At 46.9% G+C, this 141,636-nt stretch overlaps 8 protein-coding genes across 9 annotated transcripts in view; 2 read left to right on the forward strand and 6 right to left on the reverse strand.

Moving 5' to 3' along the window:
• Positions 1–6,302: 6,302 nt before the first annotated feature.
• On the forward strand, positions 6,303–10,859 carry LOC309875174 (ly6/PLAUR domain-containing protein 2-like; the record flags this gene model as incomplete). The annotated part of the gene is made up of 3 exons (XM_082754317.1): positions 6,303–6,354; positions 9,772–9,891; positions 10,651–10,859. 3 exons carry the CDS (start codon positions 6,303–6,305, stop codon positions 10,857–10,859), a joined length of 381 nt encoding a protein of 126 aa, XP_082610443.1.
• Positions 10,860–27,781: 16,922 nt separating this feature from the next.
• Positions 27,782–34,343, reverse strand: LOC309875567 (ly6/PLAUR domain-containing protein 2-like; the record flags this gene model as incomplete). Its single annotated transcript, XM_082755129.1, has 3 exons — positions 27,782–27,993; positions 28,908–29,027; positions 34,292–34,343. The coding sequence occupies 3 exons, from the start codon at positions 34,341–34,343 to the stop codon at positions 27,782–27,784; spliced, it is 384 nt and encodes a 127-aa protein (XP_082611255.1).
• A 9,381-nt stretch (positions 34,344–43,724) lies between these two features.
• Positions 43,725–54,387, reverse strand: LOC309875353 (lymphocyte antigen 6E). The gene is made up of 3 exons (XM_082754697.1): positions 54,230–54,387; positions 49,993–50,112; positions 43,725–48,881 (listed from the first exon to the last, which is right to left on the reverse strand). The coding sequence occupies exons 1-3, from the start codon at positions 54,279–54,281 to the stop codon at positions 48,673–48,675; spliced, it is 381 nt and encodes a 126-aa protein (XP_082610823.1). The 5' UTR covers positions 54,282–54,387; the 3' UTR covers positions 43,725–48,672.
• Positions 54,388–64,050: 9,663 nt separating this feature from the next.
• On the reverse strand, positions 64,051–74,420 carry LOC309875352 (lymphocyte antigen 6E-like). Its single transcript, XM_082754696.1, has 3 exons — positions 68,980–74,420; positions 65,088–65,207; positions 64,051–64,299 (listed from the first exon to the last, which is right to left on the reverse strand). The coding sequence occupies exons 1-3, from the start codon at positions 69,029–69,031 to the stop codon at positions 64,088–64,090; spliced, it is 384 nt and encodes a 127-aa protein (XP_082610822.1). The 5' UTR covers positions 69,032–74,420; the 3' UTR covers positions 64,051–64,087.
• Positions 74,420–86,127, reverse strand: LOC309875732 (uncharacterized protein; the record flags this gene model as incomplete). The annotated part of the gene is made up of 7 exons (XM_082755405.1): positions 86,016–86,127; positions 83,310–83,429; positions 82,502–82,702; positions 81,267–81,346; positions 78,638–78,782; positions 75,269–75,388; positions 74,420–74,628 (listed from the first exon to the last, which is right to left on the reverse strand). The coding sequence occupies exons 1-7, from the start codon at positions 86,065–86,067 to the stop codon at positions 74,420–74,422; spliced, it is 927 nt and encodes a 308-aa protein (XP_082611531.1). The 5' UTR covers positions 86,068–86,127.
• Positions 86,128–98,556: 12,429 nt separating this feature from the next.
• Positions 98,557–100,913, reverse strand: LOC309875455 (lymphocyte antigen 6E-like; the record flags this gene model as incomplete). The annotated part of the gene is made up of 3 exons (XM_082754872.1): positions 98,557–98,714; positions 99,340–99,459; positions 100,862–100,913. The coding sequence occupies 3 exons, from the start codon at positions 100,911–100,913 to the stop codon at positions 98,557–98,559; spliced, it is 330 nt and encodes a 109-aa protein (XP_082610998.1).
• Positions 100,914–113,447: 12,534 nt separating this feature from the next.
• TOP1MT (DNA topoisomerase I mitochondrial) lies at positions 113,448–125,517 on the reverse strand. Its single transcript, XM_082752717.1, has 14 exons — positions 125,399–125,517; positions 124,157–124,272; positions 122,083–122,204; positions 121,239–121,361; positions 120,513–120,700; positions 119,629–119,773; positions 118,608–118,751; positions 118,281–118,466; positions 117,618–117,686; positions 116,608–116,722; positions 116,024–116,151; positions 115,187–115,281; positions 114,164–114,313; positions 113,448–113,801 (listed from the first exon to the last, which is right to left on the reverse strand). The coding sequence occupies exons 1-14, from the start codon at positions 125,494–125,496 to the stop codon at positions 113,699–113,701; spliced, it is 1,782 nt and encodes a 593-aa protein (XP_082608843.1). The 5' UTR covers positions 125,497–125,517; the 3' UTR covers positions 113,448–113,698.
• A 10,532-nt stretch (positions 125,518–136,049) lies between these two features.
• Positions 136,050–141,636, forward strand: part of RHPN1 (rhophilin Rho GTPase binding protein 1) — a 24,501-nt gene continuing 18,914 nt past the window's right edge. For both annotated transcript variants that reach the window (XM_082752139.1, XM_082752140.1), the window contains exon 1: positions 136,050–136,188. In XM_082752139.1, the coding sequence (XP_082608265.1) occupies positions 136,087–136,188 (102 nt within the window). In that variant the 5' untranslated portion in view covers positions 136,050–136,086. The remainder of the gene's footprint in view (positions 136,189–141,636) is intronic.

Below are 141,636 nucleotides of genomic sequence, written 5' to 3' on the forward strand. Positions count from 1 at the left end.
AATGAGTCCCACTCAGGATGTGTGACCTGCTTTGATATGTTTGTGACCATGTACATTTCCAAAGGTTATTGTCTTCTTTTTTTTTTTATTTTATTTTATTTTTATTTATTTTTTTCTGTTAATTGGTGCTCCTACAGCCTTGGGCCCTGTGGAGATGGCCCTGACCACGTAGATCCCAGTGATGGTGACTGGATTCTTTGCAATGCTATTCCTACTATTGCACTGGGTACCTGTGGTGACACACATAGTAAGTTCTTCTCATTATTTGCCTAGGCTTATTGTTCACACAAGTAAGCCTAGTAAACCTCATGACAAGGCAGCTAGACCTGTATCTGGTGATAGACTTTTCTGCTAACAAGGGAAATGAGGCAGTAGCCTGAGAAACAGGCTTCCCAATAATAGAACTGTCAATCCCACCAGTGAAAAGCACTGCTGCTGACAGTGAAGTGGTGACAAAGTGATGTAGACTCAATGCTCAGTTGCAGACTAAGTGACAGTCTCTGGTTTTGATAAGTTGAGAGGGAGAAATCAGTTTTCTTTCTCCTGTCCTCTGTATAACCAGAGCCCAGAGAGAAAATCCCCCTCCTAAAGGGAAGGAGACACGAGGTCTTACATTCTGGGCAGTCTTTGTATGTTGTCCTCTCCTGAATCACTGCAGCAGTTGCTCAAAGACTGACAGTGTCATCAGCTGATCAAAAGGTGGACCTAGACATCAGAGACTCCCAGTCATCAGCACCCTTCAGGCTTGGCTTTAAATCACCCAGCTTTCAGATGGAAAATCACATGTTCACAGGATCCTGTCAGAACAAGTACTTTTGGGTCACATCACAAAGGCTTTCATATTTTGTTTGCACCAGCTGTCATCAGGACAGACAGGGGAATCACAGTGCAAGAAGGAATAGAAGAGGTTTTCATTTGAAGTGACACATGTGCTATGTCTACTCTGGTCTTTAAAAGGGGCCAGGATTCATTCTCTGATCCTGAGGACAGCTGTCACAGCTCATGCCCACATAGCTAAACCCTTTTATCCCCCCAACCAGAATGGCCTCATCTATACTGGGAAATATATTTGGCCCATGCCATGTTTCAGGGGGTGCCTGGGCCCTCCTGGGACAGATCCAGTGGGTTCAGGCCATAACAGGGCCAGGGAACATGCCAAGAGCTACAAATCCTACTCAGAGCTCAAGTCCATGGTAGAAATGATAGAGGTTAAAGGAACCCCACAATGCCTTACTTTCCAGAGGGATGGATATCTACAGTCTGCAATCCAGAACCACACGTTGGGCACTTTGCATGCCCTCTGCAAGTGCCTGGGAAACTTCTGTTCCCAGGGCTGATGAAATACTAGTGGCAAGGCAATGCCTCAAGGAATTGTCCTCATCCTTGCAACTAGGAGTAGAGGCACTTGTAGGCATAGAGTTCACAGCCCTGGACTCCTCTTTTCTCTCAGATCACTAAACAGAGCTCATTTCCTTTTCCAAAAACACAGTAAGGTGGAGGATTTCCTCCCATCTGCACCTAATTTTAAGCCTACAGATAAGTGTGCTTAAGACAGAATTTGGGAAATATGAGTATTTCCTTCTTTGTCTTTTGGAAAGGTTCAATTTCCTGTCTGACATCTCCAGACAAATTGTTCGAATCACTAAAACAAAGCACACACAGGGGAAAAGAGGGGTAAAAGCCCTTCAGAGATTAACTGAGTCAGCAATGGGACTCGGGATTTTTCTTTGATACTCCCCTATGTGGAGACACCTGTGTTTTTTATCAAAAAACTCCTGTAAGCAAGACCTAAAGAGCTCTGAGGAGAAGGGTGCTAACTGTGTCATGCTCACACTTTCACCCTTCTCCAAACCAAGGAAACCTGCATTCCTTTCTGCCCAGTAGCACAGTTTCATCAAGAGGGTGGAGAGCAACCCCACCCGAACAAGCCTATAGTCTTGTTATTAGTGCACACCCTTGGCAGGTGGGAGCTTTGATTAGCTGAACACATCATCAGGCATCACTGCAGCCATGATCAGGGACAGCATGTCTTCCTACTGTTTAGTCACAGTCAGTGGTGCTAGAGCCCACAGATAAAAGAGGTCCCCAACAAAAATTTGTGCTCCCTGAATACCAGGAGCCAAACTCAAGCTGGCTCAATATACTGCTCAGTAACCTATTTTCCTATACTCCAACCATAACCATGATATCTGGAAACCTGGTGGCAGATTCCATCCTGACAAGCAGCCCCCAAGTGAAACTTTAACGTCAGGTAGACCAATGCCATGGCTATAACACCATGACCACATGTTCAAACGTAATTATTTGAAGTTCACCTCACAGAATAAGGATCTTATATGCTTCTTATATGTGGGACTGAAGTGGCTGTTCTAGTAAAATATCTAGTTAGTTGTGCTGGGCAAGGCAGGTGAGAAGGTGATAAACCAGATGTGGTTCAGACAAGGACCCCTGGAAATATTAAAACCATGGAGAAGAAACCTTCCTGGGAAGAAGTCAAAGAGCCCACCAAAGGCCATCCAAGGGACATCCTCAGCAAAATGCACCTCCCTGAGGGAGAGGGAAATTGCAACGGTGAGTTATTAAATCTAGCAGAAGTGCAACAAGAACTACTAGCTGTGGAAACTGTAAATCAGAGTAGAAATGCAGGGTTTATTTTACATATGGATAATAACTGATGACTAGATCAGCTAATCAAAGTTTGGCACAGACTTTCTGTCCCAGGACATCTCTACAAAATCTATCTATTTATTTATTTATTTGATTATTTGTTCAAACAAGAATTAACTGGAAATATCAGTACAGATAGCTATAAAGCACATCATCTTCTTGTTTGTGAACATTGACCTTATGTCATCTGACTTTCTTTGCATATGTGATAAGGAGAGAAAGATCACATCCACCCAGATAACCTTATGAGTGATCTCAGACTGTCAGGTACAGGCTTGCAGTGGTTTCGGATTGATAACACTGAAAAATCAGAGAGACTTTTGGGAATGCAGACATTTCTCACTACACACTATGCCCCATTTATATCCTCAGATATTCAGACCCGAAATGACATTTCAGTTGAAGTCCCTTATGGCTCCTGTCAGCCGGAGTTCAAAACCTTGCCCAGGGTTTATTCCCACTGAAAAAGATAGATGGGAATTGAGGTCCTCCTGAGTCCCAAGAGCTGTCTAAGGCTCTCCTAACTGCTATATCAAACCATTTCTTTCACTTATTTATCAAGTTCTAACTTAAAGCCAGTGGAATTTTTACCCTGTCTATGTTTTTAGAAGGGACCCACTCTTTCATAGGATTTGAGACCTATTTAAACCTATTTCTGATCACCAGCCCCCTTTCACAGAACCACAGAATCACAGAGCGAGGTTGGAAGGGACCTCTAGAGGTCAACTGGTCCAACCCCCTGCTCAGAAAGCAGCATGCCCAAGTCCATGTCCAAGTGGCTTATGAAGATCTCAAAGAACAAGACTCCACAACCTTTATGGGCAAACTGTGCCAGTGCCCAGTCACCCACATGGCATGGAAGTGCTTCCTGATATTTAGACTGAACCTCCCATTTTTTGCCCAGTGTCTCTGCACTGACAAGAGCCTGGCTCAGTCCTCTTGCCCTTTTCTGCAGAGCTGCTTTCCAGCTGGGGGACTCCCAGCATATATCTCTAGACCAGTTTGATCTTTTAGCATAAAGATTTTTTTTTTTTTCTTTCTGAAATTCTGCTTTCTTTTCTTGCGATCTATTTCTGGGTAACAGTCGTGTTTCTTTCCAAACTCTGCTCTGCCAGGCTGAAGAGGACAGGTATTTTCCAACATCATCTCTTGGGATGGATCCTTTTGTTCCAGCTTCGTTATTATTTCCTTTTTTTTTTTTTTTTTTTTTTTTTTTTTTTTTTCATCAGGAAACAGGACAATAATATTCCATGTGAGAAGCAACCAGGACTTCATATGCAGATGTTAGCGTTCCTGAATCAGCTTCCCTCACAGCCTAATGCATGACTTGTGATCACCTATGATTTGGATTTTTGTTTGGTTTTGGTGTTTATTTTTTTTTCCCGGGGGAAAAGTTTCACAGGAGGCTCCTAGTTATCTTTAGATCAACTAATATTTGCAGGTCTTCCATTTCCTCAATATTTTTACTGGCATTCTCCCAGCTTTTCTATCCCTGAAGTTTGGCTCTCCTGCACAGTCTGCAGGAGCTTTAACAGCCCCGACTGTGATATTTTTCTGATGCTCTGCCTTATGGCCGGATCTCAAACCCTTTCAAGCCATCAGACAAAGTTAATTGGTTTTACACTAGCCAGAGGCAGACAATCCCACCGTGTTGATGCATCCCATGTCCAGACACCGCAGTGATGGACAACCTCCACCAAGCTGGCAAGACTCATTTAGTCTCCAATTTATGCACCATTCCTTCAACCAGGCCGATTTATTCCAAAGCTTTCTCAATATCTTTCAAGCACAAGCAGACCATTACCGTGTCCTGATGGGTACCTTTCCATCCCACCAAGGCACACACAGTCAGTCAAGAAGCCTTTCAGTGGTATTAACACCAGACAGTCCACCCCACTGTGCTTACCTATTGAGGAATAACCACCCTGAATACCTAAAGTACTGGATCTTTTCCAGTTTGCTGGGTGTTTTAAAATGCTGCTCAAATGTGCTTTGAACTGCCCAGTTACAGGAAAGGATCTGGATGTAACCAGGTCTGAGGGCTTTCACAGCGCAGTCTTTTCTCATACTCGTGGAGGTATGTTTGCACTGTTTTCCTTTATGTACCTGTTCTCTGATGGCACAGCAAGATAAAAACAAAGATAGACAGTGGTTTTCACTCTCACAGCAGCTAAGAGAGCATTAAGGTGCACGTCTTCCTCTCCCTTTCCACACAGCACAGTACCAATCCTGTTGTCCCTGCTCGATCCGCTTTGTGCTATCCGTGACTGTGGAAATTTTCGTTAGCAATGCTTCTTGAATTACTCTGAACTCTTGGAGGAGCTGTATTTTCCCCAAAATACTCCACTGTCAAACTGGGAAAAGAGATATGGAAAGGTGGCAATACCCATGTGCATCACTACAGTGGTCCTGTGACCAACAACCCCATGGTCATAAAATCATCCTGTGCACTCACCTTGTCCCCAGTCCCTGAAGTCTCGGAGATCTTCACAGTGCTTCACAAACTTTTATGTTGTGGGTTATTCAGCTGTTTTATGGGAAATTGTGTCCTGCATCACATCAAAACCCCCAAAAGTCAGGTTTTCCAACAAAATACAAATATGTCATTGGATCAGTCAAAAAAGAACAGCAAAACATTTCTCCCTAACTACAAAATTGTAAGCTTTTTCCACAGATATTGCATAAGACTTGGGAAAAAAAAAAAAAAAAAAAAAAAAAAAAAAAAGGAGCAATTTTGAAGGGGGTGCCTTGATGCACATTAAAGGAAAACTTTCCATCAGGAAGGCACTTCAGCAGGAAAAGAGATCCATTTCTCCATGCTGGGTTTATTTCTCATTTTCAGAATAAAATCCAGTAAATAACTGACACTTTTGCAAAAGAAGGCTCAGCTCCCTGTTCTGCCAGCATAACCCAGGACCTGAAATAAAATGACATATCCGAATGCCATTCTTGGAGGCTTCATCACCTGTGTTCACCTCCACTGGTCTTTCAGTGCCTCCCATGCCCAACATCTCAGCACAGTGGCTCTGTTCATAAATAAGCCCCTGGGAGCAAGAAACTGGGCTTGTTTTTGCACTGAATTTGGGAAAACAGACATTCTTTGGGAAAATCCAGCCACACCAGATTCCTGCCTGCCATGCCAGGCAGTAGTTGGCATGAAAACATGGCACAGGTTTTGGAGATGTTGAGCTAACACGTGTGGAAGCCCAGCCTGCTGCCACTTGCACCTTGCCTGATGTTGCCCAACTCAACATTCATGACACAACCCGGCTCTTGGCTCGCAGAGCCAGATTTGAAGTAACAAACATACCTTGTCACATTCCCCATCCGAACACCGGCGTGGGGCCACCCCCTGAAGCACAAGCTGTATTTTTCCTTTTCCATGGGACCAGCCCCGGGTCATAAACCCAAAGAGGAGATGCAGTACGGCAGGAGTCTGCTTATTGTGGTGATGTCACCTCTCTGGGAACTCGTTCCTCTACAAATCCCAATCCAGGCTGGAGATGAGCTCTCCCCTGCTTACCCCAGGGGAATCCGCCCACCGGATCAAGAGGAGGTGGAGGGTGGAAAGACATATAAAGCTCCCCGTGAGCCGCTCGCCTTTACTGTCCAGATTGCACAGATCTGCTCTCAGCATGAAGTCGCTTCTGGTGGGGCTGCTGCTTGGCCTGGCGTGCGTGGAGCTGGGTAAGGATCCTGCATTCCTAACATCATGGGACCCCCTGGGAAATGTCTGAGAAGGGAGGGGGAAGGCAACAATGCAGAAAGACCTGGTAATCCCTAGATAGGGGAAATAATGTCCTTATGTATTTAAGAAAGTCAACAGAGGGGATAAGAGGGGAAAGGAGATGCACTTTCCTGGTGAGGAGAACAGTGATGGCTGTTGGAGAGCACTGCAGACCATTTGGACCCATGGGTGGTCACGGGTCACCCAGCTCTGCTCACACCGCACCCTAGGGTGGAGGGGACTGACACGAGGCTTCATAAGGCCACGGAGTGAATGACAGCCACATGGCACAGGGAGAGCAAGTGTGGGCAAGGACCTGAGCTGGCAGCCTCCAGACAAGCTGCCAACCTGTCCCCTCAGGGATGGGATGGGGTATCTTCATCCTGATCTCCTGACATCCCTACTACCTCACAGCTGGCTACTAGAAGGGCTCAAAAACTAAGAGCAAGATATGGGTGAGAATATGAGAAATAACTCTAGGGATTTGGGGAAGCTGAATGAAACCACCAGCTCTAGGGTTTGCGCTGATTTCTAGAGATTAGTAGATGGGTGGAGATAATAAATTCCCTCGGGTCTGTCTGGTCTTGGGTTCTGAATCAGAGTCTTGGGAAAGCTAGCAGTGAGGTCTGGTCATTGCTGTGCACGTTTTTGTGACTTTTTTGGCCTGGAATAGTCATTCTTGGGGTGACACAAACCCTGTGTGTGTCCCCTTCCCTCCCACACACACACAATGGCAGGGGGTTGAACTTAGATTATAAGGTCCCTTCCAACCCAAACCATCCTGTGATTCTGTGATTCAGCCTCTATCCCATGGGTGCCAGAAATCCTCAGGCTAATTTAATTGGACTCTGTAAACTTCGAAAGGAAAGGCAGCCTAGGCAGGGCTTGAACACCCTCATCTGGAGGCATTTTGGTATTCAGAGAGTCACAAATGAAAGAAGGCTGTAAGGCATACACCTTGCAAGTCACTATGCCCAGATTTGTCTTGGGTCTCTTCATCAAGCTGCATTGTTTTTTTTATTCCTCTACCCTCATTCCTCTTTCCATATGTCTTTGAAACAAACCCAGCTCGAGCTGAATATTTCATTTCCTTACTTGCAATGGGTTGAACACACCATAGGGCTCAACCAGGTCAGGTGCAGTTACTTCCATAATACTATAGCAATTTATTAAAGTTCAGTACCTTTTTTTTTTAATTATTATTTTGTTTTGTTTTTCTTTCAAGGCACTTCAGAGGTGACATATTATGTATTTCTTTGCCCCCCTCTAGTGTCGCACTGGGTTTAATGGGGTTGCTGAGGAGCTGACAGAGCAGGTTTCCACCCATGGGTCCTGAAGCACTTTATGGGAGCAGAGAGACATCATCATCCTTTGCTTTATCATTGAGACTGAGGCAGATATGTATTTTGGGAGAATAATGTTATGGGAGGCAGCTGGCCTAGGCAGCACTTGCAGCTCAGGAATATGTCCATGGCTCAAGGCACATTGCTCACCCTCCAGAAGGAATCAAGGTGCTGTCAGAGAGTGATGGACAGTAATTATTGGCCTCAGCTCTGGACACAGCACTGCCTTTTCTGGTCATTTCTTCTTCTCTGGTCCTTAAAGTTTGGGGCTTTCCTCTTCCACTACAATTTTCCCCCAAAAAAACAGTGGCCTCTGAGTGCCACATCCAGACTCAGTTGAATAATAAGGGGCGAGGGGGTGATGGTTTTCTCTCCTAAATTTGCTCTTGACTGGAAGCAATTTCTCCAGACCCCATGGTACTGTCCTGCTCACCCACAGAATTGGACAGGTTTGGAAATCAGCTCAGCCCAAGTCTTGCAGACCAGTTCCTCACTTAATTTAAATTATCACTGCTCCACCCATACACAAGCAGGTCCTACACACCCACAAGCATCCCCATGCTTGCCAGCTTGATAATTGTGATTTCTCCCAGTGTGCACTATAAGTGCACAAACAACTAACCAACCAACCAAACAAAAAAAAGATAAACAAACTCTTCTGGGTCATTTTGAAGTTATCTACCAAAATCCTCGATTTGGGTAAACAGGGATGGCTCCACCACACCTGCTGACAGAGGAGATGGCCACCAGCACACCACGACTTCTCAAACCAAAAATCCCTTCCTACCTTTGCAAAGAGGACGGAGAAAACTTTTGCAGCATGTGACCTCTGCTGCACAGCTGAATTTTTCGCAAGCGATGCTAAAAGAAATAGATGCCCTGAAAATCCATTCTGAAGTCAAGTGTTCAAATAAATACCTTCGGAAGTATTTATCCTTATGGCAGTCCCAGCAGTTTCTCTCCAACAGCAGGTGCTGCAGAATTAGCGGCGAGAAAACACCGTATTTCCGCAATTTTACCAATAGATGGCAGTGGATACATTTGGGTGGCTCTCCAGCTGCTGCTGCCTTGCTGGAAAATGCACAGGATAGAAACCGTCAGACTGGGCTGGTTTCTGTCACCGAGCCAAACCAGCACGACTCCGAAAAAAACAACATGCATGCTCTGTATCTGCTGGTTGTGGATGGGCAGGTCTCGTACGGAGACTTTTGAGCAACTGCTGAGATCAAGGCTTGCATATGTAAAGGTGTCCCTGTGTCAGCAGCAGCCAGCGAGAGCTTTGTAGCATCATCGCTTTTAAAAAACAGCAACAGCTCCTGATGAAAGTGTTTTTAGGACACATTCATCCCTTAGGATCTCCGGTACAGCTCTGAAATTTAAATTCTGCTCTCTGTTACTAAGTTCTGCGGAAAACCTTCTAAATAAGCATGAAGGAGGGCTGGAAATTTAACTTCAGTGACTGTCTCTGTGGGTGGATGGGCTGCAGGTGAATGCTGCTCTAAACAGAAGGAGCGATTTCGCCCTGTGCTGCAGCAGGTCTTACACAGGATGCACAAAACAGCAATATGTCCTAATTCTGGTCAGATTGATTCCCTCTATTTAAAACTGGATTCATTTTAAGAAGCTGATACAGTTTTGTTCTTTGAGTCTGCAGAACAACAGCAAACAGTCATACTGAATAGACTGATCACCAAACTGCTGATGGGCCAGGACCCTCCAGCGATGCTATTCAAGCTGCTCAAGCAAGATTTCCCTCTAGATCTGCTCTTTTTAAGCTGATGATCCCCTGAAGTAGTGATGATGCCGAGCTCCCTGCAACACCCACCTCATCCTTTGATGCTGGGGTTTGGTCTTTGCCCTTGACAAAGCTTTGTTACTGTCTCCAGCTGTGCTTAGTTTCCAAGGTCTCTGCATCTTGGTTCTGGGGGTGAAGCACTGTCACATAATCCCTACCACTGAGCAGAGAAGTTGCAGCCTTGCTGTCTGCCTTTGCTGCTGTGACCGACTCAAATCCCTTCTTTTCCCCCTCTGCAGCCCAATCTCTGCGGTGTTACACATGCAAGGAGCCAACAGACATTAATGACTGCAGAACACCCACCGTGTGTCCCCCGAATGCCAAGGTGTGCACGACGACGCTGCACTCTCTAGACACGGGTAAGTCTCATTGCTTTCTTTGGGTGGTCATCGAGCAAGATGATTTTCAGCTTTGTGGGCCAAAATATCTCACGAACTTCTCCCCTGCTTCCCTCTCCTTTTCCCAGATCCTGCCTTGGTTAACCTCTAACAGTAAGAATCCAGGTGGACTTATCCAAGGTGGGAAGCAGGGAAGTCCATCAGACTCAGGGCTTCATCGTGAAGCACACAGCATTCGCCCCACTCACTCAGTCTGTTTTGCCTTTCCCACCCCTCTGCATTACAGATCCTGACATTGCAGATGTGTGCAAACACACTGCAGAAACCCAGGGACGCTCTCATTTGTAGACACCCTCACCTAACACCAACTCTCACCCCAGAGAGAAAAACAACCTGAACATGTTAGTGTTGCACCAGTGTTTCTTGGCATTGTCATCTCCTATGCAAAGCTATCACAAGAGCAACCCACCTGAACAAAACATGAAGGGACTTTTGTCTCTTGTCTGCAGTAGAAGAAATTTGGAGGGAGCAGGAGGGACAGAGGGAGATGGCAGGGAGAACCAGAGGACCTGTTAGACAAAGAGCAGTCTGAGTTACAGGCACCTGTGGATTAAAGACAGTCAACCCCTCATTTGACTTTATTTACGTAAAAACACCGTGCTTTTCACTCCCCTCCATTGCACAAAGCCAGTGGTGCTCAATTCCAGTGTTCTGTGCTTTTCTTCACCATTTCTTTCTCTCTCTTCTCCTTCCCCCCATCCTCCCATGCATGCATTTCAGGTTACCCCTTTTTCGGCAACATCACCGTGACCAGAAAGTGTGATGAGACCTGTGTCGACTACAATGGAATAGGCTCGAGCAGGCCCACGAAGTGCTGCTACACCGACCTCTGCTCTGATGACACCAAGAGCAAAGGGGAGAGAAGCAGCTCCTCAGCACTGGGTCTAATGGCCTTGGTTGTTGGCACACTCCTCCAGCGCGCTCTGTGAAGCCATGGGCACCCCTGCTCCGACCAAAGCATCTCCTCCCCTATCTCTGCCAAGATGCCTTGTGAACTTTAAGATGCCTTGGGAGAAAACCTTCTTTGCTCAAGTGTGTCTTCACCCACCTTTAGTGTTGTGGATTCGAGGCAAAAATTTGGGCGCCTGGACCTAAACCCCTCAAATTTCCATTTTCCAGCTGTTAAGATGTTCTTCACCTTTGGTTGCTTCTGGTCCCCAGGACCCACATCTCGCCTTGCAGCTTTCCTCACCATGAAGAACGGTGGCTCTGCACAGCAGGAGGGACTGGGTAGAACCACCAAGGATGGTGCTTGGGGATGATCTTCATCCACAGCAGGGGCTGCAGGCACGCTGGACATAATGGTGCTGTTTTCCCAGATCTTCCTCAGCTCCCACAAAACATGCACCCATGTGACTCTATCTTATTTCAATGCGCAACCTCCCCAAAAGCTGGAACCCTCCATCAGCATCTTGGCTTCTTTTCTTTCCACATTGGGTGCCATTTCCAGAGGCAGTTGGATGTTGGACCCCTTACAATACCTGCTCAGCAGAGTGTGATTTGCAGATGCAGAGAGCTGGAACTTAATTGTCTCTAGAATAAGCCATGGAATGAGTTCAGAAGGGCTCAGCCATCGTGCATGGAGATGGAAAGCATTTCTGGAAAGCTCGTAAGATGCCCAGGATGAACAAGCCAAGGCAGTTTAGACTCGTAAAAGCAAATCCAGAAGTTTGGCCAGCCCAAACCCCCAGCAGCCCTTTGCCTGAGCTCAGGTTGCAATCAGAGCCCCCAGCTTTCCAGATGTTTCACAGGCTGTTTCAAGCAACTTCTTCTGTTAGCCTGCCCTCCCCCATCCCTTCACAGCAGGGGCTCCAGGAAAGGAAAATAAATGATTATCCCAGACCCTCAGCTCTGGGAAAAGTAAGCCTTTCCACTCGAAGCTCGTTAATGGTGCTACCAGGCCCTGCTGGGGACTTGCTCCGTTCTCCCTTGGAGTAGCTGTAGGATTTGTTTGATGCCCTGTCTGCTGTAAAAACAGAAGGAGTGGAAGCTGATCCAAATGAGCTAGATGTGGCCCACTCGTGGCCTCTTTTGGGAGGGGAAAGCAGGGGTACTTGCATTTATCTTTATTCTTATTTCTTGGCTCATCCAGGGGAGCAAAAGGGAACCTGCAAGAACAGGGGTAGAGGGGAGCAAGGGTACATCCCAGGCACCATCCTCATGCATTCATGAAGCCCCTATGACCTCCTCTAAGCCAAACTCCAGTTTCACTCTGTCTCTGTACAAAACATCAGCCAAGAAAATCAAGAAGAAAGAAAGGGGGGTTCTGGATGAGAATCTAGTGAATAAAGTTGGATCTTCCCATTTTCACCCTGCAGTCTTTCCTGTGTGTTCAGCACGTCTTTGGATTGTTTTCTGGCAGAGGAGGGAAGTGTCAGTGAGGGAAAAAGCTACAGAAAGAGACAAGAAAGGGAGTGCAAAGCCGGTGGGAGAAGATGGGAAGGAGTGTGGCAGAAGGGTGAAGGGCCATGCAGTAGCTACAGGATGTTTACCTGGGGCATGGGATTTCTTTTCCAGTGCAGCTTCTCTTGCAGCAGGAAAAGGGAAAGCAGCTGAGCTCAGTACTGCAAGGGAGAAGGCAGCCTTGAGCAGAGATGCTGCAGATGGGGACTGCTGCTTTCCTTGTGTCACCTGGTGCTGGCTGTGAGCATCCTGCGTCTCACTGAGCTGACACTCTCCTGCTATCCAGGACTTCTCTGTTAGTGTGGCTACGCTGCAAAAGCAGTGAGCATCTAGTGTAGAAAACAGAGCAAAAGGCTCAAAGCACTTTTAATATATTCCTGCACTAGGCAAGATGAAAAGCCCTTAGCACAACGTGTCAGGGGTGCAAAAATTTGCAGTAATATTAATCTGTTCATGCTGGGTTAGGCCTAAGCTACGGGACAAACCCTGGGAGTCCTGGCAAAGTTTGATTTGCACTGAATTGCTGCTTCTGCTACCGCTTTTATTTATTCTGGCTCTTTGGTCCCTAGGAGTTAAGCCCAGCAAGCACTGCTGCCCCAGTAAATGCAGGGCACCGCCAGCAGATTCAAAGGCATTTGCAGAATTTTGCATCACTGGGTCAAGTGGACATACAAAGGGAGAAGTTTAAATATAGGCTGAATAAAATAGAACAGAGAGAGAAGTGTCTCCGATGAGCTGTAAAAGGATGTGAAGCCTCTTGACCCTGCAAGACGAGGCTGTGCAGCTGGTGGCCTCCAGCACTGCTGTAGCTGTCGTGGAGGATTTTACCTGCCCATCCTGGGGCTTGTTCATCCCAGAAATCACTCTGTGCAAGGCCAGGGACACTATTTCTAGACTTGAGGGCATTTCTTGATGCCTAATATTTTATCCAAACAAGCAGTTGTTTTTTTCACCACCTCCCAGCCTTTCTGTAAATGTGGGGCAGCCCTACAGGTGTATGATCCTCATCGCTCACTTTCACTTGCAAATCTGGAGGCAGTGTTTTCGTCTGCCTAGAAATTAAAGATCAAAGCAAAGCAGAGACTAAAATTTCAGGGAGGTGTTTGCATATCCAGTTCGTGAGGGTATCCATACTGCTATACCCAGATGAGTCCTGCCTCCAGGTGACTGTCAGGGTGGTGTGTCTGCCTTGGTGGCTTTTCACTGTGGGTTCCATGACTCTTAAAGGTGGAGTGAGCATCTCAAAGGATTGTTCATGTAAAGACTATGTAAAGACAATGTGCACCCAGACTTGACTTGGGCTGGTCCAGGAAAGCAGGTCCATAGCATCCTTTAGGTCTTAGACCCAGAATCATGACGGGAGGAGAATGGTTCAGACCCAGACTGTGTGATATTGGCTGGAAAAAGATGTTACCTCCTTGCATTGCTGGAAAAACTACAGGAGAGAACCATTCTGGTGTCTTCTGCCAGCTGAAATTTGGACCTGGGTTCAATCCTGTTGCTTTGACTCCCACAAATGCATCAATGGTGCAGTGGGAGAGCAAAGCTACACAACCAGAGTGTTCAATACTTCGAGGAATGGGGTTTCCAGCAGGGATCATTTACAGTTACTTTCCACAAGTCGCAGCAAGACATTGCTCGCATCACACATAGATGTGAGCAGTGGTGGTTATCCTGGTGTGCCCTGATTGCAGGCTGGCTCAAGCTGCAAGGTGGGAAACACCAGGAGATGTTTGGCTGCTTGATTTCTTTTAATTTTAGATATTTTGTCTGTGCAGGGAGGGAGTGGAAAATAAACCCATAAAGCCCTCATGGAAGGTGCATTAATACAGTTGGGCATGAAAGCAAAAGAGAGGAGATGAGGGCAGAAATTATTGTGAAACTCCAAGAGAAGAAGAAAAAAGAAAAAAAAAAAAAAAAAAGGAAGAGGATATTTGCACAGTCCAGACGCTTAATGTAAAATAGAGCTCTGATGTAATCAAATAGAGAAAGAACTTGTAGTTCTTGCTAAAAATACCTATCTAGAACATAAATATACATTAGCACGTAGCTGCAAGGCTTATGGAGATATCTGCCATAGTCTTATATTTACAGATAGGGATTTAAATGTTTAATACTGCACATTCAGAAGAAAGTCACTTCATCTGAAGTAGCTATTAATTATAGAACGTGCTTGGCAGGACTGAAGAGCAGCAGGAGCAATATCATTTTCAATATCACTCCCAAATTATTTCTCATCTAAAATCTATCATGTGAAGTTTTTTTCTTCTTAAAATAGATCTGTTTTTCCACATTAGGCCGTGGCTGACTAGGAATGGCTGCCTCTGACACACTGGCACGTCCTCTCTCGGATGTCTTCATGTCTCTCCTGCACAGTTCCCACATCTCTGACTGCAGGGGGAAAAAAAAATAAATCCTAAACCTCTTTATTCAGTACCGCCCCGGGTCTGAGAACAGGGCAAACCCCTAAAAATGAGGTGAAAGAAAACCTCTGAGTGACTGAGGCAGAGATATTCATGAAGCAGGGGAGAAAGCATCGTGGTTGGTATCTCAATTCAGCAAAGTCATTTCGGGTCACCTGAAGCACAAGAACTCAAGAGGGATGCTCAGAATATTGCAAAGGATGTGGCAGAGAGACCTTCCCTGCAGACCTTCATCCCTGTTCCCTGGGGTTCTAGCCTCAAGTTTGCCATGAGGTTTTAAAAAATACAAGGTTTTTAATCATTCTGTGTCTTATCCAAGGTTGGTCTGGACCTGTGAAAATCTGGTCCCAATCCCCTTCCCAGTCTGCCCCTATTACACATACAGGAATGATACGGGATGTGACCCATGTCATACATGGGTAACTCCGGACATTGTCCTGTAACACATCTCCAGTGAAGACTTAGCTTTAAGCTACTTCCTCCTGGGCATATTGTGGAAATCCATGCAGATCCATGATATGAAAGGGAATTAAAAGCCCTGGTATATGAAATCCATGGGCCACAGTTCCAAAATCAAACCCAGCTATCCTAACAAGAACCCTCCAGGCTGCCTTTGTCCAGCAGGTCTCTAAATTCAAAGGTTGACTATGTTCTTCATGTTGAATTCCTCCCCAGTGTGAAAGCAGCTTGATGTGCCCCCAGTCACATCAATGATAGCACAGAAGCATTGCCCAACTCTTGTTTTAACACACAGCCTTGCCCTGGAGTGAACATCCCTTCACCTCCTTGCACAATAAATTGGTTTTACACAAAAATCTGGAAATGGGAGAAAAAAAAAAAAGATGGCTTGGAACAGGAGGGGGAGTCACGTCAAGGTACTCTGCTTGGTGCATTTGTTTCTGCAGTACATTTGGGCTTGCAAGGAGCTGAGTAAATAGCAACCTTGAATGTCTGGGAGAAGTTTTGCACCTTTATTTGAACCCTGCCACTCTGTACCTCAGCTGGTGTCCTCATAAAGCTGGGACAGAAACAAGCCAGAATTTGGTTTTTGTCTTTTCTGGCTGCTTCCCATCTCCTGGCCCTGGGGAGAGAGGACACAGGGGAAGGGGTGTTTTCAGTGTAAAGGCAGCTGTCGCTGTGTTTGGGATGCCATCCAAATCTGAAAGTGAAACAAACACCCAGGGGATGGTGACAGACTCTGACGCACTTACAGCAGAGGAGGAAAGCCGTCCTGGTGAAGAGGGAGAGTTAATAGTACGAGATTTGTCTTTATGCAGAGAAAACAAGAGATTTTAAATAAATTGCTGTACCCAGCTGCCATATCCAGCTGGAGAGAGGTGCCTGGTTTATCTTTGCTTTTGGGGCACATGACCAGGAGATTTTTTTACCTGCTGATGTCTTCAAATCACAACAGGGTTTTCTGCAAGTTCCCTTTTGCCTTGCCAGCCCTGTGCAAAGATTTGCAGACTAGTTTGGGTTCTTCATGCATAGGAAGCCGGTCTAGGTGCTTTTGGAGGCTTTTACTGCTAACCTCAAGTAGCACTTGCAAAGGGCTTCATAAGCTAAAAAGACTCAGCCCCTATCCTTATATCTTATTATCACTTCTTCCATAGGAAAAAATTAATCTGAAATATATTCATGTTTGTGGCTCTGCTGGCAGAAGCTATTCCAGACCCTCACTGCTGTAAAGGTTGGAAGACATGTAATAAAATATTTCTTTTGTTTCTCCCCATCTTTATATGGTATTTCTATGGGTTGTCATTCCTGTCCAAGATGCTCTGTTAGGTGAAACAAACCAGCCTGTGCTGATCTGACCTTGCAAGACTGACTCTCCAAACACAGTAATTTTCATTAATTGTGACTATGTCATCTTCAAGCCGTGGTTGTCTTGGATGCTCCAAGCTATGTGCAGGATCTCACGAGCTACAAAGGCTTCACAAAAAGGATCCTTTGGGGATTTTATTTTATTTATTTATTTTAATCAGTATCTCAGAGCAGAGTTGGTTTGGATAAAGGAAATGAGAGGTGCTTGATTTAGGCAGTCTCTGAGCTAGAATTTTACCCCTTTCTGGAGGCAGTTCAGAATCATTAGCTGATGGAAAACTCAAACAACTGTCTCACTGGAGTCCTCTTGAATTATTGGTTCTCCTAAATGGGACAGGGAAGGAAAGTTGTGTGCATCAAAAGAGCAATGAGGATGCATACACAAGGCTGAAATTCAGTTTTAGGGTACCTCACAAAAATCCTCCCAGACTCGGGAAAAAAAGTTGGCAGACATGGGATATTTTCCACATGTAATAACACGCAATTCCTGCCAGGCTACTGCTGTGCCACGAGGTCTGTGGGAAAGAAGTGTGTGTAGTCAAGCACTAACTTTCTGATAAAGGGATTATCATTTGGTCACACAAGTGCATCTACCCCCTATAGAAAATGCAGCGGCACAAGACAAAGAGTTACAATGTGTAAATGGATCTTCCTTTCCTTTCCTTTCCTTTCCTTTCCTTTCCTTTCCTTTCCTTTCCTTTCCTTTCCTTTCCTTTCCTTTCCTTTCCTTTCCTTTCCTTTCCTTTCCTTTCCTTTCCTTTCCTTTCCTTTCCTTTCCTTTCCTTTCCTTTCCTTTCCTTTCCTTTCCTTTCCTTTCCTTTCCTTTATTTTTTATCCTTCCCATAAATTGCACAGCCACCCCTCAACCCCTAAACCATGGCGCCAGCCCTGTTTGGGCTGGGAGATGTTTGGGGGTGGCTGTGGGTTTTGGGGAGGCCAGGGCAGAGGGACCATGCTGGTTTCTGTGCCTGGGTGGGTGGCTGTGCCTCTGTGATTGTAGCTCCGTAGCTGCTCAATTATCTCCTTTGTTTACTTTGGCATGATCTGAACAGCCCTGGAGGCCAAGGGAGACTTAATGGGTTTTATGGTATTCTGTAATCATGCAAAGCTTGAACTAATGTGTGGCAACATGATTGTTTTACTAAGGAGGAGTAAGAGCATCTGAAATTACTCCAGGAAATGCTCTGTTTGTACTCGGGTGCCTGCTAGCTGTCAAGCTTTACTTCTACACCCCCAGAAGCTTGAAGTCACTTGTCTCCAGGATCCCCAAGCTTAATCTGGGGGGAGATGGAGTGGCATTGTCGCCTCCTCTTGTCCCTGGTACTCAGAGACCTGAGAAAAGTCTCTGCTGTGACCTGGGTGCCCCCATCACGAGGGACAGACTGTCCCACGGGGACTGGTGGAGGAAGGTTGCTGCATGGGCAAATCCAGCAGCAAATGCGACCATCTATTTCCTGTTCCCATCCCTCATTTCTAACCTTCGTTTCTCTCATTGAAGTCCAATATCTTCCCAAAGGCCTGAGCCAACCTCTGTCCTGACCGTAGAAAGGTCCAATGGGGTGAGCCAGCACCAGAGGAAACTACTTTTAAAGAAAACCAGGTCCACGGGATACCTGCAGCTCTTGAAATGCAGCACTGTTATTTCTAACGTGTTTCTTTTTATTATTATTATTCCTCAGGAGGTTTCATTCCTCTCTATTTTTGGTACTGAGATGTAGGTTTCCATTATAAATAGCCACATATTATAATTCAGTCTGATAACTAGGACAAGGATGCGCTGGGCTTCTAGACTTTGGTTCCAGGAGGTGAAGAATGCAACATTTGCAGCCAGCCTTCAGACTTCCTCCGAGATCTTTATCTCAGGAAAAAAGTGTTCCTTTGAATCTGGAAAGTTTCCCGAGCTCCCCGGATGCAAATCGCAATGGGATAATTGGCAAGGGCTCATTGCCAAGCTAACAAATCATAGAAACAACGCTTTGAAGCTCTATAGCAACTTTCCCTCAGAGGCTGAATTTAGACACGAGGGTTCCCACATCAAAGCTGGGTGATAAATATTCTTCCCATTTTACAGCCAGAGAAGCCGTGACATAAGCCTGTGCATCCTTGCATGCGATAATGAACCAAAGCCCTCTGCAAACATAAAAAACAAAGTCTGTGTGGTTTCTGAACACTGTTAAATGATTAATTACTCCGAAGACAATCAAAAGCAGGTTGCAAACATGTCCCAAAGAACAGAAACACTTCTGTTAAATAAAATAAATACAATAAATACATAAATAACATTGTTCATCCATAAATAAAGGAAGGTTGACAGTTCAGGGCAACTATATGAGAAATGGCTCATTTACCACACCACCATCAACCAACTGTAGCCTGGCGAAAGTCTCTCAACTTATGTAATTTGCTGTGGGCTTTGGATCAGGACTTCCATATACATGATCCCAGCTGTTTGTTTCTGCAAAACAATACTTGTGGTCATGCTGCTGCACTGGGGCTGTGGAAGGGGAGGACAGATCTGTTCTCACATAGAGTCTGCTCATATATTAAATAACAGCAGCCAGTGGGGAGAATAGTTGGAACAGCTCAGGTCAGGACAAGAGTCCATGGGCACAGCTTGGAGCACAGGAAGGTCCCTCTGAACTTCAGGCAGCACTTCTGTGCTCTGTGGGTGTTGGAGCCCTGGCCCAGGATGCCCAGAGAGGTTGTGGAGTCTCCTCTTTAGAGGTCTTCAAACCCACCTGGACATGGTCCTGGGCAAGCACCTCCGGACGCTTGAGCAGTGTGGTAGAACTTGGTGGACCCAGAGATCCCTTCAAACATCAACCCATCTGGGATCTGGATCCACACTGGGGATGATTCTTTACCCTTGAAATACCTTTCCCTACATGTCAGTATAAGCCTTTGCTTATAGATGGATATCTTTTCAAATGTCAGCAACAGTCTGCACTATTTCTCACCCACAGGTGAGAAACACAGTAAAGGAGAACTGGTGCAAATAGGAAAGCAGCAGTAGATGTGATGAGGTCCTTGCTGTGTCACTCTGTGGATGGCAGGGAATTAGAGTGATTCTCTTCCAGAGATGACAGCACCAGCGTGGTTTGAACTTCATACTGCAGATAACACGATCAGAAGCAGCCATACTTATGCAGGGATATAAAGGGAAAAAAAAAAAACATCATGCCCTCCACTCCATCACAGATATTACTGAATACCTCTGAAATCTCAGGAGGAAGATACAAATACCTTGGCCTCTCAGCATGTCCCCTCTTGGAATAAATTAGCAAACCTAACAGATTTGAACTACCCTTTGAGTACTGGGATCACAAGAAAGGTCCATGCTTCTCATGGCTTTCATGAGCAGCCATAACAGGTCTCAAATTTGGACTGGTTGGGTCAGGGTGTCCACTGCCTCCCAGACTCCTTGTCTGTGCTATACCTGCAGTCACAGAATCACAGAATCACAAACTGGTTGAGGCTGAAGGTCATCTGGTCCAACCTACTGCATGTTGTCCACAAAGCTGGATCTTACTTGGAAGGCTTCCAAACAGAGTATTCCCCTACCCAATCAACACATCATCTTTACTGTGCCACTGGGGAGAGGGAGAACCCACAATATATTCTGAGAAAGAAGTTGTTAGTTGGTAGATAGCTTAGCTCTGCATACAGTCGTGTTTATTAAGAGTCCTGGTTCCTCCCCGGGAAGCCTGTCTCAGATGTCTCCAACACCCCAGAGAAGGACTCGTGGGTTGGTAGCTGAAACACCAAGTTACAGCCAGATTGGTCTCTCAAAATTCATAACAGCACTGAGCTAGGAAGAGAATGCAAATCACTCTGGGTTATATTCACATCTCCAAAAACTTTGACAGCAACCCATCGCAGCCTAGCGTATCATTAAAGGATAGGATGGGTTCTCTTTCCACTGACCAAGGAAAATCCAACCTGATTTCCTCAGGCAGATTTCAGACACTGCCTCACCCTGAAGTTCTCCATGCCTTGCATCTGTGATATGAACCATTGCCCCTCCTGCCATTTCAAAACATTCGCTGGGATAATTTACATAACTTTTTTTCATTTTTAAATTAACAGCACCTCTTTCCACTTCTGCCAATATTGAAAAGGGTTGGCAAAAAAGCTCCCTGAAGTGTTTAAATATTGTTCAAACATGAAAGATAGTAAGATGTTTTTTGCTGTTTTCAGAATCAAAAGGTTCCATTTTTTATTGTCAAAACAACAAAAAAAAAAATCTTTTCTAAACAAAAAAAAATCATTTTCATTTTTCTCTAGGTTGAGAAAGGTTGGAAAACTTCCATTCTTCTATTTAATGATATCAATCAAGAGCAAGTAATTACCAGTGAAAATGTTACTGAAAATATTGGCAAGTTCAGAATATCTTTGGTGAAATGGGAAAAAAAAAAAATAGACTAATAGAAATTCCATGAAACAAAACTCTTCTTCCTGCTCATCTCACTCTATAAGCCTTTGTGTAGGAAGATCTGTGTAGGACTGTGACACAGACCAGCTGCTGTTGCTGCCATCTAATTTTGGGTGACTCTACCTCGTCATTGCAAAGTGCGTGTTATTACATTCATGCTCTGACAATGTTTCCCTCCCAGATCAAGCACTCATTGCTCTGGGAGATCAAAAGACACGTTGTCTGCAGTACCAGCCCACACGGGCCATGTTGTTGCCACCAGGTTTCATGTAGAAATGCTGCTAATCCCATGGTCACATGTAATGCAAAGTGGGCGTTACGGGATGGCAGCAATGGGTGCTGTGACAGGGAGAAGAGAATGTGGTAGTGTCCATGTGCATTCCTAAATTAAAGAAGAGAAAAAGAATATGAAAAGAAGGATAAATGGCATCTAGCTTTCTGTCTGAGGAGCTGAGATATTAAGAAACTCAGAAGAAATACTTCTACTTTGGGACACCAGTGCTGGAAAGACATTGAGAAACTGGAGCAAGTCTGTTGTAGGTGTTCAGGAGGCTGGGGCCCAGGAGGTACAAAGAAAGGCAGAGAGTCTGGGTTTCTTTACTCATGAGAAGGGAATGTAAAAGGAAAACTTTACAGCTATCTGCAACAATCCATCAGTAGTGTATAGAGAAGAATGAGCCAGACTCTTCTAGAAGATACACAGTAATAGGAAAAAAGGCAACAGGTACAAGATACTGGGAGAGCCTGGGAAGAGAGGCCATAATTGAACAAAAGACTCATTCTTCAACAAAGGCAGACAAGCCTTCAGGGAAAGCATATGACTTGAACAGCCCTCAGGAGAAGGACCAAAATTAAAAAAAAAAAAAAAAAAAAAAAAAAAAAACAGATGGATCTGGAGGAGATGTGGGTGAGGAAGGAACTATGCTTTAGCAAATGCCAGCAAAACTGAAGACAAAAACTTTGCTGTGACTTTTTTTTGTGTGTGTATGTGAAAAGTATACAGTGAGGCAACAAGCCCAGAAGTATCCTAGGAGCAGACAACTTTTACACCAGGTTAGTGGGAGCAGAGCTGTATGCTAGGTTTGCATGCTATGTTACCTGCCCCTTGCAAGAGAGGCTCCAGAAACCATTACCATGTGTTTTCAGAACCCTGTTTCAATTCTGGGTGCAACTGCAAGACACAGAGCCTCACCCACACAGATTTTATGGTTTTCAGAGCAGATCTCAACCAGGAGCTGTGATCCATGCCATAATAGCTGAAATGCAGGATGCATGCTGACAAACTGGCCAGAGATCAAAGAGGTGAAGCGTCCATGGCCAACGAAGGGAGGGGAAGATTAGCCTCCTCCACAAGCGGCTTGTCAAAGCGATGACAACTACGTGGACATGGAATTTAAAGCCATGGAGCAAGAGCACCGAGAAGGGGCTGCAATCATCTGTGTCTAATGCTTTTTAACTGATGAGGATCTCAAAAAAAAATCTCCTTGGTTCAAGCACGTCATGAAAGGGAGGGCCGAAGCACACAGCTGTGTGATAAATTCACGCCACTTGCTTCTAATTAAATCTCAGGACTGTTGAGGTGTTGGGACCTTTTGATTTTCTCTGAAGTGCTGCTTTTTGTGCTCCATCCGATTTGCTACTCTCCTGCCTCTGTGGCTCCGAGGTAGCCAGAGAAATCCCCATCAAGGGCTGCCACACAGTCACAATTTAGTTTTTTTCCCAGTGTTCTTTACCAGTTTCTTTTCCAGTATTCTAGCATATTTATTCTATGTTATTCATTTATTTATGTATTTATATATTTATTCTATCTATGTTCTTTATTCTTGCACATTGTGGTGCCAGGCTTAGAACTAACATTAAGATACATTAAATGGAGGGCCCACCCCACCAAATCTCAGATGTTCCTAACATGGGAGTCTCCACTAGAATTAGTCAAGCTCCCTTGAGCAATCACCACTAAGTAATGGCTGTTTCCAGCCTACTCTGTCCTAAATGAGATGTTAACAAGGGGTTAGATTAATTGTAACCTGGCCAAATTAATTGTGCTTCTATCCTTCCACTGATTCTCAAGGGAGTCATGAGGAATGGCTCAGGTGTAGATGTCTACACTGTAATTCTGTCCTGTTCTCAGTTACGCCACTCCCTACAAAAAATATTTCCACTTAGAGATAATCCATCTAAAGTCTTGGTAAACTGTTACCTTGAAGGACTTCTGTGGTTAAAAACATGCACCTTATTTCTGGTCTGAATTTGTCCACCTTCAGCGTGTAGCACCTTGCTATGCCACTGGTTGCTGATGTGAAGAGTCCTCTTACATAATAATATAATCAGATTTCTTTTCCTCATAGAAGTTTTTGCACTGCTCATCCTTGAATTTCCACTCCAAGCATTTGCAAGCAATGACATGGTACTAAAGAGAGGAGAAAGATGCCACTCATTCCTCTTTTTCTGACTGTTCCAGATCAGAGGGGACATAACCTCATCCTTTCAGTGTTACATCCCACTGAAAACACATACAGCAATAATCCAAGGGGTTTTGGTGTCTCTCTAGGAGCCCTTCTTCAAATGTTTACCCACAACACTACGGTCACTTCCTAAATCTCTGCTCCCCAGAATCATGTGTCCACTGACTGTGAGTTCTTCAGATACCACAAAGATGCCTTCAGTGTCAAAAGGTGGGCTGACCATCTCCCATGAGGATATTGATGTGCACCCCAGCAAAATAAACTGCATTGGAAATAAGGCCTACTTATTTCCATGTTACTTAACATCTGTACACCTAGCCATCTCTCCATGTCCTGCTGGAGGTCTCTTTATTTTTGTTATGCCCAAAATCTTGTTAGAGGTAAAAAGGAAATGCACCTTACATTACCTCAAGAATTTATTGTAAGAATAAAGGAAATCTGAACAGTCTAATCAAAGCATTTTGATTAGTGAAGGTTAAATTCGTAAAGACAAAAAAAAAAAAAAAAAAGAGAGAGAGAGAGAGAGAGAGAGAGATGATAACCATCCTGTTATTTAAAAAAATAAAATAAAATAAAATAAAATAAAATAAAATAAAATAAAATAAAATAAAATAAAATAAAATAAAATAAAATAAAATAAAAAATTTCAATACCAATACAGTTAAAATTGATATACGAGTACTTCCTAGTTTCTACCGCTTTACCAGCTTTTAAGTTGACTTTTCCACTAATGTTGCTTCCACATTATAGGGTGGTAGTGTGAGCCATTTGCATCCCAAACCCTTTGCAGGGAGGATTATGATTGTGGAAACGGATTCTTTGTCATCAGCCAAGGATCCACTGGGGGTCATTTTGATGATGTTTGCTCAAACACATTTATACCTTGCTTTTCCTTCCTTAGTTCACCTTACATCCAGTGTATGGTGCACTTTAGATAGGTTTGATTCTTTGTTCTTGTTGTTATCCCTAAATTTTGTCCACCTACAGGTCTTCATTTCTTTAACTAACATTCAATGAGTTCTTCACAGCTGAAGGGTCTCCAGAGCCAGCCTGGCCCCATCTCTCATCACCCCATGCCTGCCCACGTCCAGCACTTCCACCTCTCAAGGCATCTGCTGCTGTACCAGGTCTGTGTTTCTTTACACCTCATCATTATGCTGGAGTCATAAATTCAACATGCAATAACTCCTTGTCACAGCTATCTGTGTGACCCTACAGCTGCACCATATGAAAACAAACAAAAGTAAAGCAAATTAACTATAACCGCTAGGTCAATTAGGAAAACTGCAATTACAGCTGAGCAAAGTCAAAATAAAGCTCTGGTCAGGTCAAGAGAAGTTCAGCCAGACCAAGCCTAACAAGCCTCAGCCTGGAGGACTTGCAAACTCAATGAAAAGCCTGTGGCCTATTACTAGCAATGCCAGTACTGTGCTTACTGAGCTGCAGGGCTATTTTGTCAGTTCTTGAAATTGGAAGACCATGGTTTTTCCTCTGTGCAACTTCTTGGCGAGATGAGTCTAGCTCCCCCAGACAGATGGGCTCAGCTCACTTCTTCAAGCCCAGCAGTGGATTGGTTTCAAGTATTTTCGGTATCTTTGCCCATGATTTATACTCTCAGTGTCCATGGCTGCAGTGGTATTTTTAGTGGTGTTCACTACAATAACAATATAACACAATAATCTGGCTCCTGATGTATTTGTTTTTAAATGCTCTTTGACATGATAATTTTATGATGTTCTGGGCCATGACTTCATGGCATATCAACCAACACAGGGTAAGAACAGGGTAGTCTGAACCTTCATCTGAAATTCATGTCTGAGAAACAGCAGTGCTATGCAGGGAAAATCTAGTGATGCTTTATTTCTTTCTGAGTTCTGCTGGTATATACATAACACAGGTTTCATGTGCAGAAGTGCTGACATACATTTCTGGCTTACAGTGCTTTTCTGACAAGTGAGTGAGTAGCTAGATATTCTGGCTACATCCTAATAAACCTTCCGTTCATACACACGCACACACACACACACACACAAAACAAAACAAAACAAAACAAAACATATAGCAAAAAACAAATAGCAAGACCACCAAGGGCCCCGTTTAATTCCTGGCAATGGGGCTGGTGGGAATATTTGTCACCCATCTTTTCCCATGGGATACATTCAGGATTTTTAGCACTCATCTCTCTATTGCAGCAGAGTACCTAGAGTAGTGAGTCACTACAGCGAGTAAAGGGTCAGAAAGGGTTCGTGAATGATACCTGGATTTAGGCAAGGTATCTTTGGTTAGGGAAAGAGCTGCTACGGTGGACATGGGGCTGTATAATGTAAATGGTGTAGGAAAGATAGACATGAAGCAGTCTCACTGCTGCTCATCTGTGAGAACAAAAGCTCTGAATGAAACTGTGAGGTAGAGCATTTAAAACAGAAACAAATTACCTTTAATGAAGTGATGGCATGGAGCCCAAAAGGTGTTGTGAAGGCTAAGAATGTGAATAAACTCAATGTGAAATAAGGTGTATTGACAGTGTTTCCTTAGCAATTACTAAAAGGAGTGGTACTCATGCAGCCCCTGGGCCAGCAAAACTGGAGGCTGCTAATTGCCAGAGCTGGCAGATAAAAAGGGAGAACCCTCATCTACCATATTTGTTCAGCAGAAAGCCACAAACTTCTCACGCACCTCTGAGGACCGAGCTTTGGACATGGCTCACAAGCAGAAGACATTACAAAGCATAGGTTGGCAGCTAAGGCAAGCCTGCAACTGGTTTCCAAAGTCTTTCCATAACTGGTGTTGTTGTTTCTCTGACCATCTCCAGTGCAGCACCCTGGCCACTAAGACAAAGTTTTTCCAGTGAAGGAACCACTTTTGAGCCACTTGGAAGCTGTGTATGAATCCAGAACTGCAGTTCATCCAAGCTTCATCTCACTTTGGCAATGGGAAGTAATGTGGGAGAGGAGAAAATCACTGCAGAAATGTCTGCCAGACTTTGTGCTTGAAAATAAGGGTGTTTGTGCTCTGGTGATCTCAATGGGTGGATCATAGGGAAATCAGGTCAGAAGGGGGACCTCAGGTGGTCTCTAACCAAGCTCCTGATCAAGGCTCTCAACTCTGATATCAGCCCAAGTTCCTCAGGGCTTCATCCAGCTGAATCATGAAAACTTCCAAGGATGGAATCTGTACCACCTCTCTTGGAAACCTCTTCTAATACACATGCTACACGGAAGACTTTAAATAGCACCTTTATTGATGATTTCAAATATCATGCTACATCGGAGATTTTAAATAACATCTTTACTGGTGATTTCAAATATCATAAGCAGAGTGATAATTCAAATATCATAAGCAGAGTGATAATTGCAGGAGGACATTTTTCCTGGTAGATCTTGAAAAGGGTTTTATAGGAAAATGAAGAATCAGAACATCAAATTCAGAATTTAGTAAATCCATACACAAGTCACCCAATCTTCCCAGTAGAGGTAGTTTCTCACCAGTGGAGTTTGTGAAAGAAATATTGATGAAAGACCTCTGCCAGTAGGGAATAATAGAAACTGTCTTACACATCTGCTCTAAGACTGACCACAAAACCAACTATATATATCCCACTATATAAATAATAATGAAAGGTGGAGCTGGTTGGAAATTAAGTAAAATAAAATAAAAATTATCAGAGGACAGGTGCACTATAAATAACCTTATCAAGCACTACAATTTTAACACAACATTTTTATTCTGCTCAGAAGGATACAGAAAACAAGAGATTTCAGCCTCCTTGGATCAGATCACTGGCATAGGAAGTTTAGTCTCCTGTCTCATAGTTTGGAAGTCCAACTTCTTACACACTAAGGAAATCTAGACAGAACAAAGAACCAACAAAAAACTGTGGGGTGGAGAGGCCCTGCCACATAAAAGTGAATTTAATCTGAGAAGGCTGTTTGATTCAGCTACTCTGCTGGTGAATACCTGGGGAAAAAAAAGCTCTAAGGAGGTGTGGAAAGCCCTTAGTTCCATGTCTTTTGCTTTAAATATATCACGTACACCAGATTTTTTTTTTAGTTTAAAATCAACCAGATCAGCAAAGCAAAGAAATTCCAGAGTTATATTTGTGGGAGCTGTTGAAGAATCAACCCAAAAATTACTGTTGGGACTTCCTGAGCTTTGTTTCTCTCATGGCAGGTGGGTGGGTACTAAAAACACAATTTGTGGGAGCTGTTGAAGGTAGTCCATGAGGCATCCAAATGCAAAGCTGGGCTGGGGTTCATTCTCTTCTTCTTTGGGTTCTTTGGCAGAAAGGCACCTTCCTCAGCTCCTCATAATATAGTCCATAAGAGAGCGCAAAGGGAACTTGCTAACATGCCAGCTGGGACAACCCTGACCCCCAAACTAGCTGTACCATCAGAGTTGCACAAGTCAGTGTAACAGCAGGTGACGGGGCGCGTCATGCCAATCCCATCCACATCAGATGGGATGCAGATGGAGGAGCACATCTTGGTGACGGTTGAGACTCCCACAAAGGGATAAACTGCAACAAAGCAAGGAAGAAGGAACAGTTAGGAATGGGAGGAATGAAGGAGAAATCTCTTTGTTCCTGGATGAAACGTTAACTACCTTCACCTCCAAAGTCTTAGTTACAGATTCAAACACAATGGGACCATTTCATGCCAGGAACATGAGAAACAGTTTCTGTTCAGCGGTTCTAAGCTGAACAGTGCATTACCTCTTCTGTGCCTTGTCTGGATCAGCTGTTTCCCACAAAAGTCCTATTAAACAGTTTGTCTCTTCTTTAACTCTATCCCATATCTCCTTTCTCCATTACAAACAACCAGAGCCTTCCCAGATGAACCAAGCAAAAGAGAAAGCCTCCATCCTAGCAGTGCATTTCTGTATTTGGACAGGTTATGACCTGTAGGATCACCATTCAGACTGCTGATACCTTCCTGAAACCTCCAGAGAACTCAAGGTCATTTATGGTTGCCTCTAGTTGACCAGAAGTTTTCTTTCCCACCTTACTGAGCCTGACTCACCTCTACCAGCCTCCCTACCCCACCCAGCAATCATAAATAGTTCTGTGGTCAGGACAGTACTGTTTAACCCACACCCATTGTGCAAATCATACAGACACTCTGGAGAGTCAGAACTCTCTAGCTCTGTACCTCAGATTCAAGTCCACACATTTCCTCTAACCATTCTCAACGTTGAGCATTAGCTATGACCTAAGTGCTCACTCCTCTGAAACTAGCAGGAGACTGTTCTTTGCCCCATGAAATATCACTTATAAGTTTGGCATTATATAAATACCTTATAATAAAGGTATCATATACCTTTGGTATTATATAAATACCTTATCATAAAGGTATTGCTCCCCACACCAGAGGTCTGTGCTGGAGAAACACAGATTCATGTTAAAATACATGGATAAAGAAGCCTTGCCCTTACCCTCCTCCAGGGAATACATGGTTGTCTTGCACATGGTTTCATTCTCATTGCAGTTCTGGACCTTCGTGCACTTCTCAGCGGATGTAGGTTCATAGCAGGAGTAGCACTGCAAGGTTTCAGCTATAAGGAGGACAAACATGAGACTGGACTTAGTGTAGACCATCAGGTCCTGCCCATGCTCATCCAGAAACCTCTGAAGAAGATCACTCTCCAAAATATTCACACACTACACAGGAATGGGTTGGTAAAATATGAAGATCACTCTCTAAAATATTCATACATTACACATATTCATATTCATACATTACATACATACATACATACATACATACATATTCATACATTACATACATACATTAATGGGTTGGTAAAACATATTTGTTCCAAGGGGAATGAAAAATACATTAGTCTGGGCATCCAAACACAGCCTCAGCTTCAGACCCCTCTATAACAAGTCAGGAAAGACAGAGCTACATGCAGTAGGACCAACAATACAGGAAAATCCTGTCTATAGTAGGCTGCTGAATGTTTGGGTCCTTCTACTCTTGTTTTGTTATCAAGGAGGGTTGGCAAATGGTTTTTTTGTTTGTTTTTGTTTGTTTGTTTGTTTTCCCCTTTTGCAGGTAGATCTGAAATAGTCCACAAAAGAGTTTAAGGGTAATTTTACTTATTTTTTGGTTCTGCACCCCAGAGCATGCAGTGTATATGTGTTGGGACATCCCAACGTTAAATGAAAATAAATGAAGATGATTAAACAAACAGATCAATATTATATTCACAAATATAAGGAGGAAGAGCAGTTTGACCCACCTGCTTCTCCCTTATTGTTGTGGGGTAATTGCATTGCCTAAGACGAGGCTGCCTGTTCTGCACAGTGGCTGGATGCCAGCAAGACAGGCTTAGTGAAACACAACATCTCAGTGTTTGAATTCTTTGAAGATCTTGCCCCAGGTGCCAGCAGCCAGCTAAGACATGCAAAGAGCCAGGAGAAGCCCAACCCTTCAATTGTGCAATTTGCAAGATGTTTTTCTTTTAACCATTATCACAATTAGCTAATAGGCCCTGCTTCACATGTTTATGACAAGCCACTAACCATTCTGCTTGTTAGCCAACCACATCCCCAAGTTGTTTTTATCTTTTATTCCCACAGGACAGCAAACACACTTGTAGCTGATTTACCCCAAATGTTCTTTCTCTTCATCTACTTTTCTCCTTGTCATTACATTAGCAGAGCATCAGAAAGAGATCTGGACACACCGAGAAGTCAGACTTGAGTACGAATTGCAGCAGGGAGAATTTAATCTAGTGTTGACCACTGTTACCTCTCTCCAAAGACGTGGAGCTCTTGGGTAGGAGATTGTCCCTGAGAGAAGAAACTGTTTCCATTAAATTAATTGAGCCATGGCAGCAAGTTAAAAATGACCCTCCCCCCTCTCCTGAGTTTCTGGTTCCGTGAGAAGAATGTCTTAAAAGTTGTTTTAAAAAGATGACTCTGGGCACAATAATGGACTGCATGGGGGGATGTTCTGGACTGCTGTGCTCTAGAAATAGACCATTAAAAGGCAGTTTGGTACCCAAGACCCTAAATCCAGTCCAAGATAGCTCACCCTGCCTCATCTCTCACAGTCTCCTAGCTTCCCTTTATCACTTTCCCGTTGGGCTGCAATTAGTTCCTAGACATGCAGAATAACCACATCTTGAGCCCCTCAGTGCTTAAAGTCTTCGGAGCTGGAGAGGTTTCACAGTGAGATACCAAGGAGCCCAGTGCACAATGACATAGTGTTCCCAGAGCATTCCTGACCCTCCCAGAGCACTCCAAGCTGAAGACATTAAGCAAAAATAGTTGACTGGTGTTTTCTGTGACCCAGCCCTAGGGTTCCCAGGCAACACAAGCCGTTTTTGGACAAGCTGTCCAGAGCACTTTGCTCTCTGCAGGTCTTGATGAGGAACCCAACACTTGATCTTGGTCCTCTCTTCCACTTGCCAGCCAGACACCTGAAGGCATAGCAATGCCTTGAAGGCACAGCAATGCATTTTGGTACCATCACAGGCCAGTAGCCCTACTTACCTTACCTTGATATCATGCAATCCTTTCTGGAAAATCCTTCTCACCCCATTTGTGTGACAGTCCTGGTGAAAATACTTTAAACCCCATTAAAAAAGAAAACTAGTTGGCTCATCTCAGCACACCTGAAATAAGCTGTTATAAGAGCAGGCTGAGGCAAGCAAGTCACTTTATGAAAATATACGCTACCTGCAGCTTCACCCTAATTAACAACCCAGAAAGATCCCTTTTATAAGTAGCCCCAGCAATTGGCTTGCTTTTATTCAAAGCTCACTTTGTTATCCTACTTTGTTCACTGTGGACTGATGCTTTGTTTGTGTTAATTCTCTGTCTGACAGCTGTCAAATGCGTCTTTAGGGAGGAAGCTTTGTCATTATTCTCAGATTTCATGATACTCATCCCCTGACAAGTCAAAGCCACAGAATTTGTGTTTATCTTTGAAATAAATAAATAAATAAAATAAATAAAATACAGAGGATTAAATCAAAGGGATGGCAAATAAAAAGATCATTGTCCCCAACATGTGCAAACCTAGTATTTTCATTAACCTTATTCAGACTAGCAGGTTCAAACACAGATGAATATTTTAAATAGTAGCTATACTTATGAGTATCTTTTTTTTTTTTTTTGAGGTTAAAAAAAAATAAAAAAGAAAACACAAAAGTAGTACTTCAGTAGTCATAGTGAACTGGCATCTCACAAAGCAGGGAGGAAACACAATGACTTAAAGACTTTAAGACTTGGGATATAAAAACCCTGTTTTAAACAAGCTCTGGGATATCTGTCTGGCCTATTTGTGAAGAATATATATTAGGGAAGGTAGCAGAACTGCAGTGATCCCTTTTTTTGATTTAAGAGCTTACAAACTTACACACAGACAAGAAGACATGCAATAGCTTAAAAATGAAACCACAGGAATAGAATGAATGGGAACAAATTGCAAATTGCAAGCCTTCTTTAAAAGAGGAAAATATAAAACCTTAAACTATTTCAGTGTAGATATAACATCCTTTTTGGTGAGCTGAAAGAAAAAGAGGACATAAATAAGCAAAAGATGTTGGAATTTCTTAGAGATTTTGCCATCTTCACTTAGATATTGGTAGATCTTCCACCATTCACCTCTAACTGCCTTTCTAGGAAATGCCAAAATTACACAGGTCCCATTCATGTCCAGAAGAAAGCTCAGAGATTCTGCAGATGCATCCAGGCTTTCCTCCAGTTTTGCAGAGGATGAAAGAGGAATCTACTATGCCAAATCCACTATGAAGTTTCCAAGATTTGCCCATGTTTGCCTACTAAATCAAAGCATTAATCCTGATGATGTCTACCTAAATGGGATGGGGAAGTGGGCCATGAGCAATTTGGTGGCCCTGGACCACACAGAAGCCTCTGTTCCCAAACTCTTGACAAAGTCTCATTGAGCAGGATGACAAAAAAAGTTTGGTGAGTTAATCCTAGACCAAATTTGTATCCAACCCCGTTGCTTTCCTGTTTCTTGAAGTGTTTTCAGATGACCACTTCCCCTAAGGAGATCTGACAACAAAGTTCCTTTCTTTCCAATCTATCCTCTGTTAATTAAAGGCTTTCCTCTCTGAACTGCTGCCTATTGACAAGCAGACAAGAAACCCCAGAATGAATAAGATATAATGATGAAACATATAGATAGATATATATATACCCTTTCCTAGAGACCAATGATGACTGATCTCTGCAGCAGCAGCTGTGTTGAGCACATAAGGCACCCATTGATCTTGGTACAGCACAAGCTGCCTGAAGCTTTGGACTACCAGTGACCATGTCCTAATGATAATAGGACAGTCAGTGCATTATACAAAAAAGACACAAAAAGTCATGTTAGAGATAACAGGACAGTCAGTGTATTACACGAAAAAGACACAGAGCTTCTGTGCCAGCCCTTACTCCCCAGACAGCATCCATCTTCTACCCCCCAAAAAAACTCCAAAACCACCTTCTTTCTCCATCCACTTGCCTTCCCTGGCAGAACCCACTCTGCAGACCCAAAGATGGCAGGCAGAAAACATCCTTACATAAAAAGGAAATAAATATGTAAGAAAAAAATCCTGGGTCATTGTCCCAGCCAGGCATTCATAAAACCAGACCCTGCACTGGCTGGATCTGGAGATGTCCAGGGCATGTGAATATCCCAAGAGCAACCACAGCTCTTTACCCTGCATAGGACTTGCCTTGGACATCCAGAAAAAAAGCAGGTCTGAGCTTGGCATCAGCAATATAAAATCAATTTTTGAGCAAGAAGCTACTCTGGTGGCAGTATGAAAGGATGGGGAGTCTATGCCAGGATGTTCTGACCACCATGCAGTCACCTTCCACCAGTAGAGGCTACACATCACTGCTCATATGGGGCTGATGAGATAAGGGGATTTCCTACTGCCTTGGGAATGCAAACAGCTAATTGTCATACATCCCTCCATGCCTGGCTCCATGGAGCTGGTGATGGAGGGGAAGCAATCGAATTTCCCCACTGGAAATGTAAGGGTAAAGTTTGCATAGCATCCCCAAAGAGAGGGGGTTCATGGGGCTTGTTCTCTACCTCCATGTCCCAGGCTGATCCCAATATCAGGTTGCTGTTGTCCGCCCAGCAAGGTGGCAGGTTACCAGTGGGGACAGAAAGGAGGCAGGGAGGGTGGTAGGGGTCACGCTCACTATGGTGACAAACCCCCAGATCTTCCCTCAAAGGAGCAAATTTCCCAAAATACATTCATTTTTTCCAAGGTGGTCTGGCAAAATTTTTCCTGGCTTCATGCAGACTGCATTGTGTTACTAAATGGAGCTGGAAAAATCATCCCTGCAGTACGTGGGTCACCAGCTTTGTGTCCCAGCCTGTCTTTCCCACTTCTGATGGCTGAAGTCTAATGAATTATGTGCGCAACATATAATTAGAGAGACCCGCTACACACACTGCATTAAACAGGCTGGCTGGCTTCAGGGTTAAATATCAAAAGAGGAGAATAAATTAAGAAGAAAAGGGAAAAAAAAAAAAAAAGGATAAGAGTCGGATTGAGCAAGAACACATAAAAAGGGTGGACTGAAATTTGCATTAAAGAAATGATGCAGTATAATCACCTTTCATATTTAACACTTCCTACAGAGCCTGAAATAACTGTCCCAATGAGACCATGATGATCCTGAATGCCTGACAGGATGAAAATATTCCCAAGACAGGTTTTTGCTGAAAATTCCTCAAAGTCGGAGGCACGGGCCCCAGTGGGAACAGAGCACACTGCATCCTTTCAGCCTTCACCTCCCGCAGCAGTTTGGATAAATTGGAGTGGGAACTTACCAAACTCCATGCAAGTGATGGCAACAAGGAGAAGAAGCAGAAGCAGCTTCATCTTGCGTGGGCTCTCGTTGCCTGGTCACCAGGCTGCCACCAGTCTTCGCCACTGGCTTTAATGGCACACCTCCTGGTACCTTGCCATGTACCGATTCCGACCCGAGATCCAATTCTACTGGAAAAACAAGTCTGATTGAGCTATAAATGTATTGAATGATCCACAGAGCAAGCCCCACCTCCCGCTATACCGTCATTTTTTTTCATGTTCCTTGGAGAAGAAAATGAGGGTTTACATGGTGGACAATAGCTGAGGTGCTTAAGCTGGATCCTTTGTGCCTAGGCATGATGTGCAAGCCTGGGGGTATTAAATCGTTCCAACACCTCCGCCTTGCCCTGCAGCTTGTTGATATTTCTTATTTTCCTGTAATATTTAGAGGAACCTGGGTGGTTTCCATACACCTTGAGAAAAAGCATCTGTAGCTGTGAACAGCAAGGTGTTAAATCCCGTGTGCTTTTTTTGCTCCATGCTTTTGCTCTCAGCAGAAGCCAGACTGGGATAAGAAGGGGAAAGCTGACTTCCAATCCCTTACTCACTGGAAATAGCACAGTTGAGTTTGGGGTAGCGCAATACCTCTCCCAAGGCTGTGAGCAGGGATTAAGAGGGCTGTGGATAGGAGCAAGCTGCCTTCCTTCCTCCTCTCCCTGCCCTTCAGGGGTGTAAGTGGTGAGAGCATACCTGGGAAAGCAGCAGGACCAGGACATGAAAGTCTGGGCTGAGGAATTCCCTCAGGCTTGCTATCCCAAGCCATTCAGGGACCATAGTGCCTGGAGAAGCCACTCTGCTCTAAGCCAACCCTCTCCAAGCATGGTGACAAGCCCATGACTTCTTTCTTTGCCAGATATCATGTCTTTCTCATCCCCAAATCCTACTGCTCCAGGTATCAACCTGCCTTTCCTATGCCAGACCCATGTTAGTGAGTTCTATCTACTACTGCATGTGGTGGGCAAGTTGGACTGTGGGATTGCAAAATACCAGTAAAGAAGAGACTTTCTGTAGTTATCCCAGATGTTCCCCACACACCCAACACACACTTTTAATAAGGAAAGAAAGAAGAGAAAGCTGAAACAAAGATATTCTTAGAGATGCTCCCATCATCTTTGTTATCGGTCACACCACCAGAGGAACTTCACTCAGGGCTAATATCACTAGAGTTCTGGAAATGTTAAAAAATAAATAGTCTTGAGGGTCTTCTCTTCCCAAATAAACAACTCAGCCCTCATCTGTCCAAACCTAAAGCTCCAATGACAGTCTCATAATTTTAGCAAGTCCAGCCTCGGTTACAAGCAACATTTCTGGATGATCTATGCTTTTATGAGTTCAGACATATTGTTTTCACAGCAGCTCCATAATAAAGTCATTATGCTGATTATAAAAGTCTGGTAGTTATTTCCTGCTCTAAATTATCCAGGGAAAGGTATTTCAGTATATTCTTGGTCTAACATTCATCATGTTCAGAGGAGAATTTTATAATCCTATTAAGGAAGGGGAAATACTCTGATCATATTTGCTTTGTTCTTAAGAAAAAAACTAAACATGGAAAGGGGTGTGGTATCTAGTTTCTGGTATTAAGTGGCCTCAGAAAATGTGCACTAGATGATTGGTTTCACATGTGCATCTGAAATCTGATCTTCATTACATTCTACATTTTTGGATGGAAGAATCTTTATAATGCTGAAACCTTGCTTAAATCCTGTGCATTCCTCCTGTTTGGAGGGTTGTTTTGGGGGGTGACAACATACGTCACTTGTTTACGGTTTCAGTTGATCCTATCTGCATCTTTAGGCAGCACCTGAAATGTTTCTTCTTTTACACGCACCTTATGCAATTGCTTTGCAGTGTTGGCAAGCAACCAAAGGAATAACGAGAAGTAATAGGAACATCCAAACAACATTTTGTTGAACTCCTTTTCTTCTTTTCTGGGTATTCACAGCGTGTTGTGTTGGGGGTTTTCCATTAATTACAGAGAAGGAAAAGAACAAAAAGGACACAAGCTATATAAATCTGCCTCAACAACTTACAAGATGAATTTGAGAAAAAAAAAAGAAGAAAGAGAAAAAAAAAAAAAGACATTTTCTACTGTGTGTGCTCAAATGCAGACAAGTACAAGAATTCACTGCATTTTTGAAGCATGTTTTATCATAAATAAAAGAAAAAGGTCAATTGAATTTTTGCTTCCAACCTGATAAACCTGTGCCAAGCCACTTTCCTGTCCTACCTGGTCAGCTGAAACAGTCTCCTGGAGAAGGCATCTTCATCTGGTGGAAGCAGTCCTGCGACACTTGCATCCATACAGGTAATATCCCATAACCTCACCGCTTACTCCAAAAGAGATATCCTCCAAATCCCCTCATCTCCCAGAAGACTTGCTCACATTCCCCAATTACCAGGCTGAGACTTGACAAGATATCCTAAGTTATGCCCTCTTTTCTGTGGCAGAGCTTCAGGGAGCATGGGCTGGATGTGTGTTTGGAGTGCAGGTACTGGTTTCAATTTAGAGCCTTCTTGACTTGATCATGTTAAACCCTCCATTTTCCTGACTCTGTTCATCTCTATCCATATCTGCTAGGAATCCCACAGCTTTCCATAGAGGAAAGACATATGAGCAAAAGCTATGATTGGATTCAAAGGTAGAGGTGGAGGGGTGCTGATATAACAGTGTTGCATGCTAGCACTAAGCTTGTGCTGCACACCTGCAAGTACCTTAAACCTGATAATACTCCTGCAAGATGAGTAAATATTATATCAAGATCAGATATAAGGAAGCTGAGATGCAGAGAGGTTAATTAGGCTTATGGATCAAGGTAGTAGCAACTCCAGAAATAGAGCCATCATTGTATTCTGCATGCTTTCACCACTAGTTAATGCTTCTTTTTCATGAGTACTCTTCTGCTATTTTTGTGCAGCCCTGATAAGAGGTGCACGAGTTACTGGAAGCAACAGGAGCGAGTGTTGTCCTTAAAACCAGGTTCTTAGAAGTTTGTTCTTAGATCCGACAATGATTTACCAGATGACCTTAGAAAAATAATCTTAGTTTCTTCATCTTTTACATTAAGTTAGGGCACGTTGTACGGTGAATCATAACCATGACGTAAGCTATGTATTAGAAATCTAAAAGGGAGATTTGTCAAACAATTCATGGTTTTCTCCTAGTAACTTCAAAATAACCTCAGTGATGAAGGTTGGATGGGGACTTGGCCAACCTGATCTAGTGGGTGGCATCCCTAACTATGGCGGGGGCTGGAAATAGATCATCTTTAAGATCCCTCCCAACTCAATCCATTCTTTGATTCTATGAAAGCCATTTAAAGAAGCCAGCAGTGAGGATTTGACTAATCTGTGAACCTGCTGGTGTGCAGAGGGATTAAGTTATATGAACTTCACCTCTGATGCATCATCTCCCTCATCCATCTCTTGTGGACACAACTCTGCAGAGATGAGAGCCACATCACACCTAGAAAGAGAGGAATTAAACATCTATCTTTGCCCTCCTCCATTTCCTCCTGTGATAAGGAACATCTTTAAAATTTAAAGGGAAACCTGGAAAAGCAAATAAAGATAAATAAATAAATAAACAGTGCCAAGACAGAATCTGGTCTATCCCTATGAATAATGTATCAGGCTCTGCAGTTCTCTTGGAGCCATTTCCACTCAGGCATCACTCATTAGCTCATTAGTCACAGCAGCCTTATTCCTACTAATTGATTTTACTACAAATCCCTACAATGTATGGCAAAAATCCAACACGTTTTGGGCTGGCTTTAAAACCATTATATTGGCACAGCTTTGTGAGACATTTCAGCACTCCCTCAAGCCCATAAAGGTCAGGTAATTCCTGGAACTGAGCTGCTGGAAGGTGCCCTTGGGGAAAGGGCACTGGCCTCCCTGATCTGACCAGCCTTAAGCTCAAAGCACTGTAGTGGACAGAGAGCTGTGGTTTTAATTCCTAGTAACAATCATTCCTCCATAGCCTGGAGCTGCAGTTGAATCCAGAAGTCTAGGCAACTCTCTCCACACTGGTTTTCACCTTGATATTGGACTAGGGCATGGGGGCTGTTGGCTAGTGCAGGACCTGGGGCTGGCAGATCAGATGAGACCCTGGGTCTAAGGGGTTTGCGGCTCTTCCCAAATTCCTACCAGACCTCACTAAATCAATCTCCTCTGTCTCAGCATCAGTGATGTTTTACATAATCACCAGGATATGGGGAGGTAGGGAACAAGATGATTTATTTTTATAAGGAGTCACGTTCCTTGTAATGATTCACCTGCTTTTTTTTTTTTTTAAGCCTTTTTTTTTTTTTCCTTTGAACTCTATGCAGGGACTTTTTACCCTTAGGTAATTATTTAGATTAATCTATGCGTAGCACTTAATTCTTTCTGGGTGGGACCTTTATGTTTGTCATTTGCCTGGCCAGTGACCTTCATATGGAGATAGGGGTCCTATAGAGGATTTTCCAGTAGTTAATAACTACCGAGGTGTGTTCTCCATCTCTATTCATAATGTGCATTGAAAAGATTAGTCATATCTTTATAGCTAGTGTGAATTTATATTCCTTCCATAACAATTTTTTTTAGTTCCTGCCTTTGTGATTTGTTTGGTTTTTTGTTTGTTTCATTTTTTTTGTTTTGTTTATTTTGCTTTTAAGCCAGTATCTTTTCCCTTCTCAACAACCTTACTCCCCTGACTTAGGGAGTAATCAAGATTATTTGCTCCAACCAGCTTTCAAGGCACTGTTAATGATGCAGGAATGTAAATCACTTGCTCAGATTTTCTGTCACCCAGTTTAATTATCCCCTGTGTTTCTTCAAGCCTTAATTCAACGAACAAGAGATATTTTCCTAACTGAGTCACTTCTCATTGACCCAGAAGGGAATAAAAAGGACAATACATGTAAAACAGAAAACAGCCTGACTGAAAGAAAGCAGTTTTGTCTCCAGGCTGTCTTTTTGGCTTCCTATAACTCTACAGTGCTTGACTTTGAAGCTGGAACTTCTGCTCGTCGTTGGCTGAAACCGGGTAGTAGTGTCTCCTTGAGTTCAGTCTGCTCAAACCAGCAGAAAGCCCAAGAGTCTTGGAGCTACCTACACGGCCCAGGTGATAGAATTGGACCTTCTCCCACCAGATGCTATCTTCAGCTGCCTGAATGTTTCAGGAAAGTGCTTCTGAATCAGAAGCTGCTGGCTCCTCGAGCTTTTATCCCAGTGATATGAGGGAAGGAGCTCTGCAGATATGGAGTTGTGGTTTCCCAGCCAGGTGAGCAGTTCAGCCTCTCTGATGCTCCTTGCAAATGAGTAAAGAAAAGTCTGAGAGCAGCTCACGGGCACCTGTCATCCACTGCTCTCCCATCTTCCACCAAGCTAGTCACCTCATAGAAAGATATTGAGTAGGTGAGGCATGGTTTCTCCCTTGTGAATTCACATGGATTACTCCTAACCACCTTATTGCTCTTCTTGTGCCCAAAAACTATTTCTAGGATTGGTTCCTCCATCACCTTCCCAGAGACAGAGGTGAGGATGACTAGCCTGCAGTTCCCCAGGTGCTCCTTGATCTTCTTGATGAGAGGACTGACATTTGCTTCCTTCCAGCCGTCTAGAAGCTCTCCCATTTGTCATGATTTTTTTAAAGATAATCACGAGTGGCCTTGCAATGTCACCAGCTCATTGCCACTGCCTCCAGTCCTTACATCTCCACATTTTTTTACCCAGAGAGATTGTGGAATCTCCTCCTTGGAGATCTTCAAAACCAATCTGGACATGGGCCTGGGCACCCAGGTGTAGGTACCCCTGCTTGAGTGGGGGTTGGACCAGATGGACCCAGAGTTGCCTTCCAACCTCAACCATTCTGTGAGTCTGTAATTCTTCAATTCCTTGTTTTCAAGTATAATGTCCACTAGAGTACTTCTACTTGTTGATTCCTCTGTCACTCCCAACCATTGCTGTGTTGTAAAGACCCCATATAAGGACAAGGACTGGCAAAATTGGGCCTTGTTCCTGTTGTCTGAAGAAGGCCAAATCTATTTCTTCTTCCTTTTCTGTATCAGACATCCACTACAATATCACTGCTGTTGATCTACCTGCTAATCCTATAAGCTCCCAGTTGACTCATCACCCATCCCTAGGCAGAGCTCCACGTACTTCAGCTTTTCTCACATGCAGGGCTATTCCTCTTCCTCTTCTTCACCTTCGCAGTCTGTCCTTCTTGAACCGCCTGTGTCCATCCTTGGTAGCACGCCGTTATGTGAGCTGTCCTGCCACATTGCTGTGATCCCATGTTTTCATGTATTTTGGGCAGGGGTTTGACCACAGGAGATGTAAGAATTTATGAGAACTGAAATTGTTCAGCCTGGAGAAGAGAGGGCTCAGGGAGTCTAACAACACCCAAAAGAGAGGATCAAAGAGAAGGCTGTGCTGAGCTGTCCTTGAGGATCCTCAGGGACAAGACAAGCAGCACTAGCCTCAAATTTCAGGAAGGGAAATATTTCTCTATGTTGAGTGTTCAAAACTTGGAACTAGTGCCCAGAAAAAGCCTGTGGTGTCTCCATACTTGGGATGCAGCCAAGAGCATGCTGAGCTAATTCATTTCTTCCTCCTCTCCAGGCTTCAGATAAGCTTCTTGCTGCATGATGTTCCTTAGCAGAAGGGGTTTGTGGTCCTGATGCATCAACAGACCCACCCCAGGACAACCTACCAAGTTCTTAAGGACAGATCTAGGGCCTGCTACTGCCACCTTCTGACAAGAGAATGAAATACCAATGCATGATCCTAGCTCATTTTCCCCTCACTACGAAGGTATTATTAGGATAATTTTTGTAGTTTTTTTATTTTCACAGTTTTCAAAATAGTGTTTCATATTCCATTGGCTCCAACCAGCTTTAGGATGAGTTGCATACACATGGAAATTAAAAAAGAAGAAAAAAATCAATCTACCTAAGCTGTCTTGAACAAACCATGAGTTGAACTCCAATCTGCAATTGATGAGCAGCAATGCCTTGCCCTCAAAAATGTCCTGAGCATTGCAAAGTGGTCACTTACAAAGTACCACTGCCCCACACTTATTGACTGCTTGTACTTGGTATTTGTGATCTTTCTTTTAACAGTTTTATCCATGATACTACATGGGTGCCTCTCCTAGAAGCAGGAGGTTTGCATGGTCTGCGTTCAGCAAGCGGCCCTCGTGTAAAACTCAGACTCTCCTGCAGGAATGGGTGACCGCATCCCCATAATTTTGGCAATGAGAAGACAACCAAGGAGTCAGAAGCACCTGGTGCTCAGGGACAACAATGTGACATTGCTCTTAGTGATGTGGGCACAACAAGGACCTGTGTGAATCACACACAGCTCACACAGTTATTATTTGTGTTAATTGGCATGGAGAAGGAGAGCAAGGCACGCTACTCACACTTCTCCCCCCTTGGGTTTGATGATGTATGTGTTATATTTTAGATGTGCTAGATTGATTCTTGCTATATAAAGGACAAGTGTTATTAACTTAATGGCAGCTCGGATGTCCACATGTCCCTGTGTCACAGGAGGGGCCAGGCCACCAAGCCATATGGCCATTGTACTTTGCTTTAAATCTCTTTTTTTTTTCATTTTTTTTTTTCTTGGGGTATGATAAACAGAAAGATCAGAGCATGTTTCCACAGTGATGTACCTCCTATCTTTCCAGCTTCTTTACATCACAGCTGCTCTTCAAACTGTGGGCTCAGCATTGCTTCCTTGGGATGCTGGCTTCCCATTGTTCCCCATAGCCTTGCATGTGGACCTCAATGCCCACAAACTGGGAAAAAAAAGAAACAAGGGAAAGAAAATGGAGACACACAGCACTGGCGGGGAGGTAGAGCTCTTGATTCTGTTGGGTTCTTTCTTCCTTTAGCATTCAAACCTCAAATTTTGGCTTGCAAGCTATCTATCTATATATTTATCTCAACTTCTTTACATTAAATTAGCAAAAGAACCTGATTTCTGGAGACTCTGCTCCAGCTGCAGAACTCTTCCTTCCTCCAAAACCTGCATGTACCATGGCTATAGCAGAGGTATGAGTTTCTGATCCAGAGGGACAGAAAAGGGCAGGGATGGGAGGGCAGGAATGCTGCTGCTGCAAGCCCGTCCTCTAGCGCAGGGTGTCTCATACCCTGAGATGATCAACACGTCCTTGGAATGCCAGTGAGAAAGGTCTGCAGAGCCAACTGAAACTGAAACAGCAATCCATGTTGTTTTGTTTCCAGAGATACTTTCGGGCACTGGTATCACTACATCTCTTAATGAGGCTCACTGGGAAATACGGGCCTTAATGAAGGAGACACCTCTGGTACCTCTGGGTCAAAACACTGATGGTGTCCCCTCTCAGATCTGGTGAAACAGCACCATTTTACATGAATTTTCTGAACAAGAAACATGGGACAGCACATCCTGGGCCTGCCTGGAGACAGGTAGGTCCACTTGTGGAAGAGCAGGAGCAGGGACATGGGAGGCAATGTGAGTAGAAAGGACAATAATGCCGGGCACAAGGCAGGTATAACCTCCAGGGGACAGGTTTCTTCTGGCCCCACTTGCTGTGAAGTGCTGTCCTCTCCCAAAAACACTCTTAGGTTACAAAATATGGATTGAAAAGAGAGGGAGCAGTGGAGAAGACCCTTTCCCAGGAAGGACAAAGTCCAGGTTAGGGTTATCCAGAGAAAAGGAAAGATATTTTTGTTTGTTTCAATCAGATTACGGCTGTTCCTAAGAAACTCCTGAGAGCCCATTGTTGTTATTCTGCATTTACCGTACATTACCCAGGGAACATAATCTCCTTCTCCCATGAGACTGAGCTATTTGGGGTCCCCAAAATAACAAAGCTTTAGACAAAAATTGCAACTACAGATCTTGGCAAAGCAGCAGGAATTCTCTCCGATTCAGGAGAGCAGGGGGGAGGCTCCAGAGCAGTTTCCACAGCACTGCAGCCCCGAGGAGCTCAGGAAGAGGAGCAGCTGCCCACAGACACCCACACAGGGGCCATTATGTGCCCAAAATAGCCATCCTCTCCAACAAGAGTGCAGGCTCAAAGGACAAATCCTATCTCCATTCCTATGAGGGTCATGGCCATTCAGTGATATTTATGAGCACAACTATTGAAGGCAAAGACAATCTCTGTTCTTTATCCATCAACAGGAAAAGACTCCAATGGCCTTGAGATGACAAGTACAGATTTATCCCTCCCTATAGTCTATAGGCTCAACTTCAAGTCTGTGCTTTTTTTGACCAGCCTGTAATGCCCAGCGCTGGGCTTTGAACCCAACCCGAGCTGTTTCTTTCAAGAAAGCAAAAGAAAAAGCAAAGCAAGAGGTAATATCTGTAATAAATATCTGTAACACAGAACCATCCAGAAAAAAAAAAATATATTGTTCCAAGTGTACCTTTTTTATTAATTCCATATAGTTTTATTAGAGTATAACAAACATTAAGTAACATACACTACACATATACTTATGTTAATATATTGAAAGAAATCAATATTTCTTTATTCTGCTTATTCTGTTGCAATAAAGGCAATACACAATTACAAAGCTCACACATATGTATTAGTAAAATCAACATTTCAATGTAACCATCCCAGTGAAATGAGATCATTCAACAAAGCTGAAATAAAATGTGTCAATACTATATTTTTTTTTTTCTGTAACACTTTATTGGCTTTATTATAATTTCATGAAGTGTTTCGGTTTTGATGAAGTGGTAGGTTTGGGGCTAGAAAAGTGTTCCCTTGGAAAATGTTGGACCTGGGAAGCCTTTTATGCCTTTCATTTCTCAATTTACACTAAGAGCACAGAGCTGGACAAATTAATACATTCAATCAACTTCTGATGCCTCCGATTCTCTGCTTTGCATGCAATTATCTGGTTAAAGGTAGCTCACCCTTGGGTCCTGACTCTCAGTTTTGTGTTAAGGGTTTCTCCTTGACCTGTGAGATCTTGGCTTCAAAAGCATCGCTCCCAGGTCTACCACAAGCCAGTAGATGGCAGGATTGACCCAGGGCTTCGCTTCCCTGTACACCATGAAGACTCCTAGCAAAATGCAGTCTTGGGTGTGTCTATCTCCGTTTCAGTTCAATACCCTCAGACAGCAGCTTTCCAGGGGAGAAATAATTCCTCCAGAAGTTACAAAGGAGGATTCAGAGACATCTCCATCCAAACAGCCAAGACTGATGGCACTTCACTGCTGAGGACAACAGTAAAAGAGCCCAGCTTCAAGGTGCGAATCATTGGGCTCACAGGAACCTTCTGATGGGGCCCTAAAGCTCCAAGCATCCTGATGTGCACCATATCTGACTTCCCCAGAGAAGGGAGAGCATTGGACACCTCTATCTCACAGCCTCCATGGACCAGAACTACCAGGCTACCTTCAGGAGTCATGGACAAACAACCACCTTCATTACAAAAGTCTCCAGGACTACAGTCACTTCTAGTAGCACATAACTTCAGTAAATCAACACCAAGCAAGGACATTCTTTGAGTACCACAGTCAAGTAACTGGCCCTATTTGTTCTGGCTGTTTGTTCAAGGAAGTCACCTCAAGTCTGTGTTTTCCAAACAGAGAAGGTCTGCTGTTTTGCTAAAAAGAAATAAATATAAAAATCTCAAAAAACATTGGAAGAACTTTGTTTTATTTTTTTTTGTTGTTGTTGTTGGTTTTTTTAAGTCCTTTTGGCAAACAACAAGCCCAGTTGAACCTGAGCAGAGAGGACTTGTGCTGCAGTGAGCTTTGAGCATTTGCAGACAGTACATAAAAAATGGGAGCCCTTGTGACGTTAACATAGTGGTAGATGGCAGCAGCTGCCGTTGAAATACAGCCATTTCCAGGATGGAAGCACAGAAACCATTTTCTCATTAGCGTGCTCCAAAGTGGGCAGGTTTTGACCTAAGCTGTTCTCATTTTTCAGCAAAAACTGTTCCAGGATATTTTATGCTTGTACAGAGTGAAGCTGCCTCCCCTCAAAGCCTCCCCTCTTGTCAGAAAAAGTGAAGATCTGAGTTCTCTGCTGAGATTTCAATCTCTAATTCCCCAACCCAAGTAAGCACTTCAGGGCAGTCCCATCACGGCCCTCCAGCTCCAAATCAGGCATTTGGTTTAACAGCCTCCAGTTTTAATGCTCTGTAAATGCTGGGCTCTTACTATTTATTTCATTTGTATTATTAATGTTTTTAATTACTACGGTTGCACATTTTCAGGCCTTTCACTCCTGGGCTTTACAACAGCTGAGGTTCTCACATGATTTCAGGTGCTGGGGATTTGGGGGCAAAAAATATCTACAGTGGGACCAGGAAATGTGAGAACTGTTCATAAAATGCCTGGGATTAAAATATTGAATTACATCTCCTGCATTTGACAGGCTGCCATACCCTCTCCGTCTCTCCAATACACATATATCTTTCAGGGAGATCTTTGCCAGCTGTGTTTGAAAGGAAAAACTGCAAATATATCTTCTTCCATAGATGAAGTGTACAAGAATATACTGCACAAGGAGGGAAAGAGAAAACAAGAGTGAAAAGGGGGGAGAAAGGGGAAGAAAACAAACTTCTCCATATGCAATATGCTCATCATCTATAGGGTCAAGAACATGTGTGACCCATTGTGAACCTGGCAATGCCACTAATACAGCTTTGTATAGGGCAAGGAGCCTGCTGACCACACTTTCGCTAGCCCTTGCTCACTTGCATAACCAAGTCCCTGGCACAAGGAAACTCTGAAATACCAAGATAGGAAGGAATGGGCCATTGGAAGGAGTAACCAGGTCTCCCAAACTTTTTTTTTGTAGCTTTATCGCATGGGATTGTCCAGTGTGGCATCCTCGGGATAGACTTGTAAAGGCGCGAACATGCACAAGGACACAGCTATGCTGATGGCTTTTAAAACGAGCTCTTTGCTTGCAGTAGAGCTGTTGCAAGGATAATTAAGTCCAGAACCAACTTTATCAGGTAGCTAGAAAGAGGAGCTAAAACCCTGTTGCTGGAAAGGTAGAACATTGTGGGTGCTGTCTTGGTCTCACCTGATGGCATCCCCATCCCTCTGATCCACAGTAATCCCACAGGAACTTCACCACCTACTCACACCATGCAGCAAGGAACAAATTTACCCTGAAAACGAGGTTTCTAACCCTCTCAGGAAGAAGGCTTAGGCACAGAGAAGCTAGGGAATAGTAATTACAAGACTTTTGCTGGCTTCTTCCCTGGCTTGCCCTGTGCTACCTAATGTGCATAGCAGAGGGCCGGACTCTGGGTCACAGTGGACATTGAGCCCTGTGGTCCCAGCAGGATTAAGCCCTGCTGACCCTGGCAGATGACAGAGGATGAGATAACCAGAGGAAGGCACATCTCAAGCCCAATGAGATAATGGAGCATGGTGCATTCTTACCAGACTCATCACCTAATTGCGGGTCATGTCACGATGACCAGTAACTCCCGTTCTAAATGCCGTCATTAGCATCTATGTCACTTTAATTAAAAGATGGGGAGAAGGAAGAGGAAAGAACATGATAATGCATTTGCTGCAAGATGTCTGTACAACTGCGCACATATTTCATTGAAAAGAAGCTGCTCATTAGTGATTTAAGTGGGGACAACGGTATGATTCTCAAGGTCAGGCTGGATGGGGCCTTGGCCAACCTGATCTACTAAGTGGCATCCCTGGCTACGGCAGAGGGTTGGAATTAGGTGATCTTTAAGGTCCCCTCCAACCCAGGCCATTCCATGATCCTGATTCCATAATTGAACAGCACGTGCTGCTTGGGAGCTTGTTTTTTGGACACGAAACGGGAGAAACATATGAAGGAGGGGAGGAGGGCAAGGTTGAAAAGTGGCAATGCTACACCCAACTTTTGCTGCTAGAAAATAAAAAAAAAATAAAAAATAAAAAAAAAATCCCAGTGCACCTCTGATTGACCTGTGGAAGTGACAGCGAGTTTTTACCTAAGTTTATGGTCAATTTTGGCTTTTTTGGAGTCTAGTAGGTACGAAAAGATAATCATAAACCAGCACAATGCAGAGGCAGCAGGAGGACACATCTCCCCCAGGAGAGCCGAGAGCTTCCAGAAGCAACGCTGTTGAGAGACCTGGGAAGATCCTGGGATCTGGAGGACAGCAGGAATGGCAGGTTTGGCAGTGAAGTCACCTTCCGTAGTCCTTACACACACCATCAGCCCATCCACTGGTTGCAGGTTGAAATTAAATATCTGACCTCTTTGCCTCAGACTTGACTAGATTTTGCAAACAGACCTGTTGCCCTGGATCAATTTAGGTGTTGCAGTTTTCTCCATTATCACCATCCCAAGTCTGTAAGCTGGGAAATCGAGGCACCAAGTCTCTGTAACAGGCAGACTAATTTGTACAGGTCCTGTTCCCAGTGTTAGGAGCAACGGGGTTGACTCAGAACCACGGCTGGCACTTGTCACTAAAATGCACCTGGAAAAGGCGATGCTTGAGAGATGTGAAAGGAGCTGCCCATGGGGTGTTTTATCAGAAAGGTGAGGGACAGGGAGAAGGTGAGCTTGCTGCTCAGAGATGAACTGCTGAGATGGAGTACTCAAAAGCCACTCGATAGGGTAAGAGGCCCTCGTGCTGTGCAAAATATTTGTATTTTCTGTAACAGTGTTCCTAATCTCTCTGGTGGCACCAAGGAAAAACACACAGCACACGTCCCAGCTCAGGTAACAACAGGAGCATGTTTATTCAGGTCTGGCACTTACAGAGCTCAGAGGGACAAGGTACACGTTATTTGTTTTCCAGAAAAAGGCAGCCCAGGGTTGGAAGAAATTTATAAAAAGAGACTCCAGCTGCAGGGGCCAGGAATGTGTCTCCCTTGGGGTCATGCATTCCCCGTGCCTGGGCCACCCTCGTGTTGGGGCACGCTGGTGCCAGGCATCTCCATGGAGGCAGGACCATCTGAACGCTTGACAGAACGGTGTCTGGGGGCAATCGTTTCGTGGTGAGTCCCAACCTTGATTTAAGCAACCTTAGAAACTGGGGGAAACAGGTAAAAAAGCAGAAACCCTTTCGAAACAATCCACCGGGAGGTGCAAGAGTGCAGCGGGGTAGGTCCGAAGGAGGAGGAGGAGAACGGTTGGGCCCAACCGCCCAGGTCTCTGATGCTGGAAGAGCATAAAGTCTGGGAAACGACCACCGCGGAGGCCTGCTGAGAAGTAGAGGATCTCCTTGTGGGCAGCGATAGAGAAAATATTGGCTAATGAGACCCGCGGCAGCCCGTGGAAGACGGGGCACCACGTTGCAGAGGTGGGCTCGCCGGGGGTGCCCCCACCGTCCCCAGGGCACCGGCTCTTCCTCGGCCAGCCCCATCACTCACGAGCCCTGAGGATGTAGAAGAAGCTGACCAGGATGCCCAAGGCCAGGACGGTGTAGCTGGCTTTCACGCTGCTGGAGCCGCTGATGTTGCAGAGGAAGGAGTCGCAGCAGTAAACGGAGGCAGCCGCTATGCCAACGTTAATCCCAGCACTGGGGCAAATGGGAGAGCATCCTTTGGAGATGGACTGGCCGGACTTGCCACCTGAATTTCAGTGGGGAAGGGGAGAGGAAGAAAAACAGAAAGCAGATGGGTTTAAAACCTTTCAGCCTTTTGATCTGTTCTGCAGAGGAAACAACAGTACCAAAAAAGCTAGAGCGTCACATGCAGCACAGAGAGGATGTAGCACTTCTCGTCAACTTCAGCCAGCCCACACACTTCGAGAAACACCCCCACCTACTTTCCACACTGCCCCTAGAGACCGTACAACCCAGGGACAGCCCTTCCAGGCTGCTGGCCAAAATTTGTCTGCCACAGCTCCAGTGGAGAATGTCAAAAATCCCACTTCAAGCTTGACCCTGGGGCTCCTCAAGCGAAGTGGGGAAAGCCAGAGAGGGACTCGTGAGCGAACGCCGCGTTATGAGCTCAGCTGCGAGTGAGGCGCAGCTCGCATTTAGCAGCGAGCTCAAGAAATAGGAAGCCATTAGCACTGTGTGCTAAGATGACAGGTTTATAAAAGCTCCTGGCCTCCATTTGTGCATGCACAAGCCGCCCACATTATGGGCTCTGCAACTCGGGCATGCAACACTCTTCCCTCCTGAGTGTTGGAAGGAGAGGCTGAGGGAGAGCAGGGCAAGCCAGGGTGGGATGCGAGCTCTGCACTGCCACCAGGAGACCTGCCAGAGCAGGCTGCTTCTCTGGGAGATCCCCCGGAGCTTTCTTGGTGCTTTTTTTTCTTCTGTGAAAAGCAGGCATTTAGGGAGGGAAGCTGCAAGTTCCTGGCAATCCCACCATGCCTACAGAGAGCAAAAAATCACGAGCAGGACCCAGAGACGAACAACACAAGCTAGCACAGAGCAAAAGCAGGAAGAGTAACCCTGGACCTTTCCTGCAGAGGAAGCCTGCAACACCCTCAACCTCGACCCTTTCACCAGCAACCTCCTCTCTCCACCCCTAAGTTCCCCTCGGACTCCTGGCATCAGTGCAGACACGTGGGCTTTAATGTGACTTGGTTTGGCAGCACGTCTCTCACAAAATGCCTTTAGGGTGGTCCGACACAGCTGCCACACAGAACTTTCTCCTTTCTCCAGCCAGAGGAAGGAAAACCTTCGCGCACTTCCCCATGTAATCCCGGAGAGCAGCTAGGAAGACTCACCAAGTCCCACTCCGACGTACGTTGTCACACAGTAGTTTTCATTCTCCCCACACGTGACAGGCTTCAGGCAGCCCCAGTTGGAGGATGCATCCGAGCAGGAAAAGCAGACGAGTGTGTGGGCTGCAAGAGAAAGGCACGGCTCAGTTAGGGACTGGTGGGGAGACATCACTGCTCAGAGGTCCCCACCTCCAGCACACAGCACTCACGGCATCCAGCCACAGGCCATACTTGCTGTTCAGGCTGCGTCAATCTGTGATAGCCTTTTTGCCCCCCAAATTTGTCAGAGGGTTCAAGCACAAGGGATAAATATTAAGGTTTCGGTTGGGTTAACTGCCAGCTAAAGCCTCAATGCAACTGCGGGTCAGCCTGGTGCTTCACGGCATGCTCTTATTTGCACCAAAAGCTGGTCCAAGCAGTGGCTGCCAACCCAAAGGCAGGTTCAAGCTTGCAGGTTGTATACTGAGATTTGGGCTTATTCACCTCTGCTACCCTGGACACCAATGGGAACTGCTCCAGGTGTGACTACAGGTTCGAGCTTTTCGTGGCCTGCCTTTGGCAGCAGGGCACAAAGCTTAGGCTACACTTGAGCTAACATACATGGTAGAAACGATTTCCCAGCCAAAGCAAGCCCAGCGCTGCAGCAAGACCTGCAAGGACTTGTAGTGCCCCATTACCCTGAGAGTCACAGCACTATGAAAGCATGCTGCTTTCAACCAACCTTTCTAATGTGGAGCAGAGGAAGAGCAGAGAAGCACGACTTCCTACAGGGCAGGTTCCCCAATGTGGTCAACCCTGCACCAGCAGGATGGATTGCACCAACTAGTTCCCATCCCACATCCAAGGAAGGGGAAAGATTGGGAAATGGCATTCAGCGGAGGGAAACGGTCGCAGAAACTGCCTGGACTAGTGACTCAGCATGGACTTGTGTATTTGGCAGTGGATGGATGATCTTCTCTGTATTTTACATATTAAGAACTTCACATTCACACTGCAATTGTTGACCTACATATGCAGACAGATCGGGGCCATTCCCAACACTTGACGGGCTCTGATTTTGGAGCCCTCTGCAAACCTTGCAGTGAGGCCCTGCCTTTCTCTTCTGTGTTTATAGGACCCAAAATGGAGGGGAAGCAAAGTCAGGATGGGAAGCGCAAGGCTGCCTCATTCCTGCTCCTACCCCTTCCAACCCCAGGACAAACAGATTTTCCTAAGGAGGTGATGCTGGAGAAGCCCTGATAGCGCTTGCTAAGGCTTGGCAGTCCCTGCTGTGGTGTATTTTGAAGAGCAAGTTGGATAAATATTAATAACAGCTGTCCTGCTCCACCACAGGCCTGCCTGACCTCTTGAGGTCCTTCTCAATCCTGCTTCTCTCAGAAAAATATAAAAAAGCCCTTTACAGGAAAATTGGAAAAAAATAACAATTGTGCTCAGAAGAATGACTTTTGAGCAGCCACGGCCAAGGCAAGGGATGAAAACAAAAACATAATAGCATATCTCATGAAAACGTATTAAAGCTGGTTAGTGGGAGGTCCTGAATGTCACGCCAGAGCAACTGGATGACTCTGGAGACAAAGCCAACACCACAACCCCCTAGCAAGAATTTCTTGGTCTGTCTCATACAGCCTTCCATGATCATCAGTCTGCCAACAATCCTTGCAACAAAGCAGAGTTACCTGAGCATGCCAGCACGGCAGCCACAACCTACACAGTGCAGCCAGGATTACAGGGCCACCGGTTGAGTCAAAGGCCTCAGGTGAGATTCGTCAGTGGACGTTGCCCCTAGGAGAGGGGAGGAGGAGGGAGCCAACCACTGCATCTGCAGGCTGTTGTCATCCCTTGCTGAAACCTCAAAGCATTTCCATGCGTGGTATTTTTTGATCTCGTTGGCCAAAACTCAGCTGCAAACTCAGGCTGAGACCTTGAAGAGAAGCCTGGCTCTCTCCCTTTCCCCTCTTCCCCATGTCTTTGCTCTCAAGTCTCAGGTGACCTGTCCCAAACCCTTCCCCTTGCAACCACCCTGATGGCAAACTGAGGCCCAAGGAGGCAAAGTGACTCATCCCACCTCAGGGGAATCATCTGCAAGCAGGAATGAAGTGGATTATAGGCTTCCCATGGACATTATGGCAGCACACGTGTCCCCGTATGTATTTGCTCACCATGCTGAATGCACAAGTTGAGCGGTGCAGTGCTAATACATTAAGCCTTAAAGATTTCAAATGTGAACACATCTGAAATATTTGTATATGCAAACAAAAATGCCTCTAGGCATGACACTTTCTACTGCTAAATCTATATTCTTAACACGCTGTCCTGTCCACACCCTGTCCTTTTTCACACCTATTACTCCTTGCCTTAATGTAGACTAAATATTTCCGGAATGGGTGAGCTCTTTGGTATAGTTTAGGAGAGGAACCATTCAGTTTTAACTCCTGCTGCTTTCTGCTTAAGCAAAACAGATAACTAAAGGACCCACTGCAGAGTGAAGAGAGCAAGCAGGCTGCGTGCCTTAGACAGAAGGCACAAGAGGGGAGCAGAATTATTTTACGCGGCTGGAGACAGAACTAAGAGTTGGAGCTCAAGGCTTAAAAAAAAAAAAAAAAAAAAAAAAAAAAAAAAAAAAAAAGCCTAAGTCTGAACAATGCATAAGAAAAGCCTCGTTTTCGCCAACTAGAAAAGGCAGTTTTCTTCAATGTGAAGAATGTATGTGTTTATTTGTTTGCTGTTCAGCTCTTTGGAGGAACAAAGGGCTTCCAAGAGCAGATCATCTGGGGTAATTCCTCAGATAAGAGGTTGAATCCATTCTTGCAAAGAGCAATGCAGGAAAAAGGAGAAAGGGAAAAAAAAAAAAAAAAAAAGCCTTTAAGAGCTCGCTCCAAAGCTCAGCGGCCCCACTGAAAAATGCTGTTGCTTCAGCAGCAATTCCGTTCGGTCTCTATGTCAAATGTTCTTTCCTTTACATTGCTCTTAGACAAGATCCATATGCCAGATCTTCGGGGCACTTTGAACAGTGGGCAAAGCTTTTCTTAAAAAAAAAAAAAAAAAAAAACTCCCTGCATATGCTGGAAGTGTTCGGGGAAAAGGCAACCTGGTTAAGAAACCCTTTTGCTTGGCTGAGAATTTACTCTTATGCTGAAAGGTGTTTTTTTGGGGGGAGGGGGAGAGCATTAACCCCATTCCTGCCTGGGCCTGGACTGCCCGGCTGGAACTGAGCACACACCAGCTGGGCTCTGATGGAGACCCAGATCTTGAACTGCCAGTTGCTTCGTGGACCCCATGGAGAGGGGGGCGCAAGAAGGGTAGAAAACAATTAGTTTCTTCTTATTGGTGTCCTCGGGAGGCAGGAAGGGTCTGTGTTCACTGAGCCAGAGTCTCAGACGACCAAGAACTCTCCCGTTTGCTCTTTGTTTGGCTTCTCCAAGCAGTGACATATGGAAACAATACAGGGTTTTGCATAGCCCCATGGAGTTTGGAAAGGCAGAAATGGAGTCATGGGGATTACGGACCTGTGACTTGGCCAACTTGCAGTTTAACACCCAGCAACAGGAAGCATATTCTCCCCAGCTTCAGTGGCAGCCCCAGGAGTGCTCCACAGGGCCCTTTCCCTTGGGGGTCACCTCCCCACACGCTGTTTACCCCAGGCTGTCCCTGTGGATGCTGGGGAACGGCAGAAGCCAGGGTCACAAGTGGTTCTACCCAGACTTTGCTCCATCTGCCATTGTCGGGGCTGGGCTCCATCTCCCCTCCACCCTTCTTCCCCTCGGCAGCATCTCAGCCCATTTCAGCGCCGTTATCCCGGCTCGCTGCACCGAAAGGGGGAGCGGAGCCATCCCTGGTCTTTGTTCGAGCTGCAACTGGGAAAAGCTCCAAAATATAGACGTACACAGCTGGAGACACACACCCATATAAATACATGCACGGAAGCCCCAAAGTTCCTGCTGCAAGGGGGACACTGCCGAGCGGCAGGTCTTGGGAAGACCCCCACCACCCCAAACCTCCGCCAACCCCCAGCACGGCTCAGTCCTGCCCCCCCCAGCCCTTCCGCAACCCTCACCCCACCTCCCGCATTCTTCCAACTTCCAGAGCACCCATTGCAAGACGCAGCATCTCCCCCACAGCATCCCCCCCTCGCAATAATTTCCCCCCCAACCGGGGGCTGGGCAAAAAAAAAATAATATATATATATATATAAAAAAAAAAAAGAGGTGGGAGGAGGGGAGAAGCAGCCCCCACCTCTTACCTCTCTCCACGCACAGCACCGCAGCCAACGCGGCGAGCAGGAGCGCCTTCATGGTGCGGCGGTGGGGCCGGCGAGCTGCGCAGGGAGATGGGCTGCGCGCAAGGCTGGCGGCAGGGCTGGGCGGCGGAGGCGGGGGAAGGACCCCAGCTCCTCCCAGCGGGCCGCCCCTGCGCCCGGCGCCGCCTTCCCCCTCCTGGTCCCCGGCCGCGCCAGGTTTCGTTTCCCCGATCCGGAGAACCGGAGCGGGGAAAGCGTCGTGTCCTGTCGTCCTCTCACCCACCCCAACCAACCAAACCCCCGCGGGTGCGGCTTTTTATGCCCTTTTTATGCACTCTGGGTGACCGAAAGCAGTGCGGGTGGAGAGGTAGTTATGCTTTGGTCCTGCAGTTCGCTGCTTTCCCTTCAAGGATTTTTCCTCCCCGCTTTCCGGTCGCCTCTGTTTCCGTGGGGGAAGAGCCGTCAGCTGGAGGACCCCCCCCCCGCATGCGGGGCCTCACCCGTGCACAACGTGCTTCATGAGCAGCCCCCCCCCCGCATCCACAACTCTGCATGCAGGAGGACCTACTGCATCGGCCTCAAGTTGCACCAGGGGATGTTTATGTTGGAAATTAAGAGACATTTCTTCTCAGAAAGAGCAGTAAGACATAAGAACAGGTTATCCAGGGAGGTAGTGGAGTCCCTGGGGGTGTTTAAGGAAAGGTTGGACATAGTGTTTAGGGACGTGATTTAGTGGGTGACATTGGTAGTAGCTGATGATTGCACCAGATGATCTTGATGGTCTTTTCCAGCTTTAATGATTACATGATTTATGCCCCTGTACATGCACAGATCTCCTGTGTGCACACACACCTGACACATCCACAACTGCCTCGTGTGCATATTTACCATGTGCGTGGAAATCCCTGTGTGCAGGACTCCCTTCATACATGGAACCCTGCATACACAAACTTGTACTTACACTAGACCCCTGCATACATGATGCCTCCTCTTCATTTACAGACCTGCTGCATGCAAAGCCCTCTGCATGCAAGTAGGTAACCAACTTCTTGACCTGTTTACTGGAGTCCAAACGTGATTAGACATAGAGGGCTGGAAAGTTTGAAGGTGCAGAGCCCAGTAGCATGAGTGGCCTGGGATGACCTGGGGTGCTTAACAGGATGGATCTTCAAAGCATGCGGTGGTCTACCAGAAAGCTTATCAGGAGCAACCCAGGTTCGGCTGAGCAAATTCGGATTTTTTTAGAAATTTTTCAAAAATAGCAAAGCCCTTCAGAAAATGAGCTGGACAGAGAGTACTGGGGGAGGGAGCTTGTAAAGTTGGCTGCTGAGGGAGCCTGGGAATGCAAGTTTGACAAACTGTATACCACAGATGGGTTTAATTCTGCAGAATCAGCATTCCCTGGCAAATGCGCCTGTCGGAAGAAATTCCACCTCCCATGTTTTCAGAGTGCATTCAGAAACCTCTACTTGGAAACCAAATCCATGCCTGCAAGCTCCCACTTCCCCCATCTCTCTTAAGACTCATTTTTAATTCTCATTGCCAGTTATTCTAGCAGGAACTGACTGAGAGTGGTGCTTTTCTGTGGTCTAATACCTTCCACTGAAATAGGCAGCTGGGACTGTTTCATTCTCTGGTTTGCAACTCAAATGCCAAAAATCTGGGAAGTTTCAACTTTGCGGTAGCCTGAGTAACTGTAATTCAGCCTGTCTGTGCACCATCATTCAGATAAACTCACAAGATGTCTGTGTCACAGAGTGCCCAACAACCGAGTTCAACTTTTGTCTGTAAGAGTCAATCTGGCTTTTTGTGGTGCACATGAGAGTAACTTCATGGTATGTCATCATGTGCAGCATCAAAGGTTTAATTTCTGGGTGTCAGGAAGGCATAGCATGCTTTTTTCTGCTCCCCTGTTCCTTTGGTGTCTTGTAGGCTCCCACCCATTCCCAGCAGACATGGACAAAGGCCTACAACTTTCTAGTTTTCTTCCTCCCCAAACCCCAAATCTAATATTAGCAGTTCCACTGCTTCATGGATAGGATCCTGTCTACTTCTGGGAAGAAAGAGAGAGGACCTCATAGTGACAGGACACAACTCATCACGGGATCTGTAGTCATCCTGGTAATACTGAAATGTCTGGGCAGGGGCAACAATAATTACAGGCTACTTACAAGTGGAGCAGGTGGGCAGAGTGCCTAGGGACCAGTTTGCTGTGGTAGATGGCATGGGAGATAAGAAAGGCAGCAGGAATTTGGCCTGTGCGAGGGAAAGGTGGGTGCAGGTAAAAAGATTTGTTCAAGGTAAAAGGAAACGGAGAGGTGGCTGGAACTGAAAACAAAGTGATGCTAGAGTAAACATTACATGGCTTGCTTGTGTGCTGGGGACAAATGGCTAGTTCTAAAATAAGGAAATTAAGATAATGGCAGCTCCCTTCACGGGTCAAGAGAGCGGGTTAGCAGGGATCGGTGCAGCAATTAAAACAGGAATTACTAGGTCTGCAAGGCTTCACTGCTGAACTGACGTTTTGGGAGTTTGAGTTTGAAATGTGGGCCTGCTAAAAGCTTGCTAAGCATCCGCATGCAGAGAGCTTCCTTCACCACCACTTTTCTGTTTCAGAGCTTGGGGGGAACTACCTGAACCTGGCCAGGGCTGTGCACAAGAGGCTCTGTGAGGCACCTACACCCCAATGGAGTTTGCAAATGAGGTGTTTCCCCTGCTCAGTGGAGCAGAAGGGGCTTCACAGAGCAAATCTGATAAAGCCACTTTGCATAGATTCCACAGGAAGGGCACAACCTCCTTTCTTTTCACTAGTTACATCATTCTCTGCAGGTTAGGAGAAAAGCTCAGACTTCTGGGCTGCCAGAGAGAATAGGGGCTGCTCTGTGGAAGAGTCCCATCCCACCTGCCAAAGGTGTTAAACGCTGATATTGATTTAGTAGAGCAGAGGGCCAGGAGGACACAATTTGTTCTCTAGCCTGGCATTTAGGTCCCTTGCCTGGGAGAGCAGGAGACCAGGATCTTCATCCCTGCTGCAAGGTGTGTTTCCCCCAGACAGACAAACCTCTTTGCCCGGAGCAGTCTGCTGCAAGGTAGCATGGCATAAAACCTCTCTCTGCTCTAGGTGCTGCCACAGAAAATGGTGCTGGAGCCATGACACACCATCCCCAGGGCTTCCACTCACACCATCCAGCTCCACCTCATTGGGTTGATTTCATATCGCAGCCTCATCATCCCACCCCTGGATGTTTCTCCTGAAACCCCTGTTGGCTGCTCCAGAACAGAGCTGCCCAGCAGATCTCCAGGCACATTCATCCAAGGGAGCTCCAGACACAAGATTTTTTGTTTGTTTCTTTCTTTGTTTGTTTTGCATTGGAGTCTCCTTGCCTACCGTCCTCTGTCACCTTGACACATCAACATCTTTGTTGTCCTTGTCACCATGCCACTTTTTCCTGCAGCCTATGGGGACACACCTGAGACACCAGTCAGCTGCTGAGGTTCCTGAAAAAGTGTGTGTGTAATCAGGTAGATCTGTGGGCTGCAGTATCTGCTAGAATAAGACCTTCATCTGCTCACTCCAAGCACAACCTGCAGTCACAGTCAGGCTGTCGGATTTATGAACTTTCATTTCTAGTTGATATCAATATTTCGTATTTTTCCTTCTTTTCCAGAACTCTTAAGGTGAAGGTGGTCCCCTGGCTGCTGCATGCTGAATCGGTATCCGAGAAATCACTCTTACTAATTTGGGTCTGCATGACTCAGCCCTTGTCTTGCTTGTTTATTTAAGACTTTTGACAGGAAACGAACTGTGAAGCTTAATACAGGGGTCAGGACTCAGGCAAAAAGTTAAGCTCTGGGTGCTGCTGTGATTTCTCCACTTTGCTGGGAGTCTGCTAGAGGATACGTCCCTGTCTGGAGTGACCGGACTGCCTCCAAAGAAAAGTTGCTCGAGAATTATGCCCTCCAGCATTATAAACTGACTCCCCTGCCCAAGCCTGAGCCTTTTGTCCTTGCCTGGACTGTGTGGTAGGGGTGCATTTCTCCAGCTGTGTCCTGAAAAGACCTTGTACCTTTACCATCAGTATTTTAACTCATCTCCTAGATGGCCACTGGACTTGAGTTGTGGCCTTGTCTCCAGTCCTATCTGCTATCAGGCCTTGGACCTGTGTAGTAGGTATACCCATCTCCAGTCCTATCTCCATCCTCTGGGTGAAATTTGGACCCATGCTGTGTAGCCTTCTTTCCATTCCTGGCTTCTTTTGAACCATCAGTGAGGTTCTGCAGCCCCCTGCAATGGTTCCTGTGCAGGGGGGGCCTCTTTTCTCCAAGCCAAGACCTAAAATGCCTGGTAGTTTGGGAGAGGGAAGAGGCATTCCAGACCCTTCCCATCCCATCTACCAAAAATGTGCCTCTTTAAACAAGCAATCTGGCAGGCTCCAGGGAGGCCACATGGACCACACTGAATCTGTAAACAAGGTGCTGGATTAGTGGACTTTTGCAGTAGAAATCCTAAATTTGGCACAAATGAAATACAAATGGATATGATGTGTCCATGTGTAAGCAACTAGAAGAAATGGCAGTGCAAGGGTTAAGCGGAAAGGCATGTGTTTTCTGCTCTAAGCATTCAGTATCTGATTTCATTCAAATGACGAAGACCAAGGAACTGACCTTACGTAAAAGAATGGAGAACAGGGTGTGAGCAATAAAACATCCAGATAAAGAAAGCAAATGAACTGGGAAATTCACAATTTTTTGCCTAGAAGAGGCAAAATAAAAGGGAAAGTGAGCCAAAACAGCATCCTCCCCCCTAAAGGCCAACAAAGTCAAATCCAAAATCAGTTTGTTGTGCTCTGCCAAGAACCTCAGAGGCATGATGAGCACTTCATAGCTGTCATCTCTTGTCTAAGTGTGGCATAGGGATAACGTTGGCCAGATCACCCAGGCACACACATGTGAGAAACTTAAATCTCTAAGAATAAGTGTAAGAAGGCAAAATCAACTTTCTTAGAGATTTTGTATGATTTTTTTTTTCTCCCAGAAAATATTGCACTGAGTTTTATTGCACTGTAGATGACGGCAAGGAGTTTCTTGTTCCCGGGAGCAGAGTCTGCAGGTTATCTAATCGCTGATTGCATCTGGTGCTGGAGCAGGCCCTGGAGCCAGGGGCAGGTCCCAGGTGAGCTGTTGTGAGCACCAGGCACAGAGCCAGTGCCTGCTTCCTGGCCCTGCTGCACCAGGACTGATCCCCCGGCCATGCATGATGAACCCCATCATGCATGGTGAGGGTGCTTTGCATGGCGTGTAGGGATTTTCTTGGATGAAATAAGGAGAAAACCCTACGTCACTCACGTTATGCAGAGCTCTCTCCACTCGTTGGCTCAGCACATCTAAAGCTTGTACTGCTGACTGAGATCCTGGGAAGCCTGGAGGTATTCTGGGGGGTTGAACACATTTTGGAGTGAGGTTCCTACATGATATCAGTGGAAGAGGATCTTTGTGTCATGTTTGGTGTTAGGCATTGGTGTATAAAAGTCAAGCCTGAACAGCACAGTTATGCTGTAATGAAGGAAAGGTGGCCAGCACCCCAGCACCTTCAACATCTCCATGGCAATGATAGAAGGGAGATGGAGGGGGCCAGGAAAGGTAAACGAGGTCATTCTCTATCCCCAGTTCATTCTCCATCCCTATCTCTCCACTAATGAGATGTTGAGGACAATATTTTCCATCGTGCTTTGATGCACCTGGATAATGATGCTCAAGCTGCTGATGCTGGAGGCAGTTCTCCCAGCAATTGACTCTAGCTCTTCACCATTCCTTAGATGTGAAGAACTTTTCTGATCCTATCTACAAGGTCCTTTTGTGGCCATGTGAACCAATCCTAGAGCAAAACCGGGGAGAAGGCAGCAGTCCGGGTGGAAGGATCTCATCTCATCACACTCCCGTTTATGCTTCCCAGTGTGAAGTATGCAACTTTTCAATGGACTGCAGAATTCCATCAGGGCCTTTTTCTTTTTCTGTCCCAGTTCCTCCCCTCCCAGTTTGACATTTGTTAAACTTGTGATCTCTTATAGCACCCATTACTACTTCTTTATTTTTGCTAAATTGCTGCAAGGGATATTTCCTCATCCTGTATTTGTGCAGATAACGGGTCTGCACTAACTGCAGAGCTTTGTGTTATCCTTACCAAACTGCATCCTCTTTCTCAGACCGTCACTTACATTTACCAGAGTGGCCCAGAATTCTCTGACTTGCAGATTTTACCAGTTTGTTGCCTGCAAGCTCATTCAACATATTCTCTAATCCATCATTTGAACTCTTAATTACAATATTGCATCATACCAGAGCCATGGCAAGCTGCAGAGAACCCTGTTTGATAGATCCTTTTGCTTTGACAGCAAAGCCATTGACAGTTATTTGCTTGTGACTTTAGCTAGACTGCATTTTCTTAGTTTGCTGCCATGTGATACAGTGCCAAAAGCTTTATTAACGCTGAGGTATGTGACAGATACCATTTTTACCCTAACTACAGATTTTGCCACCTTGCCACAGGTGGGAATAACACCCATCTGTCACAAGGCTCTTGCTGTTTGTTCCCTTCTCCTTGATAGCCCCTGCAGCATTACAAATGGTTTAGTGATTTATTTCAGGTATTTTTTCCCAAGACTGGGGCCTGGGCTGACTGCTCTGTATTTGCCCAGTCTCCCCTATCCCCTCTATGACAGTGGGTGCTGTGTTTGGCAGTATCCAGTCTTCTGAAATCCCCAGATTTTCCTCTTGTAAAGACACAGGAACAGGTAAAACAGGCTGGGTTTGGTTGCTGTGATGCCAAAGATTAATTTTCCCACTGCCTCTGCGCCTGGTCACCGTTTAGCCTGGCTAATATCCCTTACTGCTGTGCATATTCATACTGGAAAAGCCACCTTTCCTTTGCTCAGACCTGTGGCCTGCTTCCTTTTAATGTTCTGGGTTTTGATGTGTTCGCTAGCTCAGCTGTGTTGATCTTAGGAACACGAGCAGCAGCAAAACGTCTCCGTGTTAGATGTGGTTGGTGTCTCCACCTGCCTCCCCTGCACTGCGCACGTACTGCAGGCTGCAAGAGAAAACATCTCTGAGTCTGGGTGTGGAACTCAAAGTTGTTGGGGTTGCAGAGCAGATCCTGTGCTAAAGGAGCACCTCGAAGCACCGTCTAGATGTCTGCTCCCAGCAAGTTGCAGCTAATCCTGCAGCTAATCCTTTTCCCTCTTTGTTTCTCTCAAAAAGTTTCTGTGATTTCCCACTCAGAGCATCAGCTTTAACAAAGTTCCTTCATAAATCCTACCCATGTGCTCACTGGTTTTGACTTTGGCTTCTCATTCACAGCTGTGGGCTTTCAGTCCAGGAGCTGCATGGGTGCTGGTGTGTCTGGTAGAGCAACTGGTAAATCCTTTTAAACACATGGAAAACCTAGAGGCACTTCACCTGCGGAGGTTTAATCAGCATAATCCTGGTAAGATCAGGTGCTCTGGCAACCAGAAATTTCAGGAAAGAAGGGGGTTTCCTCTAAATTTGTAGATAGGGAGACCTCAAAACTCCTCTGACCCTTTTATTCTGCTGGAGCATCCGTTTGGGTGCTGTCAACAGGAAGCACTGAAGCCGGTGTGGCGAAGAGGAAGGGAAGGCAGTTGGGGCCTGCAAGGGGACACGTAGCGATAAATGCAGAAATCTGCTGGCAGGAGAAAGTCCCTGTAAGCAGAACCAAGCAGTTCCTTTAAAGAGTGTCTGCTTATCAGCTTGATCCCAGCACAGAAGTGGAAGACCACAAAGGGGAGTCCTCAGTAACAGCTGGTGGGTTTTAAGAAGCCCACCTTGCCCTCCAGACCCTGCAGCACTGCTGCTGTGGCAGATACCTGGCTAAGGTTTGCTCTCCCTCCTGCCCATCCTGGTGCCCTGCACGCTGCCAGCCCCAGGGGACTTCTCAGCCCTTGACATTTTCCTCCCTGCCATCTGACCTCACCCACGAGCTCTTTGATTTTTCACGTGCAGTGAAACTGGTTGAGGTATAAATTGCTCCGTCTGCTTCCCTTTTCCTGCGCCAACTTGCCTGGCGGTAAAGGCAGTAATGGCTCTGGCCCCAGGCCCAACTTTCCTGGAGTTTTTTGCAAGCACCCAATATACTGCAGGGCCTATGGGAAGAAGGGACTTCCCTCTGCTTGGGGTTTTATTGATGCACGTGTTCGTGGCATCGGGATGCAGTGCGGCCACCACAGCCCATACCACAGCTGCCGGCCCCTTCCCTTAGCGGCTGGGCATCTCCTCCTTCCTCTCCATTTAAAAGTTTTTCCATTCCCATTTCTCCCTCGTAGCTTTCCTTCCGTTTTGTGGTTGACTTCACCAAAAGAAACTTAACAGCAAATTTTTGTTTGGCCCTCTCAACATCTGTTTTTCATCCCTGGGCTGGTCTCACCAGTATGCTCAGATCTATGGGTGCCAGTAGATCTACAGGTGCCATCATGGGAAAATAGTTGCTTCATAATCCTGACAGCATAAAACATCTCAGAAATGTGTATCCTTCCCAAAATGTGCAACCAAAACATGGCAGACTTTCAAGACGATGCTTTAGACAAACCAAAGGTCTCATTTAGCTACCAAGTACATCTCAAAAAAAAAAAAAAAAAAAAAAAAAAAAAAAAAAAAAAAAAAAAAAACTACTAACCACAAAACAAAGGCCTTGAATTGTTTGGACAAGTTCTAGTTTCCCCTAGAACACAGCTGAGCTAGTGGCACTGCCAATTCTTCTCCTTTTTATTTTTATTTTTTCAGAGAAGCAGCAGGGGCTATGACCAGGAAGCTCTGGGCTGTTTATGATAGTATTTGGCTGCCTGCCCTTCTTCTTCTCTGTAGACACCCCCAGGCCTCCTCTACAGAGAGTTTCTGTCTCCCCTCAGCTGCAGCTCTTGCTGGGAGAGGAGGGAGCAGAGAGCCTGGAGTGCAAAACCGAACAAAGCCCAGCACAATCAATCATTTCTGTGCCAGGAACATGGTTTTGTAGAAACCATCGCATGATCTCTACATGACTGGGGTTTGGCAACAGCTCTCAGGTTGGTTTGGCCCTGCAAAAAAAAAAAAAGAAAAAAAAAGAGGGAAATAGATATGGAGACATCTCCTTTTCCAGATGGACCCCATCCATGCCACCCCCTTCCCTCCTCCCTCTGTCTCCCCGCTACCAGACGTTGCGTTTCCTCTCTCAGCCACATTTGTTCCTCTCTGCCTTTTCCCCAAACCCTGCTGACGAGTCAGAGCTGGGAGACGAAGAATGCTCATTTCAAAAGTGATACACTTACAAGAGCAAAGATCCAGGGGAGCCAGAAATCGTTGCCCACTGAGGCTGGAGGAATGTCCAAAATTCTTCCAGAAATACATTTTACCCCTCTTTATTTGTTTACGAGCTGCTTGACCAACATGAGATAATCAACCTACTGTGGCCAGAAGAAGATGCTGAATGTCCCCTCAGTGCTGGCCTAACTATCAGGCTATTACCCATGTTTCAGGCCGGGTGGGTTGTTATTCCATGCAGTGCTCAGAAACTCGAAGTGACAAAAATATGTCTTCAAGGACCTCTTCAGAGCAGTAATGATGTGAAGCCTGAACGTGTCAAAAGGGCTATCTTTTATGTGTTTCCTTGAGTGACTTGAATGTCTGGGGACACTTAAGATTCAAGTAAGCTTAGGAAATCAATGAGAGTTCAGCACCTACCTTATTTAGACTCTCAAAAATCGCAAGGGAAGTTCGTCTGCAAAGTACAACTCTTGAGAGCAGTAATTATCCCAGAGCTACACACTTTTATTTCAGACAACAAGGCCATCGCGGGGAGCTTTTCCTAACCCATCACAGTCCACATACAAAGATGTAAGTGATACTGGCCAGGACACCCAGGGACATCACTCCGTAGCTGCTTCGCTTGCTGCTGACTCCATTCACATTGCATAATGGTTTCTCACAGCAAGAAATCCTTTGAGAGGCTTGGTTTTGTTGCTGACTTGCTGCTGGGCACGTTGGGGAGCACATCTTAGAGATGACATACTTAGGCTTGTTGGGCTCTAATGAAGGGGGAAAAAGAAAGAAGGTCAAATGTAAGAATCGTTGTTCTCACATTTCTAAGTGTAAGGTGTTCTAAATCTGCACTGGTGAACAAAAAAAAAAAAAAAAAAAAAAAAAAAAAAAAGGCCAGGGAACAGTGCCCAAGGCAAATATGTCTTTGGTTCTGGACTAGCAGCAGTCTGGCTATGTACACACTGCTGCAACATGATACTGGTCCTCCTGGGGCTCCATGGTACATCTGTCCCAGGTGAAGTTATCCTGTGTGGGTGGCTTTCAGATCAGGTTGCCCAAAGCAATGTTCAGGTGGGATCGCTGCCCACCAGGATGGTTCTCCTGCAGTGGAAAACCTTGTGGGTGTATTTTATGGGAACACATGGAGGTGCTTGAAGGTGCAGAACCTCAAAGGCAAACCTGAAGGGTTGTGCATGGCAGAGGGAGTCAGCTGTGAAGCAGTTTTCTCCAAACCTTTTTGAAAACCAACCCTGGGAGTGAATATTGCCATGGCAAGAGCTAGCTGGAGAGGTCACAGCAAAGCCTGGGGGAGAAAACCATGAAGCAGTGCATGCAGCCCCAGGCTGGAGTTCACTCCCTGGTGTTGCTATACGTAGCATCAGCATTGCCCCAACTCCTGGTAATAATATCAAATATTTAGTGATGCTGTAGTGATTGCAACAAGGAACAGGGTCAGTGTCTCCTAACAGTTGGTGACTGGGGTAATTGTTTGCTTACGTGAATTCCTGGGACTCCTGCTCTACAGCCCAAACAAAAGCATTGTTCAGAAACCTACTTGTTCCGATGTTGTCACGTATAGTCACACAATATTTCTCTTCCTTTGCACACATGGAAATGGTCAAACAGTTCTTGTTGGACTCCTGCTCTTGGCACACATAGCACATAAATGGATAAGCTGGAGGGACGACAAAAAAAAAATAAATAAAAAAAGAGCAAATTTCATGGTTTAGGAACTACAATACCTGCAAACCAAATATCTACATTTTCCTCGTTATAGCCTGATGAATGCTTGTGTGTGAATGACCAGTGACTTACTTTATTCCGTGACCCGTGGCAGCAATGTTAAATCCCTCTCTGTCTCATACGCCTCAGACTGCGAAGTATTATCGATCTGTTTGCAATCTCTGGCAGCAGTAGATGTGAGTGGAATTCAAGGATTTGGGGTCTTTTATGATGGAGATTATTGCTGAGCAATAGGTTCTCTGTCCTGTAACTCTGCCACGTGCATTGCCCATTAGTTCTCAGTCACTTCTCCTGCGCAAGGTGTACACGAGGCTTGCCAAGGAGAATGTGAGGATGACTGAGACCCACAGCATTTTGAGGAGGTGGGCAATGCAGCAGGTGGGAAAAGCATCTTGCTTCTCTTTTATCTGGCTGGGAGAGTGAGTACAGTCACAGATCTTTTCGTGAGGTCCAACACCACCAGCTGAGCTGGCCTAACCTCAGTCCTAGGAAGTCTGGGGTGACTAGTCAGAAGCTCTGCTGAACTTCTGCATGCTGCTGTAAGGTGAAGAATAAATGGGAAGTCTTAACCAAAAGTGGGATTTAACTGGAAAATACAGATTTGGTGGTATACTTCAGACGTCTGGAATACAGATACAGAAGATGATCTGCAGCAAGGTCAGACAATGATGAGCTGTCCTGTCTGTCAGGGATGCTCATCCTCACCCTGAGATGCAGAAGGTGGTGGGATAGACCTCTGGAAAGGTTCTGGGAAGTGATGATACAAAGGAAGAGGAGCAGAAACAGGACTGTGTAGGAGAGAGGATCAGTTTCTTTAAAAACACAGTTATTTCTGGAAGGGGAATCAACGCAGAATGCTTGCCAAGTTCCTGGTAAGTCTGGGGAGGCTGTCAGTACAGAAAGGGCAGAAAGCAACGTTCCTGTGAGTGCAGTTTGGCCTGATAAGAAGTTAGCAGCAAAAATGTGGAAGGGCAACGTAGGTCAGAGAGAACATTAAATGAGAAGTCTGAGGGAAGGGAAGGGAAGGGAAGGGAAGGGAAGGGAAGGGAAGGGAAGGGAAGGGAAGGGAAGGGAAGGGAAGGGAAGGGAAGGGAAGGGAAGGGAAGGGAAGGGAAGGGAAGGGAAGGGAAGGGAAGGGAAGGGAAGGGAAGGGAAGGGAAGGGAAGGGAAGGGAAGGGAAGGGAAGGGAAGGGAAGGGATTGGGCTGATGCTGAGATATATAATATATATATTTAATATATAATATTGTGTAGCTTTTTTTTTTCTTCATAATTAAGCTAGATGAATCTTCATATACAGGGTAAAACATGCTAGAATAGCATAAATTTTGGTTAAAATATAATAATGTTTTACCAAAATTGTTGACACATGCTTTCATGGTGTGCTTATGACCAAGCTCAGGAGACACAATCCAGTGAAAATGCAACAGAAAGGGGGCAAAGCCAGCCATTAAAATACACTCACAGCACAGCTCACAATGGTTATTGGTCAAAGCAATTTGAACAGTGCAGCTCATAAGGTTTTCCATGAGCTCTGCTGTGGGCTCAGTACTACACAATATCATCACTAGTAACATTAGGGAAGCAATAGAAGGATTACCTCAAATTTTTAGGTGATGCCAAGGAGAAATTAGCTGAAAAAGTACTGTAAGGAGAGTTCTAGGTGATTTTGACACATGGATGTAACAAATAAGTAAATAAATAAGGAAAGAATGGGTTCAGTTCAAAAAAGAGAAACAGATTGCACTAAAATAAAAACTGGCCACATAATAAAGGATGAGGAACAACAGGTTAGGGTACAATTAAGAACTGCAGTGTAAACAGCGGGAGCCAACAGTGTCACACTACAGAAATGAAAACAAATATCACTCAAGGGAACACAGGCAGCAACGTCATGTGCAAGATATGCAAAGTGCCCTTTCCACTCTGGCAAGACCTCATCTGAAACACCGATGTCCTAATCTGTATGCGACACTTCAAAAATATGCGAAGCACTTGGAGAGGGACCAGAGGAGAGGGAGAGGTGGTCAGAGATCTTGAAAACACAGCCTTGTAGAAAAGGTTGGAAGCATTTTGTTTGTTTAGTCAAAGTGAGATAATGCTGAGGAAAGACACGGTGACCTTCTTCAAGCAAGCAAAAAGAAACTGCAAAGAAGGTCGTAAACTGTTCTTCACAGCCTATGTTGAAAACACAAGAGAATTGTACAAAAAGAGAGGGGCGTTAGATATTTAGATTAACTCCCTAAAGGGAAAAGCGTCTGAGCAGTTCCAGGCTGTTCAGTCTTCTTTGTTGGATATTTTCAAGGCCACATCAGACAAACATCTACCTGGTCTGGTCCAGCATTGGACCAGGGAAAAGGATCATGACCTTTTAATATTTCTTCTGGACATATTTCTACACTGTCAAGTTCATGGTAGCAAATGACAACAGGCCCTGTTGGTGGGCTGTGACATCAAGAGTTTTGATCAAATGTTGGCACAGAAAAGGAATGGAGCCCCAGATACAAGAGAATAATCAAATAGTTCTGTCCAACACTGCCTTTGTCTCTGTACTAGACCAGGAAGTTGTGATCTTTTTCTTTTGAATGTGAAAGACTTGAATTAGAACAACTAGCTGTCTCTGATCAAGACTGGGCTACAGAAAGCTGCTGTACAAAAAGCTGTCTTAATGTCCATTTGCAAGCTAATGCCAATATAAAATGTCATCAACCCACTAGAACAATAAGGTACACCATCATGAAATGCATCCTGGGTCTCTGTTAGCCTTCCACATTGTCCTATGTAATACTGAGGATGTTGCCCTTGATAATTACTCTCCCGTCTGCATTTTGTGTGATATCACTCAGGATAGCACTCTTTTCAGTTACATACCCTTTTCCCCACCCCAAAACTGACCAAAACGTGTGATCTTCCAGGCATGCTGCAGTGCCATCTGTCCAAAAACATGTGGGAGTAAGAGGTTGATACATCAGAGAGCAAGAATTAATTAAATGTCTTTCTCAACCCCTGCTAGATACGTATCGTGGTTTCTGGGAAACCATCAGGTGTGGGGGAAATACTGGCAAACTGATCGTGCAAGTGGCATGTAGCAATACACGTGTATCAGTCCCAGAAGGAGGACACACATCTAGAATAACGCAGACTTTGCTTCGGAAGGAGGATGCCTTTAGCATGACATATGCATGCAAAAGTTCTTTCACCTCTGACTCTGATTTCACCTATAAAAATTCTCAGTGTTGCATTTCCTAGGGAGCAAGACACACGCCACACCACGCAGCTCGAAACAATGAAAGAAGCAGCTGTGAGGAGAAGTCTGTAAAACATGTAAAACCAATATGGGTAAAAAATATGTCTTGTTATGACTTCTGGCACTTTCAACGTGCATCATTGGGAAAGATCCCACAGACGACTGCATGTATATAACAGCATCTGGTGCAACACAGTTAGAGCTTTATCACTTGGTACCACCTGCTGGGTGGAAGAATTAACTTTATCAGGATCTTATTCCTGCAGCAAATAGAGAGCTCATTGTTAATCAAGGTATAGATGGAAATTGGCAGCCATGTGGCTGCAGTGTTGCAATACTGCAAAGCTGGTGATGGCCCCCCAACATAGAAAAATTCTATTTCTTCCTGCCACATAGAAAAATTAACGCCATCCTCTCTATAAGCCTTATTTTAATTAGTAACAGTATTAGAGGCTCACCTTGCTCCACGCACAGGACAGCAGCCAGCAAGGTGACAAGAACAGTCTTCATCTCCACCAGACGCTCTCCGCCAGACTGGGAAGGTGTTCGGAGGACAGATTATATACCTTTGGAACAGCAGCAGTTTTACAGGTTCCAGATGTCTCGCGGGTGGACATGAAATCAACCCAAGGGTGTGTAATGTGCATGTGGGAGTTCTCCATGCTGGAGCCCATGGAACGGGATAGCACCTTGGGGAAAAGTCCCTTTAGCACCCCGTTTATTGCTCTTCCAGTCTTATGAGTAATGGGAAATGAGGAGCTCTTCTCTCCTCTGGCTTCCTTCACTTCCTCCTATCTTTCTTCTCAAGGGAAGCAACAGCTGCACTGATGAAATAGTGGAGCCTGCAGGCACAGGGAAATAGTCCTCGCAGTGCATTTTTGTAATCCACTTAGATTGTCCATGCATGATGCACCAGGGCTCATACCGTTTTCTTTAATTATTCTGCAGAACCAGAAGGCCAGATTGTCAACTGGCCTACACTGATTTAGCTCCAATAACATCAATTTTACACTAAATGAAATTAGCTGATGTTTTTTTACACAAATTTTTCCTCAAATTTTCATGCCGGTCTTCATATCTTTATCATTTTTCTGTTACCTATAGATAATCCCTGTGCTCATTCCTCTCTTGGTTGTACTTCTCGAATACCTTTCAAAATCCCATAAATGTTTTATTTAATGATGTTTTGCTTCTATTTTGGGGATCTTTTAGAGGGTCTGCTTTTCTCCACACCCAGCAGTTTCTGGAAATCAGACCTCTGCTTGTAGTACCACAAATTGGCATCTTGGAATTGCCAGTCTACTCTGAAAAAGCCATCTCTCACAATATCTTTTTCAATCTCTCCTCTTAAATCAGTCCATTTCCCTCTATTCCTCTGTGTTGCCCTCTTCTGAATTTCTCAAGATCTGTTTCTGACATTCTGGGAAATAAACCGTAATAGGAGCTGCATCTTGTAAGAGCTCGTGCTGCCATCTCAATATTCCTCAAAGGTGAGATTAGTCCTGCACAGCAGGTAGCAGAACACACAAAAGAAAACGTTGCCAAAACTTCCTTTTTCTGGTAATTATGGAATAAACTGCAGGTGGTTCTCTAGGAGCAGCCATTAGTAGGGTATTTGCTTGGTCTTTGCAGCACAAGGGGTTGTTTCCTTTGTGTCTAATATGATTTACTTAAACACTGGATGATTTCCTTATCCTCATGACTTTCTGACACTTCTCAGGCCTTCCTAGAACAGTTCCAGGAACGACATCACCAGGAGGTGAATTCCAGACTTGTTCAAGGCTGATGTCAAAACAGACATCCCTGCTCTTGGTTTGGGAAATTGGTGAGGTCAGCAGGGGTCATGCTGGTGATGATCAGATTGAACCTTCTGCTTTTCTGAGGTCAATTAGGTTTACTGTCCAAATGTGTTAGGAACAGGTTGCTCTTCCTAATTAGTGGGTGTCTCCTCCTGCTGGTATTTTGCAATATGGATAAAAGGAAGCAACCGTTTTTCCTTTGTTTTGGTCCTATTAATTTCCCCATAGACTTCTGTACCGTGTATTCCTGCTCCCCTTTCTCCATAACTGAAAGACTGATCCACTTATTGCCATATCCCCCATCACACTGACCTTGCCAACACCCGTTTGTTTCTACATGAACCTTCATGCAACAGGATTTTGGCTCGGTCCATTCATCAAGTCACCAGCTAATTAGTCAGCAAGTGAGGCTAAGCACTGCCAACAAGTGTGTACTGAATCTAAGAAGAGAAATTTCACAGAATCACAGAATCACAGAATTTTCTAGGTTGGAAGAGACCTCAAGGTCATCGAGTCCAACCTCCAACCTAACGCTAACAGCCCCCCACTAAACCATATCCCTAAGCTCTACTATTTCCTATTTGAATAGGAAACCAGCTCTTCTATGTCAAACAGTTATCTGGGAGCTGTCCTCAAGATATTAAAGTCTTGGTTGTTACTTAGGCCTACTGTAATGCTGGAGCATGCTCTCTTCACAGCGTCTAGAGAGGGCTAATTTGCAGCCCAGTGACTAAGTTGTAGTGCTTCTTTCTTTCTCAAGAGGATGGATTACGAAACTTGAAGCAGTCAGAGGCAATAATTAAGCAGCCAAAGTGGGGAGGCGTCTCCTGCTGACCATCATCACAGACATCAGCCTGAAGGAAGGTCTGGAGCAGGCCAAGCAGGGACACCAAGGAAGAAGTAAGATTGAGGAAGACCAAAATAACTATGGGGGCTGAGTCACCTCTGTTGAGTGACCTCATCGATACCCATTTGGGAAAACGAAAATGGACCTCAAAATGGAGCCATGAGTTGGCTACATGACAACAAAGCCAGAGCTAATTGTGAAAAGGGGTTGTTTTGCCACTTTCCATGACTTTCAGGAGCATTTTAGGCCCAGTGAAGACCTTTTCCTGATCTTACAAATCCATCTTCTCTCTTGCTTTGTCACTGGTGCGCTGGGTGTTGATCTGATCTGGACAAGTAAGAAAAGAGGAAGAGAAGAAAATTGATATTGTAAGGGAAAACAGAACCAAAGCATTCAAGGAGAGCAGAAGGCAGTATAGAACCTCCATATCAATGGTGATAAAGCCCTGAGTTAGGGAAAACAAGGACCAAGGTCACATCACCTCCCACAGGTGCCTAATTTAGGCAGGGCAAGGCCTCCTTGGCTGATTCAGGTCCTGGCACGGTGACTCAGAGCACCAAAAAACGAACTCTTATATAATCCAGGTAGAGAGAGCCAGCTGCCTCCCAGGAGCAATCCCAACTATCTGAGTGAGACGCCCTTCACCTCCCCAGGAGCCCTCCAGGCACCCCAAATGTCTCTGCAGGGCACCTTGGTGTTTTCATGGGAGGAGTACACAACCATGGGAGCCAACAAATAAGAAAACTGGGGTGGAGGGACCTGGAATTAGACACCTGTATCTGCCCGCCAGATGTCACCTCAGGATTTCTCAGGGAGGCTGGCAGAGTGGAGTCTCCTCTTACACAATGCCTACTGCCGAGGAGGGTTCCCAGTGGAAGCTTTCATGGTTTGAGGACCTCCTGTGCCTCAGGACAATTCAGATAAGACAGATAAGGAACCTTTTATGTAACCAGAGATGTTGTTCAATCTCAGTGGGTTGTGTTGCTGGGCAGGAGGGAATGTAAAACCTGTGGGGTCAGGGAGAAACCAGGTGTGAGGGAGGCAGGCCGTGACCCGCAGATGGAGCTGCTTCCTTCAGGACAAGAGTCCTGGCTTCTCAGTGCTGTTCATAACTCCTCCATGCAATGGCCGTAAGCAGACCATGAAACCCTGCATGGCAGAAGCAGGATCTTAAAAATGTGTTCATCCCCTTTTCCCACACGTTCTTCCTTCACGTCCCAGCTTCCCTCCCATACCATAACAGAGGCTCCTGCCAAGCCCAAGTAGCACAGGACATGACCTTATTTTAAACCTGTGTGCCAAGAGCGGCTTTGTACTCACAAGCTGAGCGGGACAAGACCTGTCCTGCAGTCACCAATACTGCCCCAGCTCAATCTTGTACAAACTAGTACTGTCACTAAGAAATCCTAAGCCTGTGAATAGCAAAGATTGGAGGTTACTTCAAATAGCTTGGTCTTCACCAACATATTGTCTGGGTGCGGGGCATTGGATGATCATCCAAGGGCACAGAAGAGCTCTTGTGTGTTCGAGATGTTTAGATGTGTGTTCCACATGAATATCTCTAAATTTGGCAGGATGGGAAGAAAGGTGAAAGGGGTAGACAGGACAGAAGACTGGAGCCAGCTCAGCTGAGGGATGGCAGCACAATATAAACCATTGGGACAACCAAGAGTCTCATGGCTAAAAATGGAGTAAACTTGGCCAACCTTTCAGTTGCAATGAGGAGAAAAAAGAAGGAGATGAAGCTATAGCAAGAAAATAGATGTTGGAAGCAAAGCCCAGGCCAAGACTGGATAAAGAAGATGGTGAGGAAGGCTATGAAAGAAAACAGCCAGGGACTGCATTGCCAGGCACTGGACATGGAGGGGAGGAAGGGTGGGCAAGAAGGGATTGCAGTAAATTGGGGTAAGAGGAAGCTGTGAGACCACATTTCCTTTGCAAACCTGCTACAAAGACCTGGGAGTTGTGAGCCTTGCTCCTTTTGCTCTTGGCACATCCCTACAGCTCTCCCTGTGCGGTGAGCCTATGGAGCCAGAACCAGCTGGGTGAGCTGCACCCAGCTAATTACCCCGGGAGATCTTCGTCACAGTAACCCTAATGAAGAGCTTCCCCAGCTCAGGAGAAAGCATTTCAGCCTCACACGACTTACTTCGGAAGGGTTTAAGTGAGCAGACGTCTCAGTCACAGCTAGGATTATCTACAAGGAAGGTCAGCACAAAGGAATGTGTTCCTTCAAATTTTAACCCAGGTAGAAAAGTTGACTATCAGACGTAAGAGATTTGTTTTCGGAGTTAATATTTTGCTACAGATGAAGCTGAAATTACAACATTCCAGCAGACACATGGTAGAAACTGCCTGTCTTTTCTGAGGAGTTTCCTTTAAACACCATGCAGGATACTTTTCTTCCCTTTCAAATAATCTGTAATGCTTATAAAGCAACTTTCACTGGAAGATCTTAAATCACTTTAAAGAAAATTTAATGCTCAAGATCCTTTCGTGTTGGTCCCTCCTTGTCCCCTCTGTTTGCCTGCTGGAGAGCTCAGCAGCCATTTCCTCTCCACCAGCTGACCCAGAAGAGAAATTGAATGCAAGTCAAATAGAATGCAGTTTACTCTGAAATGGAGTCACAAAATGACACTTCTGCCAATAGAGAAGAAAAAATAAAAAAAGAAAGCCTTAGGAGAGGCTTCCTGAAGTGAATGCAAAGCAATTGCAATATATTTCAGCATTATTTCAATTCAGTTTGCAGACTAACGCCTCCACTTTTGTTGCTGCTAACACGAACGCATCCAGCCGCTATGTCCAATGTACCATACCACACACTCACACAATAGTCTAAAATAACACTTTATTGTGCCCAGCTTCTGCTTAACAACTATAATATCAAAGGCTTCCTCAGCAAAATGATGCAGGGCAGAAAATAGTATAAAGGGAAAAATGGCACAGGGGAATGGGAAGGCCAAAATGAAGGGGAAAAAAATCTATGGAGTTATTAAGTTTTGTAGTAGAAGAGATGGTGCCTATATGGTACTCCCATCCCTTTCTCTTCCGAACACCATTTTGAGGTAGGGCCATACTTTTGTGCTTGCTCATCAGAGCACAGAAAGAGCATAAATATTTGCCAATGGGATGTGACACACCAAGTAGGAGAAACAGGGCAGGGCAACATTGACCCCAAAAGAAACTTATGTACAGATGAGATCCGGAACCCTGGCAATGCAAGGCCAGGCAGCTCCTTTCCCCCCAGCCCCTTTAAAACCCCAGCCAGAGGATGCAGGCGAGGCTGGCCAAGACGCCCACAGCTATCATGGTGTAACTGGTTTTCACGCTGCTGGCCCCGCTGATGTTGCACAGGGAAGTCTCGCAGCAGCTGGTGGCAACACCAGCAATGCCAATATTCACGTCAATGGATGGGCAAAATGCAGAGCATTTCTTGGTGATGTGATGCTTGCGGTCATTGCCTGAAGTAGGAGAGAGACAATAAGAAGAAAAGTCAGATTTTTTTTATTTATTTTTTTTTTAAATAAGACTATCTGCACAATATCCACTAGGGAGTATATTGTTCTATACTTAATGCCGTTGGTTTTCCATTGGGCTTTGGCACATCACATCATAATTTGTTTATATGTGACCTATGGAGACCATCCCTAGACCTGAACACTCCTGTGTCATTTTCAGGGCCAGCTGAATGCAACCTGAAGCAGGGATTTGGAGATCTAATGCATTTGTACAGAGCAAGATTGCAAGACTTCATTGTCACCATGCCTTGGCTTTGCTCCTTCCACAGCACCCCGTCCTTTCCAGTTCCACCACATTTTAAATATATATGTGAGCCTGCAGATTATACAAGGGATTTGTGCAGAGAAATCTTTTCTTTTCCATTGTTTCCCTCTCCTAGGTGTGCTTAATAATACGCATGGTATCATTGCGATATATTGCGACAGAGATGTGCTACGTTGAGTTCCCACTTGCCACAAGATTTCCTCTGCGTGCCATGATCCCTAATTTTTCTGCCACACCTTATGGTGGGAGGACACCCTGCAGTCAGCCTAACGCGGTCCCCGTTTGTCATCAAAACCCTAGGACAAGCTGCACACTTACCGAGTCCTGTGGTGGAATATGTCGTCAGGCAGTACTTCTCGTGGTCAGAGCACGTGGTTGTACTCAGGCACTGTAAGTTGGATGTTGCATCTTTGCATGTGAAACATGTCAGGGAGAAAGCTGCAAGAGAAGCACAAAGCAACCATGGCTCAGCTCTAGGGACATTCCCAGGAGCACAAAAATGGTGGTGCTGGCCCAGACTGAGGGGCTGGCAAACCCAGCAGACACGGACAGACCAGGAAAGCATAAAAACAGGGCAAAAATGTATGAAACTTCCCCTCAGAAACCCTCCTGGATCCAAATTACTTGAAGCTCAGATTCCTGACACTGATGTGGTTTGCTTTTTTAGCAACCCTCCGGGGATCTCCTTTCTGGATACTTACGTGAGTCTCTCTTAAAATTTTGGCATCCCCAAGGGTGCTTTTGGAAATAGCTCCCCAGTCTAACACTACCTGCAGCCCAAAGTCCTTCTGAGCCCTTTCTAACCTGGCTTCTTCCAGCCCCATTGGGTGGCCAACAGTTCTTGCACGGAAAGAGACCCGCTGAGTCCCGTCCACTTCCTTTCACAACCTCTTTGAGGTATCTGGAGAGCCCTGACCTACACAACCTTTCTCAGAACAGGCAGACCAACAGTGAATTCTTGAACTCTTTTGAATACCAAAAGGAAAAGAGATCTGAGAATAACCCCTGTGGCCATGCAGAGTGGGAACTTTTTGCTGCATGCCTCCTCAGCATATCTCGATGAGGAACGAGCAATGCTGCTCTGCACCTCGCTGTTTGGTGGGAAGGTGAATGATTGCATTTGACTGGTTCAGTTTTGGAGCTCTCCTGTATGCTAGGAGGCAATCCTGGACCTGTAGACAACAGGGCTCAGCAAACCAGCCCCTGAGCTGCAGCACAGCCATTAGTGTGTGAAGACTGTAGCACCACAACATTTGTACAAAATTTGTACATCTGTAGGACTGCATCTGCAAAGTGCTGTGCTAATCTGCTTGAATGAAAACAGTTTGCACACAAGGAGGCTCAAGCAGCCATTCATAGCAAAGAGATCCTCGGGGAAGGTTTCTTTGCATGATAAGAGGAATTTCCTGCTCATCTGTTTATCTGCAGCAAACACTCCTGCAGTAATGTCACCCAATGGGGATTAGTCTCATTCTTCACATTCCCGGACTATCCCTATCTGTGGCCAGTTAATATTCATCATATTCTTGTACCAGCACTGGCCCTTAGCTTTGTTTCCCCTGCTCTTCATCTCCCTCGCCCTTCTTCTTCCTTGCCCAAGCTTCTTTGCCCTTTCTGGTGCTTTTTCCAGCAATTTCCCAACCTCATTTCTGCCCGTGTTTGACCCTAGACAAGGCCATCTGACCCAAAGAGGATCCCCAGTGCACAGGGTGCTGCCAGTCAGGACCTGACCCCATCTCAGGTCATGAATTGAAGTGACTAGGGCGTGCACTGCATTTCACAGGAAGCCACAAAATAATAATAAGAAATAATAAAAAAAATAGTCATATAAATAGTCATCCTCTGTGTACACAGCCTCCTCTACAACCACAGCTAACAGCATCCCTTTTGCTCCTTCAGTGGCCACCTAGCACTGACCTTCACTGTCCTCTTGTGGCTTCTAGTCCTCACAAATCATTCAGCATTGTCCTGATGCTGTAGGCAACATTTTTGAGTCTGGGACCCTCCTTTAGGCCACCTGCATGCAAACTGCTAATGCCTCATTCTCTTCTCTTGTGCAAACCCCACACAAGCACTCCACCCCACAAGGACCCACCCTTTCCTCCTGGGATAACTTTGTACTACCAACCAAGTTCCCAAACTGGGTTTTCCAGACGTGTCATTCATTTTATTCATTAATTAATGCAGCTTCTTTAATCAAGCCCATTCAAAGAGAAACTTCCTGAATCTACACAGAAAATAGTGGTGCTCTCTGGATGCCCAAGCCCTGTTTCATCCCAACCTCCCAAAGCTGCTAATTTAGGAGTCTAGATGCCATGGGAGGAGGGCAGGCACATGCAAGGTGATTTTGCTAACCTCCCTCTGTGCTCAGGAGGTTTCTCTCGTGCTCAGCATTTACTACAGACAACTCTGGAGACACATGGCTGCCTTTGAAGGTCCTCTGCCTGTGCCCAGGAAGACCTCTGCTCTAGAGGAAAAGGAACATTCCTCAAGGAAGATTTTCACGTGAATAATTCAAGCCACCCAGATAAACAGCTTACATATGTAAAGCATTAGCAAGTGCAAGCACTAGCAGATGCAGGATTTGCACCGTTAAAATCGGTGAGGTTCAGGATTAATTGGAACAGCTACCAGCCTTCTGGCTACGTTGCACAGCAAAAGTGGTGCTGCCTATGTGTTAATTTTCACTGACTCCTTTAGTAAGTTTGCTGTCTCATTACGTGATCTTTGTAAAAAATGTGATTACAGTTGATAAGCTGCAGGAAAGGATCCGTTTATCACCCTCAAGTTTCTCAACCCCATTGAGCACAATGATTTAGCACACGCCAGGTTTAAAGCCTCTGAAGTCCCGGGCTAAGAACATTTACAGCTTCAAATTAACTATGAGCCTCAGTGCTCTGCTAGGTGGAGACCAGAATGGCCGTTAATTTGCAGGTAAAGCCCTACAACAGAGCCAGAGAAAGATTCAGTTTGCAATAAGGCAAAAGCCACATGAGCAGAGGGAACCAAATATTTCCCTTGAAATAGTCAGAGGGATGTTCAGATAAAGGGAAGAAGTTATCAGAGTGAGAATGGGACTCTGCATCTCAATTCCAGGTCTGGGATTACTGTTGGCAATGTTATAGCTCAAAGCAATGAGCTGCAAAAAAGGGATGAGAGCCAGGCTGCATTTTCTTATGGCATTACCATCTCTACAATTTCAGGCAATTAAACCTTGTAATTGCCTCCAATAAACAAGCAAGGAAGAAAAAAAAAAAAAAAAAGTCATGCTTTACTTTATGTTACATTTGCAGCCTTATTGCAGATGTTACCACTTCCCTATCCACAACTGCATAAAGCAAAATTAACTCCCCTTCTCATGGAGCTGCACCAAGTCTCAGGGTTCCCTGCATGGAGCTGCTGCAAGGGCTGAGCTGGGCCAGGTGAGGGGGGTCCCTCATCCCCCACTTCATCCCCTCAGCATCCTTCCAACATCTCCTAGTGCGGATACATCCCCTGGCTGGAAGACCATCTGCTAAATGAAACGGGTCAGCTACTTCTTATTCTGAGAAATGCAACATCCTCTAGAGTGAAACGAGGCTCAGCGTTGCCATCCATGCTGCAAAATCCCCTCGTCTCCCTTGAGAAGTCAAAGGCATGCCCCAGCTCCGGGGTCTTGCAAGCACAAAGCAATCCCTTGCGACTCACCACTCTCCGCGCACAGGGCTACGGCGAGCACGACGAGAAGAAAAGGCTTCATCCTCTGCAGGTCTTGCAGCCTCCAGAGCGAGCAGGACTCACGCAGGGCACTTTTTATACCTCGGCAGTGTTTGCTTTGATCCCGGGATAATAACTATGGGGTTGCAGTGTCAGATGATGAATGATTGAGAGGGACGTGTCAGTACTTGTGTGGGGAAATACGTTGGAAATCTAAACGAGTGTGTATCTATCCCCCCCACCCCCCCCTTTTCCTTTCTGAATTGTTTCACAATGTGTCTTGCTCAGCTGGTACTAAGTACGCAACAGTTTCTAATTCTGGGTAAGTGGAGGAAAAGCAAAACACGAAAACAAAACGGCGCCCACGTGAGAAGAGGAATGTTCACCTCTCCAGGCTCGCTTGGGTCTCAGCGCCGGCTGAGGATCCTGTCCTCGCACACTGTTTTTGTGCGTATGGAAATGTCTTGAATTTGAAATGGAAATTGTGATCGAAACGTCTTCAAAATGTCTCCCAGGATTGTCAGTGCAGCTAGATCACAAGAGCAATCTCGTTCCACTGCATTTCATACGGGACCAGAGATAATTTTCTGTGGGCCTTTTTAATATTGCAGTTCAAAATCCTAAACGTTTCTGTTCAGAAATTGGATATTTTATGTGAGGGAAAATGTTGCCTTATTGGAAAATAAATTCCACTGGGCATTGAAAATGACCACCTAAATTAAAAAATAAGAATAACACCCACCCACCCCCATCACATCGAACAAGCTGTGAATTTTCTCACAAATTGCAAAAAAATAAATGTCAAGGAGAACACAAAATAATGAAAGCATGGAGAATGAGGGGCTGCCTGATCAAGTTTCTCAACTCATTAAGTCTTAGGAAAAAAAAATATAAAAATTACAGCCAGCCAAAATTATTTGAAATGCCAAATAAGAATACTCCACTGGGTTTCCATACAGTGCTCTTTATTCCTCCTTTTTTATCGTGTTCTCTCTGTACAAACTCAGAATGTTTCTCATTTTATGCTGATTTCCCTTGCCTTTTCCTCCCACCATTGCCTCTTTGCCATCTGATCGTGGGGATGAAGGCATGGTCCCAAAAAAAATGACCCGTCTGGATCCCTTTCGCATGGCAGCCTGAGCAACCTGCGTGCCCCAAGCTTCTGCCAGGAACTCTGCCCCTTGCTGCTCTCCATCTGTTGTACTTCCCCTTTTTTCTTAGCCTCAGAGCTGCTCAGATTTCTGTCTCCCACTAAATATTTGAGCTTTCGGTATGACCCGCCTGTAGTCATCATCTCATTGAAAAAGCATGCCTTAGCTCTTCAGGTGATGTAAGTCTTTCCAGCCCCTGTAAATTGGAAATACAAATATTGCTAGTATGGAAACCTGTGTGACTAAGGTGAGGAAATTTCTGCTTTCTCAATAGGTAGAGCATGAAACTCGGTTGAAACAGAGGTGGCAATTACCCAGGAAAGCTCAAAGGAGGGGTGTTGTTTGGCATTGTAACGCCAGTGCCTTTGTAACGTACCAGAATGAGGAAAACAGAAGCTTGCACCCTCCATACCGGGGACTGCAGCCCTCATCTCCTTGAGAAATAGTTTATTTGCTCCAGTCCAAAAGAGACGTCATGAGTCTTTATTGGTAAATCAACTTTTTATTGCAGACTATTCGAGGTAACAGCAGAAAAGGGGGCTCCAGTCACCAGGCGATGCCGTTCTGCAGCCTGTACATTGCACTGCAGAGGCAGCCCACATTCAGATTTATTTCAGCCAACAGCATCCATTAACAGGTACAGAAATAGCAGCTCAGCCAGGCACTTTTTTTTTTTTTCCCTCCCTTGTAGTCTCATCCAAGCAAAAACTAAAATATCTCTTGTCTACTGCAAGCTGCTGAGATTTTGATATGGAGAGGCTGTGTATTTTTTAAAGGAATTATTGCAGGGTTTTTCTGTCAGATGGGATTTGCCATTAGATGGTCCTGCACTCTTCCAACTGGTCCCATGCGTCCCTCTGATGTTAATGCTACCTTCATCCCTCACCAGTACCATGTGAGACAGATTGAAAAGAATCCAGGGGGACAGAAAGGACACAGATCATTAGGTCACTGGAGGGCCCAGGCAAAGAGAAGATAATATTACAGTTTACAAGTATCTATCGGGAAGTTATGAAAAGAGGAACAAAGGATATAACTGAGAGTGAAGGGGGTGAGTGTTTTTCTTGCCTTGTTCTAAACCTCATTGAAATTGTCATGTGAGAAGGAAGGAAGAACAATTTATTTTGGTGAAAACGTGTATTTTTCATGAAACAAAAGCTGAAATATAAAACTAACCACGATGCTTAATTCGAATGTTGTTTGTGGATTTTTCCAGTTGGCCTAAAGCTTTAAGAACAATTTCAGAAATTGCTGTGGTTAGCATACGGGGAAAGAAAAAGATGGTAAACGTGATAAAAAAGAGTGCGGAAGCCAAGTTTCCATGGGATTCTCTGAACAGAAATGCCACAACACTGCCATTCTTCAGCTAGCCCATATATACTGTGTATTTAACCAAATGCCAGGACATCCGCCTTGCCCAGAAACTACATCTTTGCAGAATGACTAACCACCACCCCGTCCATCCTCACAGTCTGCAGCCAGCGCTGCGAGTTCTCCCCGCCGCCCAGACCCTTTGCCTGGAGCAGGGCTCCCCTCAAAACCAGCTGGGCTGAGAACAAGGGAGGGTTTTCCAGGTGCTGCTTCTCCACCAGCCCTCCTGAAGCTCAGTGCCTGTGGGATGCTCAGCCAGGAATTACAAAAGCAGATTTAAAAGAGAGGAATTACAAGAGAGGATCCAAGAATGCATGTTGTTTGATCATCTTACGTGTAGCTCTGCTCCAAGAGCTCCTCAGGGATCTCCACATCATCTCTCCCATCCCCAAGCCTGGAAATGCAGCAGAGATTGCAGAAAATGCAGAAAAACAGAGCAGAGAGATCTCTACCTGAGCGGGCACCACCACGTCTACCCGTTCCCTATTCCCCATAGGAAAATCAGGAGCAATCTCTCGGCAGCAGCTCCTCCTCAAGGTAGGTTGCCTCCCAATGAGGACAACTCCAACATCACCGTCCTCATCTTGGACATCCCCAGCACCATGGGGAGGGCCTTTTACTTGTTTTAAAAGACAAAATCACCCACCTTGCAGAGATCCCATGAGGAGCTGCTGGCGCAGCCACGAGCGCAACCTGCCGCCCCCCGCTCCCACGTGTCTGTAGTTACAAAACTCCTCTCTGCTGCTGCAAGCGCCACCTTGCAATGGGGACAGCGCAAATGGCTTTGACCTTTCCAGATTGACACCTTCATTCATCAGCTCTGAGTCATCAGGCATAACGTGGGGCGTTATGGAGTGGCTTTCTTGAGCTGCTGGATGCAACCAAGTCAATGGAGAAAGGCAGCCAAGGGAGGATCCCAGATGCTAAAAGAATAAAAGGAATTTGATGTGAAGTAGAGATTCAAAGCACAGCCCTTTCTCTGGAAGACTGGTTTTCTCAAGCTGAGCATAGTGTGGATATATCAAACAGGCTGTAGAATAACATAAATCTTTATTTTGGCTGACAATTGTCACACACATGATATCAAAAGAGCTTTCTTGGGGAAAATTAGTACAAAACAACAAATTACACAGGGGAAAAATAGGAGCTATACTGCCATGCCATTTTGTGGATCGGATCTGAAACGAGATCTTAGAAAAAAAAAAAAAAAACACAATGTAATAGCACAGCCCCTGGTGGAGACACTTAGAAGGTGTTGGTTTCTTGGTTTGGCAAGACCGTGCAGGTCCTTGGGTTGTCATGTCTTCTCCTACCTGCAACCCTCATCACAAACCTGCCCTGATGACACAGACCAAGCTGGCCACAATCCCCAGGAGCATCACAGCATAGCTGATTTTCACGCTGTTGGCCCCACTGAAATTGCACAGGGAGGTACCGCAGCATTTGGTGGAAATGGCCGCCACGCCAAAGTTCATGTTAGTCTCAGGACAGTCTGCAGAACACTTCTTGGTGATGCGGTATCCCGTGTCCTTGCCTGGATGGGGAGCAGACGAGAAAGGACAGCCGTGATTTAAGATTCCTCTGCAAGTCCTAACCAGAGGACAACGGGAGGAGGTATATTGCTCTACGGTTAATTTGCAATGCAGCAATAAAAGAGATCAGTGGATTTGTTGAGTGCTGGGTGAATATCCACTCAACCTGGCTCAAACGGAGGACACTAGAAAGTCCTTGCTAGAAACCCATACCATGCTTCATGTAGCACAGCAAAAACCACTCCCAATGCATATTCAATTCCTAAAATCACTTTTCTTATGGCCAACCCCTTTCTGTCCTCTTTTACGAGGTGTGGATGTGAGCTCCCAGAGCAAGCAAGAAGGTCTGCTTGTGAAAATCTCTTTGCTCCAGCCAGCCCTGCCACAAGGTGGTGAGGAACATAGCCCAGGTGGTGACTCACAAGGCACTGCTGGGGATACACACACATTACACAACGTGAGCCTTAACCTTCAGTGACCAACTCTTTCCAACCAGACCAACTACTGCCCTGAAGATATTATTGCCCATCAGTGTCCTTGGAGAAAAGAAAAAAAAATCATAATAACAATAATAAATAAGAAAAGCCTTGATGTGTTATTACTACTCACCGAACCCAGAAGTGCTGTATGTGGTTATACAGTATTTCTCATGATCTTCACACTTGTAGGTTTTAAGGCAGTTCCAGTTAGAGTGCTCATTATCACATGTGTAGCAAAACAGAGAGGAAGCTGGAAAAAAGCATACATGACAAGCGTTAGTAGTTTCCAGCTATGCCCTCCTGGGAAGAAAGTGTCAAAAGCCCTGTCCCTTCTTGGAAAATGCAAGGTAAAAAGTATGTTAAAAACGAGTTTAAAAGTGAAATAGGAAGTTGGTTTGCTTTGATTAATGAAGCTGAAAAGACAAACAGAACAAAACTAGTTCTCTTTCTTTGCTTGAAATTTTTGGTGATTAAATCTGAAAACACATTTTTCAGCCTGAGCAGCGCTCTCGCGTGACTTTTCTTCCAGACTGAGCTCCATTTCCCCCGGGTCCACGTTGGCCTGGTTGACAGCCAGCCTGCAGAAGCAGAACTTGCAACCTGGTATAGTTTAGTCTAGTACAGTTTTGGCAAGTGGAGGATGAGCTGGCACCGTTCTCAGGTGAGAACCAAGTTTTTAGTGTTTTCAGAGTGCATCTCCAAAGCGCTGTACAAACATGAATTAATTAAAGCCTATGACACCCCGGTGAAGTAAATTACTGAGCACAGAGTCACGTTAAAGGGAGTTCCCTGGGAGAGGTTGCTCTGAACAATGGAGAGATTATTTCAGCCATCGCCTGGAACAACATGTCCTCAGTGATATTATTAGCAGGTCTCAGCCAGGGCTATTACAACGCCAGAAGGAGGTAGGATATCTGTTTCTGAACAAAAACTGCAGTAAATTGAGTCGAATTTGCAGGCTGGCCGGCTGGCCAAGCTAGAAGCACGGGCACGTGCCGTCGTGTTCCCTGGAGGTTGATTGACAATTGGTGGAAATGTTTTCCCTCCTGTTTGGAGTTTGTTGAAATGCTCCTTACGTTCCTTATGTTTGTTGAAATGTTCCTGGCCAGAGGGGCAGAGGGGCTGAGCAGCTCTCAGGACAGCCAGCTCCATTGCCACCACCGGTCCTGGACAAAAGTGACTGAATGACAACCCAGGAAGGGTTCTCATTTAGACCAAAATTCCCCTATTTCATATTCTTTTGGTTTTCTCATCCCAGGAAGGTTCTTATTTCAACACAGAGCAGCTCTTTTCAGTTGAACTTGAACCTGCTTTTTTAATCTCCTCCCGGACGTTCTCCAAAGCCCAGCTGCTCGGCTGATTCAAATATTTGAACCTGTCCTTGACATTTGCTCAGACAATTCCAGAAGCAGCTTTAGAAGAAAATAAGAACCCATTTTATGCCCCAGATACCCCAGGACAGAGAGGGAAAGGCCACCTCTCTGCTGCAGGGAGCTCAGGTGCCCTGGGTATGTCTCTGGAGCCACCTCTGGTCCTCACCAAAGAACTGACCGCCTTTTTCTGGTAGAAACCTACCCAAATGTTCTCTTCTAGTGCCAGGTATTGTTAGTGTGGGTGTTCTCCATACCAACAGACAAAACAAGCCGTGTTGCAGCCTGCTTCTAACCTCCTTTTAACAGACTCGTCAGCACTCACTGCTTGTCCACGCGTGGACAAGTTAAACCTCTCACTGCTCCCTCTGGAGTCCTCTGATCTCAGCTGTGCGCCGCTGCCCTTTTGCATACCATGCCAGAGCAATCCTTGCTGCCTAGCTAATACGTGATTGCATTTTATAGCCCCTCTGGTTGTCCCTAATTCGTTCTCCTGACAAATCTCACACAGCCATTCAAACCACTTCCTGCTGCAGATAGAGCCAAGACCCCAGCACATGTGCAAAATCAGCTGAAATGTGTTCATGCTCTCTTGCACTGACTGATGCAAGAAAAAGCCCTCCCAGTCAGGAAACCACTTAAACCCTCATCGCTGTTGTGAAGCCTTGCCTACTATATCTGGCCTCCATCCTCCATTAGCTCTGGTTTTGCAAATGCAGCCAGAAGTAGCTTTAACAGTGAAAAAAAACAAAAAAAAACAAACAAAAAAAAAAAAGCCTTGCAGGACTCCGTGGGATTACAGACATGCACAGAGCCGCTGTTTCTCATCTGGATATTTCTAGACAATTTTCTACTCATATCTGCATCTCCTTTCAAAAGAGGCCAAGCGCAACGCACTGTGGATCCCATTACAAACACACTCACTCCAAGACATTTAAAAAAGCTCATCAAACCTATGAACAAAGAGCTCTTTAGGCTTTCAAGTGTCTGCCAGCAGCCTGGTTTCTTAATTGCAATGCCATTGTGGGAACTAAAGTAAAATGCTGGCAGAAGATGCGGTCTCGACACCAGCCCTGTTATCTTTATCAACAACTCCAGCAGTTTCATTCAGGAACAAAAGTAAAACCGAAGACAAAACCATGAGCCCAGCTCTATTCCTCGACTGTTAGTGTTTTTCAGTTCGTGTGTCTGTCTTCAGATGCTCGGAGCACGGTACTCCAGGGTGTGAGAAAGCAGGGTGGTGAATTCATCTTCTTTGGGTTATGAGCTGCTTGGTAGAGCTCAAGCAGAGGCTAAAACCCAACCTCACTAAATATCACTTGAAGCAAGCGATACCAAAGAAAAACTGCACTACCAAGGCTTCAGCGATTGCAGCAAAAGCAGTCAAACCTTCTTGTTCCTGCGTTATCTCTACCTGATCTTCTGGTGTTTTCATCCTGGCTTCCCCAGCCTCTGTAGCATCTTACCTCGCTCGGCACACAGGACTGCCGCCAGCAGGGCAATGAGAAAAGCCTTCATGGTCGGTGCTCCCTCAGAGCCTGCACGGTGCGGGACGGGGCACCATCGGAAGGTTTTATACTGGGACTGTGTTTCCTTTGCCTTCCTCTGATTACAGCAATTTGAGGTTTTGGGGAGTGACGGCCCATCACATGGAATCAGCGCTGGGTGTGTTTGTGCGTAGGATCTAGCCCATTACAAGTAGCAATTTCTTCTCCCTCTCCTTCAGATCCAATCTGTTATTCCAAGACCTACTTCTGCTGACAACGTCTGCCTGGCTAATTGGGGGAACAATTTATGACTCAAGCACGGGAGTCCCTTCTAACTCGGCAGGGCTGAACCACGAAACTTGGAGCAAGGCAGAGGCAGCTGTGCCAGTCCAGTGTGGCTCATCGTTTCCAAAACAGCAGGCATCACCTGGCACCCTCCATCCTTCCTCTCCACCATGATATAAAGCTTCATAGCTGTAATACTGCAAAGTGGGAGAGGACTACAAAAAAAAAAAAAAATAGAAAAAAAAAATCTATTATTTTGGTTATTATAATCCAAAAAGAATTCTATGAGGGAAAAAAAAAATCAGTGCATTGCCCACAGTCATTCAGAATTAACTCACTTGCACTAAGTGCTTTAAGCAGAAAATCATTGAATTTTAGCGTTCCATTTCTTTGTGCCTGGAGACTGTCACAGGGGCTCCCAAGGGCCCAGGCATGGATGGGGTCCAACACCTTTGTTTGCTTTGCTTCTCTGTCCTCCAAAAGCCACCGAGGTCTCCAGGTGACAATGTTTGTTGCTACCTGTGGGCCAGCTCTGAACTCTGACAGGTTTTTCCAGTCCCTGGTGACCTTCCCAGTCTGTCTGGGCTCCCTCCTTCTGCTCCCACCACCACCATGTCACCATCTCTTGCCAAACTGCTCAGCTTGCGGCAGAAGCAGCAAGCGCATGGAAATGGCTGCAGGAGCTAAACTGGGAATGGAAGGAAGAGAAAATGGTAAAGAAATGAAACATTTCCTGGTCAAGAAGGGATCCCATCAGACCAGGACCCTTCATCTTTAAAGAGAGAAAAGACCAAGTTCATAAGCAAGGTTTGCAAGGTCACAAAACACATGGAAAATGAATAAAGAATTTCCAATTGCTCTTTCTTTTCCCCAGATTGCTCCCCAAGAAGCTGGTCCATGGGCTCTTCCTCCAGTCCCCTATCTGTAGGATCCTGGGCAGGTGGTTCCTTGCCCAACCCCTGTGACTGTTCATTTTCCTCTACTCATTCTTCTTTTGCCCAATTCTTCATTTTCTACAGCAACTTCAGCCCCCAATGATTTCTATCTCTGCTTTGCCCGTACCAGGGTGGTAAACTGGATGCTCACCCCCTCCACTCTGATCTCTAGATTTGCCCTGACCTTGTGCATGAATCTTTAATCATTCTCATTTTTAACAAGGTTGTGATGGACCCACGTGGCAGCTAATGTAGCAATTATGCTTAGGAAATAATCTGCTAAAAAGCCATACTCTGAACAAGACATTGTACTAATACATCCTCAAATGACATCAGGAAGGAAATACAATCTGCTAGAATGTGAAGGGAAAGAATAAATATTCGACAAGTTTGTTTAACTTTTATTGACCAGCAGGTGAAATAGAAAGCAAAACTTATTTCCCTTCAATCCACTTTGAAAATCCAGAAAAGAAACTAAATTATTACTCTGAATTCAGCTCATCTTGGAGCCAACCGAGCAGAAAAATGCTGCTCCTCAGCAGGAAGAAGAGGGCAATGTGTGAACACAGCCCACAATAAGAAAGGAGAAAGGCTTTGAAATTAAAACAAATAAATGAGCAGTAAATAAATGACACTGTTAAAGCAAAGTGCAGCTGAATAGAAAATCTACAAGTGAGAAATGGGCTGTAGGAAGTGGAAATGTGAGAAAGCATTTAAATAGATTAGGGAGAGGGAAGGTTAATAATAATAAACAAGATTAATATTTAACCCAGAACTGGAAAGAGAGAAGGAAAGAGCTGAGAATTATTGGTACAAAGCAAAATAAATCACAGCAAACAGGCAAAGCTTGAGCAGGGAAATAATTAAAGACAGGCACGGGGAAGGTAAGAAAATGGGATGGGAGGGAAGGATCGGTCCTTCACCACGTCCCCTGTGATGGCATTACTTATCAGGGTGCAAAGTGCACATGTTCTTGCGTGCAGATGCTGTTTAGGTATTAAACATAGCCTGTCAAGGTCTGAGGAGCATTTTCTACAGCTCCACAAATCCCAGTTTAACCAGCTGCTGGAGTCAGACTGCCGGGCCTCCTGTGGAGCCTGGATGGAGAAGGCATCTAGGGCACCGCTGCCCCCATCCCCATGTCCCTGAAGGAGAAAATTACAAACGATTTTGTCCTGTCTTGTCTACCAGGGTCTGGCCAGCTCCCAAAGGACAGTTTTCTTGCACGCTGTTGATATTGCAGTCACGCCCAGGGCCACTGCCAGGGCTCGGGTGTCCCGTGTAGCACAGAGCAGCCCAGTTTTTCAGCTAAGGAAGAAGAAGGCTGGAAAAAAATAAAAAAAGGCCAGGGAGAAGAAGACAACTGGGGCAGTGGGGAGTGAAGATGGTGGCAGAAGACTTCAGGGAAGGTGGGAAGATAGAGAAGGTGTGAAAAATACCTACCCAGGGACATCAAAAAAAGAGAGGAGGGCAGCGGGGTGAAGCTTCCTGCAGGAAGGTGGGTGTAAACCTGGTGGGGTCAAGGAGGGTGTTAAAGAGTTAACAGAGCATGGGAATCTGAAGGAAGAAACTTTAACTCCCTTTGCGTTTGGCAACGGTCAGCGTGTCTGTTTGTGCCAGACCTTGGGAGCACATTGTGCAAGGCTTGTCCCCTTTTGTGTAACCAGGGTGAGACAAAGAGGGTTTTCAGCCCGTGATGGAGCAGCTATGTGGAACAAGCTGCCAAGCCCGGGGAATTTTTAATGTCAGCTCCCCCTTCTTCCTTCTGGAGGGTGGCCCCAATCGTGGACAGCAGGGAGGAAATTCTCCCTTTCAGCTCGGGGGTGTAAAAAGTGCAGCCTCGGTGGGGGAAAGGAGAGACCATGGGACAAGAAGGGAAGGAACTGGCCATGAGTTGTGCTCCTGGTGTGCCTGAGTCACTCATATGAAGCACAGGAGGCAAGAGGGACATATCAGCCCCAAATAGCAACAGGCTGGTCTGGTCATGCCCTCTCCTTCCTCTTTGGGAGGCCAGAGAGTGCTTCATCTGGGCAATGGGGTTATTGGAGAGTAGAAGATCATGGGAGCTGTAAACCTCAAGGAAAGAGGGAGACCTGCACATGAGATTGTGCCTTTTCTCTCTGTTTCAGGCCTCCTGTGCTCTTCTTCCTTTCCCTGAAGAACAGGTAGGACTCCATCTGACATGGAAGGCTCAAAACAGGACAGAGCTCCTCAAGGCAGCCTTGTGGCAGATGATGGAGGCTTCCAAACCTCCCCTAGGAAGCATAGGGCTGGCCAAATCCACCACATCAGGCTGAAACACAAGGAGATCCAGGTAGACTTTCTTCTCAGTGTGACAGCTGTGACCATCACAGAGGCCTTGCCTCAAAAAGGGTGAGGAACCTGAGTCCTTCAGGGCCACAGCTCCAACCAAGAAGCTACCAAATCCATCCTCCCACATCCCCTTAACCTCCAAGGTCCTAAGAAATAATTCAGCCCCGTCAGCTTGGAGGCTCCTGGGGAGACACCAAACAACATATCATGGGGTGAAACACTCTGATTCACAACCCCATCGATGTCCTGGCTGAAGGGTCAGAGCCCAGCCAGCTCACCAAACAGGGCACAAGCCCAGCCCCAAGGCCACCCATGCCATCGGGTCGGACAATCAGCATGGCTTGGGCACACCCCAACCAGCTTTGTCGCATGTCCTGACATGGGATTGCTCCTGGGCACCGCCCTGTTTGCAGAGGGAAAAGGTTATGGATGTGAATCATCCTCCTTGGATCCAGGGTGAAGGTTTATTAGTCTGTGGCGGGGTCTGTGCAGCCAGGAGGGGGGATATTAGAGACCTGCAGGGCCCGAAGGAAAAAGGATGGTGAAGAAGGAGGGCTGGGAGGAAGAAGAGGTGAAAGAGAAAATCCTGTTACCCTCTTAGGATACCCCCTAAGGAATTAATGTCAGTCCTCTCCAAGGAGAACACCCACATTTGGGGAGAAATGACCCCCCCACAGGTTACTGAAGTTGCCATTGTACCAGGGCTCTGTTGATAATTCCCAAATCTGTCATTGCCTTTTCTTTGAAAGTGGGAAATTTCCCCTCATCCCAGGGCCAGCCCTGCTGATTCTCCTTCACGTGAACTGTCAAGGCACTGGCACCAAAATGGGGCCATTCCCCGCAGCATGTTCCTGCTGGTCCCAACAAGCAGAGCTTTGGTATTTCTTTGGAAGTTCTGGGATGTGATAAACATCTGAACCATGCCAGTGCAAATGCTAAGGAAAAGCCAACCTAAAGCTTCGCCGCAGATAATTTTGGCGATCCTTTGCAGCAAGAGAATGCATGATATCACTGCTGTCTTTCTGATTCCTGTGTTTTTTGTCTTTTTTTTTTTTTTTTTTTAATTTTCCAATTGAAATTCCAGATCCTGGAGACACGTGGTGGTGTAGAAAGCAGATGTCTGGAGCTGCCAGGCCAGGGATATGAGAGAAACTCATCTGTGACACAGCTGGGGGAGCAGCTGGCCTTGAGAGAGCCTCCGCAGCCGTCCACAGGGACACCAAGAAAGTCTCAATGTATTTATCCATTTTGCTTCTGTAAGAAATATAATTTCCCTTATCTACCCATTATAAAGGCTCCCAGCATGCCACACACCCCCTCCTTCCCCAGAAGGCAAGGAAAGAGTCATGATTTTCAAAATTGCTCTTTTTTTTTTTTTTTTTTTTTTTAATTTGCTTTAGGTTCTTGACTCATCCAATGCTTTTGAGTGATGGGTATTTCAGGGCTGGAAATATCCTGTGCTGTGCAACCCGATAGCTAAAATTTCCAAGGTTAGGTGAGAGCTGAGAGTGAAATGAGAAAACCTCCTTTCTCTCTGGTGGAGGAAAAGCTGTGATGAGCTCCGCAGACAACCCCACTTCTGTTCATTGCTTTTAGGGGCTCTGGGTCTGGATTTTTACAGGCTGAGAGTGGAAAAACTCAGCACAGGCGTGGGGAGATCAGGATGCTCCGGTTTCTCCCCTGACCTGCTCCTGCTGACCCAGCCAGGAAGGACACCAAAACCCCAGCTGCTTGGTGAGAACCAGGCACTTTGGTTACGTCTAGAAACTCATCACACCTTGGGTAACAGCCAGGCTGAAACCTCCACGACCGCACCAGCAAAGGCAACCGAGGAGGGTACGGAGAGCGGGGCTCACCCCGGAGGAGGAGGAGAGCCCACAGCAGGCGGAGGAGCTGTGGATGATGGAAACATCCCGGCTGAAACCACCCCAGCCCGATGGGTGTGTTCGGCAGGGCAGGGGAACAAACACAGGATATCTGGGAACACGATCGTGTTCCTCACGGGGCGAGCAAAAAGGGTATTTTCCCAGGAGGGCTAGCCAAAAACTCAAAGCTCTGTGTGTGTGTGTTTTCCAATATTGTTATTGTTGGGGAAAAATAAAGGTGTGGTTTTGCTGGGGGACGTTTGTGCTGGTGGTCACGCAGAGGGAAAAGCATCGGTCTCTCCCCAGAGCACTCCTGGGTGCTGCAGATGCTTGGAGCCCCCTCCAAGTTTTGGCTCCTCTAACCCCATCCCTGTTGCTCCAGGCTATGGCGAGCTTCCTTGCCCTGATCGATCCCATCTGTTGGCAACAACCCTCTGCAAGCCCAGCTCGCCAACCACACAGCACGAAGGCTTGAAAACCTCGTGGATACCCGCCTGGGAAGGGCATGGGAACCAAAAGCCACCCACACGGAGCCAAGAAGCAACACCAGGGTGGAAAACCGCCCTGGGTTTGCAGACACCCTTCTGCTTTGACAAGAAAAGGGCATAGCTGGAACAACTCACCCCCGCTTTGATTGCATGCACTGAGTTTTGAGGGTTGACCCATTCCCAGCTTGAGAAACATGCCCAAAATCTCTGGCACAGGAGAGCTGGGGCTTTTTACTCCTCAAACGCAGCCGCTAAAGGAAGTTGCTGGAGGAGCAGGGTGAGGGGAAGGAATTGGGATCGCTGATCTGGGGAAAATAGGCCCCTCAAAGCTTTCCTTTCTCTGAAAGCACGGGACAGAGCAGTGCCCTCCCATTTCCGAGCTGTAAACACGGCGCTTGGTGCCAGGCCCAGCTTCTGCTCACAGCTGCTCTTTCCTGCCTCCCTGCGTGGAGGAAAAACCCACTTTTTTCCCTATAAAAAGGGGTTTGGGATGAAGGAAAAGCCAAGAGAAGTGGATCTGGGGTGGTTCAGAAATGGAGACCTATTTGGCAGACAAAACCTCACCCTTCTTCCTTCAGGCATGGCTTTCACAGCGGAGATGCAGGGTCCTGGCTGGCCCACTGAAGTGCTCTGACAACAAAAAAATAGCTGCAAGCCTACTTCTGCGCCAGAAAATAAATCAAGGACAGGGCACAGGCTCACAAAATTGCCCATCAGTGCACCCCAGAGGCCAAATTTTCACTTCCCAGACCCTGTGCAGGAGACAGCCCAGTCCCAATGGACTATTTGGGTACAGTCACCAAAGGTTTGGGGATGGAAAGGGGTCAACCATCTGGGCACAGACATGCCATACCCCATACCCCTCAAGCCTGGAGGCCAGCCCCATCCTCTGCTGTTTACCAGCTTGGATGGAGCCAGGCTCCCTCCCTGTAGCCTTTAGCCTCAAGACCTTTTATTCACCCCACTGATTCTTCAAATCGCTGCCTTGGTGACAGTGGGTATTTTGGGAAGTGAAATTTGGTCAGACCCAGCAGTTCTCCAGCCCGTGGGGTGCAGCCATCACCACCAACATCCAGCCCAGAAAACTTTTTCCCTGCTGAGAGTGGGGAAAGGAGACACAGAGCAGCCTGGGGAGGTTTTTAAGCTGTGGAGAGGGGGACAAGGCACCCCCCTTCCCTTCTCCCCACTGCTGCCATCCAGCTGGAAGCTGGGAGAGGAGCAGATGAGCCGGTCTCCCAGCTTTTTTCAGGACATTTCCAGGTCTCTTCCTTGCTTTCCCACCTTCTATAGCATTTGCTCAGTGTCCTTCCATCCCACACCAGAGCTGGGGAGGAGGGCAGCGTGCCCACCAAGGAGAGAGGCAGCTCAGCAGCAGCATGAGGCCCTCCTGCTGCCTTCAGAGGCTTTCTGAGGACACGGGGCTCTGCATCTCCTTCTGGCACTGGGGTCATCCCTGGGGACTCATCCCTGGCCCCGTGGATTCCTGTTTGCATTGCCAGGATCCTCGTGCAACGAGGCCAAAGGGTCCTGAATGCTTCCAGATGAGCTTGAGCAGATGCCTCTGGCCACAAGACTTGTGTCCCTGCTGACATCAGATTAGGCTTTGGCCAAGCAGCCGACACACTGAGCAGTGTCCACTCCCTCGTCCTCACCTCTGTGCCTACGTGGATCCATTGTAAAACCTCACGTGTGATGGACAGCATGGGAGAGAGCTCCTTCTGCGCTCTGTGCATGCCCAGCCCCTAACTGAGCTGCTCACAAAAGCTCCTCGGCACCACAGTGAGTCAAAGAACAGCATTTCTGGAGGAGGGAGCGACGTGGGAGCAGCCCCAGCTTTGCCACGACAGGTTTGTGCATTGCTCTGCAGGGAGGATGAGTGTTCACACCGGGTCCAGCAGCACGGCGCTGCAGGGGCCAGGGGGGAGACAGGAGCATCGGTGGCACCAGGTGGGCACGGTGACCCTCCCTGGCCCTGGGTAAGGACATCCCTGGACGAGCTGGAGGAAACATTATCAAAATACTGAGTGCTGAGAGCCACAGAGCCCCCCAGCTCAGGGGAGAAGCCCTGTGCTGTTATCTCCATCAGAAGCATGTGAATCAGAGCCACCAAATGGTTTCCTGAGGTCAGATGTGGGATTGAAGCCTCACCTGGACCATCCTCTCCCCTAAAACCTTCATGGATCTCTTCTCCTCTCTGGTTCCATGAAGTTCATGAAGGCAATGGGCAGTGGGTTAAAGAGCAAGTTAAAATCCCATGCACGAGGAGGAGAAAAGGGAAATTTGCTTGGTTGCAGGTGCCAGTCTTGTCTTTTGGCCGAGACCATTTCTAAGAGGAATGGAAGGAGTTAGAGGGGCTTAGCTTTAGAGGGGAGGGAATTTGTTGACGGAGTCACTGCGAAAGGAAAATCAGCCATCCAAAACGGGGCAGAAAGGTGCAGACCCATCTGGTTTGATCCCCTCTTCCCTCCCCAGGCCAGGGGACCTTGCAGGTGCCAAGAAAAAAGAGATGAAGAACCCCGCGCCGCCAAACCAAGGCACGTCCCCGGCTGCCGACGGCGTGGGAGCAGGCAGACACTGGAGGCTTGCCAGGGCTGCTCACACAGCCATCCTTCTCTGGGAGGCTTCCAGCAGGGCCCTCGCATCCCTTGTACGGCTGCTGTTTTTTTTTTTCATCCCTTGCAAATCGCTCTGGCAGCTCCAGCTCTCCGCATTCGGTAGCCAGTCCGGCGCCGCGCAGAGGCACCAGCTCCCTCTCGTGGGCTCAGCCCGGCTCTCAGCACTGGAAAGCGTCCAAAATTTCCCAGGAAAGTGGTTTTCTTTGCTTTTATTCCCCCCTCAAGTCTGAATATTCATTGAAGCTAAACAGAAGTTTTGTTGAAATGGGCCAACCTCCATCGAGCTTCCTTTTGATACTTACATGGTGTTTTATTTTTCCCCATAGTTTTGCTGCCTATTTATCTTTCCCTGTAGTTTTGCTGGCCTTTTATTTTGTCATTGATTGAAAGCAGCTGATTTGGGGAATCACCCTGAAGTGCCCAGCTCTCTGTTAATGGGGCAGGCACGGGCTGAGGCTCCCAGCACTGAGATACATCAATGAAGGCTGTGGCGTGAGTTCCCAAAGGTTCCTTCGCTTCATAATGGTTGAAATCGAGTTTTATGAAGTCAAAAATGAAGAAAGAAAAGGAAATAACATGGCAAAAAGCTTTCTTGATCTGTGCAACAACAACAAAAAAATGTGTCTTGGCCCCATCCAGTTCTCGGGAAACGTTCTCATTCCAGCTTCTGACTTTGGTTTGGAAAACTCTTGGTTTCCCTAAAAAGCTGGAATTACCCCCCAAAATCTTAATGTCCCAGTGGAGTATCTACACCAGCCCATATCAGGGAGGTGGTGTGAATTTGGGGAGATTTTTGTCCATCCTACAGCACTGGATGCCTGCTGGGGACCTGCTACCTGCTCTCTCCTCCCCAGGTTGCATGACCCAGCAGGTCCCACCAACATCCTGGTGACGCTCACCACCCCACAAAGCAAACAAGGTCCTCACCCCTCACCCTGCAAAGGGTTGGGCAACAGGTCAGTGCCATTGCTCTTCAGAAAGGTGGCTTGGGGTTTTCCTGCCTGCTGCAACACTCATCTCGGTGGCTTGAGAGGTGGTGGGACAACAGGGGCGGCTGCTGGCCACGGGGAGGCTTGGCTGCCCTCGTCTTCACAAGGCTTGACGGCTCCTGTTGGCTTCCAGCACTCCTCCAGCCTTGCCCACACACGCACAGCTTGGCGCAGAGATAAATTTATTGCGTGGGTTTGGCTGCTGGAGGCTTCAAGCTGGCAGCGCCGATGCCGGAGGAGGAGGGGGACAACGGCACGCTGCGGGTCTGGCCATCCTACAGCCCGGACCCGAAGCAGCAACGTCACAGCTCCCCCTTACACCCATCTGACTAGCTCCTTAGGTATTTAAACTGCTGCTAATTACCCGCAATCAGGCATCTATGACATCATTTATAATTGCTTATTGCTTCATGTCCCTGCTGCATGCGTGTGCCAGCCCCGGCCACGGGAAGGACTCGGGGTTTGCTTCGTGCTGCCTCTAAGTGCTGAGCTCAGGCACTTCTTTCTTCCTCTTCTTTCTCTCTCTCACCCACTGCCTGGAGTTGTCCTGCTTGCACCATGCATTGGCACAGCAAGGGGCAGAAGAAAATGCTGAAATCCCATGGAAACAGCAAGAAACCACAGTGGGATGGGGAAACAAACTACCCTACTAAGATCCTTCTTTACCCCAACATGCTCTTCCCCTCCTGTCCATGCTTTTTGCTCAGACACGAGGGGATGGGTGCAGCAGTGCCCATCCTAATTTAAGTGCCCATTCTAATTTAAGTTCTTGGGATCCACTGGGTAATTTTCTGGACAGCCTCATCCTCGTGCTAATGATCGCCATCTCTCTGTGGTCCCCACCAGCTCTAATTGTGATCAGAATTAGTGGTCGGAAATCGCACCCGTGCCTTGTTTCTCCCCCACATCGCAGAGGAGGAATTGCCACCAGGGTGGTTTTGCTCCGTGGGAGGAAGGAAGGTTTGGGTGCCCTGGAGCTGCAGTGCCCTTTGCTCCCCATCTATGGCCAGGATGATTTATGTCCCCTTATATTCACCATAGAAATTCACAAGAAAGCTTTTCTGCAGCAAAGACAGACCAAACCAAGCAAAAACAGCCAGTTTTGCTTTAAAAGAGAAAAATAAAATAACAACAAAAAAACCCAACCAACTGTGTTTTCCTGCAGGCTGCGGGGGACTCTGTCTCTGCTGCTGCAGGACGTGTAAATCCAACGCAATGAAATATTAATTATTAGAGTCTGTCCAACTGGGATTCCTCAGTGCTTTCAGAGAGCTGAATAATTCTGGCACACTGAGAAAAAAATAAAACACACGCACAAAAAGCGCTTTTTTTTTTAATGTGAAGATATCGTGTGTGGAGTAAATTAGAGCTTTTGAGAACTCGGACTGAGGGGTGGGAGGGGGCTCTGAGTGCTTCGGGGAGAAAAATGCAAATTCCTACACCACACGAAAAAAAGATCACGGTCTAATGAAGAGGTAAAGGGAGGTGCATCGCCAGCACAGCTTCTTCGGCGCGGAGATCTGCCCTCGCAGCACGGCGTAGCTGTGAGAAGGAGGGGGCAAAGGAAAGCAGAAGTTGATTAATAAAAGAGGGCACTCATCTCTGAAGGCTCCCGTTATGCGGCACGTCAGGAGGAGGCATTCATCCGGAGCAGCCGCGGGCACCAGCCCAAGGGAGCCGCGCTCGGCACGGCTCAAAGTCCCTTTTGTCCCCCTTGTTTACCAGGGCTGGGCTGGAAATGCTGCACGCACCAAGCGTCATCCTCTGGCTGAGCAACGCTTGAGGATTTGCAGGCTCAGGGGGTGGTTGGAAACCAAGCCCTGGGCTGCAGCCGTGCCCTGTTTTGCCCAGGGGACTTGGTACGTGGGTTCGGCATCCAAACCACAACCCCAGATGTGAGAAGTGCTCCTCTGCCCTCTCGGCCCATCCGAGTGGATGTATTTACATTTTCTTACAAAAAGTGCTGCATGGGAGGAGGGAAAGGCATTCAGCAGCACCTCTGGCAATGAGAAACCCTAAGCTCCCATCATCACCCCCCTTTTTTCAGCATCCTTTTACCCTCCATTTTCTGCTGGAAACATCTACATAAAACACTTGACCTCTCAAAAACCTGTATTCTTCTTTTATAACCCTCTCCACTATTCCTCACCAGCTCGACCCAAATACTTCTCATTACCCTGCAGTTGCTTTGGGGGATGTCTGAGGGATGGGTAAATGAATGACTTGGAGGAGGACATGTTGCCAAGAGGAGGGTCCTGGTGGGTCGGGTCACTAGGCTCAAAGAGCAGCAAGAAGAGAGTGAGGCAGTATGAAAACAGGGAGGACCAAGGGCAGCTGCTGGAAGGGGAGATGGGGATGAAGACTGCAGAGAATATGTGAAGATAAGCATAATTCTGGTAAAAACACGGCACCACGGGCAGAGCCAACAGTGTGCCTGGTGTGTCCAGGTGCTAATGGGCTGGTGGCACTGGGATTGTCACTGTCACTACCTGGGGACATGGAGCATGAGGTTGTATGGAGAAGGAGAGGGGTGCCAGGGAGGAAAGCTATGGCTGAAACCCATCACAAGGTGAGGATTTTACACTCAGGGCAGGTTCTTCCCTTCCCCAGCAGCGAGTTTGCACAATTTGCCTTGAGTTGGCACAGAGGGGTCATCAGTTTTGGTCTCCCTTTGCTGGGAAGGTGCTGCCTGCTGTGTATCTTCCAGCTGTGCCCAAGACAAAGTGAGGCTGCAGGAGATGCTCAGCACATGCAGGAGCAGCATTGCTGCTGGCTGCAGGGGACACAGCTTGGCCACTTCTCCACTGAGCTGCCAGGGCAACAGAGCTCAGGCACGAAAAGCAAGCAAGGAGCTACAGGTTGAGAGGCAACACAGGGCAGGAGGTGATGACCATAATGCTTTATCTACTCTACAGCGTGCTTGGTGGCCATACCCTCTTGGGGGAATCCAACCGTGCTCTTCAGGCCATCAGGAGCCCCTTTCTCCCCACCACCAGTGAAGAAGGACACTGACACAGGACCCCCAGCATCTTATGGGCGAGCTAGCCTGGGCCCCGGGCAGGCACTCAGGTTGCACAAGAAGGTCTGGCAGCAGTACGAGGTGTAGGTGGCCAGACCCAGGCTGAAGTTGTGGTACGGGCACCTCCCAGCGCACTTCTTGGTGATCCTCTTCCACAGAGACAAAAAGCCTGGCCCAAAGGAGAAAGGAGAGAGAGAGGTGTTAGCAATGAGGGTTTCCCAAGTTATCCTTGAGATCAAAGAGGATGAGGCCAGTGAGACCCATCCCCATCCCACCCAGCACAGCTGGGACCAGCTACACAAGGCATTCAATATCTCTGCTGGGCATTCAGCACTAGCCTCATGGCACACATGAAACAATATTCTTGCCTGGGCTGAAAATGCATTTCCAGGCTCCTATTCCCTTCTTTTAGAGAGCTTTTATTCCCTTCTGCATCTCTCTAGACCTCCTCATCCATCTTGGTTACCTGCTTCATTTCATCTCCCTGTCTAACTAAAGTCTGAATTTCTTTATTCATCCCCCTGAAGACTGCTTGCTTTATGTCTCAGTGTCCCCTGCTGCTTCCAAGCAGGCTTAAAATAAAGAGGAAGATCCCAGCGTGTGTCAGGGAGGAGGATTTCAAACCCTGCAAACTTCAGCACTGCCAGGTTGGGCTCGCCAGGTCTCCACCTCCCACATGCACTTCCTTGTGACTCCTCATCCCATCCATCCACAGAGGGCAACCATAAAAACCCAGGCAAAACCCCACATCCCATTCCTGCGTCCCCGTGAGAGGACGCCCTCATAGCACATACCGATCCCTACGGAGGCAACATTTGTCACACAGTACTCATCCGTGTCCGAGCACTTCTGGGCCTTCAGACAGCTCCAGTTGCTTTGCTCCCACTCGCAGGTATAGCAGTACAGGGCATCTGCTGCAGGAGGAGACAGGGGATATGGAAGATGAAGACAAAATGCCACCACCACTCCCAGCAGAAAAGATTTCTTTCCATTGATCCTTGAATGCACAAGGCCCAGGGCACCAGGTTTGATGTGATGCAGGGAGCAGGAAGGCCAGGATCTGCTGTAGGAGTCTACAGGGATGTCCCAAGGCTTGGGTTCACCCTTTCCAGCTGCTGGAGACCCTACAAATTACACTCCTGACTAATTGGCCAGTAAGCACTGGCAGTTGTTAGTCCCATTAATTGGGACCTCCTTGGCCTGAAGAAGTCAGTCTGCCACACCTGCATCTCTGAGTGGGATTTAATGCCCCCAAACCTGGGTTAAAACACTGATGAGAAGACTGGCATTTAACTCTTAGCAGTGTGAATTCACCCCTATGACCCGTGCAGTCCAACACTTCGTTTTTACTTCCTAGGTCTTCTAACCTGAGTTAAGGTGCTCTTGGTTTTGGGGCTGAAGACGATCTCTGTCCCTTGGGCCTTGTTAATGTTAGGAAATTTGTCAAGATCACTATTCTGGAAAGCGAACCATGTTAAATGGCAGAAAAGTATTCTTAGGCCACAATGAGACAGAAATAACTAATCCAAGACATTATTTTTCCGCACCAGATAATGTGGCAAATCTCCAAGAGCTGGCAAAGCTAATTCCTCTCTAGAAAATGATGATAACATTAATTCTCTTTGGCTGCTTAAGTGACTTGTCTGTGGAGGCTGTAGGACCACGTACTTTTCCTTTGCAATCTCTTTGTGAAATAAACTATATAATCTGTAATGCAAATAATATGCAAATGTTCCTTTCCACCCAATATCCCAGCATAAGGCTGTTGACCCCATATAGCTACTTCTCCCCATCTTGACACCAAAGCCTCTGAAATCACCCCTGTAGGGTCTCTGAGATGGGCAAACATCGGGGCACAAGGGCAGATGCTGTGGGTCTGGCCCTGTCCCCGTGCTGCTGCTAAAAGCGGTGTCACCACCTGCAGGAGCCGGGAGCTGTTGATGTGTTTTGTGATAGTGGGCTGCAGCACTTCTTCATCAAGATTTAGAAATAACCACAGTCTTACATCATCTGAACAAGTAAACCCACAGGAAAATCTTTTAACAAAGACTTAAAAGTGGCAACTGCTTCCTTTTTTTTTTTTTTTTTTTCTTTTTTTCTTTTTAGTCCAGTAGTACACGAGTTCATAGAGAAATTTCCCCTGCAGAAAAAAAAACACCCTTGGCACAGCCAGGCTGAGAAACCCAAAGAGAAACACCAAGTCCTTCATCAAGCACTAAGGCAACCCCTTCCACCACTTCTTTCCCTGGCTACAAGGCCTTCTTGGCCTTCCAACACGCAATTATTCTTTGTCTAGAAGGAACCATAATGCCTTACCTTGCTCTGCACATAGGACCAAAGCCAGCAGGGCGAGGAGCAAGGCCTTCATCGTTTCCCAGCCGTGTCCGCAGCCCAGGAAAATCACCCTCATCTGGGGACAGGATATATATCTTCCCTGCGTTTGGACTGAGTGATTATGAAGACAGCAATTTTGAAAGAATGGGCAGGGATCATGTGTTATTTGACAGGATAGGAATGCATGTGGGTTGTTTTCTCACCTCAGCATTGCCTTCAGGCTGGTCAGATGGGGCCGGAGACGAGTGAAAGCACTAAGGCAATTCATTCCATTTATTGCTTTTAATACTTTGATGTCTCCATGGTCAGGCTAGTAGTGCTACTGATGTCTGAGTGGGGTTTTTGTACTGTTTAGTTCCAATCTGATCATCATGTTTGTGGCCAGATAATTCAGTGAAGGCATCTACTCAAAGCAAAATGGCAGTAAGTTGCACAAATTGATGGCTTCATCGGGGTGGATGACTGCCAAGAGCCTTTCCAGGGTCAGATTTGGAGAACTCCCTGTACCTACAGTCAGGACAAACCTAGCTGTGTCTCCATGGTTGGCAATACAAACAGGAAAGGTTTTATTATTTCCCGTTGTCTATAAAAGCTGCTGGTTAGTTACAAAGTCCTAAATGTTCCACATCCTACTTTTGAGAGCAGCTGCAGCAAGGGAACAATGTCTTTGGGGTCCACACGCAGGAGCCAGCATATTGGAGGGTGGTTTCCAGTTTTGCTACATCTGAGAAAAGGGTAAAAACATCTTTGTCCTCTTTCTACATGGAACATCTGATCCAAAGTCCTGCTGGATAACAGTCAAACGTAAGGCTCCCATCCTTTACCATTTCTCTGAATGTTTATCTATTTGGGTGGAGCTGGAGATGGTAATTTCAACCCTTCTGGGTCCTCAGTTTGACCGCCTGTCCCACTTCTGTTTCCAGGGAACAAGCCATCAGGAGGTTTGGTGCAGCAAATCAGCAGACATCTCCGTGAGTCACCACCTGCCCAGGCACCAAAGAGCAGAGAGGACAAAGCAGGAGCAGCCTCTCTGAATAAATCTGAATAAATCTGCCTGGGCACTCAGCTCTCTGCTCTCCCCTTCTCCACCCTGCAAGTGTTGGTCTGCAGGAAAGAGATAACAGGTATCCAGCTGTATCTGCACAACCTGCGGTTTATCAGATGGAACTGCAGAAGAAGACAGAGAGTGTGAAAAAAAACAGAATGCTTAGATTGACTAGGGGAGGGCAAAAATGCCCGGGGATGAGCTCTTCGGGAGCATATGGGTGAACATCCCTGAAGCAGAGGTCATGTGCATCTTGCACATTCGGGGCAGCTGATAGGACTAATCATTGCTCATCACAGTGAAGGCATGACCAGAGGAAGTTCAGAAGGACACCAAAACCCGTGGTATATTTCATTTTAAGGAGAAAAAAAAAAAAAAAAAGGGGGGGTGGGGGTGGGGGAGGTGTTTAGGGGAGGGTAATTTTCAAGTACTGTTGAGGTTTCTGCCACTGGCTTTAAACCACTGGGGCTATCAGTACTGCTGACATAGAGCAGGCTTAACAGGATGGTGAAGTCAGCCCTGATAACCCCACGGAGCATTCCCCATTCCTTTCCAATGGACATTCAGCTGGTAGGCGTGGAGAGGAGAAGCCACATCGCTTGCCCAACAGATGAAGTTCTGCCAGACTCGGGGGCTGCACGCCACCGCGGATGCCAGAGGAGGTGTGTCAGTCCTCCCAGGTGTCACAAGGCAGCAACTAAAGAGCTAGACCCATTCCAGGGAGCAAGAATTGTCCAGAGTGATTCACAGTGTGGAGTCCTCCTTCAGGGGTGACTCTGGCAGGATCTGGAAATCAGCCTGGGCAGCCAAGGTTGAGCATCCTGCAGCAGCAGGAACACCCTGGCAAAGGTCTTCATGGACAAAGAAGCAGCTTGCTCTAAGCAGATTTGACTCTTTTTTTTGAGGAAGAAGGGAAAAAATAATTGTATTATTCTTCAATATGATTTACAAGGTGCATTATTGAATTATTATTATTATTTTAAGAAATAAACGGTTCTGATTTAGTTTATCTGCTCACTGCCAAAGAATGATGTTGTGAACATTTCTCTGATGCAGAGCTGGAGCAGAGTCACCTAGGGTAGGGTTTCAAATATGTTCTTTGCTGACAGCAGGAAGAGCAGCTACAAGGCCATGGGAAGTGGTCTACGGTGGTCCACCAGCAGGAGTGGTTTGAAGGAAAAGTGTGGTGATAGCCAAGGGAGCACGATGGGCCGCTTGGCATTCGGGGGGTTGCCCGTGGCCCACTGAGCCAGATATTTGGGAAATTACCAACCTGGCCTCAAGTATTTCTGATGCACGTGTGTGAGGTGTGGGGGTGCCAGCACATGGCTGGCATTTCCTTGGTGGCACACGGGAGACTGAGGTTGGCATTGGCACCTTGGGTGGCCAACACGTGCAGGCACCGTGGCTGCAACATGGAAGGCAAAGCTGGGCTGGATCCGGGCAGGGAGCTGCAAAAAAGTTGTCTTGGTGTCCACCACTACAAAGCAGAAATGAGGAGAAAGCCGTAGAGCTGAATTAAAGGCTTCCAAGGACCATCTCCAGCATGGATCCAAGAGGTGGGTGTAAGAGGACCTCTTGTCAATAGTCCTTGTGCCTTCTCCTCTCTTGTTCCCAGACACTGCATGGGTGGTGGTAGCTGCCCCACGTTAAAACCCTGCCAGGAAACGTGCTAACAACTCTATGATTAATTAATTAAACAGTATGGATGACAGCATCCCAGACCAGGGAACGTTTCCAAGCACTGTTTGTTTCCCTTCCTTAGATTCAGCTTTGAAGATCGGATGTTCTCAGGCACGTGGCAGGCCTCTGATTTTGATTCCTTGAATTTGTCCTGAAGTCTTTAACCTTCTTGTCCTGAAGTCTGGTAACAGCACTAGCTCTGTCAGGCCCTCATCACCACTTCACTGGCACCTCAGGAGGTTCCCAAACATCTCCACCTATCCCAGCATCATCCCAGATCATGTTTATTGCCACCTCCCACCCATTTGCCAACACCCCCAGGAGCCAAGCGCTGTGGGATGAAGGAGGTTCTCAGCACCAGGTATGGCTGTGCCACCAAGGATTTTTCAGATGTAGATAAAAAAACTATCAAAGAGACACTGTTAAGGTGGTGCCATTTGTTGCTTTTGGTAGGGAGGACAATGTCTTGAAGCCCAGGGAGGAGAATCACAGAACGTTAGGGATTGGAAGGGACCTTGAAAGACCATCTAAAGATCAGAAGATCTGATTTTAGAAGATTTTAGAAGGGAAGCAGCAGCTGTGTGTGTTTAGCATCTCTTGGGAGAGGGCAAGCTCCAGATCTTCCCATCCCTGAGTCCAAGGACAGAAGCTGATTAGTAATTTTTCCTCCTGGCTCCTTCCTTCCACCTTCCTCCTCCTCCCTGTAGATTTACTCACACTTCGTCCTGCACAGCTCTTTCCTCAACTCTTCCTGGTTGTAATCACCCCAAAAACACCAAGGCAGGCTGTTACCATCCCTCTGACACACAACTGTCCCTACCCCAGACTTCCCAGATGATTCAGTGCTTAACTCCCAAGGAAGACAAGGCATTCTTGGAGCTAAACCCACCCATGAGTTTTCTACAGACCAACTTGGGCTTAAACCCTTCATGTCCCAAATCCCTGTAGGACTCTGCCCCCACCTCCCACATGCTGTGCATGGAGCTGGATGCTCACCTGGGGGTCCCACCATGGCCCAAAGACACTCAGATTCCACCACATATAATGGGCAGCCTGGGGCCAGGTTACACTGAGGTGGTGAAATCCTTCTGAGAACCTGCCCTTGGGCTCCCCTTTTTTGAATCAGGGCAGGAGAACAGTGCCTTGGGGTTATCCCAAGTCTCCATTTCCCATATTACCTATTTTTTTGGAGTTTATTACACTCCTGTACTGCCCAAATCCCAGCTGGGTCTGGGCTAAGTTAAATAGAGAATGATACCTACACCTGGAGGCTGTAATAGGGGAATCCAGCTGTGGCCTCCAGGTATCACAAGCTCCAGAGGAGGTCCCCATCCTTCCGGCAGCCCTGAGGCTGGAACTACGCTGCCGAAGAGCTGACATGGAAACATTCAGCAGCAAAACACGCAGAATTTCAAGGGCTGTCCCACATTTGTCCATGCTATTTAATTGTTAGCATGGTTTTATGCACAGTTTTGGCCTAAGACCATCTCTGGCAATTCCTGGGCAGGGTGCAGGTTTTATCACAAGTCAAATAAAATTTCCAGTGGGTGCTTTGGACTCAGCCACCTTATTTTGGAGGGAGAGAGCCTGGCTGTACAGATGGATACCAGCTAATCCCAGGGCCAGGAACAGACACAGGACATTATATTTGCTAATATGCCTTCCCCATGGCATTGGGACCCCTCGTCAGGACCTGAGTGCAGACAACGTGCTAGTAAAATACCCCCGTAAATTCATTATTTTCACAGAAATTTTCATTTCTGTGAGCCCTCAGAAATTTCTGCCTGACTGAAGCAGTAGGAGATAGTCTCTGATTTGGGGCTGTGCCGATCAGGATTGTACCCTCCTCCTACTCACCTCCATTTGTTTAGCTCTCCGTGTAATTGCACGAACAAGCAGCCCTTGCTGCCTGCAAAACCATGTCCCTGCTGTGAGTCAGCAATCAACAGAAATTTCCAAGACGGGCATTATTTATTCTCTTTTATTTTATGGTGGCTGCAGAGCCCTGATGCATGAGAAGCTATAAAAGATTAATGAAGGGATCTCTTTGCCATCAAGCTCACGTTAGGCTCAGGCTGGCCTGCCTGTGTCTGAACATCGGATATTCAGAAGATGTGCTGGGAGCAGATGAATGAAACAACTGGAGGCACTGGGGGACCAGGATGGGCTAAGAGGCTTGCATGGGTTATTCAGCAGGAACCCAATTCCCCAGGGCATCACGGTCCATCCTGGCACCGAACCAGAACTGTGGTTGCCAACACCAGGAAGGGATGAAGGGATGTCTCCCCCTGGATGCCTCATTGCAATTGCAGCAGCGATGACTGCAGCATTCATGAAAGGTGGGTCAGATTCTGCAATGTGTTTTGCAGCTTTTTGTGAATTCACCTCTGGTGAATGTCTGGAGCAAAAGACAAATACAACGAGCCTGTGAACCTTTTTCACCAGGGCAAATCCTGACTTTAATGTGTAAGCAGCATGTGAGATCACCCAAGTCTGTAGTGGTCATGGCTCATTTGACTACCCTCTGTCTCACTGCTCAAGCAAACAATTGGGCTTCACCTGTAACCCAACATTATTCAGGTCTCCCAAAACCCCAACAATGGGAGTGTTTCAGACCCCAGTACTCTGGAGAATAAAGTGGGGAATCACAGAATCCTAGGAGCATTAAGGTTGAAAAAGCCCTCCAAAGTCATCTGGTCCAACCATCCCCCTACCACCAATGTCACCCACTGAACCATGTCCCTCAGCACCACCTCCAACCTTTCCTTGAACACCCCCAGGGATGGTGATGCCACCACTTCCCTGTAGGACACAGCCTCACGGGAGCATTGGGCAGCAGGGCTGGGATGTCGCAGCCCAGGTGGGTCACAGCAGTGGGACTCACCAACCTTGGTCTATCATGACTGGTGTTACACAAAATGTCTCATTTCTGGAACATTTGGAAGCCTCCAGGCACTGATCATTGCTGGTCTGGTTGGTGTAGAGTCAAGGTTGAAGCCTTGGGTTAGCGCTGGGGCACTGGGAAAGCTCATTTCCCCTGAGACCTTGCAGATTTCCCATAGGTGACTTGGCCCAAGCACAGCTCTACCAGCTCCATTACCACATCTCTGAGCTTGGTGTGGTACCAGCAACATGAGGAGAGCACAAGGGAAGTGGAGAAAGACCAGGGGGAAGATGCTGTGCTAGTGCTACAACCTCAAATTCTTGTCTTATGGGCAAAGAAGCAGCATATAAATATATATTAATAATAATAAATAATAAATATATTTATTATATAAATAAATATAATATATATGTATTTAGATACTTTTTTTTTTTCATTTTGTTTAATTTGTTACCCCTAAAACCAACCTGGTCCAACCCCAGGTCTTGCATTTCTTCAGCTGTCAACAGCTCAGAGGTCTCCAGTGCCAGCCTCAGCCCCATCTCTTCTCATCCGCCTGGGTCAGTGCTGTAAAAACCTCACTGTATACAAAACAGTAAGTTGTTATTGCTATCTATACAAACCTACGGTTGGCACCATAAAAAAATACATAAAAGAGGAACAAATTAGTCATAGCCACCTAGTCAATTAGAAAAATTGCTCTTACAGCTCAGCCAAGTAAAACAAAGCTTCAGGCAGGTCAGGACAAAGTCAGAGCAAACCCAGCGAGCCTCAGCCCTGAGGCTGTCTCAGTACAAAGCTCATGGCCTGCTACTAGCAGTGGCAATTCCAAATTAAGGTGCTAGAGGATAACAAACCATCTTACCTTGGCCTCTCATAGCGGAAAAATTAGACTGAGCGCTTTGGTTTTATTTGTAGAATTACGTATCCTATATATTTTTTCCCTTTTCCAGCATATAGGAAGGCATTATGAGGGCAACCCAGCACAGCCCCATGGAGAAGTTGTTTCGAAGGTCACAATATGGAAAATAAAATTAAAAAAGGAAGATTTCAATATGGAAAAGAAAAGAAAAAAGGAAGATTTATCTATACATCAGAGGAGTTAGGGTTGTGCAGCCACAGTTCAGGCATGCTGCTTGCTCAAGAAGCCACGCTGCATGGGCCTAGGGAAAGTGGAACTAAATCAAACAAACCAGTAGGAACAATTAAGGAAGACACCACAAAAGGAGATGTAAATGAACCATGAACTCCATGCCAGACTGCAAGGATGCTCAGAGCTTTGCCAGCAGTGCCAGGACCCCGTTGGGTGTTCACATGGCACACTTTGCTACGCCAGGATGGAGTCGAGGTGGTGCTGGGTCTAAAAATGTGTGGATGAAGCAGAAACCTTTGTGAGAAATGAAGCTCTAGCTGCCCCATACGGGATCCCAAGGAAAAGGAGCCAAGCACAATAAAAAATTGGGATTGTGCTATGTGCCTGCACTAGGAAAAAACAGGAAGAGAGGTCAGACCTCCAGGGTCCTGTTCTTCCCCTCTCAATTTCACCTTCAAGCCTTACCTCTGGAAGGAGAGCCTCCAGAATTTGTCTCTGCAGGCAGACAGAGCCATCTCCTGCCTGCCTTGGTGGGGAATCCTGCTGGGCTCCCGGGCTCCTACTTGAGCAGAATCTGGTCCCTTTCTTTGAGCCTACAGAAAGAGGGATGGTGCTAGGTCCAAGGATGCACAGGAGAGGGAATGGTAGAGATTTATCCCCCCCGGCTTCTGCCTCTGAAATAGGACTTGCAGCACCAGGAATGAACCACAGGAAACCTGTTTCTGCCTGGAGGTCTACCAAAAAGGAAACACGAGCCCTAATTAAAACAGGTTGCAATCATTCCCACCCAATTCTCCTTCTCTACGGCAAACCAAGCCTTCAGGGGTTGAAGAGTCCAACCATCCCTTGAGAAATGGCTGGAGGAGATTACACAAAAAAACAAGTTTAACAAACAAAGAGCTCATTCACGTGTAGATGACCTCTGGGAAAGGATCACAGACTTCCTCCTCTGACCCACCCTGACGGATAAATAACCTGCCCTGTGTGCAAGAGTAGAGGGTGGTCTGTATGCAATCCACCAAGCTAGAAACACAGCATTTTTTAGAAAGGCCATCAGCCATCCACCTCGTCATCCCTCCTTTGCAAGCCTGCTCCAATACGAGACAACCTATTGGAAATTTCCCCAAACCAAAGGAAGTTACCCTGGTTTTAGAGAGATTTCGCATCATGCTCTTCCCAGGTTCGTGGCAGCAGAAGCAATTTATGAGCCCTCTTGCAGCTGTGAAGGCAGTTATTAAAAGGCTTATTTCTGAGTCAAACTGATCACTTATAATTGCAGCCTAATCCAGGCTTGGATTAAGAATCGTAATTGAGCAATTTATTGGAATTCCTCATGCCCCAGCTTGCAGCAGCTCAGAATTAAGGTCTGGAGAAGCCTTCCTCAGAGCTCAGGATGGTCTCAGCTGGGCTGAGCTCTTCCTTAGAAGCCCTTTATTGTTCTTTCAAACAATGCATGTGCTCGGCTGGCCAACAATATCACAATTACAGCTAAAAAGAAGCTGTTGGAAGAACCAGCCTCCGTGCCATTTACTCATTCCCTGTGGGACACCAGTGTCAGCCAGCAAAACCTTCCCCTCCCTGGCCCAAGTTGCACTCCGTGCCAGCAGGACTCACAAGTCTGATATCCTAGGGTTTTATCCTATTAAAAACCCTTCCTCTAGCCCTCATTAGACTGCCCTTCATTTTATGACGAGGATCCAATTTCTCGGAGGTTAATCATTTACTTTCCTTTGCAGCCACTCCCATTGGAACCCATCCCGTCGGAGCTTATTTTAAGTGGTCTGAACTTGGCTGACAGTCGATGGATGCAGAGCACAACTGCGTAAGCCTGGGGAGCTCCTTAAACACGTTTTATTTATGCCAAACCACAGCCACGATCTCCTCCTCCTGCTAATCCAGGCTGGGAAAGGAAGCGCCTCCGTTTATTGCACTCAGAGGGAGAAGCTCTGAATCACAGCAGCGATAGGAAACAACAACGTTTAAGCGAGACTCTCACATTGACAATAATCCCCTTTAAAGTTTCTGTTCCATTTCTCCCAATTTTTGCAGTTTTTGTAACATCAGCCCTCAAGGGAAGGAGGCGGGGGGGGAGGAAGAGGGAAAAACCCTCTGGCAACCCTTGGGGTTTCTCATCCCCGCAGGGGGTTCCCACTTCTCCCACGTCTGCCCGGCTCCAGCTGTTTTGCTTTCTCCTTAATTTGATGGCTCACCGGGGAGCAGACACAGGGTGTAAGGAGCAGTTCAGCAGCAAATTCCTTTCCGAGGAGCTCTTGTCACACCCGCTTGCCTCTCTGCACCAATTAAGATGAATCAGCCACAAGCCGCCCACCTACAAGCGAGCGATGGCCCTGTCATTAAGCAGATGAAGGAGACACACGTGATGGGCACCCACCAGGTCCCCTCTCCACCCCCAGGAAACCGTGGTGGGCAAGGGAACAGTGCTGCCCACCCTAAAACCAGCCCTGATAGCCCTAAAAAGCAGGAGGCAGCTCCAGGGAAGGGGAGCCCGATGCACGGCCTTCAGCAGCAAGGATGGATAAGGTTGGTCGAGCAAAAAGAGGTTGACTCATCCCCAGGAGAAAGCACCATGTGGGAAGGTTTCTGATGAGCAGAGGCTCAGACCGAGGGCTTCAGTTCCTGCAAAGGGTGCCAGCGTGTTGGCTTTCTGTTCCCATCTCTCTGGGATGGTGACACAGAAGCCCTGTTAGAGCCTCCAGGAGATACAGCAAGGCAAATTCCAACCAGGGATACAGGAAAAAAAATAAATAAAAGGACAGAAAAATAAACGTTTGCCTGATTAAATACCAAAACAGATGCTCAGGAAAAATAATGGAGGAAATCTCCCTCCCTGGAGATATAAAGTTTGCCCCAAAGCAACCCAACCAAAGCTTGCCATGCTTTGAGCATGCTTGGAGGTTGGACCATTGGACCAGAGCCTTCAGAGACCCTCCCAGCCTCAGCACTTCCACAGAGAGCCTGGGAAGGAAAGGAGATGCTAATGCAAGTCAAGAGGAACTTCTCACCACCTCCTGCCACCCACAGGCTTGTTTTAGGGAGCAGCCGTGGCACCAGTGCTGTCCTTCAGCCATCACACAGCGTGGGACAGCCCAAGCCTGCAGGCAGGGAGACTCCAGCCACCAAGAGGATTTTTGAGCGCTGTTATGAAACGAGAGCAGCCCTGAGCCCATCCCAGGATCAGCATGAGCAGCCAGCCTTGTTCCTGATAAATTTGCCTTGAGGTCTCCTCCCAGCCAAGATGAACAGCAGGCTTCTGTGAAAAGCCCATTAGCAGTCCAAAAAGTTGCAGGGGAAGGCACCACTTCTGGTTTTGCCTGAAACCAGATCTTCCATTTCTGCATTTTTTCCCCCACTTTTAAGAAAAAAAAGTGATTGCAATGAAAAATGCTCAAGTTCAGAGCATTTATTTATTTATTTTACTTTGAGCTACCAGATATCTTAGTCACGAAAGCCTACAGTAAAGTCACCTCGTTGGAGAAATTAAGCTGAAAGCAACCCAAAAAGGGCCAAGAGAGACAAAGCAGGGTTCAGCTGAGCATGCAAGCATTGCTCTGAGTCCCCAAATAACCCCAACCTGGTGCCTGGAAGAGAAGGGTCCTGCTCTTATAGGCACAAGTGATGGGGTCAGAGTTCCTGCTCCTCTGGGTCCTGAGCAGGAGAAAATCCCTGACAGATGGGGAACTAGGACAGATTGCTGCATTATGTGATATCATCAGTAAAAACCCAGCTTCTCCAACCTGTGTATTGCTTGGGTATGGCCAGAAGCCAGGAGGACACTCCCCAGACTTACCAGCTTCTCCCCTCAAAGCTGTCCCAGCTGTATCGCATTACTCAAAACAGTAAGAAGTGAAACAAAACCCATCCAACCTCAGTTTGCTTCATTGTCTTTCCGATTTTTGTTTCACTGAGCTTTTTGACAGAACTGGTTACGCCATAGATGTAGAGTGAATGACATAAGTTAACATCCTCTAGGGAAAAACATAGCAACTTCATTAAGCTCCTACAGAGTAGTCAGTAATTATTTAGCTGATATTGACAGCTCTTCACAGCCCTGATTTCCAGAGCATGGCCAAGGAGCCTTCAGTGTGACACTGAGCCATGTTGGTGCTCATCAGCTGCTGCAGTGCAAGAGGCAAGCACAGGGCTTGCAGCTGGATTTCCCTGATGTCTTGATGGGTTTTGCTCCAAGCACAGACTTCTGGAGAGAAGCAAGATGAATGGAGGCATTTTCCACTGCTTCCTCAGCAGCTATTCAGATTGCTGCAGTGGCTCTTACAACTCCGTCCCCTCACATGGTTCCTGAGTGATTTTTTCCTCTAAAAGTTACTTAAAAAAAATGGAAAAGCCTGCTGGGCCCATGGAAACACCCACTTATATCTTGCTCCTTTTTCTGCAACTGGAAATGAGCATTTTCCCCTCTACGGGCTTGCTAGATGGGACCTTTCCACCACAGTTAGTGGTGATTAATAACTTCGATAATTTTTAAAGCCAGAAAGCATTTGTAACAGAGTGGGCAGGAAAATACCTCTATGCAGTGGATCCAGGAACAAGGAACACTGGGTCCCTTGTGTTCACAGGTACAAATCTAACATAGGGGTCACAGCACATTTGGCAGCTCCTGTCCAGTTGGCAACCGGGTTAGCTTGGTCAGAAAAAGTAAGTAAATCCCCTCTCACTTCTGCCATCAGATTGTTTCAGATCCCTGTTTTAAGATTCACTTGTCTCTTCAAAACCTAGATAAGCACTTGCAGCTTGGAGAGGGAGTCCTGGTGATCAGGATTTCTTAAGCTGCCACATCTCAGCCATGTGGTAGAGCATTGCACGTGCCCTCCTACTGCAGATGTGACAAAAACATTGTTTTCCCTCCTGCATTTCTCCTTGTACTTGTCCCATCTCAGCTAACATGCAGCAGCAAGTGTAGGGGCTCCGTTTCACATATGGGCCCTTAGGAACCAACAGAAATTGTTTTGGAGATGTGCAGGTAGGCTTTTTGCTTGAAGGCAAAGCACTTCATATCAAGCCTAGTCCCTGCAGACAACTGAGCATTCACACACCCATTCCAGAGACCAAATTCCAGTTTAGACTCTGTGCATCAGCTCTCAGTGGAACTATGTCTTGGATAAGCTGCTAGAAAGCCTCTGGCCTCCAGTATCCCAGTATTCAGACAGATCACTTCCAGTTTTAATGACTCCCAACTGAAACAATTTAAAACCAGAATAAGTGGCAGAAAGTGAACACATGGGATGCTCTGACTGCTTTGGACTACAGCAACCTGAACATCAGCCCTGAGATGCAATAAGTTTTTGCTGCCATTGCAACATCCTACACCTGATATTTACTGGCACTTAGGTTAATTGTTGCCAGGTACATGCAAATCTCACTTTTTTCCCCCCCTCCCTCAGAAAAGCAGCCAACTGAGCAATCAGCAGCATTTTATGGAGCTGGTCCCTGCCTTCTCCGTGTCCAGGGGAAGGAAGCAGCATCCTTCCCTCTCAAGGATCAAACTCCTCCTAAAGCAACACAAAGCATCTCTCTTTTGATTATGTCAGTGCAATTGCACAATTCTCTCACATCCTGAGGGCAAAATGCCACAAGAACACCCTCAGATTTTTCCTTTTCCTCCCACTGTATCCCCTGACCCAAGCCCAGGTCTCATCCTGCAGCTGCCTGTCTCAGTGCTGTCATTGCCTCATATTTCCCCATCAGGCTAATTCAGAGTAGCTAAAAGCATAGCACATCTCCATTACAGCAAGGAGATGGGATTAGACTCTGTAATCTCATTTATTGGCACTGTTAAGGCTCTCAAATCTTCTTCCCATACTCTCAAGGAGGAGAAAAGAAGAGATCCAGTGCACTTGGCAGCTCTGGAGAGGAATTAAAAGTTCACAGCAAAGTTACTGCACTCAGAACGAGCATCACAAGTCAGTTGTTTTAAACATCTGGTTTCTAGTTTTTATACAAAAAAACAATATGAAATACATAGATCAAACTTCCTTTAGGCAAGCACCCCACATCTGCAACAACTGCTGCAGCATGTAAAAAAGAAAGATATTAAACAGCACCAAATGAGCATGAGGTAACAGGAAAGGTGCTTTCTCAGAATTCAAAGTCCTCATCAGCCATGTCGATTGCCCAGGCAAACTTCTCCCTTTGTGTCTTGTTGTAGATCTTCTCAATGGGCACACCAAACTTCTTACACCTACGGAGAGCACAAGGCACTGAGGGGACATCCCAGGGGCTGCACAACCCATCCCACCTGGCTCCCACCACGGTAGTCCTCCCTCATCATCTGTGATAATTCCTTAGCTCCCCTAATTACCCTTACACAGTTGATAAAGATGTACAAAGTGACTCTTTCTTGCCCTGAACCCTGCAAACAGTTATTTGCAGAAACGGAGGCCACAGCTTCGGACTTTGCTCCAACATCTCCAGAGTTTGGAGAGGTCTCTCTGGCCAGCTAGAGACAAAGTTTATTCCTTTACCAAAAAGGCTCGGACACGTTTGTTCCCCAACAAGCAGATTTTCTGCACATCTCTCTATAGGAGCACACCCAAGACTTACCAGGCTATGCTAATCCTGGGGTCCAGGTAATTCAGCTTGGACGTGCCCAGAGCTATCTGCTTGTTCTCCTCCTTGTCTGTGGCCTGGACATTCAGCTTGGCCAGCTGCTCTTTTAGACGCTCCAACAGCTTCTTTTTCTTCCCTATATTGCTGAGGGCAGAGGAAGAGCAACACAGCAAGTTAAAGGGAAAAAAAGAAGCAACAGAGGCAAAACACAGCAGTTCTCCTGGCTTGAGGCTGCCTGGGAGCATGATAAGAAGCTAACGAGCTTCAGCTTGGAGCAGTCTCTAAATTCACTCTAAGTCCTGAGCCTGGAAATAGCTCCAGAATGGCAAAGCAGAAGATGCTATGTAGTACTAACCTATCAGGTGAGAGTACTTGAGGGGGAAAAAAAAAAAAAAATAAAAATCACATCTTAACTATTAGCACTAAAGTTGTACAAGTACAAAAGCCTGCAGCCAGCAGAGACCACCTCCTCAGATCCAGACTCTGTGAGCAATGACCATCTCAGGCAGTCTGCTCTGCACATTAGCAGCACAAGCCAAAAGCAGGACAAGAAAACCCACAGTACAAAAAAAAAAAAAAAAAAGCTTTATTTCCTTTTCTCCAGCTGCCCTCTGTCACTGGGCAGAAAGTCACATTAGGGCTCTGGGAAGGGGAGAGATATATGACAAATCCTCCACCCAAAAATCTCACAAGAAAACTTGCGTTAAGGCCAGCTTCAACCCCAAGTCAGGCATCCTTTACGCCATGACATTTGTAGGACAACCCAGCAGCTTGGGCTGAAATCCAAGTATTTGGAGATATGAGCACAGAAACACCCCCTCAAGGAACTCTTTGTCCTGCTATTGCAGACAACCACAAGACCTCCATCCATCCACTTGACTCCCATAGGACAGGAGGCACCCAGTACCCAATTCAGTTCCCATGAGCTACATGTAGGGTGTTGGACCACACCGTTCCCACCCACAGGTCCCAGCCAGACCCCTCTGCAAACAGGAATTGTAAGGAAGAATCACTCACGCCTCTGCTTTGGCATCTTTTGTCTCTTCAAACTCATCTTCAGCTTTTTTCAGCTCTTTTTCAGCTTCCTCCAGCTGTTGCTTCTTGGCATCAATCTGTGAAGGCAAACACAGAGTGAGCCCATGCTCCTGTCCTCCCCAGGGATTTCAGCTGCCTCTCCCTTACCATACCAAATTGCTCCTCAACTTCTCATCAGCCTTGATCTAAACCTCTAAATCCAATAACTGCCTGAGACACGTGTAGATGTAGAGCTCATGGACATGGTTTAACAGTGAACTTGGCAGTGCTAGGTTAAGGGTTGGACTTTCTGATCTTAGAGGTCTTTTCCAACACAAATGTTTGGAAAAACTCACAGCTTTTTCATGTTGTGCACTTGTCTGAGATTGACTGGCTCATAACAATATTAGACCCTACTGCAAAGTCCCAAGCCCAGTGGTAGAGCATGAACAAAAGATCTGAGGACAATTAAAAGTCGGTTTGTGGAATTGCCATAAGAGACCCATTAAATTTCAGCTGGTTCTCCTACAAACAACTAAATAGAACTCATTTCTATAGTCCTGAGCTGTGGCATCACTAACAGCACCCAGCTTGGTTTGAAGACACTAAGCAGTGAAAAGAATTCAGTGCCACATGGGCTTCAACCAGCATTTGACCTTACTCCACCCCTGGGTTGTGGATGCACCCACACCACTTCTGGTACATTTCCTAGATGCCACACTTGATCAGGGCAATCTCTTTAGGAGGCATCAGGTTATTCACCCCCCTCCCTTTTCACATCCAAGAAAGAGCTTGGTGAGGTGGGAGCAGGGTGAGGGCTCTCAGTTCGGTCTTCCTCACCTTACTCTGGAGGTTTTGCATTGACTTCTCAAAGGTTTTTGGCGTGGACCTCTGATGGTTGCACAGGATGGCCACAGCTCGGTTAGCTCGGTTGTAGGAGAGCAGCTTTCCTGCAACGCTGTCTTCAGCTGGAAATAAAGTGCAGGATCGTTATTTGTCTCCTCTCTGGGAGTTGGAGAAGACAGAGAGCAGACCAGAACAGCAAGATGTTTGCCTTTCCCATCCTTTCTCAGAAGAGAGCAGTGCTGGCTGTAGAAATTGGTAAAGGACACCTGGGAAGCACCAAATTTGAAAGTGCATCTCATCACTAGAAGGCAGGACAGAAATAACACAATAAACAATACAAAGAAGGGGAAAAATCTAATCCTGTCTTCACTGTCAGACTACCACTGAGCAGGTAATTTGATTTCATCACTCGGCATAGCTCCTAACCTGTTGCATGCACCCATAAGCTACACACCACCCTACAACGTGGTGCATGACCAGCCAAGAAGGAGCAGGCAGTTATGGGGACAGTGAGTGGACATCTGAGCCCACTGCCCCCATATGGCAGCTGGGGGCAACACAAATTCTTAAAAACTCACGGTTAGTGAGGGCCTTGAGCTGCTCCTGCAATGTGATGGAAGCGTTGTAGGTCCTGAACACTTTGGCAGTCAAGCCATTCATCAGATTTTGGAGGTGTTTGTTCAAGATGACCGTCTGGAGGAAGGAGGAGAGGACAAAGTGAAGAAAAAAGGAAGAGAAGCAGCAGAAGCCAGGACAATAAATCACTTCTCAGACCATCGTATTTTGCCTAAACAAACCCAGTAAGCATTTAGAAAAAGTCTCAAAAAAAAAAAAAAACACATCCTCTGTAACTTGCAGATCTACCTATTGGGTCAGGCCTTCAACTATTGAAGATTAGGACAAACACTAAAATTCACAAAGAACTTCCCTCAAATTGAGTAATTTCTGCCTATTTATGTCCAAGGGGACATATCTCACATCCAGTATCACATCTCACACATATCACATCTGATATCTTTCTTCTACAGAGCACACAGGGCTGCAGTCAGAGCAGAATCTGAAGATGCTAAAATGACTCATTTGGGGTTTGGAGAAAGCCTTCCTTAGAAGCAAGATGGACAAGTGGGTTTGTGGGCATGTGGCAGAAGGGGGGAGCACAGGGAGCAGCAGCCCATATTTGATGCTGAAGAGGAGGTAGAAATTTTTCTAAGAGGGTTCCCTGGAGGAAAAGGCTGCAGCACATCTCTCCAGCACCCCTATGCTCCTGAAGTCTCTCTCCCTTTTTTGTTGAGCCTCTGCAAGGCATGGAAATGTCAGACAGCTGAGATTTGACACCTCCAGCAATGTCCTGGGCAACACGCATGTGGGCAGGTCTTCCCAGGCTAAAAAAAGCCCAGGCAGATAAGTTCCAGGAGGAAAGCAGCAGAAAAACACCTCCTTAGCAGGGATATGGGTTAGTCGTGGGCGCAGGCAGACAGACAAGCCTGCATTTGGGAAAGGAGAGATGTTGCCAATGCTAAAAGAAGTTGGGATGTTGTGACTTTTTTTCCTGTCAAGGGGGTTCAAGAGCAGAGAGGTGACAACTTACAGTGAGCCTATCAAAGAGGTCATCTCCTGGGTCCTTGTTCTTCATGAACAGCTGCAGGTTTTTGAACACCTAGAGAGGAAGAAGGGATGGTCCTGGTCAGAGACAGAGCATACTGCTCCCAGACACCTCCCTCATCTCCATCTGCCTCCTCATCATCCCCTCATCCAGATACACTGATTTATACTCATGGAGCACGCATCCTACCACAGCACCAACCTGCTCAACTTCAAGGACTTCCACTGAGACCTCAAACACTGGTGCCACAGACTGTTCTCTCCATCCCTGCTATCCCTGGCACTCCACTTTCCCCACAAACAGCATTAACTTTATCTCACAGGCATAACGAAAAGGAATGGGGACACTTTCAAGCTTTAATTCCCACTCAGTCACCTGAAGATGCTCCCTCCAGCAGGAGGCAGGACTTCTCTCACAGTTCATGGGCTAAAACATCCTTGAAATCCCTACCCCAAAGCTTCTACCCTCTTCTCCAGGCCATGGTCAACACATGGGTGTCTTCATCCCACAACACCCTTGCATCTCCTGCACATGCTGTCACAGTGGGGTTGAAACACACGTTTCAGATGTGGATTTGGGACCACCACCAAATGAACCAAAACCCCCTTGCACCACAATGGCCACGACACCGATCTCAGCCATGCTCACCGGCTTCTCCACCGACACTTTGTTGTAGTAGCGGATGGAGTCTTTCCCCAGGAAGTCAAACTCCACCACGTGCTCCTGCCCGTCCAGCTTGGGGTGCAGCTTGATGTGCTCCACGCGCAGGGAGCAGCAGCCAACTGTGTCCGCAGTCTCCCCTTCCTCTTTCTCATTGCCAGCTCGCAGGGCCAGCTGGAAGGAGCCACAGGAGACCGTGAGTCACCTCCAACCCACCACAACTCCACCACAAGAGGGCATGGACATCAGGAAGAAAGAAACTAAATAATTTTAAAAAACCCTCACCCTGGGGGGCCAGGGTAAGGCCACAGGTACCTTATCAATGAAGTAGAGAGCAACTGCTCTTTGCCGTTTCTTCATCTCCTTGGACTTCCAGTCGGCCTGGTACTGAGCACGGATTTTGTGGACAACGTCCTTTAGCTTCCTGGCTACCTCGTACTTCTGCCAGTCCTTTTCCCCCTGGAAAAAAAGAGGCCAGGGCATTTCCACTCAGTGCCCTGTCTTATTTCCATCTCCACCAGCCAGCCCCTGTTTTGGAAAACACAACCTCCAGGGTCTAAGTATCACTCAAAACCCAGTGCTTTCTCAAAAAAATAAATCCAGGAAATGAAAAATTAAAGCAGAAACAGCTCAGCTGGGGTTTCTGTGCCCTCTGCTGGCTGCACTGGGTTCAGGATCCTCACAAAATCGGAGCTGCTCATAGTCTGCATGAGCCTTCCACCAGCTTGTGGACAGCACAGGGTAAACTAGGAGCCAACTGGTCCAGCACTGCACAGCCGTGGCCACTGATACTCACACACCACCAGCGTGGACTGGCACGATGTGCTTGCTTGGCTTGTGGTTTCCTCATTTTTTATTTAGCTTTGAGGACTGGAAATAGCTTTAAGTCACCTTTCTCTCCCTGCTGTGTTCACTCCCTCCCTCCCACAGGGCTGCAGATGGTGATCCCACCTCCTCCTGTCCTCCCGTTTGCTGGCACAAATGGACCAGACCCCATTGGATCTCATACCCTGTGGATCCCCTCTGCCCCTGCCCAGCTTTCAACAGCCTTCCCAGGATGAAAACAAGCAGCATGGCACTGGGACAGTTCTGCCAGCAATCCGTCCCTAAAAACAGGCTCAATGCTTAAAGAGTTTACCCTTTTTTCACCCCCAATCACAACCAAGGGCATCCCATTTAATCTAGTTTAATTAATCTATCTTATCTCCTTTTTCTTGGGAAGGAAAGTATGTTTTTGTTGACATGCCACATCTTTTTCCCTAAACCTTTCCACCTGGCAAAAGGCCAGTGGCCCGCAAGGCAACAAGCCCTGCACAAAAAGCAGCACCTCACTGACCTTCAGCTTGGAGCTGGGGTTCAGCATGATGTACTTCAGGGAGTTCTGGATGTTTTCAGTCCACGAGGCCAGCCAGGTGACCGTGTTGTCAAAGCGCACCTCCTTCCATTTGTGGCCCGCAGGAGGTTCGGGGATCTTGGAGTCCCTGGGGACAGAGCAAGAACACAGCCCTCATACCAAAGAGGCCACAAAAGGAGAAGAAATGGGTCAGCATCTCAACTATTTCTTCACAGCAAGCAAAGGATGGTCAAGAAGCTACAGTACTGCTTCTTGAAAGCACACAGCCTGCCCCAAATTGCTCGATTACATGATCAGTCTGTACCCTTTGGATGTTGAGGACAAGAGGAGAACTTGTTGGGCTGGGGGGGACTGATTTGAAGCAAGGCCATGAGGTCTTCCTGCGGGTGCATTAAGGCCAACCCAAGCAACATCATTTATAGCAAATACACTCTTAACTTATTGCTACTCTTCCTCCCTCCAGTGAGGATGATGTCGATGCTTCCAGCCAGCAAAAAAACCTGTGAAGTGAGGCAGAATGACACCTATTTTTTTGAAAAGAAGCACAGCAGAAACAATACCCAGCTGTCCCAGCTTCAAAGAGACAACAGGAGCACTGCTGGACCCGCAGCTGATATCCTGCTAAAAGTGCTAGCACCAACAAGAGGCAGGACTGCTGACCAGCTTCCCCAACCACCATATGTCCACAAAGAGACTAAGTCAGACCTGACTGCAAAGCAGGGGTCTGGAGGTCCCACGAGGTTATAGGACAGCTCCAGATGCAGCAGAGAGCAAAATCCTGTGGCAGCTCCACGTAGAGGAGATGTGCTGCTTATCCCAGCCCCAAAAGCAGCCCCACAACCTCAGCTCTTCTCTTGGCAACTCACTTGCTGCAGTTGATTATCACATCCTCTGGCATGATCCTCTTCTTGAGCATGCCCATTTTGGGGTGGTCACCGCGGCCACGGAAAAGCCCCGGAGGCTCAGTTTTAAAGTTGCCTATCTTCTCCCGGTGCCCATCGAGGATGCAGTATCCGTACTCTTCCTGGATCTTGTCTGCTGCCTCCTTCAGTTTCTGAAACGAGCACCATGCCACCATCACCCTACAAGACACAGCTGAAACCCCATAATTTGTGCTTGCCCACCATCCTCTCCCTGGAGAGATCAAGGCAGGAAAGACAAAGCTCAAAGGACTGGAGAAAGAGTCAAGCATAACACAGATCACCTCCACCTGCTTTGCAAACCCTCATCATGATGCTGTCCCAGCATGAGATGCTGATGAAACAAAGCTTGGGTTTCATTATTGCCATATAGCAAGGGTCCACCACCTCCTGGATAAGACAGGACCCCAAACCATGGCCTGAGGATGACTGGGACTTCTCAAAGCCAGGAGGCATGCACCACCTGCAGAAAAGCTCAATGAAGAAGGCTGTGATGACCCTGGAGAGATGGAACCAGTCAAATACCTAAGAGGTCTCAGGTGAGGACATCACCCACCAAAAAAAAAAAAAAAAAAAAAAAAAAAAAAAAAAAGCCTAGCAGGAGATAGGACACCTCAAGCTGGTCCCCAAGCATATCAGCCAGCCCCAGATATCATGGGAAACAGTCCTCACCTGCTTCTCCTCTTTGGGGAGCGCTTTCCGTGCCTCATTTTTGTCTACAAAGTACTTGTGGATCTCCCTGAAGTCACACTTGTCCAGGTGCTTGATTATCTTCTGCTCCTGAGGGGTCATCTCCTGAGGGAGAGATGACAGGGACTAGGCAAAGACAGTTTGGGTAAATACAGTTGGCAAAAAGAGCTCTGCACAGTGCTGCTGGCTACGTCTCACCCCAGAGAAAAGGAAATACAGAGCTGCACAACAGTTCTTCAGAAAAATCATAGGGAAACAGCCACATCAGCAACATCCACCCAAGGGAAGATAAAGATGCCCCAACAGGAGGCCAGGCTGCTCTGGACACCTGAGCTGGGAAGCAAAATACAACCAGGTTTGGGGTGGAGCAGCCTCAAACCTCTGCTGCACGAACAAATGGTCCCAAAGGGGACTGCATGAAGATGTCAGGGTCTGAAAAAGGGGCACTGAAGGGTGAGGTAAGCACTAGGAGGGGTCTTGCTTGTGCAGGGGGACTGAGCCATGGTGCTGTAGGTTCTTGATGTTAATCCTACAGAGGAAGGCACACCCTAAATAGCTTGCAAAGCTGTTTGGTAGACCCCATGCCTACTCTGTTAGACAGCATCACTTGAACTCAAAAGGAGCTCAAGTGCCAACAAGAAGTGCTCAAGGATTGCTGTAGACAGCAAGCCCTGGCCCAAACCCATAGGGAGCACAGAAATAAAGAGCTAAACCCCCAAAAAAACATCCCTTTCCTCCCATGTTATGCCTGCAGGTAACAGTTTTAACGCTGGGGGGTTTAATGCAGAGGACGGGCAGCAAGGAAGCCCCCCTGCAGGGAAGGTACCTTCCTCCAGTCGTTAAAAAAGTTGTTCTGGAAGATCTCCTTGGTGGTGTACTCGTGATCAAGCATTTTGGCATAGAAGGTAGCAATCTCCTCCGTGGCCAGGCTCAGCTTCAGGGGTTTGCCTGGGAAGAGAGAGGAGCATTAGCAGCAGTTTTGGGGACAGTCCCACTCTGCAGCCCCAGGAGATCACCTGGTCAGTCCCCAACGCTCAGCACGGTGCCAAAAAGGGACACAGGCTGAGAATGGACATTGGCACCCCCATACACCAAGCAGCCTTGCTTGTGGATCAATCCCCTGAGCTCTCAGCACAGCAGGACACTGCCACGACTAATTTGCAATCACATTTCATCATTTTGTTCTCTGTAAGAGCCCGGTTTACACCGAGGTCACTGAGCCATGAGGCTTTCAGCAGCTGTCCTGCAACATTAAGTCCCAAATTCTTGGCTTAACGAGGCAACACAAAGGTTTGTTTTCCAGCCGTGATCCCTTCCAGGACCACGCTGAACAGCCAGGATCCCTCTCATAGCTTGATCTCAAATCATCTTCTATGCAGATTGAGCAATCATGGGAAGCTCAAAGAAAACATGCATGAAATAAATACAGGTGCAAGATTCACTGGATGACCACAAGAGGGTTTTGGATCATTTTTTGGAGGTGGCAAAGCCACCACCAGCCTCTCCCGAGCTCCCTGGCTGTAGCAACAAAACCCAAAGAAGCCAGGGAACATTCTGGTTCTTCCTGGGAAGCACACTCTTTAAAATAGCTTTTCTAGGCAAGCCACAGGAAAAAAAAAAATGCCCTTCAGAGCTCCAGGGATGGTTCGATCCTGCCTACACCAGGTGCTGATTTTGGTGTTTTGACCTCCACCTGCACTGCAGAGCATGGTGAGTCACAGCCTCACAGCAGCCTACGTGCAGCAGCTCCCTTCCTACTCAGGGCTGCTGCCTGGGCACAAAAACACAGGTTTTCACCCAGGAACGGTGAAACCTTACAGTAACCGAGCCAACTGCTCTCCAGATGCCAAGCCAAAGCCACCAGCCTGGATGCACACAATACAGATGGATCTGCAACAGAGCAGAAACCACAGAGGAGGTCCAAACCCTACACGAACTACATGTATACGACAAGATTTCTCCTTAGTGAGCCAAAAAAACAGAAGTCTCCAACAGCCCCATCGATATCCCAGCAGTGCCCTCTGCTGACAGTGTTGCCACACACCTCATTTTCCCAAATTGGCCTCTTTTCCCCCCCCTATACTCAAAAAATAAAAATAGGAAGCCCCAGAGAAAGCTTGAGGAGGACCAAGAAGGGACTGTGGTCCCTTCCTCTCTCCAGCATCCCTTGGATGATTCCCATCATGGTCCTTCTTGCCTCCTTTCCCCACTCCAGAGGGAACAGTTCATGGCTGGAGACAAGAGTGTGGAAGAAAAGAGCCCAACAACCACAGTGAGAAATCCAAGAAGGCCAGCAGAAGCCTGGATCCATCCCTCCAACCTCTCAGCCCCTCATTGATGCACTGGGTTGCAGCAAGATGAAACGTGGTGGCTCTGGGGACAACACAGGGAGCTGTGACCAGGAGCTCAGAGCAGCCTGGCCAGATCCTGCAGTGTCCTGGAGGACAAGTGACATGTCACTGAGACCATGGGACAGAGAAGCTGCAGCTCTCATCAAAAGCAAAAACGCTTTTTCCCTCCAGTGTGCAGAGAAACCGTGCGTGAGCTGACTTAAAGCTCAAACCCAGAAAGTATGTTAATCAGGAAAAAAAAATGCTATGCATAGGCTGGGAGGGAAAAAAAATATATATATATATATTCAGAAAATGTACACAAGGTCTTCAAGAGATGGCATCAAGATGCATCGCTTCCCCTCAAGAAGCTCAGGGACCATGACTGCACACCCCGCACCAGAAAAAGCTGTGAGCAGAGGAGCAAGCCTCAGACACGACTGAGGATATTGCAATATTTTCAGCATTTAATAATTCATGCCCAGCATTATGCCCCTCTTTATATAAGAGGAGATAATCATCTCCTTGGCTGTACAGAGGAGAACAACACTCCTCCCAAGGTGGGCTTACCATCGTAATAAAACTGCACATCATCAGGCAGCGGCTCATAAAGGGGAGCAAAATAGGGTCCTCGGTGCTCCAGCTGTGTCCACTTCACCCCGTCGGCTGTCTTCTCCTCTTCCCACCTGGGACAGAAGCACACAGACCCATGAGAGCATCTTTACTTCAGGGTTTGAGACCTTCTCCTGAGCATTGCTACAAAATTCAAGCGAAATTCCATCACTCCTGATGCTGCCTCAGTTTCCCCACTCTTTCAAACGTGGAAAATAATGACCTAAACGAGGGAAAAGCATCCTGAGGAGGGAAGGGATGTGCTCAGTGGGACGTGGAGGGACTCAGGGGGAGAGCAAAGGGATGGAGCCATCAGGCAAACCCATGGGACAACCACCAAAATCCCACCCTTGGGCCACAAAGGCTGCTCAGGTTGTATTAAAGAGGCTGCAAGGGTTAACACACACCCCAGCCCTCCACTGCCTCCTTTAATAGGCACCAAAAAAAAAAAAAAAAAAAAAAAAGGGCTCATGGGCATCCACCACCCTGTCCTGCAATCTTAATGCAAATCAGACCTTAAAACACCTCCCTCCACCCCCCCACAGAGCAAGGAGGATTTTAAAGGCACCATAAACCTCGGCTGCAAAATAAGGATTTAAAAAATAAAGAAAAAGAAATCGAGACACCCACCCTGAAGAGGATTTTTTTTTTTTAAATGAACACTTTAAACATGAAATTAAAAGAGAGAACTAAGGTGTATGGCAGAGGAAGAAGCCTGCCCGAGGAGCATTTGGGGACAAGCAGGGGATCCACACCCCAGGGCTCAGCACCAGCTGGGTGGGCAGCAGCAGGACCCAGCCCGTTAACCCCAGCATCTCCAGGAAAATTAGGATTGCAGGAGAAACAACAAGATTTTACCCCCAGGGGAAAAAAATAACTAAAAGCGTGTTTCTCATTCAGCAGTGCCCCGGAAGTATTTCAGAGCTGTCTCCTCCCCGCAGGAGGAGATTGCATCAAAAGCCAGATAGATTGCATCAAGTGGGGCATTACACTAGGAAAAAAAAATATAATTAAAAAGATATTTAGGAAAATATAAATATATATTATAAAATGTAACAGGCTGCAGAAAACGTAGCTGGGAGCACCTCTGAAAAGCAGGCAACTACAAGGGTAATTTGTGATTTAAGAAGCACTGGTAAGGTCTCCGTCTCTCTTCCCCAAATTCATGCAATCCTCCACCCCGGGACCACCTGCACTTACCTGCTGCAGCCCCCCGAGCCTGCACGGAGGCCTGTGGGGATCATCCGGGGGCGAGGGACCCCCCGACCCAGCAGCGAGGTGGTGAGACGCCAGTACATGCCACCCTGTGCCCCCGGAGCTGGTCACCCCCCCCTGCATCCCACCCCAGCACCCCGCTACCTGCCAGGGCAGGGTGGCATTGCCCGAAGCATCGCCAGGAAAAGCCACCAGCACCAAAAGGTCCAGGTTGTGGCTCTCCCCACGTGTCAGGGCTGTGTAGCCTTATGGGAAGTGTAGTCCTGAGCGTGTTTTGGGGCAAATCTGCTGCAAATTAAGTTTACCTAGCAGCACTGCTTAAAAAAAAGCAAAATACAACAACAAAAAGTCATCTATTTTCAAAGCACCCCATGCCTCAAAAAAGCTGTCCCAAAGGTCCAGGATGTGGATGCTGCCCATAAGCATCCCAATATGGGATAATTGGGATAATGCCCAGCAGCCCTCTTCTGCCCAGGCTCTGGGGTTTGTGAGGGTCTGCAAAACATCCAGCCCCCCTAAATGCTCCTTCCCTGCCTCAGGTATTGGGGTGCTTGGGGACAGAATGACACCAAGTGGCTAAAGCCACCAGTCTCCACCTCGAAAAAATTAGAGCAGATGTTGTCCCTCTATCAGCCCCATCCACGTGCTCTTTTCTGATGCTCTCCTAAGCAAAAATCTTGACTCGAACATCCAAAAAACACTGCAAAGAGAAAAAACTGCAGCCCCGTTATGACCTCCTCTACATGGCTCCCTCTGATATGGAAGTGGATTTGTGGGTTTTCTCCTTCCACCAGCCGTGAGCACATCCCTTGCCTGGCTGGACACCAGCAAAGCCAGTTGAGGAGAAATATATAATTTTATAACAGCATACCTCATAAAAATACCATATGAATACTATTTTGTAGTTGGGACCTCCCATCCTCTCTTACCCTGTTCCCTCCTGCCAAGAGTGCTTAGCTACATTCAGGGCTTCGGAAAATACAGCCAAGCAGTTAAAGATATTAATAAAAACTGAATTTTTACAGTTTTACTCTCAGAAATAAGATGAAAAACCCCAGTTACATTCAAGTTAAACCTGCCCAGAGGCTAAACACATGCAAGACATTTACCATTTCCACTTCTTTTCTGCCTCTTCTTTTTCTTTCTCCTCCTTTTTGGCCTTTTTGTTGTTCTTCTCCTCTCCTTCCTCCTTAGATTTTCTTTTCCGGGTTTTCTCTGGGATCTCCTCATTTTCACTCTTCTCTTTACTTTTCTTCCCCTTCTCCTTTTTCTCTTTTGGCTTTTTCTCCTTGTTTTTCTGCTTTTTCCCTTTCTCTGGCCCATCTCCCTTCCCCATCTCATCTTCTTCCTGTCCCCATCTCTCATCCCCTTGCTCATCCACCTCCTCCTTTACTCCTTTCCCATCTTCACTTTCCTTTCCCACCACATCCCTCCCCTCCATCCCTCCTGGTCCATCTCCCCCCCCTAATTCCTCATTTGCCCTCTCCAGCTCTTGCTCCTCTTCCAGCATTTTTTCCTTCTTTATTTTCTTCTTCCCCATTTTCTCCTCCCCCTCTATTTTCACCTTCTTGCGTTTCTCTGCTTTCCCCTTCTCCTGCTTTTCCTTCTCATTACCCCTTTCCTGGACACAACTGCTGCTCCCTTGCTTAGCTCTGCCCTGCCCCGCTCCCCAGTTCCCATCCCCATCAGCACCATCCTCGTCCTCGATGCCTTCCATCACACCCTCGAGATCTTCCTCAAACTCATCCTTCTTGCTCCCTCCCTTTTTCAGCAACCTCTTCTCCCTCTGCTTCCTTTGCTCTTGCTTCTTCTCTTTTTTCCTCTTTGGGTCTTGGGAATCCCCTTTCTGCTGAGGGACAGAGGAGTCCAGCTCCTTCTCCATCCCCACCCTCATAGCAGTGACCCCAAGAGACAACCCTGAACCCCCAGGCTCTCCAGAGAGGGATGCAGCCATGCCAGGAACACCACCACTTGATTTCAGGACCTGTAGGAAGCAATAAGAAGTGAAAAATTGTTGATATTCGGAAAGGAGGGCAATTATCCTGAAGTCCAGGCACACAGAAGAAATGTTAAGGGACGCATCCCACTGAAGATTGGGTCTTGGCAGCCACCTGTATCCCCTAGGTTTCCTACCCCAACTCCGTCCTTGGTCTCTGAGAGCTGCTGTCCCACTGCAGGTCCCTTTCTCCAGGATTTGGGCTGTGACCTGTAACAAATGCAGACAATTCTCATCACAGAATGACCAAGGTTGGAGGCACCTCTGGTCCAGTCCCCTGATGAAACAGGGCCACCCAGAGCTCAGGACCACATGGACCAAGAGGCTGAAAAGCAGCCCCAGTGTAAACAAGACATAAAAACTATTAAAGAGTGTCCTAAGAAAGGCTATGAAGTTGGTCAAGGGCCTAGAGGGGAAGACATATGAGGAGTTGCTGAGGTGCCCTTGGTTTGTTGAACCCAGAGCAGAGCAGGCCAAAGGGAAGCCTCATGGCGGCCTGCAGCTCCCTCATGAGGGGAGCGGAGGGGCAGGCGCTGAGCTCTGCTCTCTGGGGACAGCGACAGGAGTTGGACTCGATGGTCCACGTGGGGCTGTGTCTTTTGAACAGAGAGGCCCCGGCCTCTCGCACCTCCCTGCAGAGCCACAGGGACATGGGGAAGCTGCCCCGGAGCCTCCTCCTCTCCAGGCCGAGCAGCCCCAGCTCTCGGGGTCTCTCCTCATGGCAGGGGGGCTCCAGGCCCTGCTGCCTCTTGAGGCCCCAAGGAAACATCCCCAGGGACATTCCTGCCCAGAGAACAGGACAAGCTTGCAGGGTTTAGTGACTAAGAGCAGGACGTGGAGGTGGCATCAAGCTGAGCGTCATAGACATGGATGAAGAGGCAATCTTTGGATGAGATATGTCTCCCAGGACTGTGTGGATTTGGGGACAGGCACCCTCAATCCCCTCAGAAGTAGGGGACCTGAGATTCAGTATGTTGGGGAAGGATGAAGCCCCTTTATCACAAAAAGCTATAGGACCAGAAACATCCAGATCTGTAGCCACCACTGGCAGCAACATGGGTGGGGAAAGCATGAATGTTTCCCCAGTCAGAGAGGTTGGGTGAATTCTGGGGAGCCCTGTGGCATGTGCCAATGCCACAAAGCACCAACCTTCCCCTATAAAATCACTTTAACCCAACATTTCTCCAAGCTGGGCAGGGAGTTGGGAACCTCATCTTCCAGTTGCTTGCATTACAGAAAAAGAAAGCAAAAGATGAACTAGACAGTAGCAAGAGCAACCTAAACCATACCCGGTGGTGGATACACCTCTGCAGGGTCAAGGTGATGGTGTTCCCTTGCCCACAGGGAAACTTGAGGCTGTCTCTGCTGGGTCACAGCCACTTCCCAACCATACGAAGCACCCACCAGTCTGTCAAGCATCACAACCTGAGCTTGTGATCAGCTCAGAGCCAAGCTAGGGCCAGTTTTCAAGAACCACCAGTGTTCCAATGCCATCAGGGATGAAGCTTGGAAGCAAGGTTTCTCCCCCAAAGGAGGGTGGTGATGGCTCTTCCACATGTCCAGGGAAAAAAAAAAAAAAAAAGTTTATCCTATGCCTTTCAAGAAGAATGATGCTTAATTACTGGGCTGTAGGACTTGAGAGCAATGCATGGCTCCAGAGAACCTTCAAATTTGCTCAGGATGGAGGAGCAGATTCCCCCCCAAAAAACAGCAGTTCAGGGACCAGCATTGAGAGCCCATTCTGCACCAAGCAGGAACATCCCTGCCCATTCAGAGCAAGCCCTGATTGTTGGTATCAATAGTTCATCATCACATCGAGCCATCAGATGTGGCCCTAATTTTCAGACCCCTCCACAGAGTCATCAGTCCCAGCTCTTCACCAGAAGCTCTCCATGGCTCTCAAGCCCTATTAAACTTCTAAACAGCCCCTGTGTGTCCCACCAAGCTCCTCCACAGGTGAGCATCAGTCTCAAGTCAAGTTGAGAGTATGGCTTTGTGGTGAAACAAATCCCTAGGGAAGAGCCCATTTTCCCACAGCCCAAGCCCCAAAGCAGCTTTGAGGAAATAACACCAGGGAGACGGCTGAGACCGGATGCTTTTTTGGAGCAAGCATTGCACAATTTCCACTAAACTCATTAGTGCAAATAGCTTGGCAAAACATCCTCCAATCTCATTAGGAGCCAGTAGATTTGTGACTCAGAAGGCAAAGTCCTGCAGCCTTTTCGGACCGGCTCCCTCCCCAAAAGGTCTTATTAGAGGCTTCTCGCTGGACATGAAAGCCCCTGCCTCCACGAGGTGGAGAGGATTATCCTGCTAAAGGCCAGCGTAATGAATTCAGGCTTCTATCTCTGCCCAGATCTAGCACAGGGCGAGGGAGAGAAACACCCTTTTCCCAAGCTTTGCAAGGCTGGTTGTCCCCCCTAGCACTTCCCCACCGCCTACCTCTGCATTTATGTAGGTATGTGCGGCCAAGCCATCGCACCTTGCTGACTCGAGCATCCTTCTGTGCTTGGAGAGGTTGGATCAGGCCAGGAGCCTTCCTCACCCACCCAAAGGCCAGGATAAAGGCTCAAATCCCACTTGTGATGTTTTCTGACAAGCTTCTGGGGTCACCAAAGACACTAAGACATGGCCAAGCGACATAAAGGCATCAAAAGTGGGGTGGTCTCAGTGATAAATGAGTGGCTGCACAAGCCCACAGCAAGAAAAAGGATAATTTTCCAGTTCTTTAGGCAGAAAAAGCCACCAAGAAAGTGGCTTGACTTACCTGGAAGAGCCCTCCAGCCCTGCTGATGACCCGTGGTGAAGGCTGGATTCAGTCTTCTCCTGAAAGAAGTTCATGGCATTGATGCAGAAGTTTTTTTTTTTTTAAAAAAAAAAAAAAAGCAGAGCTGGCATGGGTACCCCAACAGCAGCATCACCCCCATGGTCCCTGCATCCCATAGCATCACCCTCCCCTTCTTCAGCCACTTCTGCCAGAAACCAGGAGCCCAAAACAGCAGGCCTATACTAGCCTGACTTCCCCAACCATAGAGGAAGCTTCAAGGTTTTATGGGGTTCAGAAACCCGTACCTTATTTTGTCAACACTAAAAAGTTTTCGTGGCTTTGCTCTACAAAATACATCACCCCCCTCAACCACCTGCTCATTAGATGTGCTGATGTTACTGGGGACACTGGGCCACGATGCCAGAAGGACAGGAGGGCTCCAAAAAGATGCTTCTAATCACAGCTCATGTGCAGCCAGGCCAGTTTATTCCACGGGAGATTAAAAAATGGCCACTGGAGCAGATGGCAAGAGGGAAAGAAGCAGGGGGCAAAGCCATCGGTGGGAAATACGACAAGAAACAGCAGGGAAGGAAGAAGGAAGAAAGAGCAAGAATTAGGGAAGAATTGGGACAGGATATGGAAGAAAATGAGCTCAGATGGGACTTGAACAGAGACCCCAAAAGCTTCCAACCAACATGCAAGGCTACATCCAAGCATGCAGTGCCCTGAAACCCATCCCAAGCATTGAGGCTCTCGTTAACAAATTCTGACTCCCCGAGTTTCTCTTTCCAAGGCTTTCAAGGGAGGCCAAAACCACACAGGGATTTTTTTTTCTTGAAAGCTGCTCATGAGAAACAGCTGGGTTAACTCATTAAGTGGAATAAAAACCTGAGTTAATTACAGGTTGGCTGTGGCAATGTGCACTTTCGTTCCCTGGGAATACTCCTGCTCTCGGGTTCACAATCCTTCAGCTGCTGTCAGCAGCCAGGATGGGCCATGCAGGAGCCACATTCTTCCTGCACGCAAATGCCACCAGGAATGGTGGCACTACCAGGGCACCAGCCACGATGCCCTCTGGGGGTTTCACGGCTGCAGTTCTCTCCCGATGCAATCAGAGTTGATTGCTGACATTTCCAAAAGCATTTACAAGAAGGATGGGGTGGACAGTCACCTCTCCTAGGAGGAAAAGCTGAAAGCTGGGGATGTTCAGCCTGGAGAAGAGATGGCTCTAGGGAGACTTCCTTGAGATCCTTCAACGCTTAAAGGGGTCTAAAAAAGGATGGAGAAGGACTCTTTGCTCTTGTAGATGATGATAGGACAAGGGAGAATGATCTTTAATTAAAAGAGGATAGATTTAGACTAGGCATTAGGTGGAAATTCTTCACTGTGAGGGTGGTGAGGCACTGGAACAGGTTGCCCAGAGAGGCTGTGGATGGAGAAGCTGTGGATGCACCATCCCTGGAGCTGTTCAAGGCCAGGCTGGATGAGGCCTTGGCCAATGTGATCTGGTGGATGACATCCCTGCTCATGGCAGGGGGTTGGAGTTAAATGATCCTTCAAGTCCCTTCCAACCCAAGCCAGCTCACGCTCTTGGTCCAGCACCAAATACATTGGATTCAACCCCAACGCCACCCACATCCACTAGCAGGACACCCAAGCTTCAGTCAGTTTGCTCTTTAATTTAATTCCAGATGCCCAAAGGTTCCCTCTTACGGGCTCACACCAAGCTGTAGGACACCATCCCCAAGCTCCCTTGAGAGACAACCATGCAAGGACTCCTAAATCCCCCGGCACTGAGACCACCACCTACCAACCCAGATGCAGCTGCCTCCTTCGCTCGGATCCCATCCCACTGGCTTGAGCCTTCACCTTCCACAGCCTCATGCTTTAGGGAGCTTCCCAACCAAAAAATAAAAAAAAAAAAAGGAGAGAAAAGGCAAGATTTTCTCATCAGTAAAAACTCTTTTAATAGCAAGAACCCCAAAATAAGGTGGGCAAAGCCCCATAGTTTCCATCTCCTCCCCACAGCCACCTCCAGCCCTTCCACCCCATTAAGGAATTACCTGCTGATGATGTTCTCCTGCAGTGGTTTCTCCTTGGCTTTTGCAGATTTCTTCTTCCCTTTCAGTACAGGGGGCTGAATGTCAGGAGAAGGGAAGGGAAGAGAGTTTGTGCAATGGGTTTGATGCCCACAAAACACCAAAGAAGGCACAAGGATCATCTCCAGAGCCCGAATTGTAAGAGGGCTGATGGTACCTGCACCATGCACAGAGTTTCTTCTGGTTTCTTCTTCACAGCCTTTCCCTGGGGTGCCTTCAGCACCTCCTGCCCCATCTCTGCCTCATTCTTCCGCTTCCTGGGGACAACAGCGAGTTCGTCCCACCAAGGCCAAGCAGGCAAAACCTCTTAAACCCCCCTTGGTGGTAAAAATAAGCTACACTACATAACCTTTATACGCAGAAGCACCAAAAAAAAAAAAAAAAATCCACACACCAAAATCTCTCCCAAAAGGGAGATTCATAGGGTTTTCCCTGCTGATTATTTTAAGGGTGTGCTGCCCAACAGAGCCACCTGCAACACCATAAAGCCAGGGGGTCCCCAACCTTTCTACCCCTGTGGTGCCCACCGGTTGCTGCTGTCCTTCGCCCCGTGGGCCCTGGAAACCCCCATGGCTTTGTCACCCACTGGCTCTGCAGGAGGGGACGTGGGGTCACAGCGGTGGTCCTGAGGTTGGGCACTGCAACGAGATGGAGAAAGAAATCCCACAGCCCAACCCTAAAATTTGGAGCAACACACGGGAGCGAGCTCAGCTTCTGCAATTACCCAAGAGGAGCACTGAGTGCTAAGTGTTGATCTCAGCTCCTAAAATGCTGTTAAAGAAGTAAAAATAAGGTTGTCCTAAAATAAAAGGGATCCCCAAACGTCAGAATTCATAGACCCATATGGGTAGATGTGGGCTGTGTGCTGGGGTAGATTGCACCCTCAGAGCAGCCTGGGTGGGTTGTACATTACCCCAGGCACTCACTACACCCTGAAAATGAGCATAATGAAAAAAAATAATGGATTACAACAAATAAGCAATAGTAAAACTATGAATTTGACTCCCCCCAAAGCACGCAGCTAGGCCACCATCACCCAGCAGTCCTCTCCCCTCCTTCTCAGGGCTGGGACAGACAAATCCTTCCCCAAATCACCCCAAAAAAACTCAAAGTCTGAGAGGAAGCAAACAACAAAGCTCAGATTTAAGCACCAAGGTGGACTTCACCCATAAAGGTCCTTCCCCATCAAGGAAACCAAGGGAATTTCCAAGGATTGAAGGGCAAGCTGCAAAGCACCATAAGATATCCCACAAACTTTGCAAGGAAGGAGAAATATGTTGAAAATTTTGGTGTTTTACCAGCTGGTGGTGGGACCACGCTCACCCAGCATGGGGTGACATGCTCAGAGCCACCCCAAGCTGGAGAAAACCTCACCCTCACTGCCACCCTAGAGGAAATGTCCTCCACCAGGCAGCCTCCCTAAAACCTCCCCTCAGTGTTGATTGGAGGCCCCCAACCCAAGGTGGGCCCTGGGAAATGAAGTTTTTAGCCCCAAATCTGAGTTTCAGGAGAACCCCCATAACTTTGGTAAGGGGATTTGCTAAGTGGGGACAAAAATCCCTTTGTGTTGCTCAGGTGTGTTGCTTCAAAAATAACGCTGTACAAATACCTCCCTCCTGGGGGAGGCCACCCCTACAATCAAGTGATAAAATAAAACCCCAAATCCAACCTTTCTCACCTTCTTCTTCCCCATCAGATCCCCATGGCTGGTTTCAGTGGGGTCTTTAAGCCCAGGCAGGGGGACACAGAGGCCAGATCCCAAATGACACTACCACCCATAGCTCTGCCCCTACAGCACAGCCCCCATCCCACTGTCTCCAGCCCTTTTCATGCAGACGAGCCTATTACTTCCACCTGCCCTCATCCCCACCAAAATTCTCCCAGCTGAGCCTCAGGAGGGTCTCCTAACCCCAAACAGCAGCCCTACAGCAGCACCGGGGCCTGCTACAAAGGGGCTGCAGCTGCTGCAGAGCCCTTCAACTACACAATGGGAAGAAACACCCCTTTTCCCAAAAAATTTTGGCTTCTGAGGGAATTTCGAGGCATTGCCCTGTGTTTGGGGCGAGTTAGTGGGGCCACGTGTTCCCTTGGGAAGGTGCCGGAGCGGAAACCCTCCGAGGCAGGGCTGGCTCGGGGAGAACCTCTTTGATCCCCCATTGCACCACCCGGGGAAGAGGCGCCCAAGCCACCTTTCTGGCTGGATGAGGAAAAAAAATAATAATAAAAAAATTTAGGGGTTGGGAGCCGGCCCCAGGGCAGGGAGCAGGAGCCGGGCCTTGTTTGCTCTTCTGCCAAGCGATTATATGTTTTTTGGGGGGTTTTTGTGGCAGTCCCATATGGGTTTGTTCAGCCCCAGTGCTGGGGAGGGTTGGCCCTCCTGGGAAAGGACGGGGTTTGTGCTGGGAAATGCCTGTTCCTACTCAAACTCACTTGGGTTTGTGCATCCAAACCCTGCCTGGGTTAAAAACCTTAATAATCGAGGTGGGTTTCACATCTTTTCCCTTTCTGGGTGCTAAAGCTCTTTGAAAGTGGGAGCAGGATGGCTCCATGTGAGGCTCTGCAGCTGGGAAACCCACACCACAAATGGGGTCCTGCACAGTCTGGCAATGGTCCAGGACCCTATTGATACCCTATTGATTTACAGTGCACAGGAGTAGTTATATCAGCCTCATTTTAGGATCAAAGCCCTGTCCCGGTGGAGACCCCAGCCCCATTTTGGGATGACCCAACCAGCTCAGCATCCCCGTGTGGGCACCTCACACCTTGAGGTCCCACAGAACCAGCGTTTGTCCACCCCTGGGTGCTTTTATTATTTTATTTATTTGTTTTATATATTTTTTTTAATTTTATATTTTATTTTATTTGTTTATTTTATTCTTTTTCAGGATGGAAATTCCCCCCCCAAAATTCCACCCAGCTCCTGTTTGGGGAGAAACCCTGCAAGCCAAACCCCACCGGGGCTCAACGGGACGGCTCAGGAGGTTGAGAGCTGGGCAGAATTTGCCTGAAAAAAAGCCAGAAAGTGGCTCTTAGGGTTATTTCTCCGGCTATTTTTAGGGGTATTTCTCAAATATTTCGTATTTATTTTTTTAAATACTTTTTATTATATAAATATAATTAAAATGTTAATAGATAAAATATTAATAGATAAAATATTAATAGATAATAGATAAAATATTAATAGATAAATATACATAATAATATAATATAAATATAATATATAATGTATAATATATAATGTATAACATATAATGTATAATGTAGAATATATATAAAATATAATATAAATAAATATAATATATAATGTATAACAAATATAAACCAATCATATATAAAATATAAAATATATTTTTATTTTTATTCATCTAATTATATATTTATTTTTAAATTATTTTAGTTTATTTTGTCATTATTCGTATATTTTTGTGCCCCCCATCATCCAGATGTTTTCGGAGGGAGGGGGGGCTCCCAGATGAGGGAGGAGGAGGAGGAGGAGGGCGTGGCTTCCCCGCCAGGCCACGCCCCCTCCCGGTGACCTCACCGCGTTCTAATCCCCACCGTTGCCACGGGCGACAACCCCCCCTCCCCTCTCCGTTCTCCCCCCTCTCCCACCCCGCCGCGCTCCCATTGGTCCAACCCCACGCCCGTCTTCGCGGATCCCCTTTCCCATTGGCTAACAGCCCTCTCCGCCCCGCCCCTCCGCCTTGCTTATGCCCCGCGCCGCTCCCGGGGCCCGGCTCCGCGCTCGCTGCCGGGGCTGAGGGGGGGGGACCCCAAAAGGGACTGGGGGCAGGGGCTGAGCCCCCCCAAAATGGTGCCCCCTGAGGACGACGAGAGGAGCCCTGCTGGGGCTGGGGAGGGCTCCGGGGGCTTCGTCCTCCTGCGAGCCCCCAGCTGCGGCAGCGCCAGGAAGGTGAGGTTACGGGGGGGGGATTTGGGGGGAAGGATTTTGGGGAGGGGGGAGGATTTTTGGGGGGGTCCCCACCCCAGAACGGTGCCCCATGGGGTTTGGGGTTGGGGTCCTGCTGGGATCTCTGCTGTGGGGGTGTGGTGTGTGTGGGGGTGTCCGTATGGACCCCCCCAACCTCTTTTTTTGGGGGGGGTCTTGTGTTTTTTTGGGGTCCCCCCCAGCTGTCCCCCCACTATTTGTCACCCCCTGAATTGCTTTGAGGTTTTTAACCCCATCTCCCCCTCCCATTTTACCCATTTGTGGGTGTGGGTCCACCAACTGGGTGCCCCCCCCCCCAAAATCACCCATCAGCTGGGTGCACCCCCCAAAAATCTCTGTCCCCCCCAAAAAACGACCCCATTAGCACCCCTTATTTAATGGGTTACAGGGGGTGCACCCAGCAGGGACCACCCATGGGTGCCCCCGACCCCATCACCCCATGGGTGCCCAGCTGGGCTTGCACCCCCCTGGCTTTTAGGGGGGGGCACAGCAGTGATTAAAAACTCCCCAAAAACCTCTTTTTTAGGAGTTTTTAGACGTCTTTCCCATTAGGTCTGTCCCCTGGGAGCTGGTTTTATGAACCTGCAGTGATTTTGCCCCAAAACCGGAGCCTCCATCCGAGGAGGTGATTTCCTAAAGTTGTTCTTTGGCGGGGAGCTGCTGCCTTTCTGCAACCCTTTTTTTAAAAAAAAAAGGTTAAAAAAGGGGGGAAAAAAAAGCTGAGAGGTGGCTTTTCATCAGCAGGGACCGAGCTGACCCCAGGCTGCAACCCTATACCGGGCTGTGCTTACCCCGCTGACAGGTGCCGCTTGCAGGGCTCATTTTCCCGTTTTTTTTACCCAAATTTCCCTTCTCCGAGCCCTCTGTTTATTCTTTTTCCATCTGTCGGATGATTGAACAGGAGAGGACGAGGCAGGAAAGCATCACGAAGCTTCTCAGAGGTGGGAAAAACACGCATTATACACCACTTCTTACGAAAACCCCTGACCTGTTTGGGTTTCCTATTACTTTTCTCAATTCTTATTTAAAAGAAACCCTCAGCACGCCCTTTTTTCAGCTGTTTTTTTCTTCCCTGGCCGCGTGGGAGGCCGTGGATGTGGCCCCACGTGTTTCTCCTGGCTTTTAGGGGATCGGAGGCGCCGCGGCGGTGCCCGTCTTTTTGCCGGGGTTGGCGTTGTGGGGCCGGAGGTTTCACACATCTGTTTCCTCCTGGCTCCCTGCCCCGGCTCCCGGGACACACAGGCAGCCTCTCCACGGCTGCACGTTCCCAAAAATTCAAGCTTTGGCTCAGGTTTGTGGTTATTAAGCCCTTTACAAAACCCGGTGCCCCATTTCCCCCGTTTTTTTCCCCCTTTGCTGAGTGCCTTAGCCGACAGTCGGGGCACTTGGGGAAGTTTAAAACCTTAATCCTCGTCTCATTTTTTCTTTTTCTTTCTTTTTTTTTTTTTTTTTTTTAAAGGCCGCGTGATGTAACCATATTCTCAATAAAGCTTTTAGGGGTTTTAGTCTCCCACAGAAAAGCCAGCTTTTGGCCGGAGTGCTGGGTGAGATTAATTCCCTGATAAGGGCTTTTTGGTATAAATAGACCAGAAGGGAGAAAAAGGGGAAAAACCTGGGGAGTGACCCACCTGTAGGAGCCCACTCTTTCTGAAATGAGTTTTAGCTGGCAGGAAAAGGAAATTATTGAAGTTTTTTTCTAAAAAATGAGCATTTTAAAGCCCTTTTTAGGGCGTGCAGCGGTTCTCTGGGGTTTGTTGTCTCTGTCCCCCAGACCAGTGTCACTTGGCCACTTGTCCTGGGCTGCCCTAATCCGTAACTCGCGGGTTGCAAAGGGGAAAAATAATGCTGGCTGACAGCTCTGAGTGCAGAAAAATAGCAGGGCTTTTACACCAGCGTGGCTCAGAGTTATTTTGGAAGTGAAACAGAGCTTGCCCTATTCCCCCAGAGAGCTTTGTGGCTGCTGGGCTACTCAGAAATGTCCCTTTTTAGGGACAAGCCCCTGTGCGTGGCTTTGTTAGGAGGGAATATTGCTCCTGAGAGTGGATGGAGGTTGGTACCCGTCCTATTTCTCTGCTGGAGCTGCTGTCAGTAAATGCTGGAGAAAATTCTGAGGCTGAGGGCTCAATAACTCAGACGGGGTCACCCCCTGCCTGCTCAACGCTCCCAAAACAGCTCTTTGGGGTTAGCAATAAGGCAAACCCAGCGCCAGCATGGCTTTGGCACTGCCTAAAAATCCTGATCCTGCCTGGAGCAATCCCTCTTTGGACAAGGGGACGGAACCAGCAGCAAGGCATCGAGAGCTATCTGGAGCGTGGCTCTCGGGTATTAGGGTGAGATTTTTGGAGCCTTGCTTGGTTCTGGCTCGGAAATGCTTTTTATTTCTTTTATTCAGACCCTGATCTTGTAATTCTGACCCTACAGCTCTTGGTGCATGCAGGAGTAGAGCCTGGGGTGGCTTTTTGAGTAGGAGGCGATGAGATCAAGGTGGGTCACGGACAGCCAGGCTCCTGGCACTTACAACCCTGAGCTTTATCCCCAAGGAGAATTTGGTGCAGGGAGGGAGCAGAACAGCGCGGGAGAGGTCAAGGGATTGAAATCACCGCGGATCATCCCGGGGAAATCACCACGGATCATCCGCCACGAGTCAAACCGTGTCCCGCTGCTCCCCTGGGGAAGGGCTGAGCAGTAACACTCCTGGTGCCTTTTGTCCTCCTCCCTGGAAAATGCCATAAACTGCTCCCTGGGAGGGATGATTTATAAAATAAAGAAGCGTGAGGCTTTAGGGAACGCATGCAGCAGTCTGGGATAATGAAAATGCTGCAGGCAGATGAGACTTCGGGGCATGTAGAGGAGCAGGTTGTGCATCACGGCTCGGTTTGCTAACTGCAGCTGGGCTGGGCTTTCTGTATTCTTGGTATTTGACATCTCCTGCCTTGGTTTGAGCAGTGGAAGGATCTAATCCTGCCGTTGGTCCAGGATCCTGAGTTATACGCCGGCCAAAAGCATCGCCCTGCAGTCAAGGGATGAATCTCAGCCCCTGTTACCTGCCTCTGAGCGCTGTGACCCCAGCAGGGACGTGCTGCTCATTTTTAAGGTTGTTTTAAAACATTTTTAGCTTTCTCCTGCCGTCCTCTGGTCCACGGAGAGCCCCTTGTGATCCAGCCAAGCTCTCCTGGGAGCTGTTGCTGCGGTTCCTGTTGGGGCTCAACCTAAACTCACGGCCACAGACCCCGTCCCCACTTCTCTTTTTGACAGATCCACGCCTGGCTTGTGTCACCCTGCTCTGAGCTCCTCTGGACAGGGATTCAGCAGGATCTGCCTGTCCTTTTTTCTTGCTTGTAACGTTAGCAGCACCTCCTAGGGCTGTGTTTTCCTTTCTGACAGAGTCCTTTGATCACTCCATGTGCTCTTTTTGCTCTTCCCCAGTCACTTCCAGCTACGGAGCTCCCGTTCTTCTACCCAAAATGAAAGAGAAATTAGTCCCTTAGCACACGCCTTTGTTCTTTGGACCTGCTGGCCTCCACCTCTTCCCACAAGTGCCTGGCGTTGCCTGTTACTGTCCAGAACGAAGCTGGGAGGCAATAACCCTGTTTTTGCACCCGGGTCACGAAACAAAGCTCTAGGTGTGCCCCATCATCCAGGAGACACATCCAGGCTTCATCTCCCTGCATTTTATTGGAGCCACCAGGAGCAAAGTGCACCCCATGATCACCTCCAAACAAACTTTCCCTCAGGACTAACTGCATAATTGCCCTGTTTAACACCCCGTAAGGGTGCTCTTGAGCTGAAAGGAGGAGCTGCTGGCTCCTTGACACCACCCTTAGGTGTTCCCAAAAACTTTTGACGTCCCGCTGCGGGGAGTTTTATCTCTGCCTCCACGGTAGGTTGAGTGCTCCCTGCCATCTTTGCATGCTGAAGGCTGAACGTGACGTTATTTGGCAGGTGAATTCGAGGCATAAAATGCCCTTGCTTCTTTTTATTGCTGTAATTCTGCCTATAATCCTGCGTTGTCCTGGGCGGTGATCTTTGGAGCGGGACCCGGCGTGGGTAATTCAGCGGCACGCACCTCGCACGCCGTCAGGGCTTTCGCAACGAGCCCTGCACTCTGCTGCTCTCCGGGATTTATTTGTTTCCCCTCGTTGGAAGAGCTGTGTGTTTTCTTTCCCGAATTTAAAGCTTTGACAAAGAAAGGCTGAGAAATCCCACGTCGAGCCCGGCCCCTTCTCAGGCACCCAACTTCGCTCCAGCATCGATGTCCCTGGGCACACCCAAGAGGATGACTGAAACACCCAATCTTTCCTCTGACCTTTAAAGGGTTGATCTCAAGAGCTTGTGCAAAGCGAGGAAAATCCTTTCTATGACTTAACAGTGGGTTTTGGGTTTCCTCTTTGTATTCCCTCTTACGTAAGGCATTCTTAAATCCATCCTGACTTATTTAGGAGCTCCGGGGCCCCGGTGCCTGCCTCTCCTGTGCCTTTCTGCAGTTGGAGAGGAGCCTGGATGGGAACCGGTAACCAAATCGCTAAATCCAATCGAGGAGATGTTGTTCAGGTGGAAAAAAACCCTCGTGGCTGTACAAACAGCTCAGGGAGAAGTCTGGGCAAATCCCAACGTCCCGGTTGCCGTCGGAGCGTGTTCGCTCCCCGGCCACATTAGGGCTTGCAAGATTTCCTGGAGAGCTGCTTCGTTCCTGGGTGGAAAGCCCAAAATGATCGGTGATTATCAGGGCTTGCTGCTGTGTCTGCATGCCTGAGAAAGGTCTCGTTCATCAGCTTCGGTGTCCCGAGCTTTGGCACCGCAGTGGCTTGAATTTTCTCCTGTGGGGTTGTCTCAGGCTTGACCTGGGAGAAGTGGGGAGCTGCCAAGCCAATTCATTCCCCCTTCCAATAACATTTTCAGTTTCTGGATGTCCTGTAGAAACCTCCTAGCATCTCTTTGCATCTCACTTCTTGTTTTATCCTAATTTCTTCTCATTTTGCCTCCAGCCAAGGCATTTGTGGCCCTCCTGCGAGGCGTTTGGGTGCTCCTAGTGCTTCTTCCATCTTTTTTTCAGCTACAGTTCCTCTGGCTATCGTGTAATTCACGTAGTCCTTGCTCTTCTTTTCCCCCAGAACATCTTAGGTTTAAGTAGTTTTTGCTTTTTTTTTTTTTTTTGTAGGACGGGTGAGAGAATTTCCCCCGGGGGAGAACCCAGAGGTGGCACTTTCAGGGCAACCTCTTGGGTTCACTCCTGAGTGTCTCGGACCTGGGATTTGTGCAGCTGTTTCCCTTTAACATCCCCCGTAATTGCTTTTGCAGAATAATCGTGGCTTCGTGCTCTCATCCCAGCCCTTTAACTTGCACAAATTCGTGGATTACTGTAAAGCACCGAGCCTGCAGATTTACGGACCAGATGGAGCGGCTCCGATTGCT

The sequence above is a fragment of the Aythya marila genome (genome assembly GCF_965140915.1).
Source record: "Aythya marila genome assembly, chromosome: 2".
NCBI lineage: Eukaryota > Metazoa > Chordata > Aves > Anseriformes > Anatidae > Aythya > Aythya marila.

What these genes read in the sequence shown, in the direction of transcription:
- LOC309875353 (XM_082754697.1), bottom strand. Translation starts at nt 54,281, where the DNA reads ATGAAGGCGCTCCTGCTCGCCGCGTTGGCTGCGGTGCTGTGCGTGGAG. An exon ending in GGTGCTGTGCGTGGAGAGAG is followed by an intron (nt 50,113 to 54,229) that starts GTAAGAGGTGGG and finishes TTTCTCTTGCAG; the next exon opens with CCCACACACTCGTCTGCTTT. An exon ending in GTACGTCGGAGTGGGACTTG is followed by an intron (nt 48,882 to 49,992) that starts GTGAGTCTTCCT and finishes ACTGAAATTCAG; the next exon opens with GTGGCAAGTCCGGCCAGTCC.
- LOC309875352 (XM_082754696.1), bottom strand. Translation starts at nt 69,031, where the DNA reads ATGAAGACTGTTCTTGTCACCTTGCTGGCTGCTGTCCTGTGCGTGGAG. An exon ending in TGTCCTGTGCGTGGAGCAAG is followed by an intron (nt 65,208 to 68,979) that starts GTGAGCCTCTAA and finishes TCGTCCCTCCAG; the next exon opens with CTTATCCATTTATGTGCTAT. An exon ending in ACGTGACAACATCGGAACAA is followed by an intron (nt 64,300 to 65,087) that starts GTAGGTTTCTGA and finishes CCCCTTCATTAG; the next exon opens with AGCCCAACAAGCCTAAGTAT.
- TOP1MT (XM_082752717.1), bottom strand. Translation starts at nt 125,496, where the DNA reads ATGTACTGGCGTCTCACCACCTCGCTGCTGGGTCGGGGGGTCCCTCGC. An exon ending in TGTGCAGTTTTATTACGATG is followed by an intron (nt 122,205 to 124,156) that starts GTAAGCCCACCT and finishes CTCTCTTCCCAG; the next exon opens with GCAAACCCCTGAAGCTGAGC. An exon ending in CCCAGGATTAGCATAGCCTG is followed by an intron (nt 113,802 to 114,163) that starts GTAAGTCTTGGG and finishes TGCTCTCCGTAG; the next exon opens with GTGTAAGAAGTTTGGTGTGC.